Below are 120,570 nucleotides of genomic sequence, written 5' to 3'. Positions count from 1 at the left end.
AGAGTTTCATAGTAATTTGCACATAGAAATATAAAGCAGGTCATTGTGCACTCAGGGGCTGGCAAAGAAACGCGTGCTTACTTTAGACCACCTGAAGTGTACTGGAAGAAGATGGGTGGGGCCAGTTAAGAACGACGAACTGACAGGATAAGATCGGGTATCTGGAAGGATGATGTTGGGCAGTTTGAAAGCCCAAGCATATTTGGTTTACAAGTCCTTTAGCTGGTTATGTGAACTCCTGTAGTCCTAGCTGCTTAGGAACCTGAAGCAGGAGGATTCCAAGTTCAAGGCTGACCTAGGTATCTAGTGAGCCTGTGTCAGTAATAATAATAAAAATAATCCCCTAAGACTATATTTTCCAATTTTAAAGAAATGCTACTTATCAAACAGACTGTGAGATTTAATTTTATACTCTTTGTTTTTCTCTAAAGAGATTGTGTTGAACTCCCGTTGTGGAAAACCCCATATATTCCAGTGTTTGTTTTATGTTTGAAACAGGGCTTCCCTATGTAGCCCTGCCTGACCCAGACTTCACAATGTAGTGAAGGCTCAGATTGCCCTCAGAATCACAGAGATCCGAGTGCTTGAATTTAAAAGTATTCACCACCATGTCCAGAAAAACTCATTGTCTTGAAAGTTGTTTCTCATTACCAGTAACTTTCAGTAAAGCCTTGATTAAGTAGAATTCAAATGTTAAAATACTTTTGTTCTGATTACCAAATCAAAACGACTTTCATCTCTGTGTGCTGTTAATTGACAGGATGCTATCGAATCCTGTCATTCCCACCTGTGCATCACCAGCAGTCACTGAAAGCCTGATCAAGCCGCCTACCAACCTGCATAAACCTGTGAGATCAAGCTGGAGTTGATGCTCTCCATTTACTATGCAGGCCTGTGGGTCACACTCAAATCCTCAGGCTTGTAACAGCGCTGTTATCCAATGAGCCATCTTGCTGGTCCACTAATGTGATTTTTTTTTTTTGAAAGCTTGCCAGGCTTTCAAATATTTGGGGGAAAGAGAGGACAACAATTACCCCCAGGGGTGAGGGAGAAGGAACAGGTGTTTTAGTTTTTAAAAAAACCTGACAACTGCCAGTAAGAGGTGGCTCAGTGGGTGAAGAGACTTTGCCGCCAAACCTGGTGACCTGCATTCGGTCTACTGGACCCACATGGTGGAAGGAGAGAACTGGCTCCTGCAGGCTGTCCTCAGACCTACACACACACACACACACACACACACACACACACACGCACACTAAATGTTATAACATTTGAAAGGGGGGACGGGACTAAAAATAGTCTCTCCAGTATATTATATTTATAGGAATGCATAACATGTGAAATGTACATTTTGAAGTTTCATCCACAACTTATAACGTTTACTGCAGTAATAATAACAAGACAGCAGGTCAGCACTTTACAACATTACACATGAGTGAGTCAGACTTACAAATAAAATATTTACAACCTACCTTTACAAAACAACATCATGTGCATACAAAATGAACAACTGCAGGAAAAGTTAAAATAATAAGACAACCAAAACCCCCAAACCCCAGAAAATACACTTAAGGCAGACCAGCAAGACACTGAAATAATTAAGGCTGTGGAATTCTTCTGCACCTTGAAAATATAGAGCTATTTACCAATACTGTGGAGTGATTTTAAATCAACTGTCAAGCCTGATGGAAGCATGTACTTATATGTATATGTGTAATGGTCCCTATGGGGAAACCTGTCCACTCATGGATAAGGCCTTTTATCTGAAAGGCCAGAGAAGCCCACCACAAATTCTCAAAAGGCTTTGGGGGAAGGGATCACTCAAAACCAAGAAGTGTTGGCGCAGTTTGAAAATCAGATATTAAAATTCAAATATTGGCTGGGCATGATGGCATATGCCTTTAATCCCAGCACTAAGGAAGCAGAGGCAGGCAGACCTCTGTGAGTTCAAGGCCAGCCTGGTCTACAGAGTGAGTCCCAGGACAGCCAGGACTACATAGAGGGACGCTGTCTCAACAAACAAGCAAGAAATCCAAACACACACACACACATACAAAAAAATTCAAATATAGACTTCTGAGTAAACAGGATCACATAAATTATAGTCTCAATGTGTTTTATACTTTGTTCATTTGGCCATGTGGACTTTAGAAGTCAGCAAATTAATTCCCATGTGATGAGAATTCTCCATGTATTATCTCTAGTAGTTTTGAATGGTCCTAAATGGTTTCCCAGTAGAAAAACTGACCCACCTGGGCTGCCTGAAAATGGATAGATTTCTTCATATGAGCAATAACATATACATACATATTATACACTATATACATGTACAGATGTACATATATCCATATTTTCCAACAGTTTGCCCTCCATTACAGCTGTTCTCTGCATAAATAGCATTTTCTCAAGGGTGTGTTTAGTTTTTCACAGTCTTTCTATTTATCCCTCTTCTAGTTTTATTTACTTTCCCACAGAGTAGTCTGAAGTTCAGCAGAAACAGAAGTAAAAGCACCAGGGTTTTTTTTCTAATTATTTTTTTTTTAAAAAAATTCAAACACAGAGGTGAAGGATATGGCTTAAGTTAGTAAGAGAAGACTTGAGATTCGTAGCCACAATCTTTGAGGTCACAGTAACGGTCTCCATGGACTCCAGCATTCGGACTCAGCTCTTGATGGAAATGGGGGATTAATGCAGTTCCTATCCCTGCACTGGCAGATTTACGTGGTTAAAGTAACACTCAGGAATCCCAAGGCTTGCTATCTGCACTTCCCCTTGCCCTTTCCCCTCTGAAGTAGCTTATCTGACTGAACTGTTGGGTTGGTCATTCAGATAAAAATGAAATCAGAACACAGTTTGGAAGTTCTTGACAATAGCCTGGGAATGTTTGTTTTAGGCTTTTAATTAATGTCTTTTAAGATTAAAGCATTGTAGTGGAATGACCGTTTTTCTTCTCCTATAACATCAACTTAGATTTAAAAAAATTAAGAAAAGTGTCTTTCATAACAAATATGGCCATATGATATTTCTGTATTCAATTTCCATATGATTTTTTCATGAAAAACATTTCCTATTAAAAAAAAATAATCTGGCCAGGCGGTGGTGGCACATGCCTGTAATCCCAGCACTCTGGGAGGCAGAGGCAGGTGGATTTCTGAGTTCGAGGCCAGTCTGGTCTACAGAGTGAGTTCCAGGACAGCCAGAGCTACACAGAGAAACCCTGTCTCCAAAAAACCCAAATCCAAAAAACCAAAAGAAAAAAAAATCAGTCTATGGATAAATTTCAGCCCCTTTGAGCTCTTTAAAATGAATGAGACAATGAGAGCCTTAGTGTTTCCAGAAAATAATTACTGTCATAGTATCTTCTTTTCTGTTGGTGGAATCTATGTGAATGTTTCCTTTAGCCTACTCTGGTCTAATAATTCCTTCCCTAAAGGTCTTTAGATTTCAAATAGCCAAGAAAAATCATGAGTTTTTTTCTAAATGGATAAATCTGTTGAAAGCTTATATATGTTTGCCTAACCTAGATTCCATTGGAATGTTACCCAGGCAAGAAAAGAACATGGTCTACGTTCCTCAAAACTCACCCAGTGCAGTTCATGGGCTATCCTAGGATGTGGCGATTGTATACTTTTGTCTACTACAGAGACCCTTTGTGTTCAATTTATCTCCCTCTCTCAGGTATAGAGGAGAGTTTCTATTAACACAGAAAAATAACCACCGTTTACTTTAGATTGCGTTTTCTCCACCATATTCTCAAAAATCTAACTTGCCATGTTTCTCAAGATAAGCAAGAAAAAAGGAAGGATGAGTGGGCCACAGGCATGGAGGTCTGGAGACAACAGAAGAGGACTGTTGAGGAGCAGAGGCAAAGCTCTCTTTCTCCAAAATCCAATTCTCTTTCCCGATGTGGGTATCACTTGCCTTTTCTAGAAGATTCCCGTGGGACGCTAAAGAAATGAATTGTGACAAGGGAGTGTAGGAAGTGTATTCAATTCTCACATCTGCCCTTCCAGTGAGGAAAGTGGATTCTTCTTTGTCCACTGCCGCCCCATCCCCCAGCATAAAACTTGGTAAGAGAAAGAAATGACTGGCTGTCTCAGAAGGTGTCAGACTCTCATGTTCACTTCACCGTAAGAAATACTGTAGCAAACAGCTTATGGACACTTAAGGCCTCCTCAGCTCTCTCAAACCCTTCCTTCTCTGTAGGCAAGCTCTTAGAGGGTAGAAATTATAAGGTAAGAACAAATAACATGTAGACAAGAAGGACCCAGACCTTCCAATGAGAAGCAGTTTACAGAGGTTAACCTTGGGAGTTTGTAAACAGTACCCAAGATAAGACTGTGGGAAACTGGAATGTTCAAAGTTCCTGTCAATAAAATTCTAAGCACTGGCAGTGTGTAGCACTTGAAGAAAATCAAAATATCTTATAGATGTGTCAACAAGGATATTTTCCTCAACATCCTTGAGAGATTAATGTTCTCTCTTCTCCCCAAATTCCATTTTATCAATGGGGACATTTGGGCCAGAAAACAACAAAAAGACTTTCTGGAAGAAAGAATGAGTTTGGAATAGCTGAGATGGAGACTCAAAAATTCCTGTTCCCATCCTACATTCAGATATTCTCATTTAAAACATATCTTAAACCGAAGGGGGGAAAAGGCTGCAGTATCAGCAAATCTAAATGCAATGGGACTTCACTCTCCACCTCCCCTCCGAAAGGCACTACTACTTATAAAGGCTTTGCGAAGCACAAAGCTGAAGCCAGCTTCCCTCTCTGCCTCCTCTGCCCACTTAGGTTGCTGGTGGCTGGGAGAGACCCCAAGGACACAGCCAACATTGTGATGATTTTTTTTTTTTCTTAACAGCTTTTAACCATATTCCCTTATAAGTGGGTAGAAATCTGTGTAATTCAAAACAAATATAAATGGTGCACAAATCATTCGAGTTCTCATCAAGGATCCTGGGTTGGCCCTGATCTTTTCCATCTTTCTGTACCCCACCCTTTTAACGCAAAACAAACGGGCTCAGGATGAGGAATAGAAGCCAAACAAGAAGCCTTCGACTCTTACCAGCACAGTTGCTCTCCTGGGGTCAGCTGGCAGCTCACCCTCAGAAGAACAATCGGTGTGGGAGTGGGAGATGTCCTCTCCTACCTCTTCTCTCCTAGTACTAAGTCTCCCTGCCAAAACAGGTGCAGGAGAGTGGTCCTGGGTTGTTCTTCTCCAGCCACTGTTGAGCATAATTGTACTCCAAACTATATTTCCTAGCCCTGTCAATGGAGTTTCTCCTAATCCCCACCTTTTTAGGGACAATTCTCCAGCCAAGACTACCTTCCTCCCATTGGAGGGATCAGGTGCTTACACTACTCTAACAGTTGGTGTTGAGCTGCCATTAATAGTTACATCACTTTCCTTTCCTGGCTTCCCTGTGTCCCTGGGCAATTCCACATAGCCCCATGCCTAGACCATCCCAACTCTGACACAAACATGGCTGGGAAACCTTGGCTCTCCGTAGAGTTCTGCCACGTACAACATGCTTTCAGTCTGGTCCTCCTGTAGCTTCTGAACACCACTGTCCTAGGCTCTGTCCTTCCCTAGCAGAAACTTGACTGATCAGAACAATTCTAAGTGACTCAGCAGGAAGCCCTTCTTTCCAAGACAGCGGGAGTGACAGAACAAACCTGGCCATGTCACTTTCTGGATCTTTGGAGTCCTCCGGACCTGTATTTTATCCCACAATAAGCTCTCTGGCCTAAGGCCTTCCTCCTTAATGCTATATTTCTTAATAAAGGCATGTTTATTTTAAAAAGCGTTAGTAAGAATGTTTTGTGTACGCATCATGGTTTAAGTGAAGACCGTGGAGGTAAGCAAGCTCGAGGGAATGGGGCCTGCTGACCCAGGGCCACCCAGAGACAAGGAGACTACAGTCAGAGTCGGTTTCCACATATTTGGTTACCCCCCAAAATACTAGGTGTGGTCTAGTCTTATTGCTTTTACTATCTACTAATTTATTTCCCTATAATCTCGGATGAGCTGAGATGGAGGATGGAGGATGAATAATCTGACTTTGCAAATGATGGGGGGGGGGCGGGGAGTGTGATGAGTATTTTAATTCTATATTTCCACTACAGGAATAAGTGTTTTTATACATTAAAATTAGACTGTTCCCATCATGTCTCCTTTAAATAGTTTAAATGGTTTTGCAGTTCCATTTTCCCTTCCCAGATTCTCTGATTGCACTTTGTGCTACATAATTTCCATTTTCTCAGTTCCCAGTAGCAGGAGCAACACGATGACATGAAACCCGATTTACACAAACATTTCACTTATTTTTTTTTAAAAGATTATTTGCATCAAAGCAATTTTAAAACACACTCTAGGAAAACAAGAAGTGGATCATGTACAAACAGAAAATAATTAAAAAAAAAAATCACTCTCCCCCATCCCCCCCTTCCAACAGAAGAAGGAAAAAAACAAAAACCCAACAAAACAAAAAAGCCATGAAGTGCCCTGGTTAATTTGTTTTCCCTCCAGAGGGCACTGGGCATAATCTTGTACGGAGAAAGCAGCGCTGGCCTCAGAATACAATTGGTCCTTTTAGTCCAGGGAAGTTGGTGGCTGTGTGGTAATAGGTATTGTTATCACAGTTAAAACCCCGTGCTGTATTAGAGTGACGGGTGAGGCTTTGCCTCATGGCTTCAGGAAGGACTTAGGACTGGCCTTTAAAAGGCTTTTATGGCTGCCTCCTTTTGGTAAGCACCCTGAAGCTTTGTGAAGGGTTTGGAATAAAGCAAGCTAACTTTCTGAAGACTGCATTCTACAGCTATGAAATCAGAAAGAGCCGCCACAGCCCTGTTCACAGAAACTGTAGGAAAAGTTTCCGTGTGTCCTTCTGCATGAACTTGTGATATTCATTTACCCATGGCAGGCCCAGGGTGGACAGAAAAACAACCCCCCAACTCTTACTAGATTTGGATTTATTTCCTGGCAGTTTTTCCCACAGGAGGAACTCTGAGCTGCCAATGAGTTCAGTGGGGTGGGGGGAAGCTTTGATAAACAGAACCTATCCTATTCAAACAACCCATGATGGAGGAAAAAATATCCCATTCACAGATCGCAAAAGGGTCACATTGCTTTCTCTTAATACACAGGTTCTGATAAAAGATTTCTATACAAGATTTATAAAATGCTCTAAAAAACTCGTCATCTAATTGTGCTTAGTCAAAATAATGCAATGCTTCGGTAAATAAATTACTGCCTTAACGGGAGCACTCAACGTTACTTATGATTGATTTCATATAGAACTCTATATTATAAAACTCTGAAACCTGAATGGGATCTATTATATCGTATGTGTATATGTATCCGGTTAAGAAACTATATCTAAGCCATCTAAAGCAGAATAGCTGACATCTCTATTAAATAGAACTTTTTTTTTTTTGCTTAAATTTTCCAATGGAGTCAGGAACCTACTATACTGCTCACAGTGGGTGTATAATTTTCTCACATAACTGCTCATTTTGGAATGTACAATTAACATTTTTATACCAAGTGCTATCTTGCTAGCCTTGCCCTTTCTTTTAATACTTTCCTTGACTCTGTTATCTGTTATCTTTACTTCTTCAGCATGACCTTCTGGAATGCTCCTGGGATTAAGGTGACTTTCATGACGCTTAGACCCCACGTCACCACAGACAAGGATTAAGAGGACCACCTCTCAGTCCAGAGAACCGCATGGAGTGAAATGATGCACAGAGTTATTTACAGACACGCTCAGTCTTGCTTTGGTTTGCACTTCTATGTGAAACCTCAGGGGTTGTGGGATAGCTGGGTCCCTTGGTTCACCCTGTTGACGATGTAACTCTTGACGTTGGGAACGGGCCGCACGTCATTCTGGTGCTTGCGGCGTTCTATGAAGCAGGCCAGGCGGGAGGTGTCCAAGGGGATCTTGGAGTAGCTGCCGTTGTGGGGCTGTAGCCAGGGATGCTGCAGGCACGTGGCTGCGGTAGGCCGCCTCCGGAAGTCTTCCTGTAAGATTACGTTGATGAAATCCCTGGCAGCATTGCTCACGCCGCAGAAGTATTCATGGGGGAAGCTGAAGTCCACTCTGCACACGTTGATACAGGTCTCCTCTTTGCTCTCATCTAAGAATGGGGAGACCCCACTAAGCATGACGTATGTCAGAACCCCGATGCTCCAGATGTCTGTGCCCAGGGACACAGGGATGCCTTGGATCACTTCCGGGGCAGCAAACTCGGGGTTCCCCAGCAGATGGTGGATGTGGAAGTGGCCTGAGATCTGGACCGCGTCTTCCAAGTCGATGAGCTTCACTCGAGGCACTGGGATCCGGAGGTCAATGAGCAGGTTTTCAGGCTGCAGGGACCCAGGAAGGCAGGGACAAGAGAGGCAAGATCAGGTCTTTGCTGAGCCCCAGCTGGGGTTTGTTAGTAACACAGTTCTATCATTCTTTGATTCAGTTTGTGCATGTGGAAGACTCCCTATGCAAAGGTAAAGAAGGTTTCAAACTCACTAAACTTTGAGCACTTCAGATAAGTTGGTTGATGTTGGGGGAGGGGTACAGGGCTAACCATGTACTCCTGGCTGGCCCGGGACTTACTATGTATACCAGGCTGGCCTGGAACAGAGATCTTCCTGTCTTTTGTCGACTGACTGCTGGGCTGCTGGGTAAGGGCTGCAGCACCCAGCCTGTATGTTCCCACCCTAGTGTTAGAGATCTAGCCTAGGGCTTTATGCAAACTAAGCAGGTGTTCTGCTACTAAGTCATATACCTAGTCCAGAAGGGCATGCCTTCTTACCTACCCTCTGCTTTTGCAGTGAATCAAGAAAAGAGATAGTTTTTTTAAGGAAAAAAAAAAAAGCCTTTTTAGTAACTGTGTGTATGCATGCATGTGTGCATATGTGTGTGTGTGCATATGTGTGTGTATGCATGCATGTGTGCATATGTGTGTGTGTATGTGTGTGTGTATAGACATGTATATGTGTGTGTATGTATATTTCTGGGTGGTGGTAACACAGGTCTTTAATCTCAGCCCATGGGAAGTAGAAGCAGGTGGATCTCTGAGTTTGAGGTTAGCCTGGTCTACAGTGAGTTCCAGCATAACCACAGAGAAAACCTATCTTGGGGGAAAAATGTATTTTTCTTTATGTGTATGTATCTATACAGGTGTATTCCATGTGGGTGCGGGTGTGCTGGAGGCCATAATAAAACACTGGATCAACTACAGATGGAATTGCAGATGGTTTTGAGCCCAGCAATGTGAGCGCTGGGAAAAGAACTTGGGTCTTAAGCACTGAATCATCTCTCCAGCCCTCAGAAGCTCCCTTTTCTTACAGAATGGAGGAGAATAGGACATTAAGTGATGTCTATAAAGTTAGACTGCTCGGTTGAAGCTTTCATGCCCTCTCTTACCTCATGCGCCACCATCTCTCTGGTGTGTTCTCCTTCATTCCAGAGCAATGCACTTAGGTAGGGTGAAGTCTAGTTCTAGTTTAGTAGTCACATGGTGTCACAGTAAGTGGACCAAAGAAATTCAAAAGCTCCCCCTAGCAGTAGTGATGCATGCCTTTAATCGCAGCACTTGGAAGGCAGAGGCAGGCAGATCTCTGAGTTCGAGGACAGCCTGGTCTACAGAGTGAGTTCCAGGACAGCCAGGGATATACAGAGAAACCCTGTCTTTTAAAAAACAAAACAAAACAAAACAGAAAAAAAAACAATAAAAAGAAGTTCAAATTTGTACTCCTCAAGGAAATGGCTGGTAAGCTGAACTCCATCTATTTCACTGTAACAGGTACTGATGTTTTTATTACCTTTATGTCCAAATGTGCGACCCTGCAGTTGTGAAGATACTGCAGAGCTTCCATGATGTCTCGAATGTAGAAAGCTACCTTTTCTTCCATCAGCTCATCATGATTCATAAGGTAGTCCAAGAGTCGGCCGTCATCCATCCTGAAAGCAAAGATGGGGGGGGGGGGGGAGAAGTAGAGAAATGACCCATGTAAATACCTTAAAAAGCTCCTAAGATATCTCTTATTAATAAAGTTTAGCATTGCAGCACACACATACTTTAGAGCCCAAAGTAAGTGCCGCATTCAGAACCTGAATGAATCAAGCTATAAATGTTACACTGCATGAGAAATCCTTATAGCCTCGCTTACAGAACATTGCCTTTAATGTCTAACCTGGCTTTAAGAGGTGAGGTTGAAGGAAAAGAAAAGTCTGGCGCCTATAGTGAGCCTCATATATGTTAAACGTGTTTTCACTTTTTAACATTTTTAAATGGGAGAATTTTCAAGGAGAGAAAGGTTTGTCCTCAACATATCTGGTCTCTTCTCAACTCCTTCACCTTTCTGAAAGCTTGCCAGCTTTTAAAGACTGATTGAAAATGGGATAAGTGGAGCCAGCCATAAGCAGATTTGGGTTCTGGTTCTGCCTCTTAGTGGCTGGTGGCTGTGAAGGGAGTTGGGACTTTTCAGAATCCATAGTTGAGGCAGCAAGCAGACTTAAAACCCCGGGCACGCCAGACAGACTTGAAGCAAGGTTGTGGTTGAGTCATTCCACAAACAGACCGGCCATAAAAGATAAGGGGCATGCCTGGGCAATCTCCTATGGGTCATACACCATCTGGACTGGAGTCTCCTGTCTCCTGTCTCCTGTCCCTTGGATGCAGTTTACTAATGTCAAAGTGACCTTCCTGCTAACAAAAGTAAACCGCACTCCTACATTGCTGATGGCCCGATCTGCACGTATGCCAAAAAAGCCCACCCTGTGCGCCAGAATCTTCCGCCAATGTTTGAATCAGCAAATCATGTGTAACCGCGCCAACCCCCCTGACTTTTTCCATATAAACCCCTAACTTTTGAGCCTCAGAGTCGACTTCTCTGTCTCCTGTGTGAGATACGTGTCGGCCCGGAGCTCTGATAATAAACTGCCTCATGCATTTGCATCAAGTTGGTCTCTCGCGTTTCCTTGGGTGTACACTATCCCGAGAATAGAGTGGGGGGTCTCCCCAAAAGGAGGTCCTATAGCTGTAGGTAATCACTTAAACTCTCTGTGTTTTGGATTTCCTGAAAGGCACCATCTTTTAAGGTGGGGATTGCAACTGGGCACCAACAGCAACATCAGTGACAAATAAGACCGTCTTCTTTGTGAGGCTTGTGTAAGAGGCAGGTGAAGCAATGAGGATTTGAGGCGTGGTCTGTAGAGTATGAAGGTGGTTGAGGTGGTTTAGATGAGAATGGCCCCCTTAGACGCCTTGAATATTTGGTCCCCAGCTGCTGGAACTGTTTGGGAAGAAATAGGAAGTGTGACCTTGTTGGAGAAGGTGTGGCACTGGAGCAGGCTTTGAAGGTTTCAAAAGCCCATACCATTCCCAGTTAGTTTCCTGACTTGTGCTTGTGGGTCAAGATGTAAGCTCTCAACTACAGCTCTAGAATCAAGCACACCCACCTGCTGCCATCAGAGACCAGGGAATGGGAATCTCAGTTTCCTAGTAGAAGAGGGTCCCACCAGTTATCCCTATGGACCACTACAGGCAAAGCAAGACTGAACATGGGGTTCTACTCAGGCCTTGCTTCCACACATCTTCCCTGAAGATCACAACAAAACACATTTCTATGGTCTCACAACCCTGTCTAATGTATGGTCTCTAATATTTCCCATGTCATATTTAAAGCATTATTTATCTCCCAGTCTTTAACTATCTCTTTAACTACTGGGCTTACGGCCCCTAAGGCTAGAGCTGTATCTTTCTGTGCCTAGTACTACTGCAAATTGATATGCCAAGGCAGATTGTTGTATCCATGGAATGCCTCCCCTACTCTAAGGAGAAAGGGAGGGGGTGCCAACCCCAGTGTGGCCTTGGTGGGGACAGAGTGACATGGTTCCTGCCCCAGGGACAGGCCCTGGTGTGAGCCTCCACGAAGTGTCAATGGCTGCTGTGGGTGTAGGGCTTGTTTGTGTAATAATGTACTAGCAGTGGAGGATTCCTTCCTTCCAAGGAATGTCCTCCCAGTGAACATTAATGACTTCATGATAATTAGAAACAGCATGAGTCTAGGAGTCAAGGGTGTGACTGTGTCTCAGCAAAATGGTAAATACTGGGACCTTCAGGACAGCCCTTAAGGCTGTGGGAAAGAGGTTTAAATACATGAGTTAGAAAATATATAATTTCCCAATGATGTAAAAATATAAGAATGCAATATGAATTTTAAGGGGCTTCACAATCTAGAGGAACATAGGCAACTACAATAATGAGGCCAGCTTGTCAGAAAAATACAGATTCCTGAGTCCTAAGTCAGCCTGGGACACAGGGAGCCCAGGCCCTAGTGTGGTAGAGTTTGTAATTTCAGGGCAGGGTCCCACCCAAATACTTAACAAAGGCAGGCAGATCTCTGAAGAATTCTTTTACACTATTAAGAAAAATGTAAGCTGGGCAGTGGTGGCACATGTCTTTAATCCTGGCACTTGGGAGGCAGAGGCAGGCGAATTTCTGAGTTCAAGGCCAGTCTGGTCTACAAGAGTGAGTTCCAGAACAGCCAGGGCTATACAGAGAAACCCTATCTCAAAAAACAAACAAACAAACAAACAAACAAAAAACAAAGCAAAGCAAAACAAAAACAAGAAAAATGTAAGCTTGCTGTCTCCTAAGAATCTAAGGTCTGGGATCACAGGGATGCTGGCTCATGGGAAAGTCAAAAGGAAACCTAAAGTAAATGACTGAATTGATATGTAAATAAAAAATAGGCTTTTGGTCTGCACAAGATAAGCTAAGTAGAAGGCGATAGCAGTTCTTTAGAATTTTCTCTATTGAGAGCTGAGCTGCCTGAAATCTCTGGAGAGCAAAAACAGCTTTTCAAGAAATTTTTTCTAACAGGATTTCTGACTTGTTTGGAAGATCGAATAACTTTTTATAACAGCTTTTCTGACTTTTGTTAGAAAACCCATGAGCTATCCAGATAGCTGTAGAATTTCTACTAGCAGAAAGAGCTATCTCAACCAGAAAGTGTTTTAGAAAGGAAAAAAATGCTGTCTAGAGCAGAGCAGAGCAGAGCAGAGCAGAACACACACACACACACACACACACACACACACACACAGAGCAATCTGGAAAGCCATTTCAACAGAACCTAGGCTGCCAGCCACAATTTGACTTCTGTAGGGGAGGGACTGATGCCAAGGTCCTGTTCACCAATTGGTTCTTGATCTGTTGAAAAATCATGAGCCAATTGCTGGTCAGAGGACACAGGTGGGACTTCTAGGTCCTTGGAGGCAAGCAGAGAGGTACGAAGAAGGAGAGAGGGAGTTTACCATGCTTTGGAGAGAGGAGAACCAGGCAACCATGTGAGGTCTCAGGAGGAGCAGTGGGCTGTGGCTGCTCCTATAGGTGGGTGGTCAGAGATGTTTAGCAGGGACTAGATTCAACTGACCAACTAAAGATAGGTCGGTGGGAGGTTTGGAGTTGAGTATAGATAAGGGAATGCTTTTCCAGGAAAGAGATAGGTAGCACCCAGCAATTGGGCCAAGAAGGCAAGCTAAAAATGAACACCTGTGTGTGAATCTTTTATCTTTGGATTCAAAAGAAGTTGGGAGGGGGCACAGCCCATTCCCAGAGCTTAGGTGGGATAGCAAAAGGCTACACACAACAGACCTCAAGTTGTTTGTTTTCACAGCTCCCAGACATCCCTTCTCCCAGAACTCCTCTCCCGAGCTGAGACTGGTCCTTGGCAAGGGGGTGGTGGTGGGTGGGGGTGTGGGAAGGGGAGGTGAGAGGGAAGGACTGGGAGGAGAGCCGGGAAGAGAAGTTTTGATTGGGATGTAAAGTAAATAAACAAATTAATTAATGAAAAAAAGCTGTATCTTTCTACATTTAATATCTAGATAATCTGCCACTCCAGAAATGTCTTGGATGGAAAATTCTAGGTAGTCGATTGGGGGTGCTATGGCTATAGATTGATAGATAAACTTCTCTCATTCCAACTCCACTCCTGTCAATCAGTCAACCACCAGGAAAGTCTTCTTTAATGAGCCAAGTCTGAGAGTACATAATAGGAAGAAAGTGAAAATAAGGGTAAGAGTACAGATTACAGCTAGGAAAGAAAAATAAGTTCTGGTGATCTAGTTTATAGTATGGTGACCAGAGGTAACAATATGAACTGTTAATATATTTCAAACAGCTTGAGAAGAGGAATTTTTTCCCAAAATGTTTTTGTTACAAAGAAACAACCCATGCTAATATCCAGGTTTGACAATTATACAATGTATACATGCAATGAAACACTGTAGCCATACATATAAATCATGAAATGAGGCTTAGAAAAACTAGGAAAAGTGGAGTGAGAAGACATGGTTTCAAGGTCCATTTAATAAATAATAATAGACTTAATAAAAGGATGGATTTTCCACCCTATGTTCATAGAGCTTGTTTGCTTTAAAGACCTTCTCCATTCTTGATTTCTCTAGTCTGCAGAATGAGAACTACATTAATATAAAGCTGTGGGTGAAAGAAAACATGGTCCACAGCACACTTTATAAACCATAAAGCACAGAACAAAATGTGACTCTAGTCTGCTAATTGTGGGCAATGAAGAAGCCAAGCAGATAAGGATCACACTAGAGATACGACCTCTGTACTCACAGTTCCAAAATCAGGATGTAGGATGTGGGGGACTCGTAGGTGTCATGGAGAGTGACATACTGAGGGTGCTGCAGGTGTTGGAGCAGGGCGGCCTCGTGCGCAGCCTGCTCCTTCTTCTTCATTTTTTTGCTTACAAATTTCACAGCAACATCTTTGCGGGTAGCTTTGTGGATGCATTTCTTTACAATAGAGAAACGGCCTCTGTGAGACAAAGGGGAAAAGGGTTGCAAGGTTCATCAGTCAGCAGGGCATCATTTGCCAGACATGTTAGGGCATGTTAGAACATGTGAGCACACGCACATGCCCAGGTGCATCACTGAGGCCGCAATAACGTCTTACAGGTGGAGTGTCCCTAATCTAAAAATCCCAAATCCAAAATGCCCTAAAATCTGACACTCTTTGTGTGCAGACATAACATTACTGGGGAAAATTCGACAGCTGACTTCACATGGTGAGTGACAAAATACAGGTATACTAGCCACATCACGTGAAGTCACCTTCAGGCAAACGAGTGCATGAAATATAGGTGACTTTTTTTTAGACTTGGGTCCTAGACTCAAGACATCTCTTTGTGTCCAGGTACAGAGTTCCTACAATCCTTAGTGTACTTTTGGTCCCAATTATTTTGAAGAAGAGAGATCAAGCAATATTAGAAATCTTCCCAGGGGTGGAGTGATGGCTCAGAGGTTAAGGGTTCTGCCTGTTCTTCCAGAATTCCGGGGTTACATTCTTAGCACCCACAAGGCTGCTCACAACCTTCTATACCTCCACTTCCAAGGTATCCAATGCCTTCTTCTTTTCCAGACACATATGTGGTACATATACATACATGTAGACACTTAACCATGCTCATAAAATAAAAACAAATAAATTTGAAAAAAAGTGAAATATTTCCTCCTGGGACTGGTAATTTGGCTCAGGGCATAAAGGGACCTGCTATCTGAAGATATAGACCTGACTGCCCAAGCCTGATACCTGAAACTCACATAAAAGCACAAGAGTATTGACTCCACAAATTTATCCTCTGACCTCAACACATGGACTGTCCACACACAGGCTATCCACACATGGGCTGTGGCATGTGTACACCCTCCCCCCACATAACACACACATATGAATACACAACAAAAGGAAAAGAAACCTTTCCTTCTGTATTTTTAATTATGATATTATTATTATTTTTAAAGCCATCTCTACTTTCTCAGCATCCTAGGTTCTTTCAGACGCCAAAGGTAAACTAATATAATATTTTAGCCAAGATATTTCTGTGTCATTTGGAGCAGCAAGTGTGAGTTTGTTTCCCTTCTAAGCAGAATATTCCTCTACACACAACGATGGACTGGAAAGATGGCTCAGTGGTTAAGAGGCCTTGCTCCTGAAGAAGACTGGACTTCAGTTCCCAGCACCCGCATGGTGGCTCACAACCATCCATGCCTACAATTTCAGGGGAACCGACAGCTTCTTCTGTCCACTGCAGGGACCAGCCATGCATATGGTGCACAGACATACACAGGCAAAAGTCATACACATAAATTAATATTTAAAAAAGAAAGTAAAATGAATACATGGAACTTTTAAAAATTCCTCGTTTTTTATTTTATATATATGGCTATTTTGCCTATATGCATGTCTCTGCACAATGTGTGTACAATGCTCCCAGGGACTAGAAGGGAGTGTTAGAACCCTTGGGACTAGAGTCACAGATGGTTGTGAGCCACCATGCCGGGGCTAGGATTGAATCCAGGTCCTGTGGAAGAACAGCCAGTGCTCTTACCTACTGATCCCGAATACAAAAACATCTTTACAAAATCTTGCCATGCTTGACCCAGGGAACAAGTTTGAGCAAGTTCTTTGATCGCAGTGCAATGGGATTAGAAGTGAGTAACAAAATAGAACTTAAATCTCATATATATTAAAGCATTTTATATTACTTATAACTTACTATAATTGATTCAAGAAATAAGTCATAATAATAATGAAATAAAAATAAGAAACAATAATAATGAAAATATCATATTCATTATTCATAAAATTATTCTCCAATATCATAAAATTGGAGACATGTAACTAAAATTATATTTTTAGGAAAATTTTGAAGCTTAAAAATCTTATATTACACCAGGCCTGGTGGCTCATGCCTTTCATCCCAACACTGGGAAGGCAGAGGCAGGCAGATGTCTGAGTTCAAAGCCAGTCTGGTCTACAAAGTGAGTTCCAGGACAGCTAGGGCCCCTGTCTCAAAAACCAAACCAAACCAAACCAAACAAAACCAAACAAAACAAAACAAAAAGCTAAGTGTCAACAAGGCAAGCTTCCAACTTCAGTAAAGAAAAAGAATGGAAGAAAATTCCCAGGAATGCACTAGCTGTTTTCCAACAAAAAGAGACAAGACAGAAAGCCAGTCGTTCTGTTGTAAGACGGCTGGTATCCTTACCTGCCAATCTCATTCAGTTCGGTGTAAGCAGAATCAAAATTTTCCTTCCAAGAAATGGTAGCACTGTCGGCGGCCGCATCTTTGGGACAGGGAGAATCCACGTGTGACATTACTACATTACGAAGACACTCCCGCATAACAACCTCAGAGAAATTCTTACGACTAAATACGGAGACCACCCAGAGGAGAAAGGCTGTGACTCTCTGGACTGTTAGTTTTAGAATGTGCAGGGGGATGGATGTGGCAGAGTCAGACAGTCTGTCATCTCCTCAAACAGAGGGGGGCCATGGGACAGGATCAAAAACGTAGCTTCACAAAAAGTCAGAGAAAACATAGGAAGGCAGAAAGAGGAACTCTGGAAGGACTAGAAAAGTCAGTGAACACGAGGGTTGTGGGATGCGAGAGAATGAGGGAGCTGAAAAAGAGGAAGCAGTGTGAGCAGAGCGTTCTAGAGACTTCTCTGACATCACTGTCCTTGTCCTTTTACAAGCTTTTCCTGTATGTCAGTGGTCCTCAGCCTCCTTATGCTGGGGTGACCCCAACCATACCATTATCTCATAGCTACTTCATAACTGTCATGCTGCTACTGTTATGAATTGTAATGTAGGCATCTGATATGCAGGATTTCTGATATTGGGGTCGAGACCCACAGGTTGGGAACCACTGCTCTATCTGAACTGATGGAATGTCACTCACGACTGGTTCTCCTGGGTGATTCGGTTGACCTTGTATGTCGTGTTAATTCTTCTCTCTCTCTCTCTCTCTCTCTCTCTCTCTCTCTCTCTCTCTCTCTCACACACACACACACACACACACACACACACACATACACACCCCCGAGCATACACGCCCATATGTATTTGTGGTTTCTGCTGGGGATCAAGTAACAAAATGAAAATGGTGGCCATCCCTAGCCATACTGAGTTAGTGGTTGGAAAGAAAAGAACCCCACAAAGCAACTCAGTTTTTCTGATTCCACCCTGGTCAGTCAGTCACCTAAGCTTTCCGGTGACATGCCCACAGTGAATTCCAAGGACATGCAGAACCAGGGTCATGATTTTCCAGAGTCACAAGACTGTGAGAACAAGTCAAGGTCACAAGCAGACCGGGCTGATTCTGACTTGGGATTGCAGGGTGTTTCCGGACTCAGCGGGGGCAGGGCAGTGTGAAGCCCAAGGCACTCTGGGAACTCCAGACTTCCTTTAATCCACAGAGACCCTAAATCTGCTGCTTTTAAGTATGGTGAATCTCCCACCCTTTCCTAACCCGTCCTGAGGATACATATGCCACTTCTGTGCGCTGCCCAAAGTGTCACCTATGGGATCTTTTTTCAGACCAGCAAGTTTCCTCTTTTAAAATGTGTCCGGGACCAAAATGGGCAGAGTAGGTGGGTCAGCGAGCATGGTGGGCAAAGTGAGAGCCGAGCTGGTAAAGTAGTCACATCTGGTTAGTTACACGTTCGTCTTAGCCAATTTCTATTTCATGTAGATCTATGTTGAAAAGCAAATTCTGGAAGGGTGGGGCAAATGTCAAGGTTTCTTCCGGTAGTGACCTCCTTTTTTCTCTGTGTTTTAAGTTGTTGAGCCCAGCAGTCCCTGATACATAGGAAACACATGTCTGCCAGAGGCACCCCAGGGAAAACAGGCTTTGAACTCTACCAGAGGTCTCGGAGGAGGGCCAGAGGCAGAAAGCACACTGTGGCAAAGGTCTCCTGCTTGTCCTTTGAGGTTCCCCTGAGCAACCCCAAAGGCACATGGTCGGCAAGGGTGGCAGATCTGATGTTGGCTCTGAGATACCTCCTGAGACGCTCCCTCTAGTCTCTTAAAGTTGGTCTGATGGAAGCTGCCACGTGGCCCCAAGACCCCCCCCCCCCATGGGGTCAGAGACACCAGGAGTGCTTTTGTTACAGTCGCTCACGGCCTTGCTTCCATTGGCTAGTTGTCTTCTGTCTGCTGGGACTCACCGTACTCTGGAAGGCGTACAAACTCTGAGGGCTCACTGGGAAGGCTGATTCCCCAGGGGTTGCTGGCACTGACCCTGAACTGATAAGGGCACCCAGGACTAAGGTCTTCAATGACCAGGTAAGTGTCCAAGGTCGAAGCTACCGACTGCTGCCAGACCTGGGAACCTAGAGAGACAGAGTGAGAGACATTGTTTCAAAGGCCTAGAAAATGGAGACAGGCAGAGTGAGAGACATTGTTTCAAAGGCCTTCAGCAAACAAAGATAGGAAATGGACAGTGAGGTCACTGTCAGGCTCTGAAAGTCTGCAGGCCAACTGCAGGGGATTTCAGCTCAGTTTTCCTAAGTAACAGGTTAAAGGACAGTTGGTGTAAGAATGGGTTCTAGTCCTTCTCAATCATGCAAGGTGACGAGATAGCACGGATATATGTGCTATATACATGGGAATCCGCAGCAGTGTGATTAGGCGGGAAGAAACTGCAAGTCAGGAACAAAATGCAAGGAAACATACCTTTGGAAATTGAAATAAAAAATATGCAGATGGAAACACTCCAGGGCATGGTATAATTCTCCCCTTTAACTCCAGCTGAACAGAAACCCAGTGATGACGGGAGCACTAACCTTACTTGACAGATGAGGAAGTAGGCGTCTCAGAAACACTAAGCAGTGTGCCTACGAGAACTTAGTTTCTGAGAGGAGTTAGGAGCTTAACACAGAAATGGGAAACGGGTTTCCAGGCTCGGCAGCCACACCCGGGCTGGCCCTGCATGCTCTGTTGCAGACAACTTTAGGAAAAGGCCAACAGAAATAGTTTTATAACTGCACACTTTCCACTTAAGAAGAAAGAATTAAAGTGATGAGAGTAATAAAAAAGTAAAACAAATGGTCTTGGGAGAGGCAAGCAGGTGCTTTAGGTTCAATTGGGTAATGACAACTACCGGAAGCACTTAAAAACATTTACTACTACTACTACTACTACTACTACTACTACTACTACTACTACTACTACTACTATTACTACTGAGTCTATATAACTCTAACTGACCTACGTAGATCAGTCTGGTTTTGAACTCAAGGAGATCCTCCTGCCAATGCCTCCCGAGTGCTAGGATTAGAAGTGTGCACCACCACACCTGACTTGAACTTTCTTTCTTGCCCAATAATTAAAGGTATATGTGTGTACACATGTTATAGAGTATATATGGAGGGGGAGGGGTGGAGCTCTGATCATCCTATCGCGGTTTCTGGTCTGGAAGAAAAACCAGTTTAGCCAGCTGCAGAGCTGGGTCTAGTGGGAGCTTGCCTGTGCTAACAGCCTCGTGTTTCTTTACTCTTCAGGCGTTAGCTTCCTATCTGTAACATGGGCTCAACTGCCCCTGTCTGTGTGATTGAGCTAGGTAAGTACTACAAAGCAATGAAGACACACTGCCACCTAGTGGCCGAGACAGGCCAGCACCAGAGAGGTTTCCATTTGGGAACCGTGGTAAGATACAGCCTGGCTCCCGGCTTCTGGGCTAAACTTTCAGGGTGCCCTAGCCAGGCTGAGTCCTGTGAGTGGGAGGCTAGTTGAAGTCCAAGGTTCGAGACTCTGAAGACCTCCTGAGAGGAAGCAGATATAGAAGAGCAGAGCAACACACCTTCCTCGCGGTACTCCACGGTGTACCCCGAAATAGTGCAGTTCCCGGTGCTGGCAGGGGGCAGCCAGCGGAGGATGACGGAGGTGCAGCTCCTCTCCTGTGCGATTGGGCGGTTGGGGGCTGCAGGAACACCTGTGGAGACAGACAGCAGGGTGGTGCAGCTTCTCAGAGCTGGGAGTTGCATGCCCTAGTAGCACGATCCGCACGATCCAGGGGAATATACTAACCGTGTTTTAAATCTGGCCCATAACCCTGTCCAAGAACCACACCTTTCTCTAGGCCCAAGGGAGGTCTAGGAGATGGGATGCGTTGTCTGACAACCTCCCTTAAATTAAACATGGTCAGGAATCATGCTGAAGATTAGGGTAGGAGCTCTTAGCAGGGTCTGGGTTCTGCTTTAGATCCTTTCTTCCCCGAGTCTCAGGGTGTCCTGATCCTGTTCACTTAAAATGACCAATATAAAGTCTTTGAGGCCGGAATAGGAAAGGCAGAATAGGGGCAGCCAGGGCAGTGTGGAGGGAGGAATTTGGAGTTATTGTTTAATAGGAACGGATAATAAAAGGAAGCCCGCTGGTGACCACAAACCAATGGGTGTGAACTCAATGCCATTACACTCTACACTTAAAAGTGGTTAAGATGATACGTTTTATTGTCGTTTTGTTACAGTTAAGACATGCTCTGAGAGAGAGAGAGAGAGAGAGAGAGAGAGAGAGAGAGAGAGAGATCACAGCATACCTTGCACCTTAACTGTAGCAGAGGTGGATGCAGTTCCGTGGTCATTTGTTGCTATGCAGGTATAAATCCCACTGTCCTGGGGCATCAGGTTGCAGATTTTGAGCGTGCTTTCCCCAGAATCACTAGGACATTAAATGGATCTCCTTCAGACTCACAGACACTCACAAACACACACAGATGCACCCACACATACACACACTCACATACACACAAACACAGACTCACCATTACACACATACACCACACACACACACATACACACACAGAGACTCACCAACAGTCACACCCACACACAGACACACACACACACATATACACACTCATAGACACCATACATACACACACATACACCACACACACATACACAAAAACACAGACTCACCAACACTCACACCCACACACAGACACACAAGCACAGACTCACTAACACTCACACCCATACACAGACACACCCACACATACATACACTCACAGATACAACTTAAGCCAATGGAAGAGTGCTCTACTCCAGGCATTTCTCTAAGTGGCTGGTGCACCCCTAGAGCCTGGCACTCACTGCCTGTCCGCTGGAAGCAGCCATGCACAATGACACTCAGAATTCGTTGGGGGACAAATTAGCAGAGTGGTTGGGAGGCAGTCAACCAAGCAGCCTTTAGTGTGGATGCGCCTTGTAGCTTGATATCCCATTGCACAGTTTAGAATATACACCCCCTAACCCCCGTAAAATAGCTCTTAGGTGAGGAATGAATCACATCACCATCTTTATCTCAAAGCATCCTGATGGACACCAAGCATCCCAGGGTACTCAGCTAGCATTCAGTACTTCTGACAGATCTCCTGGGGATCCTTGGACAGATGTGCAGATATCAGTGTGCCTATAACAGGTCCGCAGAAACATTTTATATTTATAGTTCAGGCTTGGCCTGTTGTTTAAAAGATAATGCTTTATTTGTTTTCTGTTAGGCCCTGCACAGAATGTTCCTAGATGGGTCCTGTAAGCCTCATGTCTGTCTGTCTGTCTGTCTGTCTGTCTGGTGTTGGGCAGCACACTCAATGGATGCTGGCACAGTCCAGAGCCAGGCTGGAGGGCCAGCTGCAGAGTAGGCAGTTGAGGCTGTGCTTGAGACTTGAATACAGGGTACTCTGGTGTATGGCGCTAATTCTCCTACTCAAGACCAAGCATATGATCTGGAATAAAAACTAGGACTAATCTTTTGGGGTGCTTAGTAATCCAGAGAGAATTTCACCCCAGTCCAGCCTCTGGGTGCTATGGGCCCAGACACTGGGTGATCCACTTACCAGGAGGAGATGGTGTATGTGGCTGAAGTGTTGTCAGTGTCTAGGATGTTCTGATCTGGACCCTTCCAGGTGATGCTGGGCTTTGGCCGCCCACAGGCTTTGCACTGTAGCAGCACCGTGTCTCCAAGCAAGCAGGTCACATCGACTAAGGGCACAAGGAATTCCGGAGCCACTGCAGTGGAATGGATACACACTCACTACCGCCATTTTAGACATTGTAGTATTCTCAGCCTCAGAGATGGAGCCATTGGGGTTCAAATGACCCTCCGCCTAACATTGTTTGATTAGTGTGCATTGTCTGATTGGTGAGAAACTCACTATGTAGATCAGGCTGGCCTTAAACCCAGAAAATCGTGCTGGGATTAAAGGCATGCGCCACCATACCCTTATTTAACAGCAACATTAGAAACAAAAGCAAAAGAGGGAAGAGCCCCATGATGGTATAATGCAGAGGTAGCATTTGGGGACATTTCTTTGGGGACATTTCCCCCCAGAGTCTTTGAGTTTTATACATTTTTTTTTATTTATTTAATCAAAGTAGAACCGCTTACATAGCTTACATGCGGTACTCTTTGTATCTACTAGTTTATCTTAATGATCTCTCCTTATCCATAAATACGGAAGCGTATCACCACTGCCTAAAGTCCCCACCTTAAAGCTAGATAGAAGGTAATTTATTAGCCAGCCCTCACATTCTCAATTCTATCCCCTTAAAAACTTACCTTCCTGAATGAAGTTTGGATTCAAGATCTGAAAAAAACAAAACAAAACACAAAAGAACAGAAAATTGCTTGAACCTTTACAACTCAGAGAAAATGATAGACATTACCTTTACAACTCAGAGAAAATGATAGACTTTACTGAGTCAAAAGCAAGGCCTGTTTGGGGCAATGGCTTCAGGAGACCACCCTTTCTTTCCCTGTGCTGTTATGGGTGCTCACAGTCATAGATACTCTCCTGGACACCAAAGGGCATAGGATTACTTCCTGTCTAAGATGGCCACTTCGTAGGCTTACTACTTGTTGGTGATCGCAGCTGCCTTTCTCCCTTCCTCTCTGTTGTTCTTTTTCCATGATAATCCCATACCCTTCCTATTCAACATGTCCTCTACCAATACCATAGCAACAATTTCCCCCACAAATTACGGGCAGGAACAAAACCCATGAGAGCGATCAAACTGGGTCACTGCAATGAATCTACCCAGTGGTTCCCTTTCAAAGGTCCCCCCCTCCACCACATTTGGCCCTAAGCAGAGCTTTCCTGGTTGAAGAAAAAGAGCAGTAGATCCCGGCTGCCTATCTGATCCCAGTTCCAACTCTGGCCCCGGCCTCCACAGGGGATGGATAAACACCCACTCTTTGTGCTACTGGAGAGAGCGAAGGAAGATTCAAGACCACCACATGATTCTTGCATTCCATGGCTGGTCTGAGGGGAAAGGAGCAGTGCACCGGAATGTGCCCTGCCCCCGAACACCTGGCCACTCCAGCCAGCCTGGAAAGTCGCCCTTCTCAAGTGCCTGCTCCCTTTGCTCTGTCCCCAACCTTTTGTATCGCCTCTCCCCAGGCAAAGAGAAACCTAGTTCATACAAGTCTGGCTTGTGAGAAAGCTCAAACTTTAGTGAACTGAGAGCCAGGTGTCACCTTCTGTTCAATGTGGTCGCATGCTCGCTACTTGGCATTGATTGGTATTAATTTTCCTCCACTATGAAATAGGCTAGTGTGAAAAGCTCCACTAGTGTGGCTGGCTCTCACAGACATAATAAGTACAGGTTTATATGCCAAGGGCTCACCATGGTGCTTGTTGAGGGACACGTACTTAATTCCTATTCAGGTAAAAATGTGAGGTTCTAAGGGCTCTCCTCCTGCTAAGCTGTCTGCTGAGGGGCCTAACCTACTTTATCACGGAAGGTTTGTGCCTTCCGACTAGGGTGGAAAACTCGCCTTACACAAAGAAAAGCTCAGGTAGAGCTTTTTACAAGGTCTGCCCCTGACTCCTGCAAACTCTGTTTCTGTGTGTTCCCATATAGAGAGGAGGGTGTGTAGGACCCTCTGGAAGATACTATTTCCTCCTTGGGGTTCCCCTTTGCACACAAACTAACCTTTTACAGTTAGTTTTTTACCAAAATGGGCTGTAGGCACCCTTGAGGTGCTAATTCTGGACTCCGGCTTGTGCAGTATTAGTCTGCAAACGCCACCCCCAAGTTCCTTCAAACCAATGGTTCCTGCTCCTTGACGGAGGCAGCTCAAAACCAGAAAGTGTAGCCAAGGCCTGGGCCTCATGACAAAAGCTCCTGTCTGGGTTGGCATGAAGTAGTGTGCGGGTGTGGGGAGTAGGGAGAGTGTACTAGGGACCGAGTCCACGGCTTTGCATGCTAGGCAAGTGCACTGTGCTGAACTTTACAACCCTTTGTAAATTTCCTCACTTACAATTTTGATATAAGGCCTTTCCAAATTGCTAGAGCAGGCTTTGAATTAGTGCTTCTCCTGCCTCAGCCTTCTGAATAACTGGGGTTCCAGGCATGTGTCATTACGTCTGGCTGGCATTTAACACACACACACACACACACACACTGTATTCATTCTTTGCGAATTGCATACAATGCATTTTGATCATACCACCCCACTCCCTCTTCAGCTCCTTCCAGAACTCCCTGCCCTGTTCTGTCCTGGCTTCTTGTCCTCTCTTCTCATAGCCCAGGGAGGCCAGTCATTACTGTCCATGTGCACGGTGCTCTGCAGGACCATCTGCTGGAGCACAGGCAGCCGCCGGGGGCCACTTTGCCGAGGACACTGACCAGGAGCCTTCCTTCCATCGGCGGCCCTCAGCGAGGGCGGGCTTCTGAGCCCCTCCCCTAGCCATGTGGGCTTCTTCACTGGCTTGGTCCTGTGCAGAGAACCACTGCAGTGGAGAACTCATCCAAGCGATGGCTCTGTACACCCAGAAGACACTTTTTCATGGTTGTCCTCCTCAACCTGTGGCTCTTATAGCCTTGCTGTTCCTCTTCTGCAGCCTTCCCTCTGGGAAGAGGCTGTGACACAGACTCCTCATTTAGCGTTGAATGCTCCACAGTTGAATTCATTCATTCTTAGGACTCTCACCAGCTGTGGGTCTGTGTTTTAATTGTCCATGGCGAAAGAAGCTAAATTATTCTGCTGGTCTGGGGAGTTAGGCGGGACAGTCTGTTTTGTTTTAAAAAGCCCCTCTCAGGAGAATTCCCAGACAGCCTGGTTGGAGGATCTCTGGTAGTTGATTGGGTTTGTGCAAGGCAACTGACCTCTAACCTGCTAGCTTCCTGCACGTGAGGCTTTTGTAGATGTGTGAAACATGGAAGGATACGGTAAATAAAAGCTATTGGGTCTCTCTCTCCCTCTCCCTCTCTCTCTCTCTCTCTCTCTCTCTCTCTCTCACACACACACACACACACACACTAAGAGATGTCTCTTCTCTCTCTCTCTCTCACACACACACACATACACACACACACAAAGAGACGTCTCTGTCTGAAAATATTCTGGCCCATGTTAAAGGGAAGGATATAAAACTTTCCTCGGGGTGTTGAGGGTGACCAATTAGCTACTGCAGTATCACCACATGGCCAGCAGGGGGTGTGAGAAAGAGGTCGTACACTCATCCGTCTCGCTTTTAGGTAAGGTAGGCAACCCGGCCTAGGTCAGTTATTCAGCACAGCAAAGAGGCTAAGAATATTTCCAAATATTGAGGGTGATTACTCAGTGCTGGGCTTATAGGAGGCTTTCCTTCCCACTCAAGAAGTACTGGCTAATGTGTGCATAGTTTTGTGGACACAGAAATACAAACACAAGGGCTCTACTCTCCGTGTTTATAAAATAGTATATAATATTAAGGTGACTTTTCTTTCTCCTCTTCTTCCTCCTCCTCGCCCTCCTCCTTCTCCTCCTCTCCCCTCTTCTTCTTCTTCCTCCTCCCTCTTCCTTCTTTTTGTTTTTGTTTTTTTTTCTTTCCACGAAGCAGGGTTTCCTTGCGTAGCCCTGGCTGTCCAGGAACTTGCTCCATAGGTCAGGCTAGCCTCTACCGTACAGAGATCTGCCTGTCCTCTGAGTCCAGAGGGCTGGGATTAAAGACATGTGTCATGATCCAGATCTCCTTATCCTCCTACACGGACTTTCCAAATTTTCTGCAACCAATCTACTTCCCTGTCAAAGTATTTTGTAAAGAAAGGGGCAGTTGGACCAATAGGGCCCTGAGCTCCTCAGGGTGGGCGCTGCTGTTATGTCCCTATGCCCAGGATCTCCACACCACGGGCATTTGATACATGCTGGGGAATAAATAGGTGTTTGATCTTCCACCTCCTTCGTGTCTCCCAGGAATGTGATGTTCATAAACAGGATCTCAAAACAGGCTCGAAAGATATGCAAAATAATTAGTCCTGGATAAATGTCTAATATCTGACTAGAGCCTGTTTGTAAACAGATGGAACATGAGCTTTGGAAAATGATTCAAAAACAACACTGCGCACAGCCTCTAAGAGCAGTGGCTCCTAGCAGCTAACGAGAAAGTGTGTAAACGCTGGGAGATGACAGGCCTGAGGAGGCCCCGGAGCCCTCTGCACTTGACTACAATTCTTAAACAACGTGGATTCAGTCAGCTTCATCTGAGGATTGTAACGCCAATGTGGTTTTGTGGACACAGACCCCTGTCATCTGGGGACTGTGATGCCAACATGGAAGGGTTGTTTAATGCTGATAAAGATTTATTGAGCAGACCCCGGTTAGGTGGTTGTACCAGGAGGGAACATGGTGGGCAGGCACACTGACATCCACAGGTTTCAGCACAGTGGGAAGATGGGATTCAGTGACATTTGCCGTGATGTGGGCCATTCTTCAACAGATAACAGAGCTTTAGACTCTGCAACACCCCGCCCCCATACTCCATTGGGGCTCAAGTAGAGAAAGAACCTGCGGATGCTAAAAGCTCTGGTTGGTGGCCCGTACTTCCCTCCATGCTGGAGATTCCCCAGAGAGAAGGATATGGAGCCCTGCCAGGAATCTCACAGGGAAGACAACGGAGCAAGTGGTAAGTTAACACACTTCATACACACTTGAGGAGCCAGGCATCGAACCCAGGGAGTGTGCGTGCTAGGCAAGCACCCCAGCACTGAGCGACATTCTCAGGTCTTAGTAGGAAGAATTAAAGTGAGGCTTCCAAAGACCAGGAGGACACACCCCAGATAGCTGCAGAAAGAACTTGTCTTTCTCCTCTTCCTCATCCTGGAACCCTGGCTGAATTGTGTATGCTATTGAGCAAGTGTGCTGCTTAAGGAATGAACATTCCAGGCTGGAGAGATGGCTCAGTGGTTAGGAACACTGACTGCTCTTCCAGAGGTCCCGAGTTCAATTCCCAGCAACCACATGGTGGCTCACAACCATCTGTAATGGGATCTGATGCCCTCTTCAGGTGTGTGTCTGAAGACAGCTACAGTGTACTCATATAAATAAAAATAAATAAAGCTTTCTTTTTAAAGGAATGACCATTCCTACTGAGGGTGTAGATTTAGTGGGGATGCCGAGGAGAGGCTCAATTGTAGGTTCTTGTTCACTTGAAAGACCCGGGACAGCCATCTTCATTTCTTTGCCGTTTGGTTGACCCAGGGAGAGCAGGTGTTGCTGATTATGGTAATGCCAGCACGGATCTGGGCAGCATTATCTGATTGGTATACACTACCCACAAACACCTTCCTTAGACCCCCCAAAGCCCCAGAGAAACACAGAGGCAGGATTGCTGATCCCCATCTCCTGAATGAGACTGGGAAGTGACATGTAAGATCCCACAGTGACAGCGGGCTGGCGCTGGCTGGCTACAAGACTCTCTTGATTTGGCTCAGTACTCTGTCACAGTGCGGAGTGCACAGGGAGGTGTCTGGGGAAAGCACTGCACTTTGTTGGTTGATCCAAAGGCCCACCCGCTCTGCTGGGCTGCCTCTGCCTGATCTTTTTCCAGTCGTCCATAAACTTTCCAGCAGGAACTTAGACCCGGAGTGAAGTTCCACACCGATGCTTTTGCTAGCTGTGGCTGTGGGCAGCATTCACAGAAGACGCGTTTCCTCCTTCTATTTGAAGCAAATCTATGCATGGGCGGGAGATGGCCGTGACGCTGCTCTCCCACTGTGGTCTACTCAGGAATGTTTGTGTCTGTGCATCTGTATGGCTCCCAGGCCCATGAGGGCAAGGGCCCAGGTGTCTTCTTATTGCCTTCAAATTTAGCACAAAATTTGGCATGTGGTGTCCTGTATCTGTCAAATCACTGACAGCTTTTAGTGGTGGGATTCTAATTCAGAGGAGGTAAAGATAATGTATCCTTCCAAGAAACTGGAGCGCTTTTCATTGTCTATAAATTGGACATGTGGCTTCCTTGGGAATCCCACTGGTCAGTCCAAGTCTGGGATTTAGCTGACGGGGATCTTCCTCTGTGCTCCTTCAGAGGCTGGCACCTCGGGGACCCTGGTCATGAGCTGCTGTGCATAAACTCCTATCTGCATTGCATTTGTGCGGCAGTCTTGTGCCCCGCAGCAGATGGCAACCCTTCTGTGTTTTATGCACCATCAAAGCCATCAATCATGGTGTCAAACACAGTATCTGTGGAAGAACAGGTCAAACATGGTTGAACCGGATTAGCTCAGGTCCCTCCATTGCTGGACCAGAATTTGGGTCTCTTGGCTGTCTGGTCTGGTGACCACTGTGGGTATGTGCAGGGACTGGAGGTACTAATCCCAAGTCTCAGATATTCTTGAAATTGAATGTCCCCCAAACAGGTGGGCAGTGGGCATGGTGACGGATGTGAAGCCACGGAGAACTAGAATGTCAGGTAGACGTGGTTGTGGAGGAAAAGTAGTGGCTTTTTTTCTTTTCTTTCTTTTCTTCCTTCCTTTCTTTCTTTTCTTCCTTCCTTTCTTCCTTCCTTTCTTCCTTCTTTCTTCCTTCCTTCCTTCCTTCCTTCCTTCCTTTCTTTCTTTCTTTCTTCTTTCTTTCTTTCTTTCTTTCTTTCTTTCTTTCTTTCTTTTTTTTTTTTTTGAGTTTTCGAGACAGGGTTTCTCTGTGTAGCCCTGGCTGTCCTGGAACTCACTCTGTAAACAAGGCTGTCCTTGAATTCAGAAATCTGCCTGCCTCTGCCTCCCAAGTGCTGGGATTAAAGGCCTGTGACACCACTGCCATCATGTGGTGTTATTCATACAAAATGCATGTAGTCTGACTCAGAGATGCCCCTCAGAGATGGAGGGAGGGAAGAGGAAGGAAGGAGGGGAAGAGAAGGGAAAAGGAGGGAGTGGTAGAGAAAGAATGAAAGAGGGAGGGAGGGAGAGAAGGAGAGGGAGAGGGGGATAAGGGGAGAGGAGAAGAGGGAGAGGGAGAGAGTATGCTAGGTGAAGTCTGTTGGGGGGGAGTAGGGGAGAGGCAGGGATGGACAGCTGGGGAGCCTGGTTTTATTTGAACAGCAGAGGGCAGCAGGTAGTAAGGTTTCCTGAAGCCATAAGAAAGAATTGCAGAGGCAACTTCCCTCCTTCCTTCTGGATTTTTCTTCAAAATGGGACAACAGTGAGTTCAGGGGAAAAGTTACAGGTAAAACCAACCAGCGTTGAATAACAAACTGAGTTTGAGGAGAGCTTGATGACCCCCCCTCAGTTAACGCCTCAGAGTCTGACTCAGAGAAAGCAGGTGAAATTCTGTCGGGAAACCTGAAGATGACCTGACTTTATTTTGGTTTTTTTTTTCTGAGTCTCTCATCACCCAATCACAAAACACTTCCACACTGCACACAAAGGATGCTAATGGGATAAAGATGGCGGATACAAGCTCAAACTGAACGCCCCTAACTATCTCAGAGCTACTAATCTGAGTGCAGGGAAGGAAAGGGATGCTAGACAACATTTAGTTAGAAAACTAACAGACAGTAAAAGGATGTTTTCCAGGTTAAGGATAGCATGGTGATAGGGCACTTGCCTAGCATATGTGAGGCCCTGGGTTCTATCCCCAGCACGACACAAAACCCCCTAAAACTTTTCTTCTGCATGTGCTCCTAGGGTTGGGTATGATTTCTGGCTTGAAGGTTTAGCTACTCATTATTTCAATCTGACTAGATCAGACAATTTCCCAATTATTTAATCATTCATTTGTTTATTTAGAAATAGGGTTTCTCTATGTAGCCCTGGGGGTCCCAGAACTCACTCTTATAGACCAAACTGTCCTCAAACTCACAGAGATCCACTTGCTTCTGCCTCCTGCTCCTGGGATTAAAGACATTCACCTTGACTCAGCTTCAAATAATTAAAAAAATTTTTTTTAAAATTTTAAGTGTGTGTGTGTGTGTGATATGCATGCGAATGCAGGTGCCCAAGAAGGCCAAGGGCATTAGATCCCCTGGAGCTGGAGTTACAGGAAGCTGTGAACTGCCTTACATGGCCTCAAACTTCAGTACCCAACTCTCCAGCTCCCTCCAAACCGTTTTTTCTTTTTTAAAATTATCTTTGCGGTTGGAGAACCTGGTCTGTCTGTGTGCTATTGATTCCTTGATTTCCCTGAGGTTTGCTCTGTGAATCACTGAGGAATGTATGCTGAGCTTTGCAGGTGACCTTTGGTTGTACATGGATGTTTGTGTATACAGGTAAGTGGGAGCGGTGGCTGTGTCTCTTCTAGTGCTACCCCCTTAGGGAAACTCCTAGGTCAATGGCACTTGCACGCTTGTGAGTGTACGACATAAGGAAATGGGCCAGACCTACCAACTAGGGGGGAGGCACCTCAGGACACACATGACTAAGAGCTCAACATGGATGCCAGCCCAGGAAAGCAATTCAGACATTTCCAACTAGTGTCAAATAGACTGACTCTCATGGCTGCAATGGCTGAGTGCCTGAGTCACTGGGAAAGGGTGTGCCCAAAGACCTGCAATTACCCCAGCAGTTAGGGGATTAGAAAAGCTGTTGAAGAAGAAATTCTCCTCTTACAGCAGCTGTGCAACAAGGAAGGGCCTGAGCCTCTGCAGGACATAGGTCAAGCTGAGGACACAGGTGAAGCTGAGGGGGGTTTGTCTGTGAAACTGCCCCTGGCTGTCCTGAAACTCCATTTAGACCAAGCTAGCCTGACTCACAGAGATCCACCTGCCTCTGCCTCCCAAGTGCTGGGACTAAGGGCGTGTGCCACTACAGCCTGGTTGAGAGGTGTTAATGCTTGGATTGAGATGTGCCTAGGAGGTTTCTAAAGTGCAGCTCTAGCTGTGTCTATGAGGGCGTTTCCGGAGATGATCTATTGGGATGGGGAGAAGGCTGGCTCTGAATGTGGGTGGCACCATTCCATAGCCTGAGTGAAGGCGACAGCCCTCTGGTGGGGACACTCCATTTCTCTGTTTCCTGGCCATCACGAGGGACCAGCCTCCTCTCCCATACACTCCAGCCACCACGAGCTTCAGCCTCATCTCTGTCCCAGAGCATCAGGGCTGAAGGAACGATGACTCAGAAAGCTCAGAAGCCGAGAGGCAAAGCAATTCCTCCCTTTGCGGTAGTTTTTCTTGGTGACTTGGTCAGCGACATGACTGACATAGGTGAGCAATGGTGTCCTCCCTGATGGCCAGAGCACAGGGTGGAGGGCTATCTTGTTTTAGCTAAGGTCCCTTAGGACACCCATCCGCCCTTATAGGGAATCAGAACAAATCTGGGCAGGAAGAGAGGGTCTGGCTGCCAAACACATCAGATCCATTACAAAGCAAATGTTTTGTCAAAATGACAGGAATGTGACGCTTCACTTTCTTTTTCTTTAAAGAGTCCTTTTTATGAATTCTGTTATTAAAATACAAACACAGGCTTCAGTGGAAACATACTGGCAAAGCCAGGAGGCCAGTCGCCTGGCAGGGGTGTCGAAGTTTCATCTGTGTGGCCAGGTTATTTTGAAGCTCTGAATCTGGGACGGGGATACCAGAGCGTCCGAGGCTGGAGCGACAGGCTGCCTTTTCAAGGATGGGATATCTGGGGCCTGAAACTGTGGGTTGAGAAGAAAATCCGTGCCAGCCAGCTCAGAACACTCACCATCCCTAGACCTGAGCGTGGTCACTTCAGCCGCCATTCCTACCCCCACTCAGGCGTGAGTGGACTGCACCTTTGCCAGTGTCTTCTGTCATGGTCTCAATGCTTTGGGAGGAGGCTGACATGGTTCAGAGCCAAGTCCCCTGACATACATTACCCCTTAGATCTACATGGTGTTCAAAAGGCTACATGCCAGTGTCTAAAGGCCTGCACACTAGGGTCTGTGTAAGCCGCCTGCAGAGAAACCCAGAGCTCAGGAAAACTAATCGGCCCAAGGTCACAGAGCTGCCAGGACCCAGAGTCCAGGCTTCGCTGGCTCAGTCTCAGGGGGTCAGTCCCACTGGCTTTGTGCGGCCTCAGTTTGCATCATATTTCAGCCTCGAGAAGCCAAGACCGGCTCAAAGGAGAGCCCTATGGGCTGAGCTGGACAGAGCAGACATCCGTACAGGGCAACTGGCAGAAGAAGGTAGCCTTCTCGGTTCCCAGAAACTGTTTTAGATTAAAACCAACCTGGAAAGGCTGTGTTCTAAGTCACCACAGGATGGTGTGAGAAGGGGGAATAACGGCCGGGGAAACCGAGCAACTAATTCAAGGGAATGTCTCCTTTCCTTTTCTTCGCTTCTTTAAATCAGTGTGTGTGCGCATACGTGGTCATGAGCATGTGCTTGTGTGCGTGTGTGTACGCCAGAGGTCAGCTCTGAGAATCTTCCTTGACTATTCTCTGACTCATTCTGACTCATTTCTGACACAGGGTCTCGCACTGAACTGGGAGCGCACTGATTCAGCTGTGCTGGCTGACACAGGGATCTTATCTGTCACCTCAGCTCAGGGGGTTACTGTTGCTATGGATGCCACCGTGTCCATCTCTTTACATGGATGCTGGCGATCAAAACTCAGACCATCCTGCTTGCATGCCAATCGGTTTACCAATTAAACAATGCTACAGCTTTAAAAATTGTTTTGTGGGCACGTGTTTGCCTGCATGTGTATATGTGTATGTGTGTGTGTGCATGCACGCGCCACATGCATGCCTGGTGCCCACAGAGGCCAGAGCGATCCCCTGGAACTGGGGTTATGAATAGTTGTGAGCCACTATGTAGGCGTTGGGAACCTAACTCAGGTCTTCCGGATGAGCAACGAGTGTTCTTCACCACTGATCCTTCTCTCTAGCCCTGAGTTACTTTTTTTTTTTTTTTTTTAACTTCAGCTTCCTGTATGAAAAGTAAAAGAGCCAGGGAGATGGGAGGAGAGGGGAGCACTCAGAAACGAAGGCGGTGATGACCGAATAACTCGGGGGAAGCTCTTTCCTGTCCCTGGCTCTTCCAACAGAAAGGATGCTTACTTAGGTTATGTTCACTGTAAGGGACAAGAGGAATCCACAAAAGCACAGGCTCCCAAGGTGCTGTTGAAAATGCTACTTCTGCCCTGATTAGAAACATCCTCTCCAATTAGCCTCTTTTTTGTAAGGGTTTAGCCTTGCCGCCTCCCAGAGCCCTTCTCCACGATGCACCCTCATTAGCTCCCTCAGCCACAGAGCTGGCAACTGAGAGAGAGGGCAAAGCCTGCAGGGGTGGTGGAGCCTTTCTCACTCACAGATCAACCGCTGCCAAGAGGGCTCTGGAGCTTTATTGAAGACGTTAAAATGCATGTCGTTAATTAGGTTTGATGTAAACGCTAGGAGAATTCTGATCCTCAGAGATAAAGACCCAAGGCTGGCAACTGGCTCAGAGTTTTCAACCTCACTGAGTGATTCGGGCAGGTGGAAATGTAGGGCTGAGGAGCTGTGAAAACCCAGGCATGACCTCCCCAGCTTTTCAGAGGCGGTATGGATGTGGGAACCTCTGGGCAGCAGCTATGAGTCCAAAGGGAAATCTAGCCCAGGCCAGAGAAGATGTCAGTTTCTTAGAGACAGGCCCTGGCTAGAGGCAGATGCTGGGCCTGGGTACTCAGGCCCCAGCTCTAGCCTGGAGTGTCACTTGTAGACATGGGGGTGGTCATGGGACTGAAGAAGCTGGCAGGCAGCCCCGTGGCTCTAAGCCCAGAAGAGCTGTTCTCAAGAGACCCCAGTGTTTCATTTTTATCCTCATTTGGAATTTTTTTTTGCATGTAAATTTCTTTCACACATCATGTCCCCATTCGTCCCCTCCCCCACAAGGGTGCAAGGGAAGGCTCAACTACAAGCATTCATTTCTAAAACAGTTCTCCATGTGGCGTGGTGACAGATGGAGAGATGGCCAGGGGATGCAGGGACCTTGTGCCCGTCATGCTGTGGCCGGCGGCATGGCCTGCAGTGCTGAGAGTGCATGGTGTCTGTGAGAATATCCACGTGCACTGGTTGACAGGAAGGAAGGGCTGTGCCAACAGCCTCCCTTACTGTAAGCGGCTGGTTAAATCTGAGGATCCAGTGTGCCGTAGTCCTTAAATGGCTTTCAAAGATAGCCTATGTCTTCCTAGACTACTGTGGAGACTCAATTATATGCCGGGATAGGATACATATGTCATAAAGACCCAGCAAACTGCCCCTTGAAGGAATACGATCCCCAGTGGAGAGAAGGTAGAGGGTGTCTTGGTGACATCATTCTCCTGGCGGCAGATGAGTCCGCTTACAGGGACGGACACGCTCTATCAGGTCAAGGGTGGTTGGTCGGCAGGGCAGAACCTTCACATTTGGAGTCCAGGCATGGGGCATGGGAACACAGTGCCAGGTTTTGGGGTCCCAGGAACAGAGGCTGAGTATATATAGGACTAGAGGGGGCTCCTTCTCGGCTCAGTGAGAGCACAGAATATGCTTCCAGAAGACAAGGGTGAAGTGGGGAGCTCTGGGAATAGGTTCCAAATACCACCTTAGGGGCAAGAAGCCTGTCGGACGAAGCACAGCCATGTGGCTTTCAGCTGGGCTTCGGCATGTACTGGCAGCAATTTTTGTCTGCCACCTCTGCTGCAATAAAGTTCCATTTTCATGTCACCCATGTTTAACAACTCGATGTTCGAGATCCCACATGCTTTTTGTCTCTGAAGTCACCAAGCCAACATCGGAGATGGCGGCTACCCTCAGGATAGCGACAGGTTCAGAGGAGCTCATGAACCACCCTTGGGAGGGTCAGCATGGAGTGAATGCCAGGGGCATCTGGGGCAACTGCGCCGGATGCCCTGGAGCAATAGGCAGATTCGCATATTCCCTGTCTCATTTAGATTAACTGAACTGTCTGCCTACAGTTACCATAGGCGAAAGCTTTCTGTTCATGTGGCAACACACCTGGGGGCTTTCTCCTGCCATCAACAACACCCTGATGTCTTCTTTGCTTGGGTAGCCATAGCGTCTCTCAGGAAGTTAGCACACTCAGTCCACAAAGAGGCTACCCAGCTTTGAATATAACAACCTTAAAAATGGGTTTACTTCAAAGCAGGGCTAAGGTAGGTGTGTAGGGGTGTGTGTGTGTGTGTGTATTCTTATCTAAGTATAGAATGAAACATCTGACTAGACCAATTAATTTTCTCAGTGGATGGCAACTGGCACACCCTGTGCATTCACCTCTTCTCTAACAGGGTAGGGAGAAAAGATTCCAGTGTGGGGATCGCACTCTTCTCTCTCTACCCTGTCAGGTCGGAGCTAGACAAAGTCCCAAGGTGCCTTGGGGCACAGATACCTGGCTCTTAATACCCCCCGCCCCCCAGTCTGGTTTTCGTCTACTTGCAGCTGACTCCTCCAGTACATGCCAGCAACATCTAGACACGTTAGGTGATAAGGCACCATGGGTGTCACAACAACAGATGTGGGGCAGATGTTGACAGGTGTGGGACCCAGGCCTGCTGGTGCAAAGAAAGCAGCATCAGGGTTCCTCCTGCCTTCCCCATCTCTAACATGCATTCAAGCTGTGAATGCCCCCACCGCTTCCTTCCACAGCAGAGTGCTCTACGGACCCACACCTGCCAGATGTGGCTCTGTGGCAGACCCACACCCACAGGGTACTGCTTTATTTGGGCAGAGCTCCCATTTCCAACCACCAGCCTCCTGGCTCAGCTCAATTCAGGCGGCTTCTTCCACAGCCGGCTCTCCCCTTCTTAGGCCACATGGTCTCTCATGGGTTTTTTAGTTGTTTTCGTAATATGGTGGAGGACTTATTAGAGATTATGCCAAATAAATAAATAAATAATAATAATACCTAGCTAGGGCTACTTTAGGGCTACATACAAGAGAACCTACTATTGTTATATTAAATGGACATGGTATCAAACTGTCTTCTAAATATTTATCTTTGTAACCATAGATCAGTGCTATTCTCTGAAGTCTTTCTTTTTTCCTTCCTTCCTTCTTTCTTAGACAATCTCTCTCTCTCTCTCTCTCTCTCTCTCTCTCTCTCTCTCTCTCTCTCTCTCTCTCTCTCTCTCTGTGTGTGTGTGTGTGTGTGTGTGTAGCCCTGGCTGTCCTGGAACTGGTTCTGTGGACCAGGCTGGCTTTGAACTCAGGGATCTACCTGCCTGTGCCTCCCGAGCGCTGTGCCGGGATCAGTGCCTGCTAGAGAAGCTTCCCTTCTGCATAGGACAGAGAGTGGTTAACGTGTAGATCCGCAAATGATCAACGTGCTGAGGATGAGCGACTTCTGAGTGACCAGCCATATGTGAGACATGCACAGTACACATATTGCCCCCGCCCATCCCCAAGATACTGGGAACACTCTAGAGAGGGGACAGAGAGAACGCAAGATCTGGAAGATGCAGAGGACTCGATATGGCTGCTGCTTCATGAACTCATAGCTCTGGTTATCTGCACAAGATCAGGCCTGACAAGGTTATAACAGGAAGAGGGGAGGGACACATAAAGCCCCATCCCTAGCTATGGTGCTATTGTCATTGCTGGGGTGGGGGTGGGGGTGGGGTGGGGTGGGGTGGGAGTTGTCCTCGTTTCTTCAGTGGCATAGTCACTGATACGTTGCCTGTGCTTGAGTGAGGAACCCAATTAAGTTCAGCAGGTATAAGAATAAGACAAACACTATGACTTTTTGGGAAGAACGGGGTTTGGAGGGATTGGGGAAGTAAGAGCAAAAGGGGGTGCAGATGTGATAAGAGTATATTCTACACATGTATGAACTAGTCAAGCATACATTTAAAAACTAAAGCGATTATTCTGCATTAGAGGAGATATATAATTTTTAGTATTCTGGTAGGGATGGGACACAGATTTGGAGAAAGACATTTCAGTCTCTCCCAAAAGTCTAAATAGCAAGGCAAGCTAGGATATGCTTGCTCTGATTCTCCAGGGTTTGTGGGTTTGTGTGGTAATAGACTTGGCAATGGATGTTCAAGATGGGAGATACTATTCCAACTCTCATATGCACCCAAACCTGGGGTGTGGGAAAGGTCTACCACGTTTTCCTGCCTCACTGCATCTAGACCAAGGTTCCAAGAGAGAGGCAGTTAGGTGGGCCTTTTCGCATGATAGCCATAGCCACTGGCCCTGTCTGGGCCCTGGGAGTGGGCAAAAGAATGCCTGACTTAATCCCTTCTTGCTTTCTTCTTAACCAACTACAGTTAACACAGTAACTAGGAGCCAGGTCATCCAGAAAAACCATGGGGCATCGAAGGACTAGAGCCTGGAAGATCGAGATGAAGAGAAAGGCACAGAGGGGAAGAGGAAACTATAAGGAGAGAAAACTATAAGGAGAGAAAACAACAAAACAGAACAAAACAAAACCCAACCACTGGGCAGCTTTTATCCTTCCGTGGTGTGCCAGCTACCAATTACAGCTGTTTTCTATGAAAAAAAAAAGTATTCTATGTTTCTAATAATTAAGTTGGGTATTTTCTACATAAAGCCAAACCTTCCAAGAAAGAAAACATTAAGAAAGCATTCAAGAGAAAAGAATAAGGTTTTGCTTTTAAAACGATACCAAAGTAGAGTTTCCTAGCCAAATAGAAGTGAATTCAGGTTTTGTTTTGTTTTGCTTTAGTCTGGATGGAGCACCTTGAGATGGCCTCACATTACAGAAGCATGAGCCACCCTGGATTCTAGTGAGGTCCCCGTTAGAGAACACACCAGGAAAAGGCAGTCAGTATAGGAAATAGGACAACATAGCTGCTTCTACCTCCATACTAGTATTAGGGTCAAGATCATCACACTCTGACTCCTCGGAACTGTTCGTCTCCTGGGTTGGCAGCATGAAGAAGGGGGAGAAAGAGAACACAGTTAGAACACAGCAGTCTGGCTAGCGGGGCACATCAGAGAAGCACGGGTTGTGGGAAACCAGGCAGAGAAACAACCAGAGGCTTCTCAGGTGGGGCGTGGGGCATCATGGCGGCAGCATGCTCCCTTGGAGGGACTGCGGACACCTGTGACCACACCAGGAAGAGCAATGCAGGTGACTGAATGAAGCACGAGTGCCGGAACTAAAGTGTCCACCCCAGTGAGGCTGGGCTCCCCAATTTCTTTTCCCCAAAAGGATCTTGAATAGGTTTTGGTTGCTCTTTGCTTGGGAAGGTAAAGTGCCCAAGAGATAATCAATGCGTGATTTTCTTTCTTTTTTTAGATTTATTTATTTATTATGTGTACAGTGTTCTGCCTGCATGTGTCCTGCAGGCCAGAAGAGGGCACCAGGTCTCATTATAGATGGTTGCGAGCCACCATGTGGTTGCTGGGAATTGAACTCAGGACCTCTGGAAGAGCAGCCAGTGCTCTTAACCTCTGAGCCATCTCTCCAGCCCCAATGCGTGATTTTCATTGTCCTAAGGCAAAACATTTCAGAAGGGTCACCTAACAAGGTGGATTATGATCACATTGCTTCTAGATGGGAAAAATGGAGGGTCTGCCAAGCTCATGGTTGATAGTTCAAAGTAATATAATTTAAAAACCGATCAGGGCTTCGCCAGTGTATCTCCTATTTTTCCCATGCACAGTGGGAACGTAAGAAAATCACTTACAGGTGATGTCTGGGGAAAAGAAATGAAACTTTACTAAGGACATGATGGACTTTAAATGCCAAACCTCTGCCTTCATGAGATCAGGGGTTTGGAGTGTACCCCTTTAGTCTGAATGTGCTCCCAAACCTAGGCTACTGAGTAGGTATCTGTGAGAGGTTTAATATGAGCCAAGCATCTTCCATTTCTAAGATGCTGCAGATAATTTTGCTACAAAATATCTGCTTTATCATAAAAAGAAAAGGAAAAGAGAGGTACTTACTTGAATTGAAGGTGCCAGGAGAAATAAAAAAATAAAAAACAGATTGATCTTGCATGCAGAATCCTGCTAAACTACTCCCCCTCTGGTCCCCACACTGGGCAGTGAATAAGTGGCCAATCCCCACCCACCCAAGCTTCCTGTAAGAATGCTTCAGGGGGAGAACAGATGACAGGGACCCAGTAGTGAACACCTTACTCACTTTAACAGAGACTTTGTTGCCCAGAATATCCTTGGGTTTACGAGGCCCTGTGGCTTCATTTTTACCCGTGTTCTCCACGTCTGCCCGCTTTCTCATGCGTAGAGTGTGCCAAGAGCATGACTTCCTGTTATACCAAAAAATGCACCAATCAAAATGGCAGGATGGAGCAGAGCGAGGCGGTGGGTGGGCTCACAGGAGACGCTCCAGTGAAGCCCCTGGTGGCTTCAGAGTCCCAGACTCTGCGTACCAGTTCCTGAGGTGGCTGGGTCTGACTTCACTTCTAACTGGAAGTGAGGGTGAACTTTGACCCTTCCTGAAAGTATGCTAATTAAAGTACAGCATCTGGAAGAAATGGGTGCCAGGTCACCAGACCCAGGAAGGTTTTCTTTGAGCATCTGATGAAGCCTCCTAGGACCGAGGTAGTGTTTTGACAGGGGCATGGTGAGTGGGATGAATATAGAATATGAAAGATAAAGGAAATACATTTATTCTGTGCAAACAAGCCACTGGCACCTTCTAGAATACCTCATATTATTATCTGGGGTAAGGCACTCTCAAGCACTGGGGGAGTTCCAGGAGTTTCTGAGGAAGTTGCCTTGGTAAGCAGAGGCGTATACCTCACACATGTCTGGATACTTCAAGACAAGGTTTCCGTGTGTGTCTTCCACGTGTGTTTGTGACTCTAGGGTCCAGTCACTAAAGGGTTCCAACTTCCCCGTTGGAAAAAGGCCCAGTGTGTGTTCCCAGGGAAGTGACAGTTAATGTTCTTTGACATAGTCTATCCCACTTGGGGGCTGGGTTCACAGCTACAGAACACAGGCTCAGCCCTTCAGTCCCACATCTGTCAGAGTTAAGGACAGCAAAGGCCGCGTCCTAAGCAGCATCAGGGACCTGAGCAGCAGCGGTGTTTCATGCCCGCGGGATTTGCATGAGTTAGTTCTTGTCTGGAGTGAGGCCTGTACTTCCTTCTGCGTCTCCTGGTTAAATATGAGGCTCCGCACACGGCACTCCATGAAGAGGACCTTCATGAAGGGAGAGGCAGGTGAGATTTAGAAGGAAAATACTTCAAACGCCTCTCCTCCACAGCACCCCAGAGCTACCAGGAGCTGCAGGAACCCAAGGTAGATGTTCTAGAAACATTTCTTACCTAGCATACAGCCTCAACAATCAACCTAAAGAGGAAAAGCCAACCATAACCAATCATGTCCTGGCATGCCCTGGGAAGTGGGATCCTTCCAAAGACCAGAGCTTGTCTCAGAACTCCTGACCAGAAGCTCCTCAGGACCTCCCAGAGCACCTGGCTCCACCTTCTCTACCCCAGGGAGAATCAGACATGGAAGACACCCCTGGATCGTATAACACTGCCGTCTTTTTTATCTCTTGTCTTTTATTCCCAAATCCACGTCCCTAGCTCCCCCGGGAATATCTTGAGTCAGGGACGTCCCTGCTGAAAAGAATCCCAAGGCAGAAGGTATAGTGTGGCTATCTGTGCACGTGTGGTGTGCACGCCTGTTTACTGTCGCCCTCTGGGCTCCCCAGTGTGCTTGGTGAGAACTGTTAAAAATAGCGCTGGAGGAAGATCGGAGGGGCCAGAAGCAGGAGAGGTTCGGTTTCAAATTCGTCTTCCCAGAAGAACACGTCACCACGGTTTGGGAGCTTCCATCTCTTGGCCACAAGCCCGGTGACTGATGTGGACACAGTTTCAGTGACATTTATGCCGTAGGCATCCCTGTGGTCACAGCAGGCCCAGGGAAGGGAGTGTGAGCGGCCTTTCTGATTGACACCAGCACCGCATTTAGTCAGTGGCTCACCTCCAGTGCCACCAACCCTTGGGAAGCTGTGGCTTGCAAGGAAGCCAAGGAGCTAGAGGTGCATCTATCCGTTCTCTTTGCTCTCTCCCCTGAGACCAAGACACCACAGGTGGAGGCGGGGAGGGTGGGCTCAGTGTCTGGGTGACGAGGGCACGCCCATTAAGAGCTACCTCTGTGAGGCTGGGTTACTTGGGGGGCTCTATGGCCTTTCTATCCAAGGTTTCTGAAATAAACATCTCTAGACTAGGACAGGTAGGGACTATTTCACTGTGGGGCCACTTCTGATTTCTGTGGTCACCTGGAGAGGCCAGGTGACATCAGTACCTTCTATTTCCTGACAGAAAAGGGCCAAAGAAGGCCATTTCTGCTGGTGTTGCTGCTCTGTCACCTCACGGTAGTGTCTGGGACCCTCTCGTGGGTGACCGCGAGGCATGAGAGCCGTGAAGCTGTGAGAGAAGCAGGCTGACACTGGCCTATGCTGGTCACCCACAGACGTCAGCTCTGGAAGGACACGCGGGTGCTGGGAACCCTCTGGAGAGTACTGACTCTCTGTCATTCCCGCTTGCTAAAGTCAGAGAAAATCCAGAGGGGATGTTTAGAGGAAAGGGCAGGGTCCACGATTTAGCAACAAGGGCACTTTTGATACAAGCAAACAAAACAGAAACCAAAAAAGACCCACCCTGCCAATGCAGTCAACCAACCCACAAACTTTAGAAAAGGGAAAAAAATCATTTTCACACTCAAAGTCTGAGAATAATGAGATGGGGGTGAAAGGGTTGACTAACTTTTAACCTCATTAAAACATGCTCATGGTGAAAATTTATTTTACATATTTAAAATAGTACATTTAAAATTATTAGTTACATTACAGGTACAATGATAAACATTGCGGCTCCTTATATTGCACAACCTGACTTCATCCATAAGGGTTTCTTTAAATAGTGCAAAATGCTTTATACAGGAATGTGTTCAGAAGGGTTTTTGCAATTAAAATAAGAGGAATATCTTACAAATTACCATGAACATATATTAAAGTGACAAGGGAAGAGAGAAATAAAAATAAAAAGTTACAATCTGTACAGAGGAATTGCCATGGACAACCAAAAAAAGAAAAAAGAAAAAAAGAAAAAAAAATCCCCTTTCTTTTGGGAGAAGCAGCAGGCTCTGACCTGTCCAGGCCTGGCATTTGTGCTAAGGTCATTTCTAGGTGCCAATCAAAAAATATATATATATCAGTAACTTCATACAATATAAATAGAAGTCCAGTCCAGTGAGTCCCGTGGTGGGCCAAATGTAGCAACGGAAGGCATGCCTTTTGTCCCCTAGGGTTTCAGTAGGGTTCTTTTCTTAACGAGTAGGGGGGAAAAAGAAGGGGAAGATGAACAGAAAATTATAAACGAAAGGGAAATAAAATCCACCATCACCACCATCACCACCATGACCAACCACCTTGACCCCAGAGCGACCTAGCCTGGACACCCCGAGCTGCAGGCGGGCGGCTCCTCACCCTCATCCCCCCGGCCAAGCAGCAGCCAATTCCTATGGGGTTTGCATTTTGTGTTTTTCGGTTTTGACTTTTTTCCCCTTGAGCCCACATCCTCCTCTCCGGAAGCCATGGAAGCACTTACTTGATGCTCCCGTCACTACTCTCGGCCGCAGTTGTGGCTTTGGTGAGGGGTGCCAGGATGTTGCCTGGGACCCAGCCCTCTGCTGCTGGGGAATGGTCACTGGCGGGCTGGAACACCAGACACATGTTCTGCTGGTTGACGGCGAGGACCTGGACCACCTCCCCTTGGCTCACGCAGATTTCGTTCTCCTTCAGTGCATAGTAATCTTTGATTACAGCCATGGATGAGGTCCCGTTGCAGCCTCCCAGGTCGTTCTGCTAGGAGACAGGGGCGGAAAGCACACAAACTCAAGGATGGTGGCTCGCACAAGCTCGCTGGCAGGATGGAGGGCGAGCAGAGAGAAGCAGAGCACTCCCAAGTGAGGAGATTTTCGTAAACATGCTCTGCAAGCACATCTTATAGCAGTACAGTTCTTTCCCCAAAGCTATAACCAAAGTATTTATTATAACGGTTTCAGATGGTGCCCGGAGAAAGCTACGGACACACCTTCAACTGGAGGCTCCTTTCTAATATGCAGCTGTCCTGACAGCATCCTCATGCTGACGGCAGGAAGAACCTGTTATCAGCCCAGGGGCATGTGAGCACTTGGGCAGAGTGAGGTCAGGGTGAATGTCAGGTCAGGGGTCACAACCCTCCTCTATGGGAAGAACATAGACTCTTTAATGCTTTTTTAGACCTCATTTGGCATGTAAGCCAGGACCTTGAACTCACGATCCTTGAAACTCAACCTCCCCAAGTGCTGGACTTCACAGGCACGCACCACCATGGCCAGCTCATTCCTTTATCCTTTCAAGAAGCATCACTTGCCTGTGCTCCTCCTCATCCTGACCCTCTCTGAGCAAGAACGGTGCTGTGTCTGATGCACAGGGAAGGCCCTGGGCTACCTGTGAAATCGACAACCTGAGGTCTCCCCACCAATGTACTTAATACAGGAGGCGCTGCCCATGTGACCTCTTCATGCAAGTCATACGGGGCAGCTGCGTCTACACAGACCTGCAACTCCCCGGGAGGCCAGGCTGCCTCCTAAGGCATAGTGAGAGTCAGAAAATCTTCCATATGGCTGACAACATGCCAGAGTGACTTCAACTGATTCACACCGGCAGGGGTTTTCTAGGTTAGAAAAGTATTTAGGGTGGTACGGTGAGAAAGGCGGGTGGGGCAGTTACTGTAGTACAGGACTGAATTTCTGTGTTAACCATTCACCTGAACAAAATCAGCATCAACTAACGATTTGGGAAAAGAATCACATCTATAACACTGGACCACGTGTGTAAGAAATGCAGGTGTCCCAATTCCCAGACCTAAGGAGTTCTGGAGACTACTCAGGTCTGCTGGGCAAATCTGCTAGGTTTTAAAAGCGAGGCTCACAGTTTGGAGTGGAGAGCAAATTGCCCGGCTCCTAACCTAGCTAGCACTTTCCTGGTTTTCTCCTGTACCCACCGTGGTTGAGGACGAAGCCAGCTGTGCAGACTAGATCTGCGGTACACTATATCCCTGTCGTGTTTGAAATGGAGACTATGGAATTCAGCTTCCACATGTGCTCAATGACCAGGTTCCTCTTGCCACATCAGCCCATGAAGGGTGAGTTTCCTTCCGTAGGAAGCTGGCTCTCTAATATGGCAAACAGGAGCAGTGGTTCACAGCACCCATTTTCCCTATTGCATCGGGAATTCCCTCACATTTAGATGCTAACAGCCCCTGGACACACAGTGCCCCAGCCAGAGGAAACTGGTTTCAGTTAATGATAAGGAAAGAAAGAAAAATAAGTATGACTTGATTATATTTAATGGATTGATTCTGCTAAGACAGCAGACGAGGCTGTTTCCTAAGGATAACTTCAGGTCTTTGAGGTGATAAGGGTGGGAGCAAGCATCTACTTACCTTGCTAGCATCAAACTTGTCCCCAGGCTGGTGGTAGTCGAACCCTGGACTGCCATTGGAGGTAGATATCTTCAGGGGTGGCAGAGGTGGGTTGTAGCTGGAGCCCTTGGGGGGCTTCTCTGAGCCCACCGGGCCGGAAGAATAGGGCCTGGGGCTGGCTTGTGGAACCCTAGGGGGCTGGGAACGGATCACGGCTGTGTTCCTCTCCTTCCGCTGGTACTCAATGGGTGACTGGAGTGCTGTGGGTAAGAAGAGAGTTACTCTACCTTCGGGGATCCCACGAGGATGCAGAGGCCTGCAGATACTGGCATTTATGCTAGGTGTGTGTGTGCGCACACACACACACACACACACACACACACACACACACACATGCATGTGCATGTATGTGTTTAAAGAGCTTCAGAGGGACTGGCTACCATTCTGACATTTAAAGGGAAGGAAATGTGTGTGAAGCACTGGGAATAGTTAGCACTCAGAAGGCCTGTGTGCAGAGTCACAGGTCTTCATGGCAGAGGAGGGTTGAAACAGGTAAGGGAGGTAAAGCGCATGGCACTTACGAGGCTCAGCGCAGCTGGACGTCAGTCAGAAGACAGAAGCGGTTACATTAAATAACCTTAAAAGTTTTAGATTCAGATGCTATCTCTGGAGCACATTTGAGGAACACAAACCTTGTAGCAGTTAGCCAGCGACTTGAAAGGAGCAGGCAGAAGCCTTCCCATCTAATTCAAAAGCCACCTTGAGGCCAATATAAAATAGGAACTCAGGGGGTGTAGAGGCAGGGACGAGGCCAGCCAGAAAATCCCTGAGGGTATGGACAACGCAGGGGGAGTCGAGGCAAATGGCGGGGTGGGCAGCCCAGAAGATGAAGAAGGCTGTCTTGGAGGGAGAGACGCAAGCTCTGCTCTGCTTTCCTGAGTTTAAGATTCAAAGGTTTGAGCACTAAAGGGGTACGGCCAGAGAAGGCCACCTCGGTGACTGCCGTATAAAGGACTCTCAGGGCAAGCACAATTAGGCTGTTTTTACCGGTGTTTGCCGCAACAGCAATTTAAGTAAATTAATAGCTGCTGCAGCCCAGCCCACGGTGATGGGTGAAGCATGCCTTTCAGCAGACTCAATGGGGGTCACACGCCCTTTTTTAACAGGTCACAAGAGGGAAGATTGGCGGAGGTGCCTGCACAAGTGTCTGTAAGAAGCCTGGGCCTGCTCTATCACTGTGTCGTCTTCTCCCGAGTGTATCAAAATGTATAGCAGGCCTGCCTGAACGCAGCCCCTGAGGCTCCTGGGGAGAATTCTGTGGACATTAAATATTTAGGTAATGATCCTCCAGTTCAGTGATAGCGCCATCATTCACTATAAATAGGAGGAAGGTCTTTCGGGACCATGTAAAATTGGATCCATTGAGTGTGCTGGAAACAGCGTGGTTCCAAGTTTAAGCACATCTTAGAATACTTTAGTACTTCCCCTCTCAGGAAGCCCTACAAACTGAGCTGCAAACTCTACCCATGGCATGGAATTGGGGAGCTACATGGCTATGCGCACTGACTACCCTAAAGCGCTGGAAAATACTGTTTTCTTCAGTAAGCCATGAAGAAGAGTAGCCCTATATTCTCTCACTAGCCTTAATGGGAATACCTCCGTCTTGGGATCAGGAAGCCTCTGTTTCTCTCGCTCAGTCCCGACTCCTGGCTGCTGTAATCACAGACATGTACCACAATGCCAGGCTTAAAACTCGGGCATTTCTAACAGTGAGGTTTTGCCTTTTGGGTTCATTTCCTTACATCTGATCACCTGCCTGGATGCCCCACTCCCACGCCTCCTTCCTTCCTTCTTTCCTTTTCTTATTGCTTTGTTTGTTTGGGAGCACAGGATAAATGTTTGCTCTGATATTGGCTACTATATGGAAGAACCAGTGAACCAGCTCTCAAGTCATGGCTTTGGGTCCAGAACCCCCCCCCCCCCCCCTTTTTTTTGAGACAGGGTATCTCTGTGTAACCCTGACTGTCTTGGAACTCACTCTGTAGACCAGGCTGGCCTAGAACCTGGAGATCTGCCTGCCTCTTCCTCCCAAGTGCCTCCCATCTCAGACCCTTTTCTATTGTCTACTGCTTTTGCTTTAGAAGAGTTTCTTAATGCTTTTAAGTCTGTTTTTCCTTACATGAAAATAAAAAGCAGGATGCAGCCGTGTCGTGTTATACAGGGATTAAGTGTGAAGAAACAGATGAAATGCTTAGTTTAACTCCTGACGAGAGGAGTTACATGAGAATCACTATTGTTAATTTTTTTATTTCTGGTTTTAACTTACTACTTATTATTTTACTTTACTTCTGAAGTGATGAACTTTTTAAAAACCTTCATTCTCACCTCAGTCCACCAGAAATCCTAGAATGTAACTTAAATGAAGCTATCTTACCCACACACATATTTTTGCATCACACCAGCCTCAAGCTGTGTTTATTCAAAGATGCATATTGAAAAACTGTAAGCTCTATAGCTTTCAGTTCTAACCTGGGTTGTTTAATTGCCAATGTTTTAAAATAAAAGGGAATGGAATCTTAGGAGCTCTTAGTATCTCCTGGCAACCTTTTCCAGTTGGGAACATGACCCCTAAACACTCCCTGGAAGTTTGAAACAGCATTGAACTTCCATGTTCTGTCTTTAAAACTTATGGAATCTTGAGTCAGGCCATGGTGGATAGCCAGGTCTACACAGAGAAACCCTGTATTGAAAAACAAAACACCCTCACCCAAATAAAATAACAACAACAAAAAAAGCCATAGGACCCAGTTTACAGTAGCCTTCTCATTTAATACCCAGAGAGCTTTTTTTTTTTTTAACGATATAGGGCTTGAACTCAAAACCCCATGAGTACAGGCTAAGCAAGGGCTCAACCACTGAGCCATGCCCCTAGTCCTAACCTTTTGTTTTAGGATGAAAACACCGTGTTCCATTCCTTACCTCGGAGAAAAGTGACAGGGCAGGCAGGTAGGTCGTGCTGTCCTATTGGAACACTGTGTGCCCGCCCATGCACTCCAGCATAGGCAGAAAGATCTAGCTCCAATTTCCTTTCTCAGCGAGGTACATCCCATCCCACCCAAGGTCCTCAGCGAGGATGGTTCCTCTTACCGTCCCCCCAGAGCATTCAGTTCGGCACTAGACACCTGGTGAATGGTGTGTTCACACCATCTGAAAGAGTCTAGAGACCGCACTGGCAGGAAGAGGAGGGAGACCTTACAAGGGCGGGTCCACGCGAGGATGCATATATGTGCAAGCACACCTGCCCCTGTGGTAACAATCTCAGTAGAGGCAAGATGTGCACACCAAGGTAGTCAGGTATTATGTTGACACACATGCTTGAGTGTGTGTGGAAGCCAAGAAAAGCATATGCCACAATCCTTGCTACTACACTGGTAAGAAGAGATGGGGCACCTGGGGTTGACAGGCACGCACAGGCGTGTATGTACGGGGACAAGCGGTCGGGTGTACAGTACAGATCTCACTGATAAGAAGGGGTGATGCGCCTGAAAGTGATGTCCTGTGTGTCGGTGTGTGCTTGTGAGGATGCTCATGCACTGCACTACTGCCTCCATTTTACCTTCCGTTTCAGGTTCCAGCTCAGTAGAGCAGTCCCACCTTCTATCTGCCCACCCCCACTCACGTGCTCAGCTAAAGGTCAACAGATACCAACAGGGACAAAAGTGAAACCCAAACTAGAGAGTGATCCCATTTCTCTTCTTACGAAGGATGCCCGTGGGGTCTGCTCTGTCTGAGTGACCACCAGTTTGCTGTGGAAAGTTTGGATATTACTGAGTTGGGCTTAGCAATTGTTTCTCATCTGACAGGGGTGAGGTTGGCTAGATGGGCAGTTTAGGCAGACTCTCACCTGTGGGAAAAGAGGAAGGATTTGAACTGCTTTACCAAACTTCTATTTATGTCTAGATAATCCTAGAGCATACCAGTCAACAGCTACAAGCTGAGAAAACAAGAATCACGGAACTTGGGTCCCTATAATGCACAATGTGCCTGTCTTATACTTTTCCCCGAATTATTACAAACTGGCCATGGGATTACAAAGATATGCATACACAATAGCCTACTGACTACATGAGGTTAGACACCCGACAGAATGTGATCAGGGCTTGTAAGTCTCCATGATCTTAGACCCAAGGATGTTCAGGGGCAGGGGTCCCTGGGCCGGCCTTGCCAGAAGCAGGCCTATCACGTACCATTTAAGAAGTCCCTCTGTGTTTCTAGGACTTGGTTGATGTCCTGTACCCAGGCCTGCTGGATGTCTGAGTTGGCAGCCTGCAGAATGACCCTTTCTGAAGTCTCCCTGTTCATGAGTGCAAATTTGCAGGGGTCGTCATCCACATTGTCTTCCAGGACCAAGTAATTCATCTGAAAGAAAACACGTTTATCCTTTTCATACTTACGGAGTTAAAATAACTACCATCCTTCAAAGGTGGTTTTTTTGTTGTTGTTGTTTTTTAATTAAACTTCATGTTTTTTTGCTTGTATTTTATTGTACAGAGCCATATTGGGGCAGTCTTGCACTTGGTCAGAGTTTGACTTTGGTCAAGGTTAACTTCTCCCAGTTAGCCAGGATCCTGCTCCACCTAGGGTGGAGTGCACGTAGTAAAGGTTAAGTTCATTGTTCTTCCTGGTATAGGAATTCCTGAATTAAACAGGTGACCCACCCAGCTGCCGGAGCAGTCAAGACGAAGACCTCCAAGAGAAGCTAGACAACTTCCACCGGAACTCAGCCTGGAGTCTGGGGGGAAGGGTTTGCCCGAACTGTTAAAAGGTCCGGCGCCATTAAAGTTTAGGGCTTTGATCAGTGAACATTGACTTAGCCGTACTTTCTTTTCGCCGCTCTTCCCTATGACCCCAAAATTCTCTCAACAGGTAACCCGGTTTACATGTAGCTGCTGGCGGCTACATTTTATGTATAAGTGTTTTATCTGTATACCACATTCATGCCTGGTGTCCACAGAGGTCAGTAGAGGGCATCAGATCCCCTGAATCTGGAGTTACAGGTGGTTGTGAGACACCATGTGGGCTCTAGGAAGAGCAGCCAGTGCTCTTAAGTGCTAAGAAATTTCTCTAGCTTCTCTTTCAAAATTTCTAATCTCAGGAGAGGTTTCCAAATTTACTCTGGATTTAAGAGTAAAGTCTCAAGTTCTGTCTTTGGGTGAATAACACAGATGGATGGTCACGCTGGAGACTGGCCCTGGGCCTGTCACTGCTTCTTACTGTGATCACCAATTAGCTTCACTCCCCCACCCCCCACCATATCCCTGCTTGTCTTTTGGCACCCCCACTGCCCCTTGTCACCTTGATGCTTCTTTTGAACATGTAGCCTGGGGTGAGGGACCCCTTTCGGAGCAGTTCACTGAAGATGACAATCTGCTCAAAGAGAAACACACGCCTCTCCTTGGTCCGGGACTGCATGCCAGCATCCAGCTCAATCACATAGAACGTGTCCTGCTGCAGAAGCTTACCCTGGGCGGTCAGGGTGCCCTGATGGAGACAAGGGTCAAGGGAGGGTCATGAAAAGACAGATTTAGCTCTCTTGGGATACATGTTTCCTACTTGCCAGGGATGTAGACAATACACCTGATATTCAAAGCCTTCGAATTCCAGCTGGACATTGAATTAGGACCCAAGATAGACTATGGACATTTCCCTATTCATATAGGGATGTTAGAAGGAAAGGGCTTATGTCATGGAATCAATAAGAAAAAAATGTCTGAAAATGCCAGAAGAAATCAGCAAAAACACAATGACAGAACACATACACACTTCCACATATAGCTCTGGCTGGCTTGAAACTTGCTAAGTAGATTAGGGTGGCCTTGAACTCTCAGAGATTCATCTGCCTGTCTCCTGAGTGTGTGCTACTTTGATGTCTGCTTTCTCCTGTATGGTTTTGTTGTTGTTGTTGTTGTTGCTTTGTTTTGCTTTTTTTTTTTTAATTAAAGAAGACTCGTGACGCTCAGGAAGTAGCCTATCTTCCCTTGCAGCTTTGAGAATCTTGTCTGCTTGGCTTCTTTGTGGTATGGGACAACTGCCTGGGGCACTCTCATTGTGGACACGGAGAGTGATACAGACACCATCTCAAATAACCCGATGAAGTGGGGCCCTCTCACCTCCTTCTATTGTTTAAGACAGGGATACTTTCCAGCTTCTGGCAATTATAAATAGGGCTGCTATGAACATAGTAGAGCATGTATCCTTATTACATGCTGGGGAATCTTCCGGGTATATGCCCAGGAGTGGTATAGCAGGATCTTCTGGAAGTGAGGTGCCCAGCTTTCTGAGGAACCGCTAGACTGATTTCCAGAGTGGTTGTACCAATTTGCAACCCCACCAGCAATGGAGGAATATCCCTCAACAGAAGAGTGGATGCAAAAAATGTGGTATATCTACACAATGGAGTACTATTCAGCCATTAGAAATAATGAATTCATGAAATTCTTAGACAAATGGATGGAGCTGGAGAACATCATACTAAGTGAGGTAACCCAGTCTCAAAAGATCAATCATGGTATGCACTCACTAATAAGTGGATATTAACCTAGAAAATTGGAATACCAAAAACATAATCCACACATCAAATGAGGTACAAGAAGAACGGAGGAGTGGCCCCTTGTTCTGGAAAGATTCAGTGTAGCAGTATAGGGCAAAACCAGAACAGGGAAGTGGGAAGGGTTGGGTGGGAAAACAGGGGGAGGGAAGGGGGCTGATGGGACTTTCGGGGAGTGGGGGTCTAGAAAAGGGGAAATCATTTCAAATGTAAATAAAAAATTTATCAAATTAAAAAAAACTCTAAAAAAAAAAAGACAGGGATACTGTGAAGTTTTAGTTTCTTGCTAAAACTGACAGATGAAGTTGGAGTATAGATGTCATCACCTTTATTTTATAAGGTCAGAGATACTTCTCTGGATCCTGTGATCCTTTTTAAAGGATGCCAGCTATCAAGCTATATATGACCCAGCTGGCACAGGAAAGCACACCTGGCTTGCCAGCTTCTAATCAGCTTCCCAGGGAGACTTTTAAAGGGAATGTGCCCATCCAGCAGATCTTCACACAACCTATCAGGAAGACTCCTATTTATCATTAATTTACTTATTTAATTGCTTTGCAATATGAAGACTGATACCTGGGAGAGAGGTCAGAGGGTCTATGGAATACACTCTTTCATAGGGCAATTTGTGCCCTTTAGTGCAGATGTCAGTCAGGCCCTACACGTGACACCATATGCCAAGCATTCCCTGGCACGGGGGCCATTTTTCCTTCATGTTACTGAGAAACACCTGCCCTCTGCTTGGACCATGGCTCCTGACTGCCAAGGTCAGCAGGAGAACAGGCTTATCTCTACCCTGGTCCAAAGTTAATATTAAGCCAGTGACCAGCTAGCCAGAAAAGCTCCATACACTCTACTAACATTGCACAAGAACTCAGCGGGGGCGGGCAGCCAGGACTAAAGGAAAAAACTACCCAATCTGAGAGGGAGATGACAGGAGTGAGGGGCCAGAGAGGGGGGAGGCAGAGGCTCACTGTCCTTCCCAATCAGCTGAGGGAATACAGAATAGATTCTCTGTGGCTGATGATGAAAATACAGATGATGGTATGATTTACAAGCGAAAACTTCTCCCTCCCTCCCTAACCCCCCCTCTCTCTCTCACACACACACACACACACAGAGTCTCAAGGAGTCAGACAACATAAATGGGTGCCCTCCCTCCTTTCAGTAGTCACTACCTGAAGGGACTCAGAGAAAGCTAGCTAGACTCCTATTCAGAAAACACCAGGAGGTCAAGATTGGAGAGCAAGAGGCAGCAGGGTACTTGACTTGCTTATAATAGCCTTAGGCTTGGTATAAAGCCAAGAGAGAAAAACATACCATCTCTCCAGGAAGACTAACAAGAAACTACCCATGAATACTCAACTTTTGCTAAAATCTGACAGGTCTACTTAGAGAGCCAGGAACCCATGAAAGCCTGACACCTAGTTCCTATCACATAAATGCTTGGGACCCAGGCAGGAGCGGGCAGGATGGGCAGAGGGCAGAGGAGGACAACCCAAACTGGGCTGTAGCGGCTCCCATCCTCCGTGATACGGCAGCTGGCCTTCCTTCTGCACTTGACAGAGCTGGGCTAGGCTATCAGTGCTTCCCTGACTGTTGCAACTTCCAGTAACCTCTTCTCCAAAGAAAGAATAATGAGACCCTAGACTTCAGGAATACTGGGAGGAAGGATTCTGAAAGGGGAGATTTGGACACAGACAAATCTCACACGGAGAGGGAAGGTGATATGGTTCAGAAATGCCACAGGGCATGAAGATACCACCAACAAACCAAGGAGCAGACCCTCCCTCACCGCTGCTTGGCCTTCGGACTGTGAGCAGGAGTTTTTGTCTGGACATTTAGCTGTTTCCCTTAAGACTTGCTTCCCTTGTCCTGGGACAGAGATGTGTGATGTTTTAGAGTGTTACACTTTCCCTGACCTGAGATCCAATCACTACACAGACCTCTATAAAAGACCAGCCCCCTGAGAACAGTTCTTCCCTCTTGGGTTCCTGGCTCCCCACACACAGTGCTGCAGTGCCTCCTCAATCAGGAGGAAGGGAAGAGACCATTGGCTCTGTCATAAGGAACCTCTCCTCTTTCCAATCCCCTTGGATTTCTGATTTCCCCTTGGGCCAGGTTGGCCCAAACCTTTATTTCTCCATTATCACTGAACTTCTGCAATAGCTCCATCTTCCAGATCTGTGAACTGAAGGGGCACCCCTAAGGGCTTACCTCAAAGCCCTGCAGGCGTCCCAGATTCATCATGTCATTACAGCGCTTGGGGACAAGGCACATTAACTCCACTGCTTTCTGTGGGAAAGAACACGGTTTTATTCAGGATGCAGGAACCAACATTCAGTAGGAAGCTCACAAAACTCAGGGCTGGAAAGAGGGACTTATCTCCCCTAGTCTCTTTGTTCTCAGGCAGGGTGCGGTCCCCGCGGCCCACTCTGAGGCCTGTGTGGGGTTTTTAGATAAGGGAGGCTGGCAATGGCACAGGGGCTCCGGGACACACATGGGGAAGTGCTACCCAGCCCGACCTTTCTCTACCTCCTGCTTTTATCATCCCCTCGCCTGCCTTCTATTTTCTTTCTCTTCTGTGTTGCTTTCTGATCACCCAAGCAACAGCTTAGCCTGGTTGTTGAAACACGGGAGGATTTGACCTAAAATAACCCGCCAGAAATGGCTGCAACTCTCCTTGGCTTAAAATAATCCCTATGGTGGCACAAAGGACTCACTTGGGGGTAATCCTCAGGGGTGTGGGGGAATGGAAATGGAATAATTTATGTGTTAGGGTCAAATGGCACCTAGAGCAGGGGACAAAGTTGCATATTGGATCTCAGCAATTTAACCAAGTGTCAAATATCACTCTTACCCAGTAAGAGTCCCAAACACCAGTGGACTAGGCTCTGGGCTGGAGCAGGACGGACGGGAATTCTAAAACTCTAGGAATGCCCCTGCCCGTGCTCAGCAGTCCTTGCCATGCCTCAGGCTGCTGACTAAGAGGGGAGTGCCTTGGACCCTGGACTTCCTTTGGGGACAAGCCACTTGATACGGTCCCTAAGAAGAGCAAGCATTACAAGCAGAAACCTACCTCGATATCGGAACACTCCAAACCAGCCTTCTCGCTGTATCGCAGGAAGTCCTATCGAGGAAGGGCGTGGGAGGGGTGAATCAGATAGTAAAATAGCCAAAGAGCCATAAAAAAAAAAACTTATCATAAAAACCCAACAACACCCCAAAGACTTCCCTTCCCAGTGGAGGCGGTAACGGGTTTGTTGTGGCTGAGGAGTAGACAATGAGTCATGTTCGACATAAAGATGGAATATAACAAATATACCGTGGGGAAGGGAAGGGGAGGACAGTGGGGCCACGACAAGACAGACGGACAGCAGAAAGGAAAGTCAAGTCTTTCTCTTGTTTCCAGAAAGGGGGAAAATCAAGTTAAGTTGTTTAGAACATGATTGGACCTTAGGGACTATGTAAGTCCCCAGGCTCCGCCCACTCCCTTATAGGCCATTCAGGTCTTATATTCTTGCTATTTTCTAGGGCTTTGTTGTCTGTTCGACATAGGGTCTCACTTCATAGCCCAGGTTGGCGACATACTCATGACCTTCTGGATGAGTGTCACCACGCCTGGCGGATGCTTTTCAAAGCCATTGAGTCAGTGGCTCTAACAAAATGAGAGGAGGTGCTCAGGGTGGAGGTATAGTAGAGACCCCCCGGTTCTCAACCTGGGGTCGCATATCAGATGTCCTGCATATCAGATATTTATACTATGATTCATAGCAGTAGCAAAATTACAGCCATGGAGTAACGACGAAACGTCCAGGTTGGGGTTCACCGCCGCACGGGGAACTGTATTAAGAGCTGCGGCATTAGGAAGGTTGAGAGGCACTGGCATAGAGGTAGGAAGGCCCTTGGCTCAGTTCCCCAAATGAAGGATGAAAGACAGTATGAGATGGGTGTGGGTGGGAGATAAGTCAAAGGAAAACAAAACAAAACAAAGCCAAAATGAAAACTAAAACAAGACACTTGGATGGACACGTGGAAACAAGGGCCATGCAAGCTATTCGAGCACAAGGCCAAGGGCTAGAGGCCTTCCAGCCCTGAAGGACAGTGTTCCTGTGGCTCCGGCCCGAGGACAACCTTCTCTAGCCTGGGCCCCGCCTCCCAGCCTCTCACCTTGAGTAGCAGCTGGTACTTGGTTATTCTCTGAATGGGCTTGATGAGGAAGTCGCTAAGGGTCAGCCTTTGATTGATCTCTTGTTTAACCTCCTGAAACACAAGGGTAAAAGGGGTGAGTGGCTAGTCTTCAAGACTTCCATAAAAACTTCCGGATCGTCACACTACAACCGCCTACCCCACTGTTCATGTCTGAGCAATGTGTCACACAGCTTCGAAGGCCTTGCTTGGCTCCTGAGTATTCACAGTGGGCACTGTCAAACCACTGTCCCCCACCTTAGTGCTGGGAGAAAAGCTGAAATGGGTATTATGCTCTCTCTGCCACTCCAGGAAAGAATCAGGAGAGGCTTCTCTTCAGACACAACAGGCCTACAAGGCTGGATCCTAAATTCTGTTCTCTAAGCACACGGGGTTTTTTTTCTAAGGGGATGGGGGAGGGGTGGTGCTGCCTCTTCACCCTCAGAAGTGCTCCTGCCAGGCTGGGGCATCTATACACTCAGAGGTGCTATACATGGAAATGATATTAGCAAGAAAGGATCCCAAGGCTTGGGGTGCTGTGGATGGATCAGTTCAAAGGCATGAGAGCTAGAGGCCGAGAACATGGCCGACTGTGAAGTGACTGTAAGCCCTTTAACCAGGGGCAAGCACTTAGCAACGTTCCTAGGGAGAAGGTGGGGAAGAGCGTAGACATTCAGTGCTCTGTGGTCACATGAGCACAAGAGCTTCCACAGTCTGACAGAGTCTTCCCATAAATGGAGGCTTCTTAACAGCAGGTAGACAGAGCCACTTTTGCTCCTCCTCAAGCAAAGGTGCATATGAGGGCAGAGTTAAGAAGCTACCAGCTCTGCGGAGGCTGGATTCCTGCCTTGGAGCTCACTGGCACGGGTACCCGTGGATGGAGGACCCGGGTATGGCCCATTGTAACCGCCTTGGCCTGGGAGCATAGGGGGCCCATGGGGAGCAGCTCACCTCGAAGTAGGCATCGTACTCAGCCACGATGTACTCAGAGCGAGGCTTGTTCTGGCAGTACCACACGTAGATGTGCAGCTTCCGCTCCTGGTACAGAAGAAAATGTATCAATCATGCACCTCGGCTTCCGGCTCACCTTCCCCCACCCCCACCCCCACAGAGTCAAGGGCGGTTAAAGACAAGGAACGGCCATATTAAGGAAAGAACAGGGCGGACAAATGGCCAAGTGTGTTTAAAAACAAAACCAGAGTATTGAGAGAGAACAAACTCAAGATGAGCCCAAGGCAGGGTGGCCCCTGGGGAGACGGGGACGGGGACAACCGGAGTGACACTCACATGTTTAATGAAGAGCTGGGCCAATCTGTCTTGCTCTTGGATACACTTTTCCAGTTCAGCCAGGAAAAAACTAAGGAGAGAGGAGAGGGAAGTCACATTACTCAGAGAGACATCCCCTCCCAGTGACGAGATAAATGACGGGGCCTCCCCTCAAACACTCTGCTCAGGTCAGATACAAGGGGCAGATACTCCGGGCAGCTCAGAACTCACTCTTTATGCCAGTCGTAAATCTGGTGGATGTTTCCAAACACAATCTTCTCCTTCCCTCGCATGTCCTCGGGGACCCCCTTCTCCTCTATTCTCTTCATGAAGCCCTGCACGACAGAGGTGGCATTAGTGGTCGACTTCACAGACAGCATTCTGGGCCGAGTCCCATCCTTGGGCACCTATGTCAGCCCCACACTCTGTGTAGATCTGCAGACAGCACTGTGGTAGCTTCTCCCACTCAACCAGGCCCCACCTCCCTCTAAACGCATTAAAATGATTCAAGAGGAAAATAAAATCTGTCTCCATGTTCTGCCTGAATTGTACCAATTTTTAATTAATTAATTAATTAATTAATTAAATTTTCATTCCTGCAAATCACCAGAGAGTCGAAAATGCATAGCCACCAGGTTAAAGCACTTGGGCCAGGTAGGGTTCAGTTTGCTCATGATCAAGTGAGCACAGTTAGTCCCACCCTGCTGTCTGCTCACCTCCACCACAATCCCCAGGTCCTTGACGTAGTCCTTCTCTGTCTGGACCAGCTCATTCAGGACAAACCTGACCAAGAGATAAGGACAGTGAGGCTTCTGCTCATTAAACAAGAGATCTCATCCCTCCTCTGCAAGACAAGGTCTCCTATTTCTTAGGCTGGCCTCAAATTCCCTTTATAGCCCAGGATGGTCCTGAAGCTCTGCTTGTCCTGCCTTTACCTCCTGAGTGCCAGGATTAGAGATGTATGCTACTGCAGTCAGTGTTACGCAGTGCTGGGGACTGAACCTGGGACTTTGTATATTCAAGGCAAGCACTTGATGAACCAAGCTACACCCATCTCCTGTTGCAGAAACACAGGGTAGAACTATAAGCACCTTTCACAAAACTGAGTTATGAAAGCTTTGAGACCAATAGATTAACATGAGATTTTATTTCTTTATTTTGGTTCCATCCTTAGCAAAAGAGGAAAGACATTTATTTGATAACCAGCCTTGAAAGGCTGTAGAGATACAGATATGGAATAAAACTTCTATAATACATAATCTGAAGTTAGTCAGGAATGTATCCATGGTAACTGGCCTACAAAATCCCCAATCAAGCCTAAAGAACCTAGGTTAGCTGCCGATATTCCATGTTCACACCTCTGAATATAGCATTTCCTACCCTGGGATATGGAACTGTTAACAAGGGCATTTGCTTTCTTGGGTTCGTTGTAATTGTTTCCATCTCTTAGATTTCTATCTCTTAGAGCATTTATCATATACCCATTACCCCATCTGGGTTCTCTCGCGCTTATAACAAGGCACAGATTATAAAATCCTCTTATTTAAATACTAAGATAGATGGAAAGGTTAGGTGATTCTCCCAAGGCTACAAAGTGAGGAGCAGAGGTGGGATTTGAACCTAAGTGTTAAGGGTCCAAAGATTATTCTTTCACAGTAGCCTACTGGCTAGGGAACAGCCTGGCCAGGCCTCTGGCATCCCCCCAAGTCTCCACCCCACTCCTTTATTCAGTTCTGAGAGTCAAACACTGAACAGAAGACACCGCGGTTACCCACATGGCACAGAGGTCCTGTGTTTATAGGAGACGGAAAGAGTTTTGCCTGGAGGCACACCAGCACATATATTTGGCCTGAGTGACAGAAGGGATAGATAGCATTCTGAGATGTCAAAGACGATGTGCTTGTAACTGTTAAAACCCAGTAACTGTTCTAAAGGCAGGAAGCAATCCATCTGAAATGCTTGTCCTCCACAGTACAGAGAAGCCACTGAGGCGGACTGGGAGGGGTAGGCGATTGGGTGATGTCAGGAAGCTCGGAGCATGGAGGGCGCAAAGAACACATGCTTTATCAATGCGCCCAGCGCTTCCAGCCGCTCGCTTCCCCCAACACACGATCATGTGTTTCAGGCCACAGGAAGGAACTGGCGAGGAGAAACAGGAGCCTTTAGATAGATCTTATGCAAGGCCCAAGTTACTTCCTGAGAGAGTGGTTAGTGAAAACCAAGAGGAAAGGGAGAATTCAGGGCTGGGCTAGCCCTCTGGAGAGGATAGCTGGTGCTCTGCTGCCAGGTAGAGAGATTTTTATCTTCAGTTGTTTGCTGACCAGTGGAGATTGCCTTGGTTTTTGAGTCTCGAGGAATTGCACTGGATTCCTATGAAGGGCCAATAAAGTACCCAGGAAGATGAGACATGATCAAAGAAGGCTAGCTGGTGTGGTAAGGGAATACCCATCACCCAGTACTTAAGAGGCAAGAGAATCTAAAGTTTGGGGCCAGCTTGGGTTATTTAACAAGGCTCCTTCAGAAATGAAATGAAACAAAACACAAATGGATATACATGTATTTCAAGTCACTGCATGATCGATCAATAGCCAAACGAATGAAAAATAATGCAATGCTTTTTCACGGTCAGTCCCAACATTAAAAGTTACTCACAAATGAATGCTACTCTTTTGTCTACCTGAAATTCTTCTGGCTACAAACAGACTTTATTTAGTTACTTTTTATTGTTGTTGTTATACTAAAATTCTTGAGGAAAAGCAACTGACCTTGTAAGGAAGGATTTCTTTTGGTTCAGGTTTAAGGCGTAAGCTCTACCATGGTGGAGAGGATACAGAGACTAGGGTAGACCTGGTCACATTGTATCCACACAGATGAACACTGGTTCAGCTCAGATTCCCTTTGTTCTTGGTTATTTAGTACAGAACCCCATCCCCTGGGACGGTACCATGCAGGCTCAGGTGGCTCTTTGAGAAATGTCTTCACAGACATGCCCAGAGTTGTGTCTCCCAGGAGATATTCATCCAGTCAAGCTGCCAGTGAGGATGAGCTATTTCATACTTTCCTTCCTTCACGCTGGTAGGGGATGGGTGGCCTCTGGGAGCTTTGGTACTGGGTGTGCCACTGCGGAGATGCAGTGGATTCTTATCTCTTCCTGTTCTTTATGCAAAGCCAGAACCAGTTCAAACTGCAGCCCGCCTCACGGTGCCTTACCATTGCTCAATCTTCTTCATTCTGCTCTAGTTTCTCTCTTCTCTGGAACCTGCTACTTGACTCATTTTCTTTGTCTTTCTCCCATTAGAACACAAACCTGCCCCAGTGAGGGCTTTCTGCTATTGCTGTTGTGTGTCTTACTCATTGGTCTGTCCCCCTGGGGGTCCAAGCCCCTCTCAGCGGCTTCCTCCTTCTATGCAAAGGACACTTGTTTCCATCCTCTCTCCACGTGGCTCTCATTTGACTCCTTGATGAGCTCCTGGCCCCTGACAGAGCCTCCAATGCCTGCACTCCGCTCTAGCCTCTCCTGGTCTTTATGCCTGAATGCCATGTATCTGCTCTTTCATGTAGATGAGGACCATGAGGTGCAGCAGGTTAGAGCGAGGGCATTAGCAGTCAGAGACACTCAACAGGTCAGTTTTCCATCATTCAGGGTGTGGGAAATGGAGGGTGTGCTGAAAGAGGGGATGGAGCAGCGGGCTCAAAGAGCAACCACCGTTTCTGGCTTGTTATCACAAAGTCAAACAATATCTCATTTGGATACTGATGAGTTCTCTTAAGGCCCATTCAGTCAGAGTAACAATTGGAGAGCCTGGCTTTTTCAAGGACCACATGGCTCGTCAAAGGTCGCTTCCTTGACATAAGCTGTGTTTCATCTTGACTAAGGACTAGGAACAAGATCCGACCACCCCACCCCCACTACTGTAACAACCACGGGAGAGACTAGGGAAGGGCATGTGTCCTGCAAGGCCATGGAAACTTCTCTTAGACGATGACAGCTCACTCACATAATTCTTGGGGATCCTTCTGACCACTGGGGGTAAACACAGGTCTTAGTTTGCAACGACACACTCCTCTCTACCATAAGGCGACAGCCCTGCTTTGATACCAGGCTCTTGCTATGATGTCACCATTTTGCTTCCAAGGAGACAAAAGCTCTAAATGTTTACTTTGTATATTTGCCAGCAGCACAAGGACTTGGCTTATTTGATTCTCTTATTTCTGCTCATTTTTATGTTTGTGGCCTGGACAAAGGAGCCGTGGATGGAAAGGAGAAAGGAAGACAAGAGACTAAGATGGGACCCTCAATGCCTGCTTAGCCCCGGGTGCTTGCTGCTCACAGCCTGCACACTGAGTTACTGGCAGCTCGCTTCCAGAGGAGTCGAAAGCAAAGGAGAAAACTCAAGTTCTGGGGGAGTTAAGGTTCTGCTTTGCTGATGTCTGGTATAGTCTTCACTATCTCAAATACCAGGAGACCGACTTTGCATCAAGGTAGAGAACTCAAACCTTACACAGCACGTGGGCTTTTGCAAGATGTGGATGGGATCTTACCACTAGTCACTCAAAGTGAGAGAAGGCTCTTGTACAATGAAGCCTACAAATAGATGTGAAATGAAAGACCTGGGAGAAGGAGCAGGATGGGCCTTGCCTGGCAGCAGAGCCTCTCCTGTGTTCCTCTGGCCTGCATCTGAGGAGCATGTCCTCAGACATCTCCACTAGACTTCCGCCACAGTCAGGCACTCTCTGTCGCTGCAGATCCACGGGAGCGATCCCCCTGTTCTCTGAATTCCATTATTTTCATGCTTTTAAAGCATGTTTTACAGTTGTATTAGATCTTGGTTCTAGCCACACTTTCTCAATAACAACAATCTCACAGAATATTTCCCCAACCCAAGCTTCCTTAAAGTAGCGCCAAAGTGGCCTATTGATGTTTGGTGTTGTTCTGTATAAACCTGGGCCATCTTCATTTAGAAAGGATAAGAGTAGAGAGACAGCACAGGACTATCTAATTTCCTGCGACTGTCCAGCACACACATGTACCAGGATAAGGTAGTGGGCCACTTACATCCTGCCTCTCAGGGCCTTGGCTTTCTGTTCTTCTTCCAGGTTTCTAGGAGGTGTGGGAGGGGTCATCCCCTCATTCAGGCAGCCTGTAGGGTCCTTCAAGCTCCCCCGGTAAGAGCCTCCTTCCAGAGTCTAAAAAACAGAAGGATAAATAGCCTCAGAGTGAACACTGGAAAGTTATTTACAAGCCCTGTGTCTCCACCGTCTAGCCACAGGCAATATGAAAGCCAGCCTCCAAGGCTGTGCTGTCTGAACAACAGTGAGGCATTAGGAGCCCAGAGCCTTCCACCTCTTTGCAGCAAGGAGCTGCCACCCGCAATCAGGGCACACCAGGAACCCGTGTGATCCGAGCACACTAGGCATTCATGTGCCACCAACTGCCCAGACATAATGAAATTGTCACGGCGATTTATCTCTGGGTGAGGGCTCCAGCAGAAAAGCCAACCACTGCGATTCTATACCAAATAAGGCACTGGGAAGGAAAACTGGTCATAGGACTACTTCATGCAAATTGGTAAGCTAAGAAAAGTGACAGAGATAGGTGGTAGAAACCATATTTTGTTAGGTTAAGTGCAATACTTTGGAAGAAGACAATGAAATGTAGTAGAAAAACAGCCAACAGATGGAGTCTCTTCTAAAAACATCTTTGTTAATGTTATTTACCAAGGGCTTTCTTTTATTAATCCTCATTCCTGTTGATTAAGGTGCTACATAAGGTGCTTACTTGTTTGAGGGGGAAAAAGGTAAGTGGATTAATCCAGTGATCTAGAAGCAGCCCTCGGTTGCTTCTAGAAAAGGAAGCTGAGGTCTAACCACAGATCTGAATAACACAGGGTACTCTTGTAGGAGACATGAAATTGTCCCGTGTGTCCCTGGAGTTTCAGATCAGATCCTCCCTTTTAGCAAATTTCTAAAGGAAAAGAGATGATACTTGTCCAAACCCCAGGAAAAGTTAAGAGTGCTCCCCAGGGGCACTGGTAACAGTAACATACCCAAGTTGTAACTGGTAGAGTGACATACTCTTTGGGGCCAAACTAACCTTTTAATGTACTCAGCTGATTTGCTTAATATATATTTAGGATACCATATAGGTCTTTGAAGAGTTTTTAATTTTATTTTTTGGCAGTCACATACATATATGCAATGAATTTTAGTTCTTTTTTTCCTCCTATACCCTGTCCTAGTCCTACCCCCTTTTCCACTTGAAACTCTTCTTTCCCAACAAGGTGCCACCTACTTTCATCTCTGTGTGTGACAAATAAATAAATAAATAAATAAATAAATAAATAAATAAATAAATAAATAAGGCTGCTTCCTGAACATGGGTGGGAGGTTATTTACTTGAGTGTGACCAGCTTATCAGTGGTTACAGCACTGAAGAAAGTGACATCTCCCCCATGTAACTGGGGACATGTGACTTCCTAATAGTCATCAGGAAGGGGGGTTCCTGAGCCCTTCCCCAGTTCATGATGAAATGTTGCTGGGTCCAATCTTATACAGGTCTTGTTGGACAACCACAGCTGCTCTGAGTTCATGGGTGTGAGAGCCGTGAGGCAATGGAAGTCGAGAGTCCGGGTGTTCTGCAACATTGTATCCCATCTTCCTGCCCTTGCATTCTTTTGAACCCCTCATGGCCTCTATTCCCTGAGCATGAGAGCCGGGCTGTGTGCCTAAGGATCAGTGGAAGCAACGAGGCAAACAATAATCTTAGAGATCAGGGTCAAGGCGTCATCATCTGTAACACACGCATGAGAGACAAATGCCAACTACCCAAGGTGCCCGACCATGGCAGCCTCTGTGGTCTCTAGAAGGAAAGGCTTCATTTAGCAGTCTTTGAAAACACCAGTTCTAAGACGCAAGACACCAAGATCAAATAGTGCAGATTAACGAGGTGGTAGAGCAAAAGGCTGTGGCTGGGTCTTCAACAGTCTAAGCTGGAGAACATCTATCACTGATTCTCTTAGCTGCTATGTTTCAACAGAAGCCAAACAGAGGCAGGAAAGAACATTCCAGGAAAACAAATGAAAGCAAATAGGAGAAAAGATGGGAGAATATTAAGACCTTATTGTTGAACAGTGACATCAGCCTTCTTCCCTACTCCCTAAATTGGGCAACTGTGTCAAGGGTCAAACAAGGATCTGGTGCCAACACTAGAATTAAAAGCACAGACAGTATCTTCCAGCTTGAGACAACTGCTTTCCACTTGACGTAAAGGTGTTTACAGAACAAGTAATCAACCATGGAAACTGTTATATCCAGAGCAGCAGTATAGGCTAAAAATAAAGAAAGGTCGAGAAAGGTTTAGCTACATTTATAGATACAGGATCTGTAACCTGTTATTAAGGAAATTAGGATGTCTGGTGCTGAGGCTGGACAAGCCAGTGGACAGGCAGCTTTCCAGTGCATGTCTCTTGGTGCCATCACCAGAGACAGGCTCCAGTACAGATGGACCCAGCTGGTGCGGGATATGATTAGTACCTTTAGCTTCCCATCTTCCTCACTGTCCTGTTGTGGCCTTTATTCTGTGGCCTGTAGGCTGGTGGGAAGGTAAATGCCAGGCCAGGGAGCAGGCCTACCCACTGCCTCCAGGGTGCATCGCACAACCAGCTTGGTGTGGGCCAATCTGTCTATAGGGTAAAGGGCCTCCGAGGAGTCCAATGTACCACAAAGGAGAATCTGCATTTCTCTCTTGACTGTATGATCAAAGAGGCTGGGTTATGTCTTGGAGAGGACTCTGGGATAGCGTCAGTGTGGCATGTGAGTGTGGCATAATGACAAAGAACTAGAGGAGCTGCTCTCTTACATGGACAGCCTGCCTGGGTTGATGGAGTTGCTCTCTTGTTTATGGTGATTTCAGAGTGATCCCCGAGGACTCAGCTGCCAGGGTAGGGTACAGGGATCTACCTTAGGGCAACAAGCACAACCTGTCACCATTGTTGTCTCCAGAGGAAAGAGACAGTGGCTGCCAGTTTGTCTCCACAGTAAAGACATCTGTCCCACCTCTGGTTCAGGGTCACAACATGCAACAGATGAAAAGGAAACTGAACAAGGAAGGAACAATACAAGTCCCTATAACTAGTCCATTTCCTTGCAGAAATGCAAAGAGGATTCAAATAGACAGTTTACAGTGGAGGAAGGCCATTGTCCTGGCAAAATGGACATATTTCCTAGTCATGCCCATAAAATGTCTTTCCTATAAGCACTCTCTCATACCCCCTGCATATTATTCATTACATCACACTGTAATTAATGTCTTACTTATATAAAAAAAAAACCCAAGCATCTACTATATTATATGCTGAATGCTTGGAGATGATGGAGAACTCCATTGTCTAACCCACACTGGGAGTTCTGAGAGATGGACCACATAGGATAATATATGGGCAGGCAGCTCCGAAGTGGGAGGGAGACAGAAAAGAAAGACTCTACAGGAAAGGCAAAACTGAGTCAAATTATCCCTTGGTGGCCTGGGGGATGGTTCAAGACTCCCTGGGATCCCCAAATCCAGGGTGCCAGGTCCCTTTAAAATGCTTATAGTGTTTCCACAACTATGTTCACCCTTATGTATAGTTAGCTAATTTCTGCATTATTGATAGTATATAATATATGGTAAATGTTATATAGTGATTGTTACACTGTCTTTCTTAGGGAACAAGGAAAAAAAAAAGCCAGCATCTGTTCAGTGCAGGCGTAATTTCTCCCCAAAGAGCTCTGATCTGAGGTTGGGTGAACCTACAGAAAAGGAACCCAGGGATGTGAAGGTATGGCTGTTCTAATGTGTTAAAAAGAAAAAAAAACAAAAAACAAAACAGAGACAGAGTTCATTGGATATAGAAACTGAGGAACAGTCATTCCTGGCAGGAACTGCCCTGTGAGTAGGTCATGGAGTGAACCACATGAGGAGAGCTAACAACTTGTTGCAGGTACAATGGGATATGTGAGGATCTGGACTGGCAGAAGACAGTGCTAATGAATGGTGTGTGTGTGTGTGTGTGTGTGCATGCGTGAGTGCATGTGTGTGTGTGCATGCGCTAGTGACAGGGGTGCTGTGAGCAGGGGTGCTGGTGAGCAGGGGTGGGTGGGTACCACAGAAAGAGGACATGTGCATCAAGGTTGGAACCTGAAGATGTATAGAGGAGATCCTCAAGACCCTTGTCCATGGCATTAAGCAGGAGAATAAGACTGGATTTAAATTTTAGAAAGATCACTCTCAACATTCCAAAGAGCTTTTAATACCATGTCTCTGACTGGACGGCAGAGGAGAGCAGGATTTAAAATCTAAATACCATGATTGATTACATCATCTGCCAAAGGGTCTGAGAGAAAACACATGAAGCCCTGACCCAAGGGTATCAGATGATGATGTCTCTGCCTGGACCACTGTCATTTCCCCAGTCTCTCCTGAATGAGCATCTAGTGCTTTTATCAAGTTGCTTTTAAGAGGGAAGGCATCCCTTTGACAATGACACGGAGAGGTGCCAGACTGAAACCAGGGAAGGATGGCCTGCACCAGTGCAGGCAGGCAGGGCTTCTGAGCATTATCTTCGGCTGTGGACTGTATAAGGGAGGCTCCATGGTAGATCTCAGAGGTCGGTGCAGGGCAGGCCTCAAGGCTCATCCAATGAGATTACAGGGAAGTGGCTGGCCTAGACACTCGCCACGCCAACCAGTCCCCTCTTAGCTGCTCCTATGATAAAAACTTCATCACGCCCTTAGCATAGCTATCATATATTGGGCAAGAAGAAGTGGGGAGAAAAGAAAGAAGCAGAGGTGGGGGAAGAAAGCAAGAACTGGTTGGTGAGAGCAGAGGGAAGAAACTTCCTCATGCTGTTGGTGGGAGTGAAGACTGGGATGCAGTCGCCTCGGAAAACAGTGTGGCCGTTCCTAAGGAAACGGAATATAGAATATCATAAGGTACAGCGCTCCAGCTGGGTGCGGTGGCTCATGCCTTTAATCCCAGCACTAGGGAGGCAGAGGCAGGCTGATCTCCGTGAGTTCAAAGCTGGCCTGGTCTCCAGAGTGAGTTCCAGGACAGCCAGGGCTATGTAGAGAGACCCCAGCTAAGCCTAAAATAAAACGGGAGATGGGTAAGGAATGAGGTAAAGATGTCTGTTACTGAGCTCACAGGAACACTATTTACAACAGCCAAGATGACAGTGACAGCTTCGCTGATACATGAATTTTCACATGTGCCTACACATACACTGTTTCAGTCAGGCACAAAGAAAAAAATCCACCATTTGCCACATTTTGGATAAATTTGGACAACCTGATGCCAAATGAAATAAACCAGACACAGAGGAAAATATCCCATCATGTCTTCTGTAAAGGAAATCTTTTTCGAGAGTCAAGTTTGCATGGAGTTAGAGAGTGAAGCCGAGGCTGCCAGCGTGGGAGGGTTGGGATGGGACAGAAGGGAGGGATGACAGAACTCAGCAGTTCTAGGCCGCAGATGTGTGGCATGAATGTTCCAGGCCCAACCCGCACCTGTGGGCTGCATTTAACATGGTGGTGCCTCAGGGACCTGTGTCAAATGGATAGATTTAGGTGTTCTTGTCACATAGGAAGTAACCACGTGAAATAACAGCTCTGTGTCTCCATACAGCAAACAGTTGACTCATGTGTGTGTATGTGTGTGTGTAGGTGTATACATTGGAAAACTCACATTAACATTAATGTACTTTTAAAATTTTTTATAATATCTGCCTGACAAAAAGCTTTAGAGCTAAGCCATCCTCACCGGGGTCGGCTGTAGGATACCTGCACGGTGAAAAAACTGAGGTGTGGGATTTCCAGGCAAATGATATTGTAGGTTAGTAATTCCATGTTTTAGAATTTTTGTTGGATTCTAACCTTCCATATTCTGAATCCCAGGAACCCTTACCAGAATGACCAGATAGCCCAGTTCTAGAAAATGTATACTCCAGAATGGATGTGATGGATATGGCTTTATTTCCTGCTAACCCAACAGGGCTACTGACAGACCAAATTAACTGATGTAATGGGATAGCATAGCGCCAACAGAAATATATCCTAGCCTGAGCCACACACAGGCTGCCCTGGGGAGGAGAGTGTTCTCAAGCCTGAGGGGAGAAGGTTGTTCATCTCCCAGGCCACCGTGGAGACTGAACCAGAGCTACTGCTGCCAGCCCTGGAGGTGGGAGACTACCGGGAAGCATCCCCTGGGCCATCAGAGCCCAGGGAACTGCTCCGGTGTGCCGCCCATGACAAGTGCTGAGATGGGGTTTTCTTCCTGGAGGTTCAGTCCTGTCTGCCAGATGGGTGGCAGAACCCTGGGGGCTCCAGGCCACAGGAAATAGACACATTAGATTGTCCCCTGGCTAGGAAGCTATGGCTCTTTAGGTATTTTCCTAAAATAGTTTAGGAAAATAGTTTACCTACCACCAGTCTACTGGCTGACAGATACTAAGTTCCCACATGCCCACACAAGGTCATGGAAGCTGGAAACAACTTGGTTTTTCAATTGCCCTAGGAACTAATATTTGTAGGACCCTGTTTATCAGTGTGTCTAGGCAATCAATCACCTTTACTCTCTTGAGATTAGATTCGGGTCAACAGATTCATCATCATTATCAGGAGGGGTCAAACAGACCAAGTCACTCTCTAGAGTAGACAGAGACACTTGTCTAGGGCTGCTATCAGTAGGAGCCCCCAGGACCTCGGCCTTCCAGTTCCTCACACATTTGCTACCTGTGACAAAACCATAGCTGCTGAAGAATGAAAAGTCTTATCAAGACTCACACAGAACAAACAGAAAAAGTGCTTGTTTCTGGCTCAGAGTTGAAGACAGAACCCAGGAATAGTGGGTTAGCTCTGCTGGGGGAGGTGTGGGTAGGCTACAGACAAGTAATCCAGTAAGAACTCTGAAGGGCCCACCGTATCTAGGAGAGGGGAGACTCTCCAGTGTTTAACAACACAGGAGGCAAGGCTTCGACTCCTGCTTTCAATCCCCAGTAGCAGCTTCTGGGCAGTGGAGGTGGCACCATGCTGCCACCATAACCAAGGGACTGCACTGGGGCATCCCTGAGACCTAGAATATGGGGGTTCTCACAGCCCCCAGGTAGAGCTAGGAAGCCAAATGAATTCTAAGTGCAGAATTTGATGCTATTACTTGAAAAATTATTCAAAGAAAGCAGACAGACTCCAGACTGAAATCCTGGCCTATCAGAAACTCCTTAAAATGGAATCAGAGACTCTTAATTGGAAAGGGCTGTTAGTTCATCTTCATACCACACTAAGATAACAACCCCTTCAGGTCCAGGTTCTGTCCTCTGGAGCAAGCACAAGAGCGATCCTTCATTTCCACAACAGCGCCTCAGGCACTGGCAGACAGCCCTCCTCTTGTGTTTCTCCCCAGGCTTAATCTCAGTTTCTTCAACTTTCGTTCAAACAGCCCATACCACATGGTATTGCCTACTTCTTCCAGGGCCCTTCCGGTTCCTTCAAGAACATGCTGGATGGCTGTATTCAGAATGAACAGATTACTCACACATAGCTCAGAAAGGTGTGGTTGGGAACATGGAGCTCAGTGCTACCACTGCTCCTGACCTGCATGCTGAACTTTGGACAGGTCTGTGATGTCAACATAAACGCTGAATTTTAATTGGGTAAGTGTGTGACAACCCTGGCCACTTCCGACACCTCTCTGCAGCCGTGTTCCACCAAATAAAACCCTTGAGCTTTCTAAAGAGCTCTGCACTTCTTTTCTTTGAAGCCAAAAGCTAATGGTGAATAAATAGGTATACATCTTAGAGGTCAAAAAGCAACTTAGTGTTTTCAAACGTGGTTGAAATATCCTTCATTTGCTGATGCTCTGTGGCTAACCATGGTGGGATGGGAAAGAAAGGAAGAGAAAAGAAAAAGAATCAAATTTTGGTGGGAAAATTCTAAGACACCAAACCACTGCTCCCTCACTCTTTTCTTAATATGTGTTTGGTTTCTTACATTATGCCAAAGATATCCCTAGATTGTAGTTCCGTGTAGATCTTTGAGAAGTCAATTATTGGTGGGAAAAGTTAATGCTCTTTTTATGGTAAATGCACCACAGGAAGGGCGTCTATTCAGCAGCTATTTATTGAGAGTGTGTGTGATCAGGCCTGTGAACAGTAACCTCAACCCATGCTTCCTTTTCTCTGGGACATTTGCCTCTGTGGGGCATCCCAGCAGTTTCTCTCAGGTTTCTAACACTAGATCCAACGACCGCATAAACCAGGGACCAACAGTGCAAAGGTTATCAATGGAAAGAGTCAGGGTAAAGGTCACCCCAAATAGTAGCAGATATGGATCTTTGGAAACAAGTGTTCATGAAGAACCTATTAAGGGTAAAAGACTACCATATATTAATGGAAGAAAAAACAATACTGTCTGAAATAACTAGTGAGCAGGGGGAGAAGTGGCAACATCCATCCATTTTAACAACAACAGAGCTGTCTCGACAGCATGAAGCTTCGGGAGCTGCCGTGGGACTTGAGAGGAAATGTGGTCAGGACTGTCTGTCAAGGGAATCTTTGTGAGAGATGAGATTGAGGGGACCCCTGAAGGCCTACTGTGTGTTAGATAAGCAAAAAACATTCCAGAGAAATGGGGCGATAGCAACAAAAGCTTGAAGAGGAAAGACAAGCCTGTGACACTGTAAAATCAATGCAGCGACAGGAAATAAAAAGCAAAACGAGCCGGGCGGTGGTTAACATGCCTGTAATCCAAGCACTCTGGGAGGCAGAGGCAGGCGGATTTCTGAGTTCGAGGCCAGCCTGGTCTACAGAGTGAGTTCCAGGACAGCCACGGCTCTACCGAGAAACCCAAACCCTGTCTTGAAAAAAAAAAAAAAAAAAAAAACCAAAAAAAAAAAAAACCAAAAAACCAAAAACAACAACAACAAAAAAAACAAAACGAAACAACAAACAAACAAACAAACAAAAAAAACCCAAAAAGCCCACAGGGAGGGCAGGGGGATAGCACGGACGTGGACAGCCTCCCAGAGCGTGCCTTCTTACCACAACCACCGTCTACGGCCACCATTTGCTCTGGACTCACAAGCATCAGGCCTCTTGCCTGAGAGAGGATGCCCACGGTCCTCCAATCCCTGGGCCAAGTGGAGGGGGGTTAGTTTTGGAAGAACAACGACTCAGCCAAACGGGGGCACGGATGATGGAGGAAGACAGGGGTACGCTTCCAACTGCTATCTTATTGTTTACACATATAAAGATGGGGGCAGAGAGACAGCTGCATCCAGGAGAGCTGTCTGGGGAGGAGCATTAGCCCACCACTGAAATCCTGATCCAGCTCAGGCTAACTGCCCTTTCTTGTGGTACTATGATTGGCCCATAAGATCACCACAGGCTAGATCAATTGTGGGTAGCTCAAGTTTGCCTTCCCCCAGTGACAGAGACACATTCGGCTCTAGTTTTTCCTGGCACAGTTATTTACATGTTTCTATTCCCTTGTGATCAGTTGTCTAATTGGTAAACTAGGGAGTCTCTAAAGAAAATGTCCTGGTTCTTTGAAATGCCCAGACCACACTCTGTCTCAGCAGCACAGGACACTGGCTTCAGGGCTAGCCTGAAACACATGCATCAGCAGCTGAGTGCCACGTGTCTAGGGACCAGTTGGTCAGTTTCACTGAGTATATTTGCTTTGGAAACTTTTCACCTTTTGTCCACCTCAACACTAAAGGCTCTGCTGATTTCCTATGCCAATTTCCACATAAAGCTGAAAAAGCCCCTGGGCAGTTTATTTTATTTTATTTTTTTAGAAAACACCATTATTTGCAATTGGAATACGTGGAATTAGGGTGCAGGAGACTGGTTCAAGGCCCGTTGTGCGGTCCTGGGAGCCACATGGAGGTGAGAGATGGCGCAGAGTGGCCTCCAGCACGCCCACTTACCAGCTTACTTTTGACCAACTTTTCTATTGCACTGACAAGGTCTGCAGCAGTCGGCACGTCAGTGGGAGCCTGCCGGGCTGCTAGCAAAGAGGACTGCAAGACACGGACAGCAAAGGAAGAGCGGGTTAGCCAGAGTGAGGAACGCGGTGAGGAAGAACCACATACTCCAAAGCTCAGTTAGGAAGGCACAGCTGAGGTGCAGAGACAGAGACCACAGAGGGAGATGGGGGCTTCGTGGGGTAGAGGTAGGCCTGCATATCCCTGGGAGGGGATCTGCTCAGTGACAAAGTACAGATGGGCCTGGCTTTCCTCAGAGGCTGACGGGAGGGGTCACTGGATGCCCCAGGAAACCCACAGGCAAGGGCTATGCCTACTGATAGTGGAGCAGGAGAGCAGCTGCTCTGAGGGAGATCAGGACTTCAGTCTTTTGTGGTAGCCCGCTGTGGGTCTGGAAGCTTCCATGGTCTGGAAGGTATGAGCAAGTCCAGGCTCGCATGTGGGTGAAGGAGATAAACTCCGGCCTCACTACAGCCTCAGCCCCAGATCGGCAGTGTGTGTCAGGCAAGCCTGGCACCTCTCCCCATATCTTCTCCCCCCACCCTTTCGTTCTCATTCCCACCTCCCACCACACACATGCACCCCTGGTACTGTAAGGCTCCCCAAAGAGTTGTGTGTCACATGCTAGGACTCCCAGAGACCCTGCTCACAGTGAAGCGAGACTCCACTATAGGTCTCTCTGTGTCCTTCCCCTGGACCAGTGGCAGGGCTTTGTGTAGTGGCTGTTTGCATAATGGGGGGACTTCTCCCCCACACTGAAGGAGCCTCTGGTTATTAGTCTGCTTGCTTTTCTGTTTTTTCCATCCTCCTGAGGGAAAGCTAGGGGAGAGATGGCTAGCTCTGTATTCACGTGTGTGTTTCTAGTCCAGTGTACCAGGGGAGGGGGGAGAGGGCAGAGGGAAGAGGGCAGAGGGCACAGGACAGAGGGCAGAGGGCAGAGGGCAGAGGGCACAGAGCAGACAGCAATGGTGTTCCCAGGCTGAGACATGAGGAGAATTACTTATAAGAATAGAAAGAGCAATGTCCCGGGCTGGGCCAGCTTCAGTTTATCCCTTCAGGTAAGGGAAGAGTTTCAAAAAGAACTTTGCATCTTTGCTTTTAAGATTGGGGAGAACAAATGAATGCAGTTAGAAAAGATAAAACAATACTGTCTTTCCTTTTTTGGGGGGAGGGGAATGCAGAAAAAAATGTCTTGCTTTGAAAAATCTAGTTACCATCTCTGATTGGGTAATCTTACTTCTGGTAACTCATTCAGTCAGAGGTCCGAAGAACAGGAGCTGGAGCTACAGAGTAATCGTCAGGGGTATTACTCAGAGGTCCAAAGACCGGAAACACCTAAGGCTGTCCCACAAAGGTCCACTCATGACAATTATGGAGCATATGGGTCAGTAAAATATCCTCTGGTTACTGAAATGAAGGTTGGACAGGTAACACTATTGAGATTCTGACCACAGGAATGGATAAAGCACTGATGGCCACATATAGTGGGCGTGGGAACATCCACACACGCGAGTAAAGGATACACGGCACGGGGAACACAGGATTGAACTTTCAGTTAAAGTTCCTTCAGGGCTGCTGGGACACACCTAGAATTTCAACATTCCGTAGGCAGAGGCAAAGGAACTGCAGCAAGTTCAGGGCCAGCTGGTCTATGAGATGAGTTCCAGGCCAGCCAGCTACTGAGACTCTGTCTCCTCCAATCAAAATTGTTTCAATAAATTCAACTCTACATGCTAGGAGTGCTGGGTAAGACTTATTCCAATTCCAAATATTTCAACAAAAAACAAATGGACAGAAATCAAATAAGGCAGTGTGGGGAGAGTTACTACGTCTAAAATGGGATTACTGCGTGGACTAGGTACAACAAAGAAAAGGATCACATAGATACCTGGGGTAAGTCTATATTCTCAGTTAAAAATTATCCAGGAACAGCCTAACATCCATTCACCCCCAACAAACTGTGTGAGGGGACGAGGAGAGGGTTCATGGCCTATTTTATGCAGACAATGGAACCTGGGAACTCTACCACTCCTGCCCCTACCCCCCATCATACATATTCATTCTCTCTCTCTCCCTCTCCCTCTCCCTCTCTCTCTCTCTCACACACACACACACACACACACATTCTCTCTTTTTTTCTCTCTCTCTCATACACACCCACACACCCATACATTCTCTCTCTCTCTCACACACACACACACATATATATACACATACACACATACTGTTCACAAGGCATTTTACAAGGGTGGGTGGGGAAGTCAGGAGGCTTGATCTCATGAAGGTGAAGAGCAGACATCTCTATCTCTGGGCATCCCTTTGGGTACAATGCCATACTTCTTTTTTCTTTCTCAATGGCCCAGAGTCAACTTGGCCTAGAAGCTAGGGTCCCAACATCTCTGTGGAAAGAGACACAACTGTATGCGTCTTAGGGTGAGCACCATGGGAGGTGACCACATCTTAATCCCTGGCTCTTCCTCCAGCCTTGGATATTTACTATGGGTTAGCAACCAAATGCAAAGCAGACAGAATTAAAATCAGAGATGCTGGCACATCCATCAGCAGAGCCCATGGAGCATCCTGCCATGCTTGGCCTGCTAACTCAAAGGAGGCTTCCCCAGTCCAGGGCACAGGGAAGAGCATAGTGAGGGGCAGAGACAACCAGGCGAGTCACCACCACCACAAAACAACACTGGAAGACAACTGAAAGTTGCAACTTCCGATTCAGTGACCAGAGCCAAGCCACTATAAGAAGGCAAGAAAAACCCAAGGAGCCCAGGCATGACTGTGAGGGAAGCAAGGAGACACAGCACCACCACAGCTCCAGTCGGGCATGGTGGCACATGCCTTTAACACCAGCATTAGGGAGGCAGAGGCAAGTGGATCTCTGTAAAACTGGGGTCAGTGGAGTCTATATAATGAGTTGCTGGCTGGGCAAGGCTACATAGGGAGACCTTGTATCAAAAGAAACAAAGCAGCCCCATTGCAGGTCAGTGCCTGGGAGTCAAGACCGCCAAAGTCAAGCCACCACTCGGGAACAAGTAGAAAGAGCTGACAACTGGGGCATCAGTGACAGAGGGACATGGACCTTTCCAACCAGTGAGCAGAACATTTCACAAAGCACAAAGGCGGTGGCAATTTGGCATGCCTTGCTTTTCCATGATGGACAACAACCCTTCCACCACGAGCATCTCTGCCCCACATGCTGAGATGGTAGAGTTTTAACCGCACTGGCTCAAGGGGAAGTGACTGTGGTTAGACTTTTAGAGCCGAATGCAGAAGACAACTAAAACACAGGTTGTGCATCAGGCATTATGCAACGATTGCCACAGATTCCTTTCAGGACGGCTGCCTACACACACAGGACCAAGGGACCTTTATGTGTTCCCAGGCGGATTCCTACTTTAGCTGGTCTTTGCATGTCCCTGCACTGCCCAGAACAAGGCCACGCCTCCATGATCTCCCTACACTGCCCAGAACAAGGCCATGCCTCCATGATCTCCCTACACTGCCCAGAACAAGGCCACGCCTCCATGATCGTGGGAGAGGACACCTGCTCACTGACACCCGTGTCACCGAGGGCTCATGAAGGGAAAGCATGGAGGGGAGGGCAGTGCTGACTCCCGCCTCATATAGGAAGAGAAATCTCAGTGGAGCTCCTACCATCTCATCTTGGGTGGGGTCGTTGTCAAAGATCTTCATGGGCGGAGGGAGGGGCGTGTGGGAGTCTTCATCGGGCTCGTCCTCACCCCAACCCTTCTTGCTCTTCTAGAACAGAAGAACACCATTAGGTACGGCCGCACCAATAACAGATGACAATAAGTCAGGACTTGACATTTAAAAAAAATTCTTAAGGAGAAATACTCAGGAAGGGGAAAGGTTGGAAGTTGTTTTTTTTTTTTTTTTTTTTTTTTTTAAAAACTAATTTCCCCTCCCTTTCCAACCCCTTGCCTCCACTTCTTCCTCCCCCTCCCCCCAGGGTCATGAACTCATGATTCCTATGTCTGCCTCTTGGGTGCTGGAATTACAGGAAAGTATATGTCACCACACCACGCCTAACTTCAACTTTTCCTGAAGGGCTATTAAACTACCATCCAAATCTCACCAGGGTTTTATGCCATTTCTAACCTGAGAAATGGCAATCTAAACTTGAGAAATGTAATTGAGAAATTACAAGACAGAGTCTGGCTCTGCATCAGAAAGAATTTCCTAGCTTCACCAGTGACTGGAGTTGGCGAGTTCTGCAGATAAAACGGGCATTTCATTTCCCAAGCTGAAATGCACCCCCTATATTTTTAGTATAGAATCTCAGCTCTACAAGAGCCCAGTGTTCTGTGACTAACATAAGGTCAGAGGTCTCACTGCAATGTCACCAGCTGCCTCTAAGTTCCTCAGTGAGCTGAAGTCTTGTCCACTGTGGCCTCCACATATTCTTCATAGCTCCCCTCTGCAACTCCTTTCTTTCTTTATTTGAGATAAGGTCCCAGTGTGTGGCCCCAGCCCGTCTAAAACTCAGTATGTAGCACAAGCTGGCCTCAAATTCAGAGATTGGCTGCCTCTGCCTCCCAAGTGCGGGACTAAAGGAGGCCATTACCACTGCCTGACACTTACAGACGCTTTACAGGTGACACTGATCAAAATCAGAGTGACACAGTCTCCGGCCTTGCATGCTTGCTCTGGGACTGGCCAGTTTTGATGCCATCCTCAGTAGAGGCATGGGATCGACTGGCCAGAGATTCCTATCTCTGAGTCTGGCAAATCTTTATTCCTGTCTACTTGATGGTCATAGTCTGTGAACGGGGCACAGATCAAAGTAGTCAAGGCTCAAGAATTCGAAGTCCAAGGTGACACAGTACTAGAGATGGTAGACCTGCTTATTACATGGCTGGGAGGGAACATGTCGGAGGTCTCTTGTGGTGGAAGAGAGCAGCGGGCCCTGGTAAGCACCTCGTCAGCGCTGTCTCCCTGAGGGGTCGTCTCATCGCCAGGCTTGGGCGATCCCAGGTCAAAGCTCTTCCGCCCGTCCCGGACTTTCTTTTGCTTTTTGATGTTTCCGTCGGTTTTCCCGCTGTTGAGGCGGCGCACAGGGCTGGTCAGCCACTTTTTGAGGGTGTTGGTGGAGCGCTTGGGACCAGGGGAACTGTGGATGGAGTTCAGGGAGGGCTGGGACTGCAGGTTGGCCACGGACTCGGATTTGCCCCCATTCTCATTGGAGGAATGAGAGTATGAATCTGAGGAGGAAGGACAGACAGAAACATCACGTCAGTACCTGTTGACGCAGGCTTTTGAACTGCTGAGTAAGACAGCTTCACCCTCAGGGAGCTACATTAGAAATCAAAAGGCCTGCTGTAGACCCAGGCAAGAGACAGCAGTAACAGTTGACATTGATCCAAATGTTCACATGTGAGATGCCATTCCAGGGTTATACCATTCTGTTTTATAGAAACAGAAACCCACAGGAGACAAAGGCTCCTGTTTCCATGGAAGTTATGTTCTGATGAAAAATAAAACAGACTATAAGAACAAAATAGGTAAAGTATAATAGATAATGAAAAGAGCTATTATAAAAAATAAGGTTGGGCTGGGCTGTGGTGGCACATGCCTTTAACCCTAGCACTCAGGAGGCAGAGGCAGGTGGATCTCTGAGAATTGGAGGCCAGCCTGGTACACAGAGCAAGTTTCAGCGTAACCAGGGTTATAGAGAGAAACCCTGTCTTGAAAAAACTAATGATGATGATGACGATGGTGGTGATGGTAACGGTGATGGTGATGATGGGAAGTGCAGTGGGGGACAGAGGGTGGGAATTACCAGTAGCTGAGGCAAAGCATCATGACGCAATGTGTGGGCATCGGACATCTTACCTAATGGTGGCAAGAGACAAGCCATGTAGCCATTTGACAAAGGCCAATTCAGGCAAGCAGAAGATGAACAAGTACAGCTGTTCCAAGATAAAATGTGGGGTGTGCTGGGCTGCTTCAGTGCAGTGAGCAAGGGGAACAGAGTGGGGGTCAGTGAAAACCAAAGGGACTGGACCACCCACACTGGGTGGCCAATAATCTGATACCTTCGTTTTTACCTATAGGGAAAATTCCCAGAAGATGGATACCATCTATCGTACATACTTATGTCCTTCTTACTTGTAATTGAGGACAGTGGAAACAGACTGCCTAGGAGGCCACCACGTTCCTTTCAGCTGAGGGATGCTGGTGGCCTTCAGAAGGGATCAGACTTTGGATCCGTTGTGACAGTAGGACCAAGGATAAAGTTTCCGAGGCAGGCAGAGTATGGGAAGGGAGGCCAGTTGTAGGCATCTTTGAGATGCTCTTAGACAGACACTAGCAGGCAGGCTGAGGAGCTGCTGGACTTCAAGCCTGGAGCTCGGGAGAGAAAGTGCCGTCGAGCTGGCGGTGACTGAGGGTTACAGTGAAGAAACGGTGCTGGAAGCTGTGGATGAAAACACCAAGCAGCATGGGTGTGCGGGACGGAGAAGTCTGGAGACTCAGCAAGAGGTAGGAGGATGAGAAAGTGAAGAAAACGTCAGAGAGGCAGAGGCCGGTGAGAGCAGGAGCTGGCCAGGAGGCTGACGGAGGAAGGAGATGTCAGCTGTGTCAGAAGCTCCTTCACAGGTCAAGAGTACTGACCAAAGAAACCTTAAACTTAGTTGCACAGACGTCACCGGTGACTTTGCAAGAAAGCAGCTGTGGTGTGATGGAGGGGGCGTGTTCATTCTGCAGGACGGAGAGAGGAAGGGACAGAGTGCGCAGAGGAAGTCTGTTTTGTTTTAAAGGGACGATGATTGGAGATCAAGAGAGTTTGCTTTGTTCTTTCAAACAGGAGAAATCAGCACATTGTCTGTAAGCTGCTGTGCCATCTCAGTGCTTTAATGAGCTCACAATAGCCTAAGCGTTTTACATGGACTATCTCATTTCATTCTCTGACAACACAACCGGGCTCACAGGGTAGAGGGTTCTCTTATTATCTTCATCTTACAGAAGAGGAAACTGCCCATTTAGACACAGCAATCAGTTTGCCCAAGGACATACAGTTCCCAGGGACAGGGCGAGATCGGTTGGCTATTCAGCCGGACCTGAGCAATAAACCGTGCAACTGGCCCTTCTCACCTGTCCACGGCCAGAACGTCAGTTCCCACTGACCGACAGGCAAAGCAAACCCAAGGAAGCCACACTGTGACAGCTAGAGCATAGCACAGGACAAGTGTGGAAGACAATCCTTATTGAACTCCTTCCGCTCCTGACATCTGAATACTTGCTAATCTTTGAGGGGAGCAGTACTACATGTACAGAGGCTAGCCCCTAGACTACCTGACTAATCCAAAGGCAAGAGTTTAAAGTCCCCTGCAGGTGTTGTTCCAGCTCCAACCGCTCAGCGATGGCGCTTTTGGTTCCACTCATACTGAGAAAACTAGGGCCCCCAGACTTCTAGAAGTTGCACAGCAACACCAGCATATTGGCACCCAAGGCAGGTGCCAAGCAAGACTCACTAACCAGAAACGACGTCACAGAGAGCATAGTGGAGAACGGGTTCTAAAAATATAAGATCCCGGCTACACACACATCCACTGCACAACAGCAGAGAGAAGTCGGGAGGGAGAGAGGAGATGAGAACAGAACAGCAAGACAGAACACAGGAGAGAAAGATTTTCCCACAAAGCCCTGTGTGATTAATCACCAGCCGGCTGGTATGGACCGACTCTCCTGATAACTGTGCAGGGTTCAGGGGAGGGTCATAACTGTGTAGGAGAGACTGGACTGGAAAAGTTTAAGGGAAGAGATGTTTTGGGGAAGGGCAGCTCCCAAAGGGCAGGATAACAAGACCAAACGGAAGGTAAGCTATCCAGTTCAAAGCAGGCCCTTTCCAGGGAGTAAGATCAGTGGGGCAGGAACCAGGCGGAAGGGAGCATTTGGAGAGATATTAGCTAATAGACCAGACTGTGAACTTTGAGATTCTGGTAGGAAATGACAGAAAAAGGAGAGGTTTGTTTGCTTGTTTTGCTTTTTGTTTTTTGTTGTGTTTTTCAAATTAATCTGGCATTTTTATACAACTATCTTGAGAAGAAGGGATGGAATTCAGATCCAGATAGTCCTATTAGGGTTGTGCCCAGGCTAGAGAATACGATGCTGTTAGTGTTTGGAAGACAAATGAGAGGTGAGGGTGTCATGAATGCTCTTAACTCCCATGATCCTGGGATAGCTGATCTCCACCCCAGCCCCAGTTTGCAAACTGGTGTTTAAACCAAGGAAGTGGTTGGGTGCCTAAATGGTGTTCTAGTGGCTTTTCATAGCTACTCGGACACTGAATCACATTTTCCTGTGTGATTCTGCCCTAGACTTGGACAAGAGATCTCACCTAGCCTTTTCTGCCTCAGAGCAGAAAAGAAAATCCTGAAATGAAGAGAACAAATGTATTTGACAAGACAGCACTGTCTCCAGAATCTCCTGGGAGCTGATAACCCTTACCTCCAGGCTGGGGCTCACTGGGCCTTGACCCTGCTGGGGGCACTTCTCAGGGGCTGTTAGGGCCTTGTGCATACTTTGCAAAGCAACAGCAGAATATCTGTGTTTAGAAGCACAAACACAGAGCTCCCTGGTATGAAGGGGAAGCTACGGGGAGGGCTGCTCTGCTCAGGGAACATCTGGGGATTCACTGGCATCTCTTTAAGGACAAAGGTGTAATCTTATCTCAGAAAATTCTTCTCTGGCTGTGGTCTGGTGTGTTGACATTATTTCTCAAGTGTTTGGTATGGGTGATAAGCATCTGCATCTGCAGTGGCGCAGATAGAAACAGGGCCTCCCTGCAGATAAGTAGCAGGCTTTCCTCCTTCACTAGGCCCCAGGGATGCAATGGACTCCAAGATTTCGAAACCTAGATTTATAGCATATGCTGTGTCAGCAAAGCAACAATCTCAACTGCACCAACTATGCCTCAGTTACCAGGCAAAGCAGTTGATGTTCCAGGGCAAACCATGGCTTGGCTCTGACATTCCCAGATGCACGTTAGAAACAGCCATTCCTCTTCCCCGCCTGCTACTGATACTTGCTTTTATGCTTTCTGTATAAAGTGATGGCAAAAATACAAGAGTAGAAAATGAAATTTCCAGGATTTTCTCAATGTTGTTTCAAGTTTGTTTTAGGCAAACAATTGGAGTCATTTAGCAGTGGCAATCCAAGTCATAAGCAATATGTGATTCATCATCTAGCCAGTGTCCTATCATAAGATAGCCATTTTCAAATCACTTTGTGTGGGGAAAGAGATAGGATTGGGGACACAGGGTCTTATCATGTAGTCTTGTCTGTCTCAGAACTTGTTCTGTAGACCTGGTTGGCCTCAAATTCATAGGCCTCATATCCACCAACCTCTGCTTCCTGAGCCCTGGCATTAAAGGCACACATCACCCGCCTGGCCTAAATCACTTAAAGTGCCTAGTTGTAAAAGACTGTAGAATGACTTGGACAAGAAACAGCTGCCTCTTCAGGTTACTATGCCTGTACCATCTCTATAAAACAGCTACATTAGTGAAATGTGTTCCCAGTAATAGGACAGTACTGTGGCTAACGCACACCAACTACAACAATAAACCTGTCTCTCACCCAGTCATAGTTGAGGTAGATTACATGAATTATAGTTCCCATGTTGGGATATAGAAAAATGAGAGGCTTTCAGCAAACCAAGGCCTGTAGTCAGTGGCAGAATCAAAACCCAAATCGAGGTGTGCAGCACACACCTATAGCCTTATTTCTCTTTATATGTTCAGCCCGTGGATTCCTGAGCCTCTGTGATTATGGTATAAGGGACTACCAGTTGCTAGTCTATTCAACATTTTAATACAAATTTACCCATACATTGTATTTATGATAAAGTTTCCATGTTGAAAACCATCTTCAAATTTACCCAATAATTGTGTGGGTCAAGCAACAGAGCCACAGTCACAAACTAGTAACAAAACTGGGACCAGACCTGGCATCCCCTGACCACTCAGGCTGTGGGATCAACACCCGCTCTTTACTCTGAGGTTAGGAACTGCCCTGAGGACTGGTTTCGACTGTGTGGGAGCTGTGGACACATCAGTAAATGAGACTCCCTTATCTGCAACTTGTTTACAAGATTAAAAATAACAGTGAATTTCCTGAGGCAAATTTTTACTATGAAATTGTTTTGTATCTTTGTATTTTCCAAGACAGGGTCTCTCTGTGTAGCCCTGGCTGTCCTAGGATTCACTGTACAGACCAGGCTGGCCTTAAACTCACAGAGATCCACCTGCCTCTGCCTTCCTAGTGCTGGGATTAAAGGCATGTGCTACCACCACCACCACTATCCCCCGAAAAATATTTTTAAATAAAGAAAAATATGGAAAAAAGAGAGCTATTTACTTATTAAAATGTACACATTTTATCATATTTTCTTCATCTGTTTTTTAAAAGTGAAAGGTTTCAGATATAGCTAAAGGTGGCTACTTATTTTTATAATCTCACACTTTCCTCCCATCCTAGAGTAAAAGGCAGTTGGTATGCCCCGTCCACATCCACGCCATTTACTTTACAAGCAAATATGATCCTATTTATATTGTACATAATCATAATATAGGTATCATTTTGCAACTTGCAAATTCTCTGCGGCTCGGCCCATGGACGTTGAAACACATGGGTCATTCCCTAGCAGTGACAAGTACCTCCTCTGTGTCTCCCTTGGAACAGGAACTTATGATGGACTCAAGATAGGGCAGGAGAACAACCTGGTCAGGGTCTCAGATGGTTGGTCAGTTAGAGTAACCTGCCCGTGTTGTCAGCGTCCCCCCGGGGCGGGGCTCTGTCACTCTAGGTGTTTTAGTCACTGTGCAGCCTGGGTCCAGCAGCTCAGAAGTGAGTGCTGTCAGCTGCCCCGAAGATGAAATCTGGGAAAAGCCAGGACACCTTGCTCACTACAGGCAACCTAACAACTCCCTGTCTACACAAACACCGTCCTTCATTAGCAAGCAAAACAGAAGATACTGAAAGAACATGGGCAGAATACAGGAGAGGTGTGTTACGTCTAAAACAGTTCATTCTGAAACTCCCATTGATGATGTTCTATTCACACTTTTAACTCTTATGTTCTATCCGAAGAAAAGGTCTGCCTTTGTTGGCCTGCTAGGAAGGCTGTAGGCTTCTGAAGGTGGCTCTCCTGAGCTAGGCGTCGCAGCACCTCAAGTGTCTCAGGGCTGTATCCACAGCACTACCGTCTCTGATTTCCTAAGCACAAAACACTGATGTAGCTTCATTTCAGTTCCCTTCATTGGCAGGTAAAGGACTCCTCCTCGGCAGAAAGAGAAGAAAGTCCTACTACTGTGGGTTTACTGTTCCCCAGGGCCCAAACAGAGGATTGGAAGAGCTAGCCTACAACCCAGGGAACACGAGAGCAGAGAAAACAAAGTCAGCTTCTCTCTATTCCCAAGACACTTCTCACCGACACATACGGTTGATTCTTACACATCAAGTCAGCAATCAGTTAGGTGTCAGCTCTGGCACTGTCATCCTGGAGACGGCATCAGATCTCATTAGATCTCACAGGTCCCCAGTTCTGCTACCTCAGATGTCAGTCACAAGCACCCAGGTGTTTTTCCTATGCTCCACTGACTAGACACAAACTTAGGTTCCCACAGCCTCCCTCCTCCACTTTTTAAAAAACTAGCTTGGGAGTCGGGCAGTGGTGGCTCACGCCTTTAATCCCAGCACTTAGGAGGCAGAGGCAGGTGGATTTCTGAGTTCGAGGCCAGCCTGGTCTACAGAGTGAGTTCCAGGACAGCCAGGGCTATACAGAGAAACCCTGTCTTGAAAAAAACAAAACAACAACAACAACAACAAAACTAGCTCTGGTTGTCCTGGAACTCACTCTGAAGACCAGGCTGACGGCGAACTCAGAACTCAGATCCAGGTGCCTCTGCAGGTCAAATGTTGGCATGCACCACCCCTGCCTGGCCCATAGCCTCTTCTTTTCCTGCTTGACTAATGTACTTTGGTGTCTCTCAAAATTCAGGAAAACAATGTTTACTTGTTCATTATAAAAGACCTATCAAACGGCACAGATGAAGAGATTCTAGGGCACCAATGGTGGCACCTCTATGCCCTCTTTAGAGGTATTCTCTCTCAAGTACCTGCTTGAATTGGGCTACACAAAGGTTCCTATCTCTTTTGGAGATTTTAGGGAAGCTTTATTACATAGACATGGTCAACTAAATTGCTAGCCAACCCAACCTTCAGCCCCTCTACTCTCCCCAAAAGTTGTGGGGAGAAGCTGGAAATCCCAACTCTGCAATCCTACCATGGTATTTGGGTGAACTCTACCTACTGGGAGGGGCTGCCAGCCCGAAACCAATCGTTAGCACACAAAGAATCACTATTTTGGACATTCCAGTTATTTTAAGAGTTATATACTGAGAAACAGAATAATGTTAAATATGTATCAGAGTCTGTGTATGTGTAAAGTGATTCCCAAAGGATGTTTCTATGTTGCAGCGAGCCTCGGCAAAAGCTGGGAAACTCATTCTCAATCCTTTCTTTCGCAGTCCAGCAATTGTATTCTATCGCACTAACATGTTTCTGTGTAAAGTATCAGGTCACTGTTAAAACCCACAAGAGCTAGTTGTTGTTTTGTAGATAGGGTCTCAGTGTGGGGTTTTGGCTGGCCTGGAATTCACCATGTAGAATAAGCTGGCTTCAGACTTACGGAGACCCACCTGCCTCTGCCTCACAAGTGCTTGGAGTTAAAGGTGTGCGTCACTAGTCACTACACATGGCTAGCTGCTTGATATTAATCTTTATATAGCCGATCTAGATCAGAGGTTCTCAACCTGTGGGCCATGACTGTTGTAGGGGTTGAATGACCCTTTCACAGGATCGCCTAACACCATAACAAAAACACAGAGATTTACATTGTGACCCATAATAGTAGCAAAATTACAGTTACGAAGTAGCAACAAGAATAATTTTATGGTTGGGGGTCACCACAACATGAGGAGCTGTATTAAAGGGTCACAGCGTTAGGAAAGTTGAAAAATATTGGCTTAAATAGTCTTTAGGTCTGTAAGCATTTCTCTGGTATTTATCATAATAATATATGGGAACATTTGACTCCAATCACTAAAATAGAAAACCCCAAAGATTCCTAACATTGTGACATGCCCACAGAAAGGTCCTTTAACCTCCTATGCTTTTGCCTAAATTTGGCTCCAGTAATAGAGAAACAGTTGTAAATCTGGCCTATTGCTTTCTACACCCTGAGCTATAAGGCCAGTATGTCAATACATTCAGCTGTGAAAACTATGAGCACAGATATTCCCGCTTTCTCTGTCATTCTAGAAGGAACTTACTTTTTCCTTTCTTTAGTATTTTTCATACTAGAATGTACATCTGGAGAAGGCTGTATGACAGACAGAATAAAAATTCTCTGGATGATAAATACATACGTATGTTTATAAGCATGTGCAGCACAGTATGACTATGTCCCGTGTGTCTAGGATAATGAGCCTGCCAGGTCTTTTAGGGGGAATGTTAATTGCTTATTCAGGGAGGTCCTGAGGCTGTATACCACCGGGGTCTGGTGTCTGGTGTGGCTGGCTTCCCAGCAAACCATCTGGTTGGCATCTTGGTGCCTAGGCTGCTCTGTGCTGGAGAATGAAGGAAGCTTTTATAGCCAGCAGTGGGAATCAAAGCCGAGGGAGAGAGAGGGAAACCCTGGCTCCGTAGTGATGGGCTCTGGCCGCCATTGCAGTTACTCCCACTGCATTTTAGTCTGAACTTGACAAGCTCAGTGTGGCACAGAGTAGCCTTTCTCTCCTTTCGCGGTCATTCTCAAGTCTCAAACACACAGTGCCAGGCCCTGCTCCTGCTGGTTGCACCAAAGTTCTTGTGCTAGCTTCAAGACTCTCTTCTTGCTGGGTGGTGATGGTGCACGCCTTTAGTCTCAGCACTCAGGAAGCAGAGGCAGGCAGATCTCTGAATTTGAGGCCAGCTTGGTCTACAGAGTGGGTTCCAGGACAGCCAGAGCTACACAGAAAAACCGTTTCAGACAGACAGACAAACAAACAATAAAAGACAAGCAAGCAAGCAAGCAAGCAAACAAACAAACAAAAAACCCTTCTTCTCCAGTGATTCCTCGACCAGCCTATCCCTCTTTACAGAGACTGGACATCTTTATAAATGCTGTATATCTGAAATTCTCTACACTTAACTCTGGTGTCTGGTTTTCCTCCTTGAAGTACAAATTCCTGGGCCCCCTTGAACCTTGAACCTTTGGTCAGAAACTGGGCTCAGTCTTAGTGCACTTCTACTCAGTGATCCCTTCCTTTGCTCCATCCTTTGCTGATGCTCTGGCCTGTAGCATGAAGGTCCCAGCCACAGAACTGATGCACATGCAGTGCCGCACACACGGGACAGGAATCCTTTACCTCCCAGTCCTTGGTAATGTCAGCTCTTCATAGGACAAGCTTTGCCAACAGTCTTCACAGAAAGGAACAGTCAATACCCCTGGCTCGAGTCTCCTGAATTCAGTCCTAACTCTGTCTCGATCTCCTCCGCTGCTGCCCACTGTGTCTGCCCACCACCTCAACCTTCATCTCCTGCTTCAGCTCCTTCCAAGGTGCCACCAGAAACAGAAGATAAAGTTCCTAATTGCTTGTCTCCAGGGTCTCCTTGACCTCAGTTCCTTGTATCATTTCTGAGTTAGAAATGGAGAGAGAAAAGTCTGCAAAGGACTGAATCCCATCCTTCTCCAGATAAGCATGTCCCAAAATTTTAGGCTCCATGACATATTCATCTTGCTGTATCAATACCTTTTCATTGTAATATTGTGTAGTTGCTTTTGTAAACTGAGGCCTGCAACACCCTCTTGACTGACCAATGTCAGATTTAGAAGCTTGGCTTGCCAGGTAGAAGCCGGTAAAAACAGTTCTGTTGCTCCCCAAAGGTAACTAGTCTAGACATCACTTCAACCTCTGTGCCTATCTCCCTGGTAAGACAGGGTTGCTCCTGAGCCCAGGGAACATCCAAAGCCTTCACGCAAACCAGGGAATCAGCTCAACAAGCTCTCCAAAGCATTGCTTGTCCTATGACTCTCATAGCAACACCATCCCTTCTTCTTTATGGCTAGTGTGCACAGTCACGTTTAACACATCCCACATTACACATGACTGCACCCCACAGCTTGTTACGGTTAGCTCACTCTTCTCCTGTCATGGACTCTTCACAAAGATTTTTGCACTAGCAATCTTCCTTCCAATCTCTCTGTCACTGCCTTCCTTCAGATCATTCAGTCCACTTGCATCAACTCCACGGCAGCCTCTGGATTGTCCTCTCTGCATCCACTGCAACTCTGCTACCACGGCAACCACACCACTTTGTTCAGCCACTCTTCCAAACCTGATCACTGAGACCCACTTGGTCAGCCTTTCAGCCCCTTGAGTGCCTGTGGCCTGGGTGGGAATAGCAAGATTCTCAAACTATGGTCTTTAGACACGTTGTGTCTATACCACCTAGGGACAGAGCAGAGATGACAAGTCTCAGGTCCTGCTCCAGAGCTGGTCGGTCAGAATCTATGGGGGTATCTCAAGCTTGAAAATCACCATTCCACACGAAGCCTCCACTCTGGTCTAGTCGCCCAGGCTGATGTACCAGCTATGTCATATTTCTCCTGACTCACCTTACCAGTTAGCCATCTTCTGAAACTGATCCAGGACTCTTGAACAATTAAACCCAGCTCTGATAGCATGTCTGTGCCATTCCGTGGGCACTGATAAATGCTAGTTTACACATTTCACCTGGCCGAGGGATGCCTTTCAGGACAGAGGTATCATCCATCTTTGTACCCCAGGCACAAATTCTTTAGTCATTACATGGACAGTAATGAATAGTGAATGGCAAAAGCAGATAAATCATTGGAGTGTGAGTATTTTTAGGACCAAAGAGCTTTAAGAAAAAGTCATCGTCAGTGAGGCCCCTGACTCTTGGACTTAGCACTGTAGCTATCAACACAGACTTCTGTTTCCTGTGCTCCTTAAGATGTCCTAGGTATTGCCCTTTTAAAGACAACCTAAGTCACTCACTTCTTTACTCGGGGACTTCTCAGAACCTTGAATACCCCGGTGCAAGTGCTGGATGCAGAGAGAATGAAGTCCTTAGCAAATTACGATTACTATGTCCGTGACTTCACAGTGTGGCCGCTATGGGACCTTGGCTATGATGCCACTCAAGTTTAGGATCCAGATGTGACTCAGACTCCTGAGGAGAGTGTCCTGACATCAGAGTTGCTGGTCAAAGTCACAACCTGTTGCAAAAGCCTCAGTAGGAGCTAAGTTACAGTTCAGTTATTTTAAGCTGATGTGCTACCACAGGAGAGCCTACCCAGAAGCCCATGGGAAGCTGGCCTGGATTCAGGTGATAATATAACCTTTGTAGTAACCTTGCTCAAAGAAACTTCCAAAGGCTTCTCTGCAGGGACAGGGGGAGGAGTTATGAAGGGTGACCGGAAAGCTTAAGACTGTCATTAAGTGCTGCTTAACTGAAATGCCGAAGTGGAAATTCTCCTAGGAAACAAAGGGACAAGAAAGAGGACACTGCCCACTTGGAGGAGAATGTTGCTGTTAAAGGTTAACAACTGCCTGTTGCTAGTGGTGCACGCGTGTGTGTGTGTGTGTGTGTGTGTGTGTGTGTGTGTCCAAGCAGAGAAGGAAGGTGCACGCGTGCGTGCGTGTGTGTGTGTGTGTGTGTGTGTGTGTCCAAGCAGAGAAGGAAATGTAAAGGTTTAGACTCTCCTGGCTTCACCTAATAGGAGATTCCCATCTTTTACATTTTGCCAGGTGAGCATCCTCTAGGACTCCCTTCCTCCCTGGCCTTGGAGAAAAGCTCCTTCCGCCTGCATTTCTCAGCACAGGCCCCTTTCACACGAGTACCTCTGTGCCTGTCCCTGCCTCCTCACACCTAGGAGATGAGAGCCAACGCTAAATCTACACATGTTTATAAAAGTCCACTGCCTGCCCGGCAAAGCAGGATTCACAAGTGCAATCCCACTAATAGTGGTTCTTCAAAGTCTTTTACTTTGACAGAACTTCAGACTTGGAGAAAAGTTGCAAGGCCAACAAAAAGAATCTATATATACCTATCCCTGACTCCCTTTCTGACCTCAGTATGAATTACATAGATTTATTTCCTTTTATTTCCAAATATTTCTATGGTTTTTTTTCTTCCTGAAAGCAAAGCTGTTTTCTTACACAGTTAAAGCACAGTGAATAGAACTCTAACATGTTCCCTGTTCAGATATCACCAACTGTTCTAATGTCCTTTTCAGACAAACAAGGCTTGTGATCTGTATACCTTTCATGAGGACAAAATAGCGATGATACTGTACTCTGGGTTTGGCAGATGTTTCCTCAGGCTTGGATTTAAGGTGCACACCATGGAGAGGTAACCTCATACAGACACTGCATCAGAGGCACACAGTATACATTGACTCTTCTACAGATGTGAGCCTGGATCCTCTGGCTCAGGGCTTTCTGTCACCGACACTGTTCTTCAGTGGTATAGTCCTGAAGCCAGCCTTGCCTATCCTAGGGCATCTATATGACAAATTAGCTGTAGGTAATGTTTGAGCAAAATTACTATGTAACATACTTAACTCCATTCATAAGACAGTTCCATAGTCACAAATAGGAGAAGAATTTATTCCTTCACTGAAGACAAGAGGGGAAATATTTAATGTAAGCTGTCATTACACTAAAAGCTAGAACTAGATTTTTAAAAATCAATACTTTTTAACATGCTTACATAATGATATTTTTACACACTGCATTGTGTGTTGCTCATACCTGCCGTTGTGCTACCTTCCAACCCCACAACCATATTTTTGTTAAAATTTTGCAAGTTTTGCTTTAAGATGCTACTCATACTCAAGTCTTTGGCCTCTGGGGAGGTCTCTGAAGGCTAGCCTCTAAGCTGACAACCAAACCACGAGCCTCTTCTGCAGATCTTCAGATTGTCATTGAGAATTGGGTTAGCTGGGTTTTGGAGGCACACTTCAGTCCTAGTGCTGGGAGGTAGAGGCAGGCAGACCTCTCTGTGTCTGAGGACAGCCTGGTCTACAGAGTGAGTTCTAGGACAGCCAGGGCTATACAGAGAAACCCTGTCTTGAAAGAAAGAAAGAAAGAATGAAAGAAAGAAAGGAAGGAAGGAAGGAAGGAAGGAAGGAAAAGAACAATGTTGGAACTTTTGTGGAGAGACATGAAGTTCTGGCTAGGTCAGTTAGCTACTCCTGTTACTAACAGACATGCGGAGATTCTGGTGATAAGAAGCAGTTGTTACTTTTGAGTCTGCGGCAGAACAAACTCACCGAAAAAGCTACAGGCTGAACAATGGAAGGAACATTCAAAGATAGTAGCAGACAGCATGGCTCACTTCCATTCTCCCAGGTTGAATTTAAAAGTTAAAGGCAGGAGAAATGGCAAGGACACACGAGAGGACAGACTGGCCAGGGCCTCAGAGGCTCCGAGGAGCTTGAGTGCAGACCCCAACCAACCGCTACCTAACTGTCCTAGCACAGTCAGCCTGAGCACAAGGAAAGCTGAGCTGAGATTGGGAAGTCACAGGCAGACTCTGAGAGGGCCACTTTCCACCTATACTTAGGGCTAGAAGAGTGCCCTATCGGGCATCTACTGTCCTTGGGGCAGGTGAGACAAGTTGACACGTGGTTCTGTAGCCAAGAGCTAGTTCCCAAGATTTGTGAGCATTTCCTAATCAGGAAAAACATCCAAGGTATCCAATGAGCTGCAAAGAATTCAAGCACTTATTTACTTAGGGCAAAGGTCAGAGCTCAGGTATCTTTACAGATCGATAGGAGAGGCACGCAGGAGAAAGTGGACGTTGATAGGCAGTAAGGGCTGAGGTATAATGGAGGGTGGAGGACATTCTTAGTCACGCATATTTCCAAAAAAAAAAAAAAAAAGATCCCTAAGCTAGACCATCAAACACTAAGTGTCTTAAGCCACAGTGTGCAGCTTTGGTGATTCTGCCCAGCAGTGACCTGGGTGGAGTATGGCCCTACCAGTGACCCTGCAGAGGCCATAGACAGCTAGACCACTCCCATAAGAGAACCCATTTCCCAGAAGTTAAGGGTCCACATTGCCTAGACTCTGCCTACTGGGAGAGACTAGACTCTTCCATTAAGTGGATGCAGGCTCTAGTCATAAGTTACCTTATGTGTGAAGATGTCGCATTGCTATCAGCTCATTTAACTTCTGTGTGCTTCTTGATGTGGGCTCTGGTTGTGCAGTAGACAAAACTCCTGGTGCCATTCAGGGGTCCCGATGGAGTTAGATAGAAAACGAGTAAGTAGCTTAGAAAACCTTCCAATCTGAACAGTAGCTAGGGAATGTAAATGGGTAGGAGAGGGTCTGAATGGTTCCCTCTGAATGAGAAGCTGGTGGTGGTCTCTTTGAGAAGTGATATTTGACCAAAAGACAGGAAAGAGCCAACCTAGTGAAGAGGTGGGTGAGGCTTCCTGCTAAGGGGCAAGTTTACTGGCGCAGTTACTCGAGAAGGGAAATGAGATGAAGCAGGCAGAGAGGCAGAGACTGGAGCTAGAGCTTTGTAAGCCACACCAGGGAGCTAGAAATTCATCTTAAGTGCCCCAAGAAGCCAACTGTGTCGTTTAAAAGGGGTCAGTATTGGCATAGGCAATAAGAGATGATTTATTTTCATCGATAATCTTGTATTCTTATGTAGTCGGCTAAATTTCTCTTGAATTGGAATCACTTTTCCACTAAGAATCACCTTTTCTTCTGGCAAAGGCTAAAAAAAGATACTGCTCACAGTTCCCAAAAGGAGGAGCAGGTCGTATATGGCCATGGGAGAAAGGTTATACAGGCGGAGAAGGAAGCAGAGAGCTAAATCTATTAGGGGCAAGGCAAGAAAAGCAGGTTTTGAGTCGACTAATTTGAATCATTTCACTGGGCACTAGAGTGTAAGAGGCAGTCCCTGTCTCTCTGCTTCCTGACCCTGGGGTGACTCAGGGAGGTGGATGTAGTCTAGGGAAGTCAAGTCTTACTAAAGATGGATGAAAAAGAATGACCAAGACATGCAAATCAGGTCCCGGACAGAACACTCCATATGAACTCACACACACACAGACTTCCTAGGTAGCTCACGTGTCTGCCATCTGCGTGTCTGCCGCTTGGTCTCCCTCCTGCCTCCTGCCGTGGTTGGTAGCACTGGGTGGTGTTACCAATGAGTCGCTTATGCCCATTTAGAGAGCTCCGTCTCCAGCCCCACACGGCCCGGTCTGCCTTCCTTTGGCTAGTTACTAAAACACATTCTTAGGACACCTCCTTTGCTACTCCACCCTCCAGGCCACAGTTCTCTGTCACCCACCCTACTGAGTGCCGTCTAGCCAGCTGTATTAACTGTATCTCATTATTTCTCAAATATTTGTTCTTCCCTTTGATATCCAGCGCCTTGTTGATCCAGCAGAGGGCTGTTCTCAGAGCTAGCTAATTCCTCAAGACAGTCAGTGACTCTTATCAACAAAGTCGCCAGTCCAGGACCAGGTCTAGATCCAGATCTCCTTTATCAGCCTTACTTCCCTAGACTACCTTCCACCTCCCTGAGCCACCCCAGGGCCAGGTACCAGAGAGATAGGGACCTCTTACACTCTAGTGCCTGCTGAAATGATTCAAACTAGGCAATTAGAAACCTGCTTTTCCTGCCTTGTCCCCAGTAGACTTCAGCTCTCCCCTTCCTTCTCCACCTATACAGCCTTTTTGCCAGGGCCACATATGATCTGTACTTCCTCTTGGGAACTTTGAGCAAATTATTTTTTTTGGTATTGATCCCCGATCCACTGATACTGCTGATCCTCAAATTTCCCCATTAATACAATATATATTCAGACACCTACTGCAACACTGATTCATTACTTGTCCTTCCTTATGTCCTCCTCAGAGTGCACACTCTAGGTCAGTGGCTTCGTCTGCTTCACGGTCCTGCTTCTAGCACCCAGAAGAGACCCTGACTGAAACACTCTGATACACACCGGGGAAGAGACGATGCCACAGCAAGCTCACAATAAATATGTCTCAATACTCAACGAAGTCAAAGGAAGCAGGAGGTGAGGCTCTGTGCCTGCTGGTGTGCTCGGATGAAACCTGAAGCCAGTTGGGAGATGAGGTGAGTCTGTGACTTGAGACCTGGCTTTTCCTCTTCCTCTTTATGAACCCTGCTTCCCTCAGCAGTAAAATGAGACTTGTTATCTACCTCTGAGATGACAATATTTAAAGCAACAGGGAAAGGCTATTGTATAACAGTAAACAGGAACAATAATGACTGCTACTGTGTTGCAATGTAGAAATGCCCACAGGCCTCGGGCCCACAAGACAGCTGGCTTTGTCCACACCACCCGCATGCTGAGCTCTCTGATGCCTGCCTAGACGGGTTTCCCTAGCTTCTCCTCCTCAGGACAGAAGGTACAGGAGGAGGAACTCTCTTCCCCACTGTTAGCTGTTCCTTATTCATTTCAGAACCCCCTGGTCCCAATTGGCCACAGATGCAGAAGTTGACCGACCCTGGCTACAGCAAACACACAAATAGACTCCTAGGTGTGACGAGTGTGACTCTCAGGTCCTGGCTGGCCAAACTTGGAAACTCACGAAGGGATTTTTCTGGCTCCTAACATTTCCCAAGCATTTCTGACCTCAGGTTAGAAAATACTTCATGAACACAACAAATAAAAATTCCGTAAATGAAATAAGAGAATGTAAAGGGTGGGGTGGGGGCCCTGTAGAAGTTACACATAGTCATTACAGGAAAAAAAAATAGAAGATTCAGTTTCTGTGACCCAACCTTTACCACTTCACAACATTCGTTTCACCTCCATTCTGTACTCTGTGAGTGTGTGTGTGTGTAGAACGGTGTAATTACGGAGTCAATGACCTAAATCTCAAACCTAAATATAGATGACCTTCTTCATCTCTGGCCCCTCATAGCTAAGTTGTGGGCTCTGGGTGGCCCAAGCATTGACAGGGCAACTTTCCCAGGCTTCCCAAGGCAGCCGGGCCCAGGCTCCCAACCCCCTGATAGAAAGACTAACAGCCCTGCCACAGGAGCCTTGGTTGCTAGCCTTCTTGCCAAGTGTGGCATGATCTTAGGTTAGCATAAATCACTAATATACCCAATAGAACCACGTAGATCATCTCTACCAGCCCTGTTACCTTAAGTCTCAGAGACAGCCCATCAAAATGTAGTTATAGGCAGACTTTTGTATGCCATTATTGACCAGAAGGGTGACCACTTCAGATCCTACCCTGCCTGGCAACTCAACAGGCTCACAGCAAGGAACTCAGCTCCCAGGGGTCAAGGTTGGAACCTGAGCTGCCTGGAAGGCTGGAAGGACGCAGCATGGGTTCCATTCACCCTCAGCAAGTCACTGTTGAATAGATAACTGAATACACAAACCAAGATGACCTTCTTTGGCCCCTTAAACACAGACAAAGAGAGCTTCTTCAGGATTACAGCCCAAGTCAGGGTATTGATGGGCCAGGAAACATCTCTGCCTCCCTCTCCCTCTCTCTCTGCACCTGCTCTGGGGAGTGAGCCCACAGTCTCTGTGCTATCTAGTCCTCTATGTTTGAGCTAACTCAGCTTTTATATATTCTGCCAAGTGGCCCTCTAAAACATTTCAGAGCAATGATTTCAATTCATAGTCCTACCAGCCTAAGGGTGAAAAACAACCTTTGTTTTTATTTGCCCTCTTCTGATTACTATTTATACTATCTTTTCAAAATTTTGTTGTCAGGGCTGGAGAGAAGGTAAGAGCGCTGGCTGTTCTTTTAGTTCTTTTAAAGGACCAGAGCTTGATTCCCAGCACCCGTATGGCTGCTTACAACCATCTCTTACCTCTAGATCCAGGGGATCTGATGCCCACTGCTGGCCTCCACAGGCATTGCACAATGTACATGCAGGTAAAACACTTATAAGCATAATTTAAAAAAAGTTTTTAATAAAATCTTTTAAAGTTTAGTGTCCCTTTTAATGTTGCAGGTGGAACTCAGGTCTTCACACATCCCACATAAATCCTCTGTCAGTGAGATATTTCTCCAGTGGTTTATTTCTCTTTTAAAGTCTTAGTCTTAGAAGGCTATCTTATTTTCTTACTGATTTATAAGAATTCTATACACTTTAGACATTAATCTTTTATCTACTTATATAGGTCATAACATTTTTTTCCCTAGCCTGCTATTAGTTTTAACTTCCTTTATATAGTGTCTATCACATTTGCCTGGAATTCATCTGGAATTTCTTATGTATGCTGCGGTGTGGAAATGTAATTTATTTACTTCATTTGAATGCTAGGAAAAATATTTTCCAGTAAAAACATCAAAGAATTTTTCAGCTTCATCTTTTATTGGCTAAATTTTTGTAGTGTTTAAGAGGCAAGCCCACAGAACGACTAAGGAAGAAGCTTAGCCTCACACCTTGCTGTGTGCTCTATCTCAGTGACTAAACCACGCTCATAGCAGTGGGCGACCTGACCCGGGAGTTCTGGCTTTCAGGTGGTTCTGGTGCTCCAATGAGGACTCCCATCAAAGGTGAGAGACATTCCAGTCTAATAATTTCTGCCCAAAGTTTAAGGACTGAGGAATGCCCTAAACAGGAACAGTACAGTAATTGAGTGCCTTGTGCACAAACTCCAACCAATGTGACTTGTTTCTCTGTGTATTTTCTACAGCCGTGAATTTAAGTTTCACTACATTTAGGCTCCATAACAGATGCTGAACAAATGCATGAATACGCTGTCTAACTTCTAAGCCATTCCTCATAGGGATAACTGGGAGGAGTTGGCCAGGGATTGAGGCAATAGGAGGGTGCCCAGGGGTAGGTTTTCTAGTAAAGCCCTGGGAGAGCTGGAAAAGGTAGCAAGAATATCATTGTGAGTATGCACCTGTGTATGTGTGTATGCGTGTGTGTGCACTTGTGTGTGCGTGTGTGTGCATGTATGTACACCTGCATTGAAGGCTCTCTGGGCACCCCTAAACATGTGTGCACACACTCACACAAATAGAGAGACAAACTACACATGCAGACACATAGATATAGATATATACACACACAAAATAAATCTAAAAAATGTTTTTCAGTTCCTTGAGTATATAAGTTCTGACAAATACATGACACCTAAAATAACCTAGAGTTACCAATACTCAGTAAGGCCGGATACCCTAAATCTCAGAAAACAGGTATTCAAGGGACTGCCTGCAATGTCCCCATTATAGCCACCATGGAAATGACACACAAATGACTCAGGTCACAGCTAATTCAGCACCAGGACAGGGAGGAGCTGCACTTGTGATGTGTGTGTGTGTGTGTGCGTGCGTGCGTGCGCACACACACACACACACAGAAAGAGAGAGAGAGAGAGAGAGAGAGAGAGAGAGAGAGAGAGAACAAAGAAGCAAACAAAAGACCCCACATACTTAAAATCCACAGGGTTTATCTGGCTGAATTCCCTCTCATTTATTTATATGTTCATAGACTACTTTAATAAACTGCCTTTTAAAGTCTTGCTTCTTCATAATGTTCATATATCTACTTATTCCAGGGGGTTTTATTTTGTTACTTTAAATCATAGTAAGATCTACATTTCTTAAAAATCACCATCTAAAACTATGCATCATTTGGCAGCATTAAAAAGCTCTTCATAATGTTGTTTAGCCATTGCTGCCATCTCCATGAACTCTCCTATGCTGTCCTGTGCTGAGAACATACAACACACAGACGTGCGGAGCACCTCAGGGCCATTCTCGCTTTACGCCAACAATTCTCTGTGTACACAGGTGCTAGTGTTTGCCGTTTCAGCACTGAGACTGACATGAAGAGGTTAAGTTCCTTATGGTGGGTCATGGGGTCAGCAAATGTCAGGGCCAACACTTACGGCATGTGTGGAGGGCTTCAGAGTCTATGCCTCCCGTGGTCTGGGGTGTCAAGGAGCACAGAGGAATGAGAGTGTCCTAATGGACCTATTATCTCTACACAGAAGATGAATTTAAAAATACCTCGATGACACTTTGAATTAGGAAGAGGTCTGAAAAGTTTCAAGCCCAATGGAATGGAAATTGCACAGAACTTTCCCCTCTTTATTTAATGGAATAATTCGTTTTAAGAATCATAAAACAATATTTATAGGGCTTTCATGAGCTCATCTGAAACCTTCATCTCCCAGACCCATTTTCCACCATTAAGCACCTCAACTTTGAAATCTTCTATCACAAGGTTATGCAGAAACAGCCTTTGTGGTTGGGGGACAGAAATAGTTCAACAGCAGCATAAGGAAAGGCTCCTTCCAGGGCTCAGAGGCCAGTGACGGCCACAGTCCGCTCTAGAGCGCCCCAGCCACCATGCCGCCTGCATACTGAAAGGCTTCAGAGAGCCATCTCAGGTGTGCACCCTCACCTGCCATCCTGGGTCCTACTCATTTAGGGCTCCCAACCGGGACTTTCGGTCTGCCACCCCGATTTCAAAAAGGGATCTCAATATAGAATCCGAATGGAAGAATTCTATAGAACAGAACCACACACACCTGTCCCCTTTACTGCTTGCCAAAGGCTCAGAGAAAGACCCTCTCGAGTACGCTATTGCTCTCTTTGATATTGCATTGCTGGGCTTGGCAGGGGTGCAGATATGCCCTCTTTCCTTCCTTTTATCTTTATTAAGCTCAAGCTAACACATAGTGAACTGAGCTGAAGAGATGGCTCGGTGGGGGAAGTGCTGTCTGCACAAGCGTGAGGACCCGAGTTCAAACCCCAACAACCCTTGTAAAGCCAAGCACAGTGACAAACATCTGTAATTGCTGTGAGGGAGAGGTTCAGGGGCAGCTAGCCTGGTATGTGTAGTGGCAAATGACACAAAGACCCTGTCTTAAACAAGGTTGGGGACCGAGGACACCTGAGGTTACCCCTGACTTTGAAATGTGTACCACGGTACATGTGTCCTTGCCTTTATTACATACACATACATGAACATGCATCATACATATAAATAAATAAAAGTTTAAAAAATGTGGCAATTTTAATTTAAAAAACTCAAAAGACTAATACAAATTTTGCGTGTTTTGTTTTGTTTTGCTGTACTGGGGATTGAGCTCAGGGCACGGGGCATGTTAAACAAATTCACTATATTACTGCTTTACTACTGAGCTATATCCTCAGCCATACACATCTTTAATATCCATGCTGGTGAGGAGTGTGGGGCTGGGGTGGGGAAGTGAACCCATGCTTTAAAAAAAAGACTTTACACACACACACACACACACACACACACACACACACACACGGGTTGAGTCTGGCCCCTGGGTCATCTTCCTAGGTAAGAACAGATGCTGGCTGTAGCTGTAGTGCTGCTGGAGAAGACAGGTAGATCAAACAGGGTTCTAGAAAGGCTGGGATAGCTTGGAGCTGCCTCCTCAAGAGACACAGTACTATTTTAAGAGATAAACAAGTGTGGCTGTGGTTAAAGATAATCACAGTCAGATGTTGGCAAAGTAGACAAACATTTCTAGGCCTGTGCTATTTAGGGTATGAAAATGTGTGTGTGTGCGTGTGTGTGTGTGTGTGTGTGTGTGTGTGTGTGTGTGTACACCAGGCAATGCTTATTTTAAGAGCTTTGGTGGCACACATTTACAGATACAAATAAAACTAACATCCTACAGAAAGGCTGCTTCTGGGAGTGCTACCCCATCCTAGGGCTAAAAGTAGACAACAGGAAGCTGTATTAATACAATTCTACTATAGTAATAAAAACCAAAGGAATGCCACCCAGAGGTGGGCAGCAGGGTAATTCCAGAGAGAGGAGACTTCAGAGAAGCCAGGACTCAACTCAGTTAGGCACCTGCTCTGGGAAGAATGGTTCATGTCTGTGAGTCTCAGTGTTCTCATCTGAGAAATGAGTAGGCTGTGCTATGCAGCCGGAGGGCAGCAGACACTGCGGTGCACACCATACATTGTTGTCTGTCTGTCTGTCTATCTTTGCTAGGGAAGCTCCTTCCTTACCTAGGCCTCCGTGCCTTTTATGCTATGTTCTTGGTTTCTTAGATAAAGAGCACCAACTCTGACCCTCCAAGACCTTTATCAGCTCTGACCCTTCTGACCCTTCATCAGGACGCCTCAGTGACCATCATTCTCCCCCACTACACGGCCTGTCCTTCTGTCCTTTGAGCACCATGCAGGAAAGATGGAGGTGCTTCAGCGGTTCTTAAACTACCCCTGTTTCCCATGAGACGCAGGTGGACGTTCACTGTGGAGGGCATCTTCTGGCTGTCTCCCCGGCACGTCTGACTTGCTGGCTCTGAGAGATGAATCCCTGCCTGCTCAGTCTCTACCCCAGCAGTGTGTCCTGCAACAACACAGACATTTCATTCTCTGCACTAGAAGGATTAACTTTAGGAGGAGCACGATGTGATACAATTTAAATGGGCCCAAGAAATTCGGGACCTCTTCTTCCCCACTAAACATGAAGTTATAAGTTCATGTTGAAGTTTTGGAGTTCTCCAAAAGGCATGGTGGAGCACGCCTTTAATCTCAGCACTTAATCTCACCACAAAGACAGGCAGATCTCTGTGAGTTCAAGACTGCTTGGTCTACAGAAAAGAGTTCCAGACCAGCCAGTGCTGCATAATAAAACCTTATCAAAAAAAAAAAAACAAAACAAAACAAAAAACAAAAAACAAACAACAAAAAAAGACTAATTTAACCAATAGTACATTCATACAAAGAATCAAGTTTCTTTGTTTTGTGTGTGTGTGTGTGTGTGTAAGTGAGAAATGTAGATGGCAGGTCAGATATTTACTAGACCCAAGCAGATAAGCATAGTAATTAGAGGAACATGTTTAAGAGACTCTGCTTTGAACTGGAATGTGGAGTAATGGCACACAACGAACAGATACGAAGCTCCTTAGCTTGCCAAAAAAAAAAAAATCTGTGTAAGAATCCAACACCGAGCTGGGAGATGGCTCAGCAGTCAAACAGTTTGCCCTGAAATTCTAGGACTGGAGCGTGGATCTCCAGAGCACACAAAAAGCCACATGGTCATGGCAGCCCATCTATAATTCCAGAAGACAGACATGGGATCCTCAGAGCAAGTGAGTTAGTGAGACTACAGTATCAGCAAGCTCTGGGTTAGACTGAGAGATCCTGTCCTTAATGATCATGGTGGAGAGCCATCTGGGCAGAGTCCCGATGTCAACTGTCAAATGTGGGCCTCCATATGAACGTGCATACACACATATATGCGTACACACGTGAATATACAAACACATGCACACATAGACCACACATACAAACATATGAGAAGGAAAAAAGAAAAGAGAAAAGAAAAGGAGTCCAACATATCGGCCTCCAGGGTCTGAGAGGAGACCATTCTTAGGAGAACCATCACATTGATCCAGTCTACTGTCTACAGAGCAGCAGTGGAGAGGCGAAAGGCCGGTTCAAGAGGCCACGCCCCACGTCTGTCTCCTTTAAAGCCATGCTCCCTTATCCACCCCACCCCACTTAGGAGCTCATTTGGAATGAAGGCCTTGTAAAGACGAAAAACACCTGGCGCTAGGGAGAACGTTACTGTCCTCAAGCTAGAGTCTGCTGTGTATCCTCCGTGCGTGCGCAGGAGCCAGGAACTATATGTTTTCACCCGAATCCTTACAACTATCTATATCCTCTAAAGCAGTCCATGGAAGGAACTCGCATATGCAAGTCAGGTCACCAGACAGAGCTGGCACACTTAGGGAATACTGACGCCAGGGAGGAAACTCAGCTTGATCCTTTTGGATCTTAGAGACCTGAGCTAAAAAGAATTGCTCATGATTAGATCTTTTACTGAGAGAGAGAGAGAGAGAGAGAGAGAGAGAGAGAGAGAGAGAGGAGGGGGGAGGAGGGAGAGGGGGAGGGAGAGGGGGGGAGAGAGAGAGAGAGGAGGAGGACGGAGAGGGAGAGAGAGAGGGAGAGAGAGGGAGGGAGAGAGACGCCCCAGAGAGCTGGCTGGCCTACATTCCCTTGCCAGTCAAGTCCACTTGTGATACTAACCAGGCACTTCCCCACAAAAGCTCTGTGCTCTTTTTTGCCTCTTAACTTCCAGTGAAGGTACTTTGTAAAGACATAGGAACTCAACACAGCTTCTTCAACTTGTCTTAGGACTGCTTGCTAAGCATCTGTCAGAGATCAGATAGAAACACAGAGATCAGATAGAAAGGCATTCTATGGTACAGAGTACTCACAAACGGGAAGTGCGGCTAAATCCTAATGAGGCAAAGTGACTGACTAAACTGCCTTCAGTGCTCTGCAGCTACACATTTTCAGTGCCTGGCTTGGCAGAGCCATTCTACAACCAGGACTTCAGACACTGGTCCGGCCCTGTCTCTGCCATATGTACCCACTGATACAGAAGAAGATGCCAACTGAATAAAGCCTCAAGCGGGCAAGCTATCCAATAGCACAATGAGCAGGTTGTCTCTCGTTAACCTGGGGACTGATTGTCCTTGGACTAAGAGACAAAGGTGAACACACAATTGTGGCATAATGTTTGGCAAGTAGCCATGGCAATGACAAGTCCACTAAGTTATGTCACAGACACTTTACAATGGGAGGAATCTGGGAGGGCGGAGAATGTGAGGGACTTTCTCTAAGGGGCTCAGACAAGCTAGGATAAAGGCTAACAGTGACGCCTGTGGTCCTCCTCCACACCACCTCCTCCTTGTCTTCTCCCAGGGCTGCCTAGGTTCTTGGAAAGGCTCATCCTTTTCCCCTTCTCCCTCCCACACATACACACACCCTGGGAACAGTCCAGCTCTGGTTTTGCTCTCAAAGCTCTGGCTTGCCTTGCTGGCAGAAGGGTCAGAGTTAAATTTAGATCTGACCACCTCCCTGGGACTGAGCTGGATCACTAGCTATGTGAGGAGAGAGGGAGTCACTATAGTAGGGCTGGCTGTCGACGCTCTCAAATGGAAGCACTATTTGTCTGGCTGAAGGGACAGCATTTCTAAACCAAATCACAGAGAACTGGAAGATTAAAAATTAGAAAGGCTAAAACAAACCCTACAAGGGTTGCTGAGGTTTCTGTCCCAGGCAGAACACAAATGAACAAGCTTATCACTGGCTCCTTTTTTAAAAAAAAAAATTATTTTTAAACTTTGTTGTTACTATTTATGTCTATGGGTATTCAGTCTGCATGCATGTCTGTGTACTGCATGCATGCAGTGTCCATGGAGGCCAAAAGAGGGCGTCAGATACCCTAGAACTGGAATTACAGACAGTTGTGAGCTGACAAGTGGGTGCTGGACATCAAACCCAAGACTTCTTGGACTTCAGGGCTAAGACATGTCTCTAGGCCTATCTCTGGCTTCTAAAGCCCTTGATGTACTAGGAACTGGGCAAGATCTCAGAACTGACTTAGAACAATGGCCCACAATCAGATCTACAATTTATCCAAAGAGAGGTCCATAGACACACCTGAGATGTGGGCCATGACCTGTGGAGGTGGTGGGTCCTGGGAGAGGTAGGAACTGTGGATGGCGAGACCTCAGGACAGGAGCTCATCCCCTGCAGATGGGTGAGTGGGATGGGTGGGTGCTCAGGATGAGTGGGAATGGCCAGGGTGAGAGACAGTGAATGCAGGTCTACTGTTTTTAGTTTAGATCCCAGTGGTAAGCCATCTAAGATGAGTCACGGGTTGACAGTTCCACAGGGACAGAGGTGGTGAAGTAGGAAGTAAGGTGTCACTCTAGCTCTCTGTGGTCAGAGAGCACAGACGCTCAGGGTCTGCAGAGCAAAGATGTCCACGTGACTCAAGCTCCACACAGCCATATCTGGTCCTATGCTCTTTGACTGTATTTTCTTTGTGTTCTCCCATAATACTTAGCGAGGCTTTTTAGAATGCCTCCTTAAATAGGGCCCAGAGTTCAGTGTGTTAGGGGCAGAGTGAAAGGCAGCAACAAAACTTTTGATATCTATGTCACTCTTTTGGACAGGGCCCCAGTAGCCCAAATAAAATCCATCTTCACGCCTCCTCCCCCACGAACCTATTCCATGGCTTCCTCTACATTATAAACAGATGAGGACCGAGATTTGTTCTGCTTTGGTTTCTGTTCATCTCCCAGTCCTTGGAGGAATTACCCATGACTAGGAGTCAGACACACTCTGGGAGCCCAGGCCTTACAAGCCTGTGTGGACTTCAAAGTCCTCACCACACTAGGTGTCTACACCTGGCTTCAGATTAGAACTTATCTTCCCTTCCATCTGGCCTGCAGGGGTCATAGGAAGCCCCTTGGAAGTCTTATAAAGTCTTCTGGATTTGCTCTGTTACTTGGGCAGAACTCTGAAAGAATAAGACCAGCTGGACCTAGCTCTTGGCTCTTGGTTGTTGATTATCAAGTTGTGGTTTCCAGATGGACTTGGGTCCCCTGAGTGGTAGAGGATCCCTAGAATCCCAGTACACATTTGTGAACACCAGATGTAAGTGGCTACCATGAAAAAAGGTTTTTGGTCAAGACATAGTTTCAGGAATCTGGGAGGAAATTCCAATTTGCTGGGTCCCTGTTGTCCTAGATTTCTTTCCAAAGAGCTGTGCTCCCCGCTGGCCGGATCCAGTCCATCAACCTCATCAACCCACCTCTCTCTCTCTCTCTCTCTCTCTCTCTCTCTCTCTCAAACAAAGAGGCAGATGCGGTCTGCTTTCACTACGCCCCCCTTCCAAGGCCAAATCATCTGCTATCTATAGCACGATGTCATCTCCCCAATTTCCACCAAAAAATAGAGGTGAAAGTACAATGCATAGTACTCAGCACCACAAGTACTTGCAAACTATTATCTCTAACATGGAACCAATTAAAACAACTGAAGCACTCCACATTCTTTTTTAATTAAAAAAATTTTTTTTGATACTGTGTCTTTCAAAGCTGGTGTGTGCAACAGAGGGTCATCTCAGTTTGAACTAGCTTTACTTCAAGCCAGCTGAACACCAAACAGCGAATAGATTGGGCAATGCAACTCTGAAGGCAGCTCTAACCTGCTTTCTTTGTGGTCCTCTGAATGTTTCTTCTCTTTTATTCACATGGACTCCTAGTCCTTTAAAAGCCCTTACCTGTCTCCCATGCCTTGGGAAGCCTCCCAGATGACCCTGTTAGCATCTGCTTAATTACATTAATTAGCAATCAGACAGGAACTTGGAGTGACAGCCTTCTTGTTCCTGGTGATTAATTCTTCCTTTTCTTGTTGGTGTGCTGTAACTGTTTCGCACAGTTACGAATCAGTTCCCAAGCTGGACTGTAAAATATCTTGGGGCATGAATGTAGCTAGTGTGATCGAGAATTTTTCTATGAGCACTAGTCCCAAATTTACTCAATACAACAAATACTTACAGAATATTATCTCCACTCCAACGTGGAACCGTTTACAACAACTGAAGTAATCCACGTTCTTTTTTTTTTTAATAATTTTTTTTTCTTTGATACTGTGTCTTAGACACCTGATGAATTCTGGTAGTCCCAAGATTTTGGAGTGACATGGAAAGTGTATGCCTTAACTTCCTACATGGTTAAAGGAACTGCTGAAATCATTTCAACTCAATACTCAGGACTTCTGGATGTTCCTAACAGCCAAACACTTCCCTAGCCATTACAATGAAGGAGTGGTTTATATATGTCAATTCATTTATGCTTTGCAAAAATCTCCATGAATAGATTCCATGGTCATTTCTATTTTCCAGAAAAAAAAAAAAAACCCAAACAGACAAGAAAAACTATTTATATAAGTTGTACAAGGTCGCAGAGAAAATAGTCAACCTGGCATTCACATTTACTGCGGCTCATGGCCCAGCCTCTCACTACGGCAATCTATTACCTTGCAATACAGAACCACAAAATACAGTTCTATTTATAGACTCTGTATATTAGTACATAGCCCAAGAATCAAAGGTATTAGTTTGTTATACTCTGGGCCAGGGCATTTTTCTCATATAAAAGAATTAAGTTAATTCAGAAAATGTAAACAGAGGTAAACAGTTGGGGAGCCATGAAATTCCAAGGTCCAGAGTACTTTCCATAATCCTAAACAAAATCCAGCACACTGCTCCTTTCAAAGGGAGGAAGCTACTGGGAGCAAATGAGCTTCCAAGTCCAAATCTCCCCCAAGTGAAGAATCTCCTCTCTAGCAATCTGCCCAGGGAATGCAGGTTTGGCAGGTGTCAATATTGTTTAGAGCAAAAATGAGAAATCACTTCAAAAAAGGAAGTTGATTAAATATGAACAATTCATATGATTAACAGCCATCTAATGGTATTGTTAGGTCTCAAACCTGGGACAAATAGCCGACGGAAGTGCCCATTTGCAAAGCAGAATGGGGTTTGGCACTAGAAGAATAGAAAAGAGAAATGAAAGGCAGAACAAGACAGTTCCTAGGTGGAGGAGGAGCCAATTTACAGCAGATAAGAGGGAGAGCATAGCCAGAGGCAGAAATGTCAGGGAGAGACCAGAGTGAATGGGGAGGGCAGCCCAGCCCCTGGGCTGGGGAGTTCACCGGGCGGGGGTCATCGAATAAGCCAGCCCTAACCTGTAACCCATAACAGGTAGAGATTGAGGGATGATAGGAGAGTCTGGTGGTCAGGACTCCTTGATATGTTAAATAGGCACCTCAGTTTGCAGTTGGTCCCAGGTTTGAGACTAAACTGTATTCAAAAGAAATAGGATGCCCCACAGTGTTGTGTCTGGTTCCTTCTAGGGAGGAACCACTATGAGCCAATCTCAAGCTACTAATGGTTAGTAATCTATTCTCAAAATCCCAAAATCTAGAATATTTTGTAACCCTTGTAAATGTACACACACACACACACACACACACACACACACACATACACACGAGTTCCCAACCTGTGGGTTACAGTTACAACCATTGGAAAGCACGTATTTCCAGGGGTCTTAGGAACTGAGACACTGCTTCATAGCAAAGCTACAGATATGAAGTAGTAGTGAAAATAATTTTATGGCTGGAGGTCACCACAACATGAGGAGCTGTATTAAAGGATCATAGATAGCGTCGGGAAGGTTGAGAACCACTGCTCTAGAAGTTGTTATGCTTAGGGGATGAAATTTTATCATTTGCATGTATTTAATTTTTTTCCATTTACCTATTCTTTTTTTCTAGACAGAAAAAGAAATTGACCCTTCCTTTTAATTTACATGGATTTAAGGGCCTATATTTCAAGGAATTTCTTGAAGAATAATAACACAAAACTCTTGAATCTGCTTTTTGAGATGAATCACATGACAGGAAGGAGGGAGGGTGAGCCCTGCCGCTCCAGCCTCGCCTCGGGAGATCTGAAGGGACAGGTCTACGTGTGGGAAATCTACCTCTGCAGAAAAGGAAGGGAGACAAACTCCAGGCCAAGCATCCAAGCATTAGTGTATCCACATGTGATCTCAGACACATCTGCGTCCTAACCCACAGCCCTCAGCTTCCCACAAGCTTTACTGGCTACACAAACTCACACCAACAGTTTTCTTTTCTTTTCTCTCTCTCTTTCTTTCTTTCTTTCTTTCTTTCTTTCTTTCTTTCTTTCTTTCTTTCTTTCTTTCTTTCTTTCTTTCTTTCTTTCTTTCTTTCTTTCTTTCTTTCTTTCTTTCTTTCTTTTTTTTTCCAAGACAGGGTTTCTCTGTTGTGTAGCCCTGGCTGTCCTGGAACTCACTCTGTAGACCAGGCTGGCCTCGAACTCAGAAATCCATCTGCCTCTGCCTCCCAAGTGCTGGGATAAAAGGCATGCACCACCACTGCTTTCACCAACAGTTTTCAAGCTCAAGTCTGTTTACATACTTGGCCACCCAAATAACCTGGAGGGCTGAGGACAGAGATTACAGATAGTACCCTTGCCCAGCATGTAAAAGTTTCTGGGTGCCAGCACCATCACTGGAAAAAAAAATCCTGCTGGGTATGGTGGGCAGTACTCAGGAGACAGAGGCAGGCAGATCTCATGAGTTCCAAGCCTGGTCTACAGAGTGAGTTCCAGGACAACAACGACAACAACAACAACAACAACAACAACAACAACAAATTCCTAATGTCCACCTGGAAGATGTTCACAAGGTGAAATAAAAGCAAGTTCTAAAACATTATGCAAATTATGAGCCAATTTGCATAGAAAGAGGTGAACTGATTTGCAGCCAAGTTTTTCTTTGTCTAACCTTTGGTTTTGTTGGGACCACAGTAAGGAAGAGAAAGCATAGTCCTTACAGACAGATTAAGAAGATACCTTTACCTTCCTTACCTTAAGGGGCTGGACTCTCGCCCCACAAGCTCAGGAAGCTCCGGGACCACAGAGCACTCCTGGTTCCTCATCCCCCCTCCCACCCAGCCCCCAGCCCAGCAATAGCAAATGCCAAGGAGGCCTCTTGGATTTCCCAAAACAAGAATTCCACAAGGGAGAGGTGGCCTTCTCATACAAAATGCTTTTTCTTTCAGATAGAGAGAGAGAGAGAAAGAGAGAGAGAGAGAGAGACAGAAACCGACAGAGAGACAGACACAGAGAGGGGGCTGGGGGCGGGGGACAAACTAGAAAGAGAAAGGAAACAGGAAATGTGGGTACTGAGCCTTTATGTCTCAGCCCAGGGTCTGTGACCACCGGGGAGCTTGCTAAATCATAAGGCATTAGAGTCTAGGGGCTGAGACTAGCATGTCTGCCATTGTCCTGACTGACCACACTAGGTCACTCCTGCTCCCCGGCATTCTGCCAGAGGGAGGAAGAGGATTCACAGCACTAGTGTGAGGCGGGGCTGTGCAAACTGGCTGGCGTGGACTGTTGGCACCATTTTTAACTTGGCTCCCGTGTGAATGGAGAAGACCACACCCCTTTATCCCTAACACCATGCAGAGTCTAATGCCGGAAGTGCAGAAGCTAGGGATGTCCTGAGACCTGCGATGCAGCGGCTGTTCGGAGAGAGGAAACTCAGGCACGCTAACACTAACCATAGAGCAACAGATGCCAAGCAGCTCCTGCCTTAATCCAGCAACAGAGGGGCTTCCCTTCCCTCCAACTTGAGTTTCCTCCCCATGGTCACCAGAGGGGCAGGAAGAATGTGGAAGAACCAGCTCAGAAACTCTGAAGCTTTGCTCTTTTACAGGCAAGGCCACTGGCAGCCTCTCAGCCACTTCAGGGTGTAACCAGGGCTCCCCTCCTTCTAGGAAGTACCACACAGAAAGTGGTGCTGCTTCCAGAAGTTGAAAGATGAGTCCCTTTAGTCACTGAAGAAGCCCAGGCAGAGGGCCAAGATGCCTGGTCCCTTACCTATGAAGGATATAGGCAACCTTGTCTAAAACTTCAGCTGAGTACCAAGAACTTTGGGGTGAGGGGTGTGTGTGTGTGTGTGTGTGTGTGTGTGTGTGTGCGCGTGTGCGTACGTGTGTGTGTGTGTGTGTGTGTGTGTGTGTGTGTGTGTGTGTATGTGTTTCCTCCAATCTAGGCACAAACAGTCTGGAGAAGCATCAAAGGATCTATCTGCACACACCGAGGCTGTATCATGGGGGGTTGGAGGGGGACAAATATTCCTATTAGATTGTTAACTGAGGTCAAGAAAGAAGCAGGAAAAGAAACAGACTTCTCTTTTTAAAGAATGTGGGGTTTCAGGATCTAAGCGTCAAAAATGACTCAGCTGGGCAGAGTGCTTGGCTAGTGTATGTGAGAGCCTGGCTTCCATCCCCAGCAAAGACAAAACAACACCCATGCTCCCACACAAAAGCAGGACGATGTGGGGTCGAGTAGGTTTCTCAGTCCTTGGTCAGCTCCTTTACGAAATAAAATGATTATGTTCCCTACTTTGACAACTCCACAACACTGGCCACATGGTCTGAGCCGGGACCATGAAATAGTGTAGGAATGCAGATTTACACCATTAGGACCCAGAGGCTGGAGTCTACATCCAGCATACGGTGGTCATTAACTGCAGCATTTATGCGAGCCCCATGCCTGGTGCTATGCTGAGCCTTTACAGACCTCATCTTAACTGACCCTCGCAGCACCCTATGGTAGGTAGCAAGCACCACCATGGTCCCATCCTCTCCCGGGTGTCTAGTGCAGGGCCTACGTGCAGTCAGATCATAAACATTTGTCAAGTGAATTAAAACATTATTACATAAACCTAGGTGCAGTCAAAGAGGGAATGAGAGGAATGCATGTTGTGAGTTCATTTCCACCATGCATTTAAGGATGCATGCCTGTGGTTAGGGCTACTTGGAAGGCTAAGGTAGGAGGATGAGGCAGGAGGATGGTTTGAGGCCAGGAATTTGAGGCCAACCTGGGCAACATAGTAAGTCTTTTATAAGTAAATAACTAGAGAAGAAAGGAGGGTTTTCTTTTAATGAAACTGAACCAAGGGCAGCAAAGTCACATGATTGTTTACGAGGAATGATAAAGAACCACACTGGCACACACTGGCATCTTTGGACAGAAGTGTCTTTAAAGCAAACCAGGCAGATCCAGTTCTAACGGCAGGCAGATGGTACCGTTTACCCCCAGGAACAGCATATCACTCCACAGTCAACATCCGAGCTTCCCCTGGGGAGTGATCTGTGCACATCTCAGTGGCATCTCAGTGAAGAGAGGCTACATTCCTAGGAGATGGAGTAGAGGAAGGATTCCTGGGAAGGCATTCTAGTTCTGCTACGAATGGCTGGGCTGGTCCTCTTCCTCCTTAGAAGAGTGTGACAAATCGGGCTGCCTTCTTGTTCTAACGTCCACTTTGGTACTTCAGTTTGAGAAGCCCCCCAACTCCTCCCTCCCCCCCTCCTCCTGCCAGGTTTCAGCCCCTTCCTTGCCTCTCCTTGGGACTGGCTGGACTAGGTCTGGAATTTTATCTGAAGGAGAACACAGGCCCACAGCCACTGAAGAGGAGTAATGTTCTTAAGAGACAGGGCAAACCAGAATGACCCTATTAATGAAAACACATTGGTCATAGGATGTGGAGAAATCAAGATGGTACTGGCCAGGCAGCTTTACCCCTGCTGGTTAGATTTCATAGCAATGAAAGATACCATGCAGGCTGAGGGAAGGTAAAAATAAATCATTAACGCTCTTACCCTGCTGTGAACTCTGTGAATTAAAATAATGCTTGGGTGTAGTAGTGGCCCTGCTGTTATGAGAATAACTAACTGCTTGAATTTCAGGTTTGTTCCACACATGTCAGATACTGCACATCTGGCTAAGAACCCATGTTTGTGAATCTCATAGGCCTGAGGGGTGAAACTACTACTATTATTTTTGTCAAGTGGACACAGTATCAAACAGCCTTCTGAATCTTTCTACCTAGAGATTACTATAGCTCTCGCACAGCAGAAACCCACAACTCCACAAAGTTTGTGTAGCGAATGGTACTTAATGCAAGAACTCAAAACAGGTCAAAGTGCAGAGAAGTGATTCTGGATACTCAGCCACAATTATGACACCACACGCCTTCCCCAAGGCTCAGAGACCGTTACAGGAGAAGAGGCAGAAAGAGTTTAAGAGCCAGAGGCTGGGAAGGACAGGTGCAAACTGGACGAGACTAGACCATTACACTCATAAACTCACACAGTTGTGGTTGCCTGCACAATATCAAGTCAGCGAACATTCTGAGCAGGAAGGGGCTCAGGAGTCCTGCCCCTAACTGAGGAACTACCAACAGTTGATGGGTCCTGTAGGAGGGAGAGTCAGTTTTCTCTAAGTGTATGACTCTTAGAAAGTCCACCATGCTCCAGTAGATGATCTCATACCCAGAACAGTGTGAACATCACACACTGGAGTTAATGGGTTCTTACATTTTTCAAAAACTGGTTAAAAGTTCAGATGTGCAAGGCAGGTTGTTGGGATGGATTCTGAATCTACTGTCTACTCCCTGTATGCCCTTAATGACCCTGTGACATAGTATATATTTCTATACAGTTGGGATGATAAAAATCATCATTTAAAAAAAGAGATAGGGCAAAGTTTCTAGACAGAAGAGAAGTTTATATTAAAGTTCCCATTAAATAGAACATCAAGACTTCTAGAGTCAGGTGTGGACATGGCACAATTGTCTGGGCTTAGAAAACCCTCCAGTGTTCACTTGTTTACCTACTTTTAAATTACCTTGAAGCTAAATAAATAAATAAATAACAGACACAAGGACTGCATTTTAAATTTTCTATCCCAAAGTGGGATTTATGACCTGGCAACCAATAGGGAATAGTTGATATCCCATTTCTTCTCCCTAATTAAGAGAGATATGGAAGTCAGGTATGGGAAGACCACCATAGGATTTGAGTTGGGAACAGTGTATGTGGTATCTCTTCCCAGACTGGGGTGTGCTCATGGGACTGAGGTGACTCAAGAAGTATATTGGGGAAGAAATGAATGTCAAATGGTAAATTTAGTTTTCATGGTTGTGGTGGTTTGAATATGCTTGGCCCAGGGAGTGGCACTATTAGCAGGTGTGGTGGCCTTGTTGGGGGAAACATGTCACTGTGGGGGTGGGCTTTGAGACCCTCCTCTTAGCCCTATAGGAGATAGTCTTCTCCTGATTGCCTTTGGAACCAGAGGTAGAACTCTCATCTGCCTGGACACTGCCGTGCTTCCTGCTTTGATGATAATGGACTGAACCTCTGAACCTGTAAGCCAGCTCCAATGAAATGTTGTCCTTTATAAGAGCTACAGTGGTCACGGTGTCTCTTCACAGCAATGGAAACCCTAACTAAGATGATGGTTAAGGTAACTACTAGAAGATGAAGAAATAATGCATGGTGGTAGAAAGATTTTGTCCCCTGTGGAGTGGGTTAAAGTGTCCTAAGGTAACTATTCCAGGTTATCAACACCTTTCTGAAGGAACTGGGTATCACGGTTTCACACATAAAACACAGTTTATAAACTGAGCTGTATCACATCAAGTCATAAGGTTCCTGGTTAGGGAGTCTGGGAGAAGATAGAAAAGGGTAAGATAATTATAGGTGACGATGCCTTTGGATACCCTATGACTCTCCAGAAACTGATCTATACCCTGGATGTCAGAGCCCAGCAGGAACTAAGTGCCCTGCTTTGAAAGGACCATGGAAGGGTCACCTAGCAGCTCATGAATGGATTCATCCAGACTGAGTTACCACCACCCTTCCCTCTTTGATGCTCAGGGACTGGAAAGAGATGACAACATCAGGTTTCAAATACAAGGACGTAGATACTGCAATACACACATGTAAACAAGACCCTGCACATGACAAGAAGGGTGGATGGTGGCGAGAAAAGGCTTGCCAGAAGGGATATTTGAAAAAAAAAAAAAAAAAGAATAAAAATTTAAGCCGGGTGGTAGTGGCGCACGCCTGTAATCCCAGCACTTGGGAGGCAGAGGCAGGCGGATTTCTGAGTTTGAGGCCAGCCTGGTCTACAGAGTGAGTTCCAGGACAGTCAGGGCTACACAAAAAAACCCTGTCTCGGAAAAACCCAAATACAAAAAACCAAAAAACAAACAAACAAACAAACAAACAAAAACATAAGGGATACTTGCCCACAGAGCCAAAGCCAGAAGTTGACTGGGAAATGGAGGGTCCTAAAATGGCTCCCTTCTAGAAGGGTCTGGGATCTGGGATCTATTCTGTAGGACATATAGTCTTCAGGTGATTTGAAATCCTTTCTATCACTCGGAAAAGACTTTGAACAACTTTTATTTTGTTTGTTTTGTTTGAGACAGGGTTTCTCTGTGTAGCCCTGGCTGTCCTGGAACTCACTCTGTAGACCAAGCTGGCCTTGAACTCAGAGATCTTGTCTGCTATAAACAAGCAAGTAAAGAAGGGGAAACCCCACTCTTCCACATCAAAAGACAAGTCCAATTAAGTGAGTGCATGCTTTCCTCAAACGTGAAATTTATTGGCCACAGACGGGTAAGGGTAATTACTGAATACCAGCTTTTTTTTCTAGTGACACCAAGATCACAAAGGTTTGCTCAGAGAAATTCAGTAGGGTCCCCTAAGCTTCAAGCAAAAACCTAGTACTTGGCCATCTCTTTTACCCTGTGCTCCATCTGGTTTTGAGTCCCTTATATTCTGAATGACTGGTAATCAGTTTACCAAAGCCCACTGACCTAGGGAACCACAGCTATAGGCTCCGACCCATGAGTTTCAGAGCCAGGCAGCAAGAGAGCAAATTCTCTCAGCAGCAGGGAAAGAGACAAAGTTGATGAGTTGTCTTCAATTTAAAAAGGGAAGCAGGGAGACTGTCTTTCAATGGCAGCAGGTCTGTAAGACCTGAGGAACTGGTTCTGCTGAGTAGGCAGGTGGATACTTCCAGCTGGTGAACACCCTCCACTAGAACCTTTCCGTGCCCTTTGCTCCTGCAGCAGGGCATCTTCCCACAAAGTTCTGGGCTCCAGGCAATGTGAGGCAGACAGCTTCAGCGTGGACCTTATCTTTTCTGTGGGCCGCTGAATTGATGCCCTGGGGCTGAGTGGAGACTCCCATCTCTTTTCTGAGGGAGTGCAGAGACGCGCAATGCGCCTCAGATGCTATCTCATTCTGGCCAGCCCCTATAACTGAGGTCAGAGCCCAGTTTTGCAGCCTCACACTTCTGAAATCTAGTTAAGAGTAAGGAGTGGAAGCCGGAAGGAGCAGGAACGCAGCTTTGTCGGCTGCTTTCATTGCCTCTCACCAACTTCAGACCGCGGTCTAGGCAGCGCCAGCTAACTCCAGCGACATCGCCTTTCCCACGCCCCCCTCCTAGCCACAAAGCCGGCAGGTCCCAGCATTCCTCCACTCAGCGATGGGGAGCCAGGGCGATTCACAAAACAGTACTGCCCCAAGTGGATCCAAGAAGGCCGGCTGCAAGTGACATAACCACCACCCAAACCCCCACACTACACTCCTCTTCAACAGGAAACGGACTCCCAAGAAATCTTGCCTGGAAACCCTTCACCCTAATACAGAGACTCAAGAGCAAACCTATCCACTCAGATCCCGCTGGCTGTTTCCGGCTTCCTCTCCTCGGCAACACTCCCTCCCTTCAGTTCCCAGCCCCGGGTTTCTAGTCTCTGAACTGTCCCTACCCACTCCGACCCCTCCTCCCTACAAAAGCGGAGATTGGAGCAGGATACAGCTCCGTTTCAGGCTGCTCGAATTAATGAAGTCACGGAGAGAATCTGTTGCTGGGATTATGAGCCTTAACGACATGGAAGAAGGTCCTTGGGATTTCATTAGTCTCTGTAGCCACACATCTGTTTGGGGCTGGGAATTTGTCAAGCTTCTGAGGATGGGTCACTGGGGACCTCCATGTGAGGGTGGTGTGGGTGCCGCTGAGATCATGAGTCTTAGACTGAGGCTCTGTAAGTAGGGCTGGAGGCTGATGCCTAATAGGTGAAAAAAAAAATGGTGGGGGTGGGGGGGTATGGTCTTTTGTCTCTAACCATATCAACATTTTTCTCCTGCGTTCCCAGCTGAAACGGTAAAGTAACATGAACAGCTTCGGGTCTCACTTTTTTTCTTTTTTCCTCTCTGCCTCTCTGTCTGTCTCCCCACCCCCTCCCCTAGGCACTTCTCAACCCAAAACCCTCCCTCTGAGATCCTTCTCACCCTGTTTAGCAAACTGCTTTGGGGAGACTGGTTGCTTCCTGCCAGTCTCTTCAATGACATTAAAATTAGCAGAATAATTAAATACAGTCCTAATTAGGTCCCCGAAAGAGTCCTTGGTTAATTAATGAACCGAACGTCTGGCCCAAAGCTGTAAATCCACGTAGGTCTGTGAATGCCCAAGCAGAGAAAAGTGATCCCCAGTCCAATAAGAAAATTGTTACTTAGGAACAACAGTGTCAAAGACATTCCTCCAGCCAGGAGCCAGTTAATCTCCAAGCTGAGATCCATATGTAAATGAGCACTGAATTGTGCTTCTTTCACCAAGTCCCTCTTCTTAAGCTACATCCCCAGCCCCCCACCCCATCCAAACTCGCTGGGAAGTAACCGCGTCCCCAAACTGCAACTCAGCATCGCCCAGCGAGAGTGCAATCTCCTGCCTGGGAAGCTGAGCCCAAGGCCGGTCATAGCACCCAGCCTCTCCAGAGCCCTCACCCCATTCCCTCTCAGTCCCGCCAGCCTCAGTCCCGCCAGCCTGGTTAAAATGCCACTCACCTCTGCAAGGGAAGCAACAGCAGCACTTAGCAAAGAGCCAGCCCAAAGAGGGACCTCGGGTGTAAGCCCGCTCGCCACCCTTCATGCTGCAGCGCGTCCCCAGTGCTCCGGCATGGCACGGACGCCGGCCGGGGTGAGAGCGCGGCGGTAGCAAACTTCGGTGTCACCCGCCAGCCAGGTCCCGTTCCCGCCCGCCCGCCGTCCTCCTCCCGCACCCTGGCGGTGCTGGGACTTAGAGGGAGTTAGGCCACCTTAGGCAGGAGGGAGGGGCCAGGCGGCAAGGGAGGGACTAAGGGGGCGGAGTTCCAAGGTCCAGCTGTTGGTTGGGGACGCGGCCGGCAATGCCCCAGCGCCTTATGAAACAGGCAAATATGCCTGTGTGGTTGTGGGTATCCAGTAAGTACTGAGAGCTAGATCCCCTGTTGCAAAACAGATACTTAGGTGAGACTTCTAAAGGCCACCATAATCAGCTTTAGCTTCTAATACAGATAAGACCAAAGAGGTGGAAGGGGATAGATCAAGAGACGCAAAAAACACTACTTTGTCCCTATTAGATTCCCCTCATCTCCTCTCATTACAAATTCCTTCTCTCTTTCCTTTCTTTTAATGCTTGCAACTAACAGCAGAGCTCCCTCACTTCCTTATCAGCTTCCCTATTACATTGATGTGCAAAAGCTTTCTGGGTTTGGCATAATAAAAGCTATGGTTCAAAGCTCACTTTTGCCACTAACTGTCTGACCTCAGGCCGGACAATTCGCTTTTTGTGAACTTCAGTTTTCTCTTTAAAATAAAAGGAAAACAGATGGCTGTGATGGTATAGGACCAGGGAGGCTGAGGCTGGAGGTTCAGGCGTTAAAGATAAGACAGGGCTACATAGCAAGACCCTGCCTAGAATTTAGAAAAGACACCCGTGGAGGTGGTGGTGTTTAGCAGTCCGGCTGGGCGGTGAGCGAATGCTTGCAGAGGAAATTCAAGCACCCCACCTACCCACTGAGGAGGGCTCCCACTGTCTCCTCCCTCCTACAAACCATGAGTTTATCATTTTTTCCTTCATCCCTGTACTTTTCTCCTTTATGTCTTTTTCACGGTTCAAGGCCAACCTTAGCATCTTGCAGTACCCTTGAAGTCCACAGTGCCAACTGGACCCTGAATCCAATCCCTCACAGTGCATTGCTCCCACTAGTTTGCCCAGCTTTAGGGGAAAGGGCTCGTAGGAAGGATGAAACAGTCACATAGCAGGCCCATTCCTTAGGGGAAATGAGCTGTGGACAGATATAGCTCAGGAGTAGAGGATTAGTCTAGCCTGGGTTTAACAGGCAGCACCACTGGTGCTGGACGTGGTGGCTCACATCTTTTTTTTTTTTTAAGATTCATTTTTTTATGCATGTGAGTACAGTGTCACTCTTCAGACACACCAGAAGAGAGCATCCAGTCTCATTACAGATGTTGTGAGCCACCATGTGGTTGGTGGGAACTGAACTCAGGACCTCTGGAAGAGCAGTCAGTATTCTTAACTGCTGAGCCATCTCTCTGGCCCGGCTCAGATCTTTAATACCTGCACTAGAAAGGAAGAGGCAAGTGGATCTCTGTGTGTTCAAGGCCAGCCTGGTCTACATAAGAGGGTCCAGGACAACCAGAGCTACATAGTGAGACCCTGTCCGGAAAAAACAAAGCCAAACAATAAAAGTTAACCGTGGGAAAAGAAAAGAAAGAAGAAAAAAGAAACAAGGAAAAGGTGGTGGCTGGGCTAATGCGGATGAGAAGAATAAAATCTAGGTGTCTGATCATCTAGGGAAACAATCTCTACCAGAAAGGAAGACGGGCGAGGGACAGGCTCTCAGGAGTTCCCGGGATGTGGGGCTTCCAGCCTGAACCACACTCAGATCTAACTTGGGTGCTAAGATCAATATTCTGCCTAGATACACAATCCACTTCTTTTGATACCCTAGAACATTCTTTTTCTTTAGAAAGTACTCTTTAAATAGACACCAAAATTATATCTATCCATGGTTAACCTGTGATATTCTGATATGCGACATCCTGATTGGAAATAAAAGATGTTTCAGAGGGTTTGATGAGGGGCTAGACATATGCTCAGTGAACATATTTGTGTAGCATGTGTGAAGCCTTTGGCCCAACTTGAGGGAGCCAGCACAGGAAACAAACTTCACTTGTGTGCAGTTTGAATTATGTGCACAACTTTCTTCTACTAATGCACCTGACAACTCAGGACTCTTACCTGCATGCATTATGCACACACACACACCCCTCTCAAATAATGCACTTAGCAACTTAGAATTCCCACCTGTACTGCGCTAAACGCATGTCCTACTCCAAACAATGTAGTACGAGCTAAACACATGTCCTACTCCAAACAATGTAGTAAGTTCCTCCTCCTCTTATCAATGATGGAATTTAGACTAACCCCACTCAATCTTTTTCTAGTTGGGTTATGACCAAATACAAGGGTAGGAACCCTGATCCAACCCAGAGTAGTTTTGAGTGGCCCTCAGTAAACATTTAAGGAGACCCCTTTATTTATTATCTTACACCTAGGCACCATTGGCATACAAATGATTAAATTCAATGCATTGTGGGAAGGGACATGACAATAGGAACGAGGTAGTAAAATTCATGTCTGCTGATCAAAATAGAGAACAACACAAAATATGTCCCTTCCTTAAGTCTCTATCAGAAGAACTCTTGGCAGTACTGGGCTCTCTGGTCTATACTATTACGTTGCCTTTATACAGTTTCCTTGTTACTTTGTAACTCTGTATGAGCCTTTATCAATGCCTTGAATAGGAGGCTGAGAATCTGGAAACACCTGGGCTAGACCCCCCGAGGACTTGCAACAAGATTATCTACCAGGCATCTAGTTGTGTTACATTTTCAAGATAACTTAGAAGGGATGGTGACAGGAGCGGCTTTTAGCACAACTGTCAATACAAATCACCAGAGAGCTTTACAAACTGTAGGTACTTTTTCAGGCTCGCTGGGAGGTTACAAGGATGGGAGAAAGACTGAGAATCATTCATTAATGGCCAGGTCTCTCCATCTAGATTCACTGACCCTGAGTACATCTGGGCTTCGGGAGGTTTAAATACTCCCTCAGGCTTGTAATGTGCTGCACAGCTGAAGAGCCACTGGAAAGCTATGGTGTGTATCAGAATAGCCCAGAGGGCGTACTGAGCACAAATTCCTGCTCCGGTCTAGTTTCTGATTAAGTGTGTGTGGAATGGACCTCAGAATTTTCTTCGTTACAAGTTCTCAGGTGACGCTGGCTTGGTACAGAGATTACAATGTGAGAACCACTCATGTGGTGAGTATTTCCCTCACCTGTTTGCCGGCCCGGCTTCTTCTTCTTTTTTTTTTTTTTGAGGAGGCTATCCTTCCTTCACAAGGTGGAGAATTGGTTTTGTTTCCCCTGGACCCAGTGTCTAGAACAGAGCCTGGCACAAAACATGTTTTTAGATGTGGCTGACCTCTTCTTGACCATCCTCCACTCCACAGATGAGCCCAAGCAAGACCTGGGCTTGCATGTCAGTCACGGGGTTCAGTGGAGACTTGGCATCTGATCCAATTTCATACAATAAGTGTAAGCCTTAAGCACTTAGCAAGAACTAGTGAGAAAGCAGCCATCTCTTTGTAGAAGACTTTGAAGTTGGTATAATGTCAGCCTAAAGCACTTGAGGGTAGTCTTTCTCTAATCAGGGAAGAAGTTGCATTGGAATGAAGCCAACAGAAGAAGGGGGAAACAGAGAACAGGAGGCAAGAGAGACAGAGATGGATGGATGGATGGATGGATGGATAGATACACAGACAGACAGACAGAGAAACTCTTATCTCAGAGATTTTGAAATACTGGCTTATTTTCAAGATTTGGGCTAAAAAACCCTGAGTTATAGTAGTATATTTAGATTGTTCTTGATTTCTGCAGGTGGACAAGTCTCATATTTTTTGGCATTGTCTTCAGTGATGATGGCAGTCTAAATCAATTAGGTTATCTGCCTACATACCTACTTACCTACCAACCAGTCCATTTCATGTTTCAATCCCACTGCATACAATAGGAAACCCCAAAGGACTCTGGGTCTTGGCCTGCAGATGCCCTGGACCAGTGCTAGGCCTAGCATGAGGCCCCAGTATGACTGCTATTGCTTTCAGGCTAGGCACTGCCTGGAGACACACTGGGCTGTGACCACAGGCACCCACTTGACCTTTCTATCACCACACAGATGTCCTACTTCTTACTGTTGGAATAGTCTTCAGGTTCACAGTGCATGGGTTTTCTAGATCACAGAATTTCTCCATATTTCTTAGTGACAGCCCTGGTTGAGATATAGGCGATAGCAACATTGCCCTAGCTCAGACCTAGAATTCTTTGGGAACCTTTGTTCTATGTCAAGTTCATTCAGAACACCCATCCTCCCAGCTTCTGTCTGACGTTCCCAGGCTCAGGGAGGCTGAACACATGGGTCCTAGTGAACCCAGAGGACTGGCCCCACTTTTTCCATCTCCACTGTAGTGACTATAGATAGATTCCAAGAGCTCAGCAGAGGATTCCTGTGTGAAGCCAGGGCAGAGAAGCTTAGCTCTGCACTCTACTCTCTTCCTAGGAAGAGTCTAGCTGTGTGTAGTTTTGGGAGCTCCACACCACGAGCATCTTTGCTTTCTCCAACTCTGACATCATCTGCCCCCCCCCACTCCATTCTTCTGTTCCTGGTATTGTTATTGTTGTTGTTGCTGTTGTCATCATTATTACTTGAAAATGAGAGTCTCACTGTGTTGCCCAGGCTGATCTGGAACCTTTGAACTTAAATGAAAAATCTCATGTCAGCCCCATAAATAGCCGGAGACCATGTGCACACCATGCCTGACATTCAGTC

The 120,570-nt window shown here is 46.4% G+C and overlaps 1 protein-coding gene across 10 annotated transcripts; it reads right to left on the bottom strand.

Moving 5' to 3' along the window:
• Positions 1 to 7,705: 7,705 nt before the first annotated feature.
• Positions 7,706 to 115,886, bottom strand: LOC127665874 (kalirin-like). 10 transcript variants are annotated; one of them, XM_052158478.1, is made up of 27 exons: positions 115,682 to 115,886; positions 77,457 to 77,740; positions 76,173 to 76,277; positions 72,453 to 72,545; positions 62,550 to 62,680; positions 58,210 to 58,276; positions 57,725 to 57,828; positions 57,515 to 57,584; positions 57,179 to 57,265; positions 56,210 to 56,302; positions 55,119 to 55,169; positions 54,257 to 54,334; positions 50,788 to 50,973; positions 49,680 to 49,851; positions 45,454 to 45,692; positions 43,573 to 43,829; positions 40,134 to 40,257; positions 38,844 to 38,903; positions 23,441 to 23,468; positions 22,719 to 22,890; positions 21,420 to 21,541; positions 20,685 to 20,816; positions 19,051 to 19,215; positions 17,088 to 17,166; positions 14,654 to 14,854; positions 9,828 to 9,966; positions 7,706 to 8,372 (listed from the first exon to the last, which is right to left on the bottom strand). In XM_052158478.1, the coding sequence occupies exons 1-27, from the start codon at positions 115,764 to 115,766 to the stop codon at positions 7,809 to 7,811; spliced, it is 3,888 nt and encodes a 1,295-aa protein (XP_052014438.1). In that variant the 5' UTR covers positions 115,767 to 115,886; the 3' UTR covers positions 7,706 to 7,808. The 10 variants fall into 10 exon arrangements, with proteins under 10 accessions (XP_052014438.1, XP_052014439.1, XP_052014430.1 ...); XM_052158479.1 differs by having other exon boundaries at positions 43,573 to 43,826; positions 115,682 to 115,885; XM_052158470.1 differs by lacking the exon at positions 72,453 to 72,545 and having other exon boundaries at positions 115,682 to 115,885.
• Positions 115,887 to 120,570: the final 4,684 nt, after the last annotated feature.

This window comes from Apodemus sylvaticus, chromosome 15 (assembly GCF_947179515.1).
Source record: "Apodemus sylvaticus chromosome 15, mApoSyl1.1, whole genome shotgun sequence".
Lineage (NCBI taxonomy): Eukaryota > Metazoa > Chordata > Mammalia > Rodentia > Muridae > Apodemus > Apodemus sylvaticus.
The sequence above is the reverse complement of the archived record's forward strand: the minus strand, read 5'-3'. Positions and strand labels throughout refer to the sequence as shown.

What these genes read in the sequence shown, in the direction of transcription:
- LOC127665874 (XM_052158478.1), bottom strand. Translation starts at nt 115,766, where the DNA reads ATGAAGGGTGGCGAGCGGGCTTACACCCGAGGTCCCTCTTTGGGCTGG. An exon ending in CGTGGAGTACCGCGAGGAAG is followed by an intron (nt 19,216 to 20,684) that starts GTGTGTTGCTCT and finishes CTGTCTCTCTAG; the next exon opens with GTTCCCAGGTCTGGCAGCAG. An exon ending in TCGCACATTTGGACATAAAG is followed by an intron (nt 8,373 to 9,827) that starts GTAATAAAAACA and finishes GGGTCCCTGCAG; the next exon opens with CCTGAAAACCTGCTCATTGA.